This window comes from Gallinula chloropus (genome assembly GCF_964237585.1).
Source record: "Gallinula chloropus genome assembly, chromosome: 9".
Classification (NCBI taxonomy): Eukaryota; Metazoa; Chordata; class Aves; order Gruiformes; family Rallidae; genus Gallinula; species Gallinula chloropus.
In genome coordinates, this window is record NC_140094.1 from 23,144,305 (window position 1) to 23,288,483 (window position 144,179).

The following is a 144,179-nucleotide window of genomic DNA, read 5'->3' on the forward strand; positions in this document are numbered from 1 at the left end:
ATCAGAGTTTGGGACACACTTGGAAGTTCATATGCATCTAAAAATCAGCACCGTAACTATAATGTTCCCAGAGGGGAGTAATGAGAGGGACACCCTGACAAGTGGCTGCTCTGAACCCAGGCTTTGTACATCAGAACAGAGAATCACTCTGATCAGACGCAAGATGAGTCCATTTTCTCTGTTTCTTCCTTTCACCTCTGTTACTGTGCTGAGAACTCTCTCAAACCTTTTGATATCACTGACAGTGAAGTCCCACGAAGCTGCAAGGCCTTGTAGGTCTGGTTTGACACACAACCTTTTTGTTGACTTTGGAAGATGTAAAACGAACCCCAAGCTTTTTCCAGGGCTGCTGTACAAACTGCTGTTTGGAGCCCGCTGGGAGGAATGGGATGACTTGAGAGGAAGAAGGCAGATTGCCAATCCCTCCTCTGCTGCTGCAGTGAGCCCTGCCCCTCGCCCACAGGGCCAGGGCTGGAGAGACACCCACACTCCCAGGCAGCAGGTGTGGGCTGGCTGTGGAAGGCAAAGCAAGTTGGCAGATCTCTCAAAAGAAATGACCTACATCCACCCTCCTCCCTGCAGGAGTGGAATCTCTCTCAGGGGCTGAGGGTTTGAAAGCAGCCACAGCAATCCCCAGCTCTTGCAACTTTCCCTGAAGCCTGGGTAAGGAATGGTTTCCCCTTAACGTGCCCTCACAAGCGGCTCTACTGAGTCACCGGGTGAGTGAACAGAGGCAAGCCCAGAGAACTTCTGGAGGGCAGGACTGTACAAACAACAAGGCTGGAGAATAAATCAGACCTGGCCGTTTTCTTCCCTGTAAGAAGCCTTCCATTAAGGCTCCACTGGATATATTTGGACTCCACCTGTCTATTTTTAGGAGGGATAATTAATGCTGAAGGAAATAAGGGGAAAAAAAAATCAAGCTTTAAGTCAAAGAATGGAGAATGTGGTATTCTCCACAAAATTACTATGATTAAGGAGGACTAAAAAGGAAGGGTTATACTTCAGGAGTAAAAATATGCTAGAAGTCACTGTAAAAATTGTATGTTAGATGGTGTTTGCTGGGAGAGGGGAAGCATTTCAAGGCAGCAGCGCTTCACCACTTAGCTGTTTTTAAACAGGAGTGAAGGCACAGTTGAATGCCCAGCTTTGCAATGCGGCTGCACTCTGGCTGTGTTTTTGTACAGCTCTCAGCTGTGCGGAGGCTGCCAGCTTCTCTGTGCATTGTGATCTGGCTTTGGGAGGGGCTGACTGGGACGTGGAGAACAACTGGCACAGACTCTGCCCAGTTCTGTGCATGAAGTTACATGGGAAGAGAAAAATCACAGCCAATTATGTAGCACCCTCACCCGGTCCTTGAAATACTCTGCCTGAAGGACAGGGCTATTAGAAGGTTAGAAAATCTGTTTGATAAACTAAGATGGGAGATTCTCATTAAAAAATCCCACCCTCTTGGATTCAGGAGCCAAAATGCGATGGAACAATGTGTGCAATACTTTCAAAATCCAGCTTTTTTTTAACTGATAGAAATGGTTTAGATTCTCAGCCTCACAACAGAGCCTTCTATCCGTGTTAATGTTGCCATTGCCTGTGGAAGAAAATGCCTTGCCTTAGTCGTCTTCTGTTCACGTGTTCCCAGCCCATCTCCGAACAGCAGCTGTTTCAGAGCATGGCCTCCCTGCTTGCCTACTCAGCACCTCACAGTCATCACAGACATGAACGACATTTTCACCATCCTCCAAGGAGAAAACTACTCTGCCTCCCTACTGTCCAACCACGATCCACATCTGCCGTTACACACACACACGTTTTTACACTAAAGCAGTGCCTCTAAAAAGGGTCTTCTCTCTTTTTTGGGGAGTATCACACAAAAAAATACCTTTTTAACTTAGAACTACCATTTCCTGTAAGCACGATTCTTGTCTGGGAAGAGTTGTTGTTGCTAGGAAAAATCCCTGGGAATTACTCAGTACAATTTCCCATCGTACCTTTCCTGCCTGATAAACACTTGCCCCATGTCTCTGATTACACAGAACCTCTTTGCAATCCTGCTGGATGAGGATCTATTTATTTCTAAGCTCAGGGAGGTAAATGACATCTCTGATGAATGACAAAATAATTGGAAGGAAAAGGATGTGCTACAGAGTGTCTTTTCTAATGAATATTATTTCTAATTTTAAAAAGCTTTGCAGATGCAGCAGGGTAGGAAGCATTTGCACTACTTTGCATTTGCACTGTACAGTAAAAGTGATGCAGAAGCATTTGGTTTCAATTACTTTTGAGAATATATTACAGTAATATTGTCCACAAATCTGAGAAGTCCTGATTCACGAGATATTTATGTTAGAGCTGAAGAGCTCCTGGCTTCTCTGATAATTCTCTCAAAAAGCCAGAGTCATCATATGAACAGCAGAAGACAAGGCAGACTGGCTGTGGTACAGGCTTTATCCGTTACTCAGATACACAGCCCCCTCTTGACTGCCCAGATCTAAGTCTGGGGCACATCAAATGCCTCAGAGGCCATCAGACAGCAACAGATTTAATTGCCATGTGGGTAGTGAGCTCAGTGAGCTCATCCATCTCTCCAGTGACAAGTACCTAACAACAGCCACTGCCACTGCCATCTGTGGGTCCCTCAAAGAGACAAACTTGCAGCGCTGAGGAACACAGGATGGGCACTTTCCTCCTTAGCCAGACTCCACTCCAGATAAAAGGTCTGGACACTGGAGCAGAATTAGCACTGCCTGCCTAAGCACAGCCTGCCTTCAGGGATGTGTCCTGCTTTCTCAACCCTACAAATTCTTCAGTGGTGATAGCAAATTTATAATGTTTGGTAACATATTAACCGCCCTTCTGCAAAGTGCTGGTTTCTATATTGAATCCCAGCTAGAACCCAAAAATTCTGGAAAATTATCAACACAAACGATGTGTCAGCTTTTTGAAAAGAAGGGGCTATGGAGCTGTTTAAACTGCTAAGAAAGTGAGGGAGTAGCTGGTTATTCTATGTAGTCACATAACGATAATTCAAGTTCATGTCCAGGAACAAATTCTTTTTAATTTGTGATTTATTTAGTTATAAAGCTGTCTTTAAAGAAGAAAAGCAACATTTTTTTACATGAACCTTCTGCCAAAATTTTAATCCCCTGGATGGTGCAGATGCCAGCTTTATGTTTTCCTGGAATACTCTGGAAGACAAGAAGTCAATAACAGATTTTACAAATGACTCTGATATGAAATGATATTCATGATTTGATGTTGACATAAATTACGCTATTTGGAGAATGCTACCAATAAGCATCACAGAGACAGAGGAATTCTGCCCTGCAGTTATATTCCCATCACTAATTCCAGTGTTTTGTACTTACCTGCAAAACAAGTTCAGTTCTGATTGTCTGGGCAGGAAACTGGACTTCAAATCTAATGGGACTCTCTTTGCATTACGTGCTGTATCAGTATGCCAAACTACTGTTCTGGGGACACATGCACATGACAGAAAGTACATAAAAACTGGCCGTTGTGAAGATTGATCTTCTTGTGCTGTCACGTTTGCTGTGGGGCAGGAGCACCTGGGGATTTTCTGGGGCACCTTAGACACTGAAGAACCAGCCAGGACTGTGCAGATGACAGATACTGAGGTGACGGCAGCATCTGCCTGAGGAGGAATGAGGTTTGATCTTAGGCAACCTCAAACAGCACGGACACTGACTGGTGGAAGTAAGGATCTTCTGGGAGGTTTAACAGCACATTTTATGCTCTCAGACAAATGCTTGCTCTCTGTAACTGTGCCAAGGAGGTGCTTGATACTTCTACTCATCTTACATAGGCAGGTCCTTTAAGTAGGCAGCTTTCTCTGGTCTACCAATGGTAAAGATACTCACATACTAATGAAAAGGTACTAATAACCGGGGCCTACACACACCACTGCCTTTGCTCCACCTCCTTCGTACTCCAGTGAATAGGGGGTTTTAGTATAATTGGCAGATGAATGTAATGTGTGGTGAGTTCCAAGTCAGAAAACTTGAATACACCACAACTTACATGCTGGTGACTCTTGCATAAGAGGTGTGGATGCTTGGGTCTGCGTTGCTTTCATTCCAGTCACTCCAACAGTTTCAGCCTTTGTGGGCATCCCAAAGATGATCTGCTGTAGAATGAAGAAAGCAAATTTAGTCTTATTCTGCACAGCACAAAGATGCATGGCTTTTCTCTCCAAATGCTTCTTTGACTATCTTGATTGAAAAAAAAAATGACTTAAAGCTTTCCTATGCAGAAAGGCAGTATTATCATCTTGCAAGTGTAAAATGGGGCACAACAAAGGGTGGCCAGGAATCCCTTAGGAATCTCCCCAGCCCTAGAAGCTCGTCTTGGAATTCTCTTCATCAGGCAGATTTACCTTAGTTCTTATGTAACCGGTAGCTACACATTTGGACAAATGCTACAGTCACAGTAATAACTATCTTATCTCTGTTACCTTTTTGTCTTAGATTCACAGTCCTGTGTGACTTCAGATCAGCTGCTTTGCCGTCTGATAAACCACTATTACCAGCTCACAGCGTAGCCCTGTAAATAGGACTTAGCCTTAAAGTCACCGTCATTCCTAAAAGACATGCAGCTGGCATGGCAGCAATAGCTTCTCCTTTCCTAGGATCCTTCTCTGTCTCTTGAGTTCTCCATTCTACCTACCTCTTGCCTTTTCGTTGTCTGCAGCTTATTGACCCCGAGGGGCAGCACCTGCAGCGTGCTCTCCCTTACAGCCTGTCCCTGAGTGTGACTCATTCCTCCCACACGGTGACTGGATACAGACGCTTTTCAGTGGCGATTCCACTGTTACCATTTCCAACATGCACTGAAATTAGACAAGGGAGAATCAGCCCCCACAACACGGAGAAGAAATGAAATGTTACCCACGTACTTGCTCTCAGTCTGAGTGTTAGAGCTATGTTAGAGTGCTCGAACTGCTTTCACTGTGCTTCCTCCAAGTGAATATTCTTACCAGCTTTATTTCAGCAAGGTATCTATCTGAGCACAGTTGAGTTTTAGGGAAAGGTAACCCTTCTTTAAAAGACACTTTTTCCTTGCAAATGTGGTTACATGAATTAAAAAAACCCACAGCAAGTGTGTTATAAGTAGAAAGAGTCTTCCAAATTTGGTGACAACTCAGAGTGGTACATAGATTTTTAAGGAGACCACAGAAAGCAGAACACAACTCTATAAAGTTAAGTGTGCGTTTATATATGGTAAGTTTTGCAAAACCCATTTTCAAGCTAGTTACATACTGAACTATCTGAGATATTCAAATCCAGTCGGATACCTCACATAGTGTATGCTTTTTAACAGCTCTGGCTGGTCAGGGTGCCCTGTAGGTCATGGGATAAATTTTACCCAGTCAGTGATTTTTCTTGAGATTTATTGATCTTATAAATGGCAAGGGTTAGAAATCCGACCCACACAGGGCTCCAAGAAACACAGCTTTTTAGCGCTACATTCTCGTTACACATGGACTTTTTCTGAATCCTCTGCACAGAAATCAAACAAAGGAAATTTTAAAAAAGGTTTTCTTGTAGCAAGGATGAAAACTTTAGGAGTCAATTATGTGACGTTTTGGATAGGATTTGAAGTTACTAGAAATCAACCACGAATGAAGGAAGGGGGAAAAAAAGCCACAGAAGAAAACTGTAATCACAACAAAACTGATGGGCCAGGGAGAATCCTTTTTATCAGCACTTGCCAGATGTGGGCTGTTTCCTCTCTTTTCATTAAGAAATCAAATTTTCACTATATGCCATTAAAAACAAAGATCTATCACCAGTGTTCTGTGCGGGGCTATGTGATGGAAACACCAGTGCTTGTGGCCCCATGGCTGGAGGTCAGCAGAGAGCTGACTGTTAACAGTTGTCCAGGGGCAATGGCAGTGTAGGTTAGCGTAGCGAGGAAGCCCTCGGAGAAGTAGGTTCACCTGAACAGAGCCATTTGACAGGGCTGACCCAAAGTCATTATTTACTAACACTGATTCTCTTCTTCGAAGCTTCTTGTAAGAGAATCTAGTGACAAGCAGCGCAAATTAAAATTCTGTTTCCCAAACTTCTGGATGAACGCTCATCCATGACTGTTCTGAACACACAGTGAGAGAGACACACATCTCCAAAACCAGCAGAGAGAGAACCTGAATGTTTGGATTTTGGCCAGGACGGCCATCAGGGAGGCAAACCAATGCTAGATTTCAACAAGTAAAGCCTTATGTTGCTTTGATGACCTTCACCCAGGGAGGTTTCCAGGTGCTTCTTGAGTTTAGACTGCCATTCTGGAATCAAGTCCACCCTGTTTTCCTGAGGCCCTCATGGAGCATGGTTGTATTGAACAGATTGCAGGATTGTGGCCTTTAAACCAAAGAGTACACAAGAATTACTACAGGTACCACTGCAATAAAGGTAGAGATTGCAGTGTTAATCAGCCAGGCAGATAAGTTTAATATTACAATGTCCCTGTATCTAAGAACCATATTCCTAGAAACTAGTCATGGCCGTTCAGAAAACTGTTCAGCAGTTGCACAGAGTGGAGCAAGTCCATAATCTCTGCTAAGCACAGCCTGCACGCTGGTCCCCAGCCTCTCTGCTGTCTTGACGTGCACTATGAAGAGCGGAAATCCCAGCAGCAGGTTGGCATATTAGTTAGATCCAAGCACTGCGATCGGCTGAACAGGCAGACATGTCCAAGGAGTTTTTTTTCAACTCATCTATTTGACTGTCTCATTTATCCCCAGTTCAAATTCAAGATGATGTCAAGCCACAATGATTGCAGGTAAATGCGTGCCTTGAACACAGGCACAATAATAAAATGGTTAATATGGAATTTGAATCAGGAATGAAAGAAGGGTAAAGGAAGCCAACGTTGTATTATTTTAGAACAAACTAGGTTCTTTCAAACCTTTCAAGATTATTTGAAATCTAAACCTGATAAATAATTAATCACCAATCCAGGGTCTCAAGAGAGGGGCAAGGCCTACATTACCTATGAGTTTTGTCAGTCACCAGGGGAAGTGCCTAAAAATATCATCCATAATATTAGGAGATTAAATGATTGGATGCTAATACAGAGTAATCTGGGTTGCTCAGTAAACTGGGTACGAACCAACCAAGTGTGCCTGATGCAATCAAAATTAACTCAAACATTTAGGAAGAAATCCAACAACTCAGCTATACTCACCAGATGGAGGATGCTCGCCGGGGAAGCCAGGACGCTGAAAAAGACCAGGTCAAAGCGCAGCTGAATGAGACTTCCATGGGCGTCTTACGGTCAGAAAGACTAAAGACATCTTTGTGAATAAATATACTATAATTTCAGTTAGGAAATAAAGTTGTACTAAAATGTAGACACGATCAGTTCTTAAATACGATCAGAGGCTAATTCGAAAGAAAGCAGCAGAGTCTGTTTGGATCATTTCTGGTGGGAGCTGGCATCTATTTCACAAAAAGCTTCCGATCTAATTCAGGTATCCACAGACCAAGGGAGATATTACAAGGCTGGAGGAGACTTGCCACATGAGAAAGATTACATTCCAGGAACTGGAAATACACCTTTTCAGCAGCCTTGGAAAGCACAGTCTTAGCCTGACACAGAGAAAGTTAAGAGAAGGCCCCATCAGAGGGCACAATCAATTCAAGGGCAAGAGGCAACTCCTCAGCCAGACTGGAGAGAAATGAGACCCAAAGGCAAAAACTGAAGTTAAGTGAATTCAGGTTAGAAACAAAGGGTTTTTAAATAACTGCTAATTAACTGTTGGAGGAACTTACCACATGCTAATATGACTTCTTCAGCACTCGGATTTCTCTAGAGAAACACTGTAGTTCAGAAACAGTTGTTTGACAACTATCCTGCCTGCCACTGATCCCACAGGCACGATTTCCTGGGGACAGCAAGAGGGACAGTGCCAGCCCAGCCGGCGCTGCACCAGCACCGCGGCGTGACCGCGCGGAGGGGCCTCCTGCCTCCGCATCCCGAGCAAAACCTGGCCAGGCCTGGCAGTGCCCGAGGTCTGGCTTTTGCCTCAGACCGTCGGTTACCCAATTTATGCAAATTCATCTTGAAATCAAACCCAGTGAGCAGCAGAAGGCAAGCTTGTGACGAGGCAATCGACTCCCCCCCACCTCTGCACGAAGAAAGCACAAACAAGAAGTCAAGCAGAGGGGTACTTTAGAAATAAGTTAATTTTATTGAGTAGGCATTATAGCTTCTCTCAGTTTCAAATAATGGAGAAGCCAATTCACACAGATTACAGAGCTATCAGTTACTTTGAGTAATCTTTCATAAAAGAAAGAAATTAAATACAGTTCTGCTATAAAAAGTGCGACAGTTATTACTGGAAGATTTTTCAAAACAAAAGCAAGTTTTACTACCTATTGCAAAAATTGGTTTAGTGCTTTAATACTTTACAAATTAACAACCCAACTGCTAAAAACAGCTCGCACACATCATCTTTGTCGAAGTATGGATCAGGTTAAAAATGACATTTCAATTGAATTTGAACGAAAACTGCATGTAGAAAAGGTTTTCAAGAACTCACAATTTCCACAACAAAAATATTCATCATCCTTTAATGTTAATTAATGCTCCTCTTTCTTTTCAACAAGAGATTTAAACATGATACAGCAGCCGGCTTTAAAATGATCAGCTGGTTTTTTTGCAGATGAAAGTAACTGCAACCAACTGTGTCTTGCAATGATAAATAGGGAACGTGAAAAGATAAATTTGCTCCTTTCAAATGGGATAAAAGTATGGCTTGAAAACGGGCAAACACACAGAAACCTGGAGTCACTTCAGCTCTAAATCAAGTTCAAATCTTAAATCAATCTTTGCTAAAATAGTGAAAATTTATAGAAGACAACGAGAAACTCAAACTCAGACTCTGATAAACAAGAAGGAAGGAACGAGTACCAAGAAGTTGAATTCTTAGCCAACAAAAATCAGCTAGACTTGCCATAGTCCTTATTTACTTAAGCACTGGTGAGGGTCAACTACTATCTTTCTTTGAAACGTGAACTTCAAGTACAAATAAATTTACTGTACGTTTCTGTGGTTTTTAAAATGCTGAGTTTGCTAGGTTATTACAGTCACATCACCTGTCCTGCTTTTTTAAACTTTATATCATTTGCTTTGGTTATAATTGAACAGAAACCCTTAGTTAATGAAGAAAAGAACTTCCATAAACTAAGGGTGTGACATCTGTGTCATTTTAATTCTTGTTCGGGCAAACAAGCCACTCTATATGCAAACTGATGTGAGAAAGTCTAATCTTTACTGGAAAAATCTACCACAGGGTTTAAGGACAAAGAGCTTTAGAATTTATCTGAGGAAATAGAAGATTAAAAGAACAAATGAAACAAGGGCATACAAACAATTTGGGGAGGCAGTTCTGATGAATTCGCTACATATACCTTTGCATACAACAATTCAGACTGCCCTTCCAGATTTACCTATAACTGAGAGGCATTGGGTTGTAACATAAAAGATGAAGTATACCGCATGGCAGAAATACATGTAAACAGCGTTGACATTTTCAGTGCTTCATTCAACTTTTTCCATACAAAAACACTAGTCACAAGAATCAATGAGGAAGAACAAGGCCTTCCAAGGAGAATAAAGTCTTTCAGCCACAAAACAGTCAACTTCAAGGCATTATGAAAAGGTTTATAACAGTATCGTTAATTGCGTAAAATTGAACGCAAAATAAAGCTCTGGACAGGTTTCAGTAAGAAAACAAGAGCTCTATGCAGGTTGGAAAACTGCCTCACAGCTGAGTCGTGATCAGATGGGCACATTATCAATACAAGGAGTTAGCAGGGTAAGAACACCAGGCTTGGAAGAGACACAGAAGTAACTGCCCCCCCCCCCCCCCCCCCCCCCCCGAAAAGAGGGCAAACGTAATCAAGATCACATTGGGATAGAGTTTGATACAGAACTGTCAAAGCTGGCGCGCAGCACTGTGCTTGGGAGCTCCTACCTGCTTAGGTCTACATGGCCAATTCAGTTCATTACCTAATCTCGCCTTAAATCCTGTTTGTTCTCCTTGGCCTATGGTGAATGGACAGGGATTGGTATGTGCATGGCAAGCTCTGAGCGGCGCCGAGGGAAAGCCATTTCTGTGCCGTACGCGAGCTACGTGTGTTACAGAAGGACTGTATTTACAGTACTCAGTCTCCAGCAAAGAAATAACAAAATCATTGTTTGAGTTCTGTTCGGACTAAAACATAAGTGCACACAGTTCGCAGAGTTTAGAGACAAGAGCGCTTCTATCACGCCCACATGGCTATGTTTCAACTCACACCTGACTGCAAGCCCGTGCCAGGCAGACGCAGGGCATTCTCTGAGCCGGAGATGCCACGCTTTGCGGCCACCTCTCCTGCATGTTTTAACCATTAGCATGGGGACGAGGCTCTGCGTAATGACAACAAGGCAGCATCCCACTTCATCTTTCCTGTAAAGATACAGTTCAGACACCACGGGCCAGGACGAACTGTAGCTGTTTTAAAGGCAGGAATAACCGGACTTGCTGTGGTTTGGTTAGGCTGGCCATGGCTCTCAGGCTCCTGCCGCACTGTCAGGCTTCACCCAGGCAAGGTTTCTGTGCCAAAGGGTTCTGATTTTATTCTGTGGCAAAGCAGTACCCAAAAAGGTGGATTTTACCTCTCAGCTTGCCTGAGGGGGAAAACACAGCTCCAGTGTAACTCCATTTTCAATGTTTATATTGATTTCATGTGAACAAAGGAAGAACTGGGTCACTGTTATACAGGCTAATTCTTTTAACTTCTCTCCCCCTGTGTTAAAACAGAACAAAAAACCAACCAACAAAAAACCAGCACTTGAAAGGGGCAAAATGAAAATGAAACGTGCAACTGACACCCAGGAGTTAGGCACAGTTTAGCTCAAACATTAGATAATACTTTTGCAATCTCAGATAATTCTGCCTCCAGAGTAGAATATGCTTTGTTTAGGGGAAGAAAGCTTGCAATTTTCCTCTCCCTTCTTCCTCAATAGCAAACCTTTACAACAAAGAAAGAGACTACATTAGATGCAGAGATGAACAACAAAACATTTCTCTCTGTTCCAAGAACGAAGGGACACCTAAGAACTTCCAGTCTTAACAGGATATAGATTTTGATACATCTTAGCCATTTTCCCCGCTTTTTTAGCATTTTGGTGCCATGGTTTCTCCCCTAGCTGCTATTGCCTCTCTGTTTTCACTCCTCTCTCCTTTTTGACTGAGGTTTTCCTGACACTTAACAAGGAAGGAGTTACAATTTTTAAAAAGAATACACCTAGAGTTACACAGTCTAGAGCAGGCTAGAGTGTTTTACAGTCACGGTTCAATGAGGAAGTGGGACAGAAGCTGCATCCAGTTAAGTGACTCTCAGTCCCCAGAGAGTCATCATTTTAAGGCTGTTTGGAACATGGTGGCTTTTACCCATATTGCGTGTTCCACAGTGCAAATGCGCATCAGCCATTTCAATTCTCTTGGTACAGTACATGCATTCAGGCAATGGGAGATAAAACAACAACCAGAACAGCATACTCACTCCAGAGGAAAGAAAAACCCCAACAATCAAACACAGTAATCACGATATCCAAGGAAAAAAGGCCTTATATCCCCCCAAAATCAGCAGAATAGACTAGCGCCATTAAAAATTCAACAGTTAAATGGGAAATCACATGGTGTTTTGGTACAAGGTAAATCTCTTCACAGTCAAGTAATCACTTTATGGACAGGCCAAATTATTTGTTCATACGTGGAAAATCACTAAACAGTAACATTGACTGAAGTGTGACTAATAAAGAAAAGCCCTGAACGTGTGTTGGAAGGATGCTTAGTTGATTTTCTGAAACCAAGACTAGAGCTTTTGCTCCCTTGATGCTCCCCACACTTTAAATCAGTCTATTTATTAGGAGAAACCTAAATGTGGAATATTAATGCTAGGCATCCCGATTTGAAAACCGTGACTGCAGTCCATACCTTAATAGTAACTAAACAACCCCCAACAAACGAAACCACAAAAGTGATGTAATTGTAACACCTATGCTGACTCCCAACTTTACACGTGCCGTAGTCTGCAAAGTCTTTTTTGCACAGTTCATCAGTAATTTATCAGTACAGTACAAAGAACTATGAAGACATGAAGTCTGAATACTTTAATCTGCAAGTCAGTAATGTATACCTGATATACATTAAGACACAATGTTTCTGGCAATTAGAGGATAACAGTGCTGCGATCAAGTGTGATTTTCTTCCCACAGATGCTAAATGATTGCACCAGCTATTCTTGACTTTCATTTTGAAGGAATAATAATCTCTCTCATTCTGTTTTTTTTTTTTTTAAAAAAAACCTCAAAGTAATCTTACTCCAAAGGACTGAGGGTGCATTATCAATGTCCCAAGTCAATCAATATCTGTGCAGAAATGTCATTTGGTAAGAAAACGTTCCAGATGAATGTTTGTTCAGAAGCTGCTTATAAAAGTGGCTACTGATAGGGACTGGAAGAGTAGAATTAAATAGGGAGGGACAGTGTTGTACCAAAATATATAAAGAAAAATTTAAAGCTTTTCAATTAAAAAAAATTTGTATATTCAACTCTCATTAGATATAGATGTGCACAACAGACAGAGCAGTTAGAAAGAACAAGTACATTTACAAAGCTTTCTTTTCATGGTTAATTTCTACCAGCATTTCTGAAGGTAACCTACTAAAATGATGACCCTGTTTATCATAAAGGCGCAAAATATTGCTCTGTAGCATATTTCGAAAATAATATAAAAATAATTTCTATATTACAATTTAAACTTGGCTTGTAAAATTCCAACATAATACAGCCTTAAGTCTACAAACAGAACATACTTGCAAACACCTTTGTGTTGTTTGTCTCTCATTTTTAACAACATAGTATTTGTCACATCCACTGGAAATCAAGGTGCAAATTAAAATAGATGGTAGTGTCCATTGCTGAAATAATATAAAGTCTACGCCAGGTACTCTTGGTGATCCTCTAGGTAAGCTGCCACACCCTAAAGCAAATACTCTTCAAATAACACTGACAGACACTTACAATACACTAAGCTGAAGAGCCATCTACAGTCAGCATCGGTTATTAGGCTTCTCTGGACCTCAGTTTATTTGAGATGATTGGGGTTTCTGCTAACACAAGGGTTTTCACCTGTGCAAAACTTTACCAGTGCCATGACGACCTTACTCCCTTTGCTAGCTCGTACTTTACTTCCACAGCTTGCAGGTAATTGGTGTGTCCGTGAAGCACCCGATTTAAGGCCCCCACTACTGAGGGAATTCTGTCCACAGGTGCCAGAGGACAGCAGATGCAGTCCAGAGGCGCCTAAGGCTCCCCCCACTCAGGTAAAGTTCGCATTGACCCTCCCACCGGAAGGGTAACGTCAGGCAGCCTGAGGGGAACAAACACTGGCTCAAGCCTCTCGCCCTAATCCCACAGACACGTATGCTTTTCCCTAACAGCGGCGGTTCTGAAAAGAAACAGTCTCTCAAGGGCAGGGAGACCATTCCTACGGGTGAAGTTGAGCACCAGTGTAACTGTTTGCAGAGCCAGGAAGTGAGAGGGCAGTATTTTGTCACATCTGTGCTGTGCGGTTTTTGATATCTACACATTCATCACACGAGAAGTAGATGACCCTGAATATGCCTCTGTGTACAAGGACTGCTATTGCCTCCGCTGACTGCTTTGTTCTGCGGTCGAACGGTGCGCAGACCCACATTGAGCGGGGGGTCTCCTGAATGCTTTAATACTGCTCAGGAGTTTTGCAATCTTAGAAAAGACAACTGAAGACTTCACTTGACCTGTTTAGACTTCTTAAGAAATCAGCAACACAAAATTTCCCAAGTACAGCAATTTTCTTTCACTGATCCCTTTAAAATCACCTTTGACTTAGAAAGAAGGAACTAATTGCTAAAGACAGCTGGGTCACGTGGTATATTTCCATTGCGTTGATAGTTTAGTGAACCATGCCAACCAAAGTTTAATCAATTGTTTTAAAATTCAAAATGTCTGAGGTTACTTTTGATAACCTGCACCACCTTCTGAATGAGCTGCTTGTTAGCCATATGCTACAACTGATCCCCACGTCTGAAAACACACTTGTCTGGCAAGTCTAGCAATAGTTTATTAACTCTTTATAAAGCATTTTCAATGGAACTTTAATATAAAGTGTGACTGAAACCCATTATGGATGACAGGCCTCCTCTGGTACAGACAGACATTTGTATCAGAGTTTAGGAACAAAGTAAATTAAAAAATGGCATGACAGGTTTAAGCCTTTTTTAAACTAGGAAAATTGCACATTCAGGCAGTAGACAAGTCCCAGCCTTCTCCAACCAAAATCTCTCTCAGTAACTGTGGGTCAGTTCTGGGTAGGTGTACCCTACCCAGGATTCAGTCTGTGCTTCTGAAATCCAGACAACAGTGCTAATCATTGAATCACTATCAAGGGGTGGGGAGAAGGGATGAGGCACATGCAAACGCAGAGGTACACACAAACACTGCTGCTACCTGTGCTAACAGGAGAAATGAACAGGGTCCTCCCGCCCCCAAACTTGTTTCTGTACAGCTGGGACTAAGCAGTAACTCCGACAAGCTCCGGAAGGTATAGAGGGGGCAGGTCAGGCACAAAAGGACTTGCTGGCCTGCGGGCTCCACAGACTTTTAAAGCAAGGAAAAGCAGACTAGAAGAGCAGTCAAATGCTCGTTAGTCCTTTAGTGCCAGAGAAGTACATCGGAAGAGTGTTTCTCCTCACACCTCGCTAAGAAATGACATGATTTCTTTCGGCGCTGGTGAATGCCACTTGTGAGCAGTTGGGAATTCTCTCTGAAAAAAAACCAACCAACCAAAAAACAGGGAGAAAAATCCCATCTATAGCCAGACTCTGCTAATGGGACAGACACCTCTTCTGGAGGCAGCACCTGTTCTGCATGTTAAGACTGTTTAATACCAACTGTGGTATCCCCTTTAGATAATTGCCACAAATAGCTCAGAAATAAAAGCTGGGGCGGGGGCGGAAATCATAGTATTACTTATCCAGGTAAAAGGACAATTACTAGCAAGAGATTAGTAGATTTTAGCTGGCAAGTTGCCTTCTAGGCCTGCCACCACTTCTTGGTATTAAACGATAAGGGGCAAGAGAATAGTAAGATACTTGAGAAGAGTTCTAAAAAGAACCAGCAATATAAAGCAAATGATTCAAGGAGTTACCAAGAAAAGGGTTCCGAGGTGACAGGCACAACTAAAGAGTGTTCTGTCAGTACTTCATTTACGAGGTATTTTACAACGAGCAATCCACCAGTGGTAAATATTTATGGAAACACCCAAGTGACTTGAGGATGTTAGTGAACACTGAAGTCTGGTATTATTACTTAGCAGACCGATTAGTTTTTCAAAATAATCTAACATCTAGGTACAGTCTATTCAGTATTTCAGAATAATGTATCCAAGTATTGACCAGCTGCAGATCTCTTTCTTTTGTGAGTAGCAGATCTTAAGAATATAGTATAAAAACAACTCCTTGAGAAAACAGGAAGCAGCAAATGCTCTCAGTAATTGCCTGGCTTTACATACAGGCTGTGAACTTTTTTCCCTCACTCAGGGATACGACTGACTTAAATAGAAGGGCTGGTGTAGTTTCTTAAGCACAACTGTACACAGAAGCAATTCTCAGAGTATTAAATGCTAATATTACTCTAATGCTCTAAGAATTCTTACTTTTTTTTTTCCCCTGCAGTTTTATTCTGTCAGTTTTCTCTGTCTTGGCAATAAATCCAATCATGTACGATATTTGATTTGTTTTAACGTGATCTGGCTTGTTTTAGCATAATCTGCAATCACCAATTTCTTTGGCAATGAGAACTTCAATGGAATTATAACAGTTAACCCCCCTCAAAATAAAAATACACTGCTTACCAGTGTACCCTCCAGACACACGAGCTTTAGAGTGTGCTTACCTTAAGGACAGAAGTCACTTGGAGTTTCAGCCTCTCCTTACACACACCAATATTTCCCTTTATGAAGGGATGCAAACTCAGTAACATTCAGTGTGTGCTTGGTATATAGCAAGAACTACGAAGTACAGCTCTGGATCCACGGAACAGCTAACATAGCAAAGACCACAGCTTATTAGGAGTGGCTAATGTCCCTGAAACTCTTCTGTAAACATCCCATTCAGCAGAAAGCCTAAAGACCTAGTCAATGTTACTACCTATTCGATTCCACAAATTTCTGTGGGACATCAGCAAAAGCTTATGTGCTTCTCCTGAAAGCCAGTACCCATCAGCTTGAGCTTCACAGACTATCTGACACTTGGTTTCAAGGCAAACTAGGATCAACTGTTTCCAAGTGAAATGGTGCCACGCATGTCAAGAGTGAAAATTGGGGTACGGCAGAAAAGAACTGGAGGCAAAGACTCACTGGCAAAGAATCTTTCCTGCACATGCCAGAAAAGTGCCATTCCACGAGTACACGTTCTGCACCTGTAGGTGGCAAGGCAAACAGTCTGGAAGGCAGCGCTGTTTGTGGAGAATGAGCTCTTAAAACAAAAAAAAGTAGTCAGACAGCAAACTTCCTCACAGGTGTAGTACCACTAAAGAGCTATTCTTCCTACATTGTGCCAGCTGTGCTAGAGAGGTGCAAACCCAGCAAAGTACTATAGTGAAGAAAGACTTCCTAACGTCATACGCCTGTTTTAGCAATAGTTGCAGTGTCTGCTTTCCAGCCACATTTTGAGGAGCAAAGTCTTCTTTTCAACAGTACTGCAGACACTGATGGAACTACCTGGGTATCAGGCTCGTGCAGATCTGTGCTAGGAGCTGCCATTCATTCACTCTTGGAACCTCCTGGCAGGTAAGTAACTCTCCCTAGGAGAAGACTCAAAACTGGGTGGAACACAGACTCTCCCAGAAAGGCTGAGCAGTACTTATGTTCACAAAAGCCAGGAACAAGGAAAGAATAAATACATAATGGATTTATGCAATGGCTAAGGGAAACAATGGATGCAGTACATTTGGTTTGACAAGCAGTTCATTCAGCTCCAAAATGACCCTAAATTTCCTAGCAGGTCATCAAATCTTCCAAATGTAAGAAAATTTTTATTTTTCATTTTATTTTAACATTTCTTTAAACTTTAACAGCAATGTAAACACTACTGAAATTCAGGTGCCCCAAACGATATACCACGTGGGGGGGTCTGTGACGCCAATTCTTGCTACTCATGATGTACCTTTTATAAAATCTGCTTTAAGATTTCAGTACAAATACAAGTGGCTCAAATCTACTTTTTATGGCAAGGTAGAAATAACCAGTAACTTAAAATTAGGAAGAGCTACAGCCCTCATGAGTTCCGACCTTTCCCTTTCATTTCCCCAGAATCGTTCCATTTCATACTAAGGTGAGTACAAACATTAGTAATGCAATACGCTGCTGTGTTAAAAATGTACAGTATGCAAAATCACTACCCTCCTGAAAAAAAAGGCTATGAAAACTTTAGGTTTTACTGAGGAAAAAATACTCTCATAATAGCTATAGAATTTCAAATGTCTGCAAGGCAGATACTACCCTACTACAACACCACATAGCCGGTATTATGACTTTCCCATATCATTCTACTACCTGAGTGATGTCAGTGTAAATTCAGGCACCATTAGTAAATTTTTGACCAAACATATACACAGCACTGACAAAGGAGTAAACAACCCTTCAGCTTACCAGTATATGTAAAAAAGACACTGACAAAATGGAAAATAATATCTTTTATGATAAATTAATCCTATTATTTCCTCGTTGCCCTGGAAAAGCGAGAAGCTAGACACTATTCACTCATCAATCCTTTATTCTCTTTTTTAAGGATTCCTTTTACTGCAATTCAACACTGTTTACTTTGTAAGTAAGAAAACGGTAAAACTAAGTAGTCACGGAAGAATCCTCAATGCCTGTGTCCTTTGCTTTCTCTCTCCCTGCGCTTTAACTCTTCTTTGTAGCAGTATGAACAGTAATTTTCAGTCTCAGGACGACCATAAAAGGAACAGTTCTCCTTCTTACAGCGGTTCTGCTGGATGGAATATATTGGGCAAACTGTGCTTCTGCCTTGATTTTTATCATTGTTCAACCAGGTCTGAGGAGCATCCTCGTCAGCATATTCTAAGCCGTCTCTAATATCGCCAGTATTGAACCCGTTGGTGTACGTCTGAGACTTGTGTTCAGTGGGCATGGCATAGCTCAGTGATTCCACTGTGTTCACGGTACGGATACCAGATATCCGGGCTGGGCTATAGCTTTGCGAAGACAGCGATCTGTTCTGTTGGGGATAGGTGGCACAGGTTTTCAAGGTGCCAACTACTGGCTTGTAGGTATCATCTTGGAAGCTCAATGGCTTGGAGTTGACATCATGCAAGTGGATGACACTTTGCCTTTGAACTGGTGGCGTATGGCTATAGTGGGCAGATACCGGCATGGGCCCGCTTTTCTTAGGACCGTTACTGGGTGAGGAAAATGACCCAGGAGTGGGACTAGTGCGATCTCTGAATTTTAAAACCAGCTGAGTTGTATGGCTTTGAGGCAAGACGGGTGATGCCCTATCCTGAGGAGACGTCTCTAGTTTTTCTTTCGAATATGCTTCTGGCTCCAGTTTCCTGCTAGATGACCCATTCAGTGCAGCCTTTTTCTCAGCATCCTTCCTTTTCTGTTCCTGCTCGGCATTGAAACGCTCCTGCGCGCTGGTCAGGTAATAGCCTATCATCTCCTCATGGAACTGATGCCTGTGACTGGTCAAAAGGAGGCCAGCAAAAATAAACTTTCGTTCCCCTTGCATGGCAGCTCTCAAAATATTTAGGCTGAGTTTCACATCAGTGCTGTACTTCCATGGGTCAGACTGCTTGTCAAGGAAGGATTTAGTGTTCTTTTCAATGGGTGAGCTGCTAGCTCTGTCAGTCGGAGATGGAGTGGTCTTTTCAGATGGAGACGTGCTCGCAGACTGTCCGGATTCCTCTTTGCTTCCTTTTCTAGACTTAGACTTTTTCTCTTTCACCTTCTCTACTGCGTCACTGTTTTTGCCATTCCCCGAATTGGCTCTGCTCATTTTGCCATGCACCAGGCCTCCAAGACCACCCATATTCTTTTTCAGTTTAATCCCCAGGGTTTTACTCAGGCTTCCTATTTTATTGGCAACTGAATCCGTCCTGGGTTTGTCTTTATCTTTTCTCTGTTTGTCCTTTTCTTTTTCTTTACTGTTTTTGCCATTATTGCCATTGGAATTACTACAGATGGAATCTCGGTCCGAGTCCATTGAGTCAGCCAGAGACTGAACATCTTCCCCAGCTGAAGCTGTAGGGGATTCTGGTTGAGCCAAAGGGGCCTGCTATGGAAAAGTAATTATAATTAGATACAGAGAAATCAGTTTCATGCAGGGGCATGGTGCGAAAAATACCCAATTATGTATGTTGGTACTAATATAAAATGCACTTTTTAATCTATGCACTGACATTCTGGATGGGTTTCTACACCAAATAAAGCTTATTTGGCTGTGCTGACTACGTCTTATCTCACTTGTTCCTACAGCAGCTTTTGGCTAATTTCAAGCGCATCTGTAGAACAGAGGTCAGTCAGTCTGAGGCTCTGTGAAAACCAGTGTCTGAATACTGGGGATGGGAGCTCGAGCTCCTGCCGCGGGACAGCTGCAGCACAGCCTCCCTGCCCCAGCCGCTGCAGCGCCCAGGGGTGGGACAGTCACCAGGAAGCATCTACAGCACAGGCTGCCTCTCAGGCCCGGGCGGGGTGGGAGGAGCAGAAGTGAGAGGCGGGAAGGAACTGGCAATGCTGTGATGGAAGGGAAATGAAGATCTGCTGAAAGCTGTGAGGGGCATGCAGCACACAAACATCTCCGCACTAAGATTTGAAAAGTCATTATGTTGAAACCCAAGCTTATTTAAATTGATTTACTTTCTTCTCTGTTCAAGTCTCTGGTGCATGAAAATCGAAGGTATGACGCACCAGACCTAAACATCTTGCCTGAAACATTCACCCTAAGCAAGCAGACTGAGCAATATGAGATTAGGAATGCAGTGCAGATAAAACTGGTGTCAGAAGTCTGAATTCCCCATGATATTCTAGGCAAGGTGATAGAACATCTTTCTTGAAAATGGAATAACGAGGATCCTAGGATACTTTAAAATGTGGCTCTGTTCATTTAGTCCTGTAAAACTCAGTCTTGCTTTCAGGCAGCACGAAGCTGAAAGCTGTAGAGATAAATAAGAAACATTTAACTGACCATAATGGTTCAGAGAAATAAAGTAAAAAAAAAAATCAGCTCTGGAGATGTACATAGTTCAGTGTAGAACTGCATGCTGCCTTCTGAGCCTGGATGGGTAACTGCTGCCTATCTCCCTGGAATCCCTGCACACCCCACCTCCCTGCAGTGCAGAGCCATTAGCCTCACTCCACCCAGCAGGAAATGAGTGCTAAAGGGACCTGACCACGCTCAAGTAGCAAGTGTGCGGCAGTGAGGTCCCACAGGCTTCAGGCTCACAGCTTACAACTACAGGACCACTTTGCCTCTCCTTTTTCTGACGGGGTAGCTACCACTGCAAAAAAGGTCAAAAAATGGATTTTTTTTTTTCCCCTCCTGCAGCTTGTTAAATGCTTTCTCCTTTTGTATTCTGTTCCTCCTTTCAAATCCCGCCTGTGTAGGCTGCCTAAATCACCTCCCTCCTCTCCTAGCAACATCTTGCCTCCAAAGTAACCCTGCAATCTATTCAATGTCATTCGCAGCTGACTAGGTGCCAGCTGGGCGTGATTCTAAAAGAGTTTTCTGAAAGAACCAGGCTCCAGTTCAGCACAGGTTGTGGTCTTCTGTCAGCCACTCTAAACTGGGAGCTGTCCAGGGGTGCAACTGTACTACCCGAAAGGGACTTGGGATTGGCGACCTAACAGTGGCATTACAAGGGTTAAGTGCAAGTGCTGAGAAAATAATGGCGGGAAAAGGTCTGTTTCAAGGTTTTTCTGAACTACACTGAGTACTGAAATAAGTAACAGAAAATACATTTCAGAACAGAGCGAGTTGCAGAAATACACAAGCAACTGGGTCCTAAAATAACTAGAAAAAAATCTATAAGCCTGAGTGCACTGACAGTGAGCCACAAGTGACTTGGCCCTGATGTTTGCAGGCAGCTGGCTAGTCCAGGCACCAACCCTACACAACACCCTGGTGTGCCTTGTACCTCATCTTGCTTAGACCAGGGGGGAAGTGTACCTTACCCGTGTCTCCGACGGTATGCGTATCCAGGTTACATTCATATAGCTGTGTAGAAGATTAAGCTTTGCCTCAAGAGACAGAATCAAACTAAGGATGAAAAAAGAGGGGAACAAACAGTCAAAACCAGCCTGAAAGTAAAAGCAGTACTTCTCAATGGGGAGAAACCTGACAGCAGCCTGAATTGTTGTGGGCAGGTGGAGACCCACCACATCATCTGCCATGTAACCAGTGAACACGAACCAAACCCTCTCTGCTAGAAGTCCTCCCAATGCCTCCATCGGGTACAGCTCAAGACATTTTACTGCTTAACAGGAAGTTACAGAAAAGTCTTACTTGGCCAGTCTGGTGTTATCATTGTCATCTTTTCCCCACTCCCAGTCCTTCCCAGGATCAACCGCAAAGTGCAAAGGCAGTAACTTGTGTTCAGAGTCCGTCAGGGGGATCACCGCTGAAGTAGAGGAAAAAAATAAGGATTGGGATGGGGGGAACAAAACCACCAACAATAAAGCTTTAGCTGTGAAAAGCAGCATAATCGGTTGAGGAAAAGAAGCAGAATTTAAGTATGCTGCACCACTGTCTTATCCCCAACACCACAAATGATTTGAGCAACAGATGAGGGAGGGAGGGAGAGGTTAATAACACACTGATTGATTGCTCCTGGAGTGAAAGATAGTCACCTGTGGAGGAGGGGAGATCTCTGGGAGAGCAATCCTGCCACTCCTACTGCAGAGTAAACATTTCCTGGGGACAGAACCATTAGAATAGCAGAAAGCAATAAACAGTTGAAATACTCCTGCCTGTCTCCCACACAGATGCACACACTTGGCAATTGTTTTTCTGTTTAGTACCTTTTTCCGCTGTCAAAGAAACACAAATTCATTGATAACAGCATTAAGAAACAAAGCAAACTGCAACTACAGCGATTTTGGGTTCAAGCTGTGGATTAACATAACTCAGCATAGATCAACATATATATGTGGTAAGAGGTCAGCGTGAGGCCTGTCTTGAGCACCATTACTGCTGTTATATCCTATATATATAGAGAGAGATAAATTACTGCCTAGCTGGTTTGGCTCTTCTGTTCTTTGCCCTCTGCCTTCTGACACCTATCTTAATGGCTCTGCATGATGCTCAGCGTGCAGGGACTGTGCTCTGATGTTGCAGAGTGTCCGTCATTCATCACCAGCAAGGAACTAAGAGAAAAACATGGCCAGCTTTTAATTAAGGACAGCAATTTGCTTCCATTTCATCAGGAAAAAAAAGTAAAAGCCGTTGAGGGACTGGGTGGGATCTTCAGCATGGTGCAGGCCACTGCTTCTCCTCTGAAAACCCATCAGGGGATTTAACTGTCTATACTAGAACTGTCAATATAGATGTATAGTCTGTATAATGTATATTCTACACAGAACTGTCTGTATTAGAGACTTTGCCTAGGTATTCATCCCAGCAAAGCCAGGAGCAAAGAAACCTGGGGAAATCACCAATCGTGGCCCTGAATTACTGAAAATTGATTACACTTACTGCTTATCTGCTGTTTATCATCTTTTCTGCAGTTCAGAAAGCACACATTGTCCCAACAAAGGTAACGCATTTTGGGTTCGAGATTGTTCCTCACCTAGCAGAAAGCAGGAAATTCACACTGCGTTTTACACTAAGAGAGCTCGGACAGTTTACAGCTGCAGAAAGTGTGTGTGTGGATACATATATTTTAAAAGAATTTTTTTTCCTCCTTGCCGAGCGGCTGCCCAGAGGTCAGACCTCCACAGAGCCCAAGGAAACGCTGCCCCCCACTGCTGACTCTAGGTAATTCTTAAAGTACCTTCCCCACATTAACCGCAGGAGCATAGAACGGCTGGACATCAATCAGCTTTCACTGCAGGTGCTGCTCAGAGGCAAGCACCGAGAATTAGACCACGAGGGAATTTAGCTCCTTCGGAAAGCTCAATGTGAGTAAGTAGCAGAGTCTAACAGTGCAGCTCACTGCACGTCACCCTGTAAAGTGAGCTCCTGAAGCAGGAGAACGTAAGCAGCAGAGCAGGGGTGACAACTGACTAGACTTTTTAACGCTCAGGGGTGTAATAGGAGGGCTTACTCTGCTGTGGTCAGTGAAGTTATTTCAACAACCAGGCTGGAATAGCCAAGAACACAAAGTAGTGACCGTGTTTCTCAAGGAAAACACATAGCCTGCCAGTCAACTGAATTCCCAGGCGGAGCTGGCGGGAGTTTAAACTGCCCTGTCAATGTATCAGTCATTTAAAGGAAGAGGGTAACTTAAAGAACAGCTGCATTTTACCTTCACGTTTCCACTGCAGTAGCACCAGACCTTTCAGGTACAGCCCGGTTAGAGAATTGGGACCTGAGGCAGGTGATGGTGAGAAGCCTAGACCAAAGAACTGTCAGGGACATGAATCACTCTTTTCAGAATGTAAACTCATTGAGGAAATTTATGTTTCTCTTCTATGCACAGCTGGAAACTAACTGGTTTCCACACAGTTCAATAAAAAAAAAAATCATTTTTATAAACAAATTTTAAAGGAATCCTTTTTAAAGCTGGCTGTTTCTACTGATACTGAAAATGCACCTATTGAGATGTTTATTGATACTCAGTTTTATTAAAATCTTCATACAGAAGTACAAAAGAAAGCTCAATGAGCTATTTGTGAAAAAACTGGTAAAACTAAATGCAGCCACAGATGCTGGCATGGTGCTGTTAAAAACCGCTGCCAGACCTCTCACACTCATGACTGCAAACTGACTGGGGGCATTTCACTGCAGGCTGGCCGGCCCAGCAAGGGGCTGTGGGAAGCAGTCTTAGGGGCAGATGAGAATGGGTCTACATTTTTCTGTAAACAAAAAGATGAAACACCTGCATAAACACAGCCTGCATGACAGAGGTATTGATCGATTTGGGTATTTTTTAATGAGACATTGTGGATTCCAAGCCGGGAGGGCCTCTGCTGACTCTCAGAACACCTCCAGACAAGAGGATGTTAGCAATTTTTCTCTCTTCACGTGCATTTATAGCAGTGCTCAGAAGATTCTTATAAGCAACTGTGCACCAACTTCAGGCATTCACATCAGCAGTTATTGGGTTACACGTATTTCACAAATACAGGACATTTTTTCTCCTCTGCGAGGCAATTTTCTCAGCAGCCCAAACAAGTGCCTGAAGTTCACGCACTGTTCCTGACATCCATTTCCATGGCTAGGGTATCAACACCGTGACTCTGAGCTACACATGGCCTGGCTATCAGAGATGTTCTTTAAGGAACTGTGGCTCTAAGCTGTCAGCTGCACTCTGCTATTTCAGCCCTAGCCATGCACCTGTGCCATTGCCTTCTGACCCTTAACTACTGCGGCTCTCCCTTCCTCAGTGCCACAGCTGCCAACATTTCTATGCTGACAAGGTACAAAAAATAGGCATTATTAGAGCATTCTTGTGCCAACCTATTTCCTGTCACAGCACTTGAAGAACAGTAGCAGCGCTGTGTGCACTGTCAGACTGCTGCAGTCTCTAGCAGCAACCGGCTTGGCAGCTGAAAGCTAAAGCACTCCCTTCATCCCAGACTCAGTGCCAAGTGCTCTCCGTGGCTCCACAGAATTGAAGCCCGTGTATTCAAGGCCCTGCAATAAACATATAAAATCAGATCCTACAAAACAACTTTCATTTGAAAGCCTTGTAATTCACCTGGATGAACTTATACGTGAACAAAGCCAACATTTGCTGTTGCCACAGTGGATATTTGGCAGCTTTTCCTCTCCCAGCACCTGTCCCATGCAAGTACAGGTAGAGGAAAATCCTACAGTTTCTAACCACAAGAAGTGTATTTAACGTTGTTGCTACCTGTTGTTGGAGAACTCAAATATGTGACCTCATTATCAAACCCAAAATCTCGTGGTGTGTAATCAAGGGGAATATATGGCTTGTAATACTGGGAGTATTTCAGTAGGTGGCACCAAGGTGTTCCACTGAATACTTTCAGACATACTGTGAAAGGGGGGTCAGAGCCGCTGAGCCGTTTCCCCCGCTACCTTTTGTCAGTCCTGTCACTCAGAGGATGCCACAATAGCAAAAGATTTGGTGGGCTGCGGTCACTCTATCTGAAAAGTTAGCGGAGAGTGGAATTCTGTGTATTCCACCAAATTAATTACAGACACAGGCTCTGGTAAGGCCGGTGATAATGAAGCATCGTATGACGGCAGGGAGATGTGCCTGAAATAAATGAGGTTACTGTCAGTCTGTTTATATTATTCCAGTCCCGTTTGTCAGAGAGGAAGAGATGAACTCCACCTACTCCAAAATCTCTGCTGTTTCACCACCAACAGAACGCAGACCTAAAAAGGATCAATACCGATGACAGAGAGGCATGTTCCACAACAAGACAGCTCTGCAATTTGTAACACAGCCACGTATACAGCAGCTTCTAACTTAACAGCACGTTGACACTCCAGTCCTGGCTGCAGCATATAATCAGAACCACCAACACTGACCCCATCTCCCTAAAAACGCTTTCCAGACTCTGCACTCATATCACATTATTGCATTAAAATGGTGTGAATTTCCTTTGCTGGCTTTCATTTCTCCCAGGGTGCTTCACATCCCACCTCAGCATCCCGCTTTGGAAACGGGCCCTGGGTGAGAAGCGTTTTCCTAAGGGCCACTCTTGTACAGGTTGAGGGCTGGAAGGCAGCCGCAAAGGCCCAGCGTAATGCAAAGGCCACACCTATTGCCAAGCAACCACCTACAGATCCCTGAAATAGCTACATGCCACTGCAGGTTGAATAGTTGGAGTGGATTGGTTTTCCCCTTGACTATTTTTTCCCTTACTGTCCCTTACTGTCTTAGGATTCACGGTCCTCTTCACCAACACAAAGTTTGTCAATATCAAACACAACCCTTTGTAGATCATTTCCCATCTCACACAACCTCATATAAACCGTCCCCTCCTTCCAGCTAGGATGGATGTGAGATTCTTGCATGAAGATGGCTACAGCAAACTTTGTTGCAGGCCACAAGTGTTTCTGACATCCTCTCCACCACTCTAACGAATGTCGTTCTAGTCTGCATAGCTGCAGCATGCATTCTCCCAAGCATGGGGAATGCCTAATACATCCCAAACCAGAGTGTATGCACTCAGGGTTAGGGGATTCAATAAAGAATATTTAGTTGCCTTTAAACTACTCGCTAGAAAAGAGGACTAAATTCAGTCAGGAGATCTCGATGACCAGCACACATTCCATACTGACTTTAGAGGTGTATCCATTCCTAAAGGATTTAAAACACCTTGGCAGTGTCACCAGGAAAAAGAGAAGAGAAAAGAAGGCTCATACATAACAGCACAACTCCACTGAATTTTTCTAGATCCTATGTTTTTGGCAAAACACTCTTCCCCACAAAAGGAGCAAAACCAAATAGGAGTTCATCTCTCAGCTTTCTATTGTTAAGCAAACAAGTCTCTGAAATAAATGCAGTCATAGCTAGCTCCTAGGCTGCTAATGCAAGAACAAATCCAATTCTGAAGCTCTTGTCACTCCCAATCCCATATCCAGGAAGCTTAAACTTGACACAGAAATATCCGGTCAGACTTTGCTGTCACTGTTCCAAAGTATAACGGAAGACAGAAAGATGATAAGATAAAAACATTTTAACTACATATTTTTAAATGAGGGAAGTGCATTTAGGACACTAGAAGAGAGATTTCTTTCCGTTACATGAGCTGTCAATAGCAATCTGACTCACACTTAATCTTCTACTAAACAGTCTACTAACACAAATTAACAAAAGTCTTCAAGAACCCACAAGCACAGTAGGTAACTATGAATATACCTATTTATATACATGGAACTGACAGAAAAGGTTTCCATGCCAAGCACAGGCAGTGACAGCCCAGGGATCAGGGCTGAAAGTCCCTGGCTCCCAATCTTACGGTCAGAACACTCAGGCTCCTAGGAACACACAGTAACAGTGAGAGGGTATCGCTTCCTTTCCACCAGACACACCCCGCAGGTAGGAGAAAGCACTCTGTGCACTACACACGCTCGGGCTGCTGTGGTTACAGCATACCTTGTTCTCTCTGTTGATCTTTCTGTTCCATGGAAACAAGAGCAGAGAAATGGGCCTGATCGTATGCCAGCACGAGAGGGGAGCAGTGGCATCTGTTTGGTAGAACTTCAAGTGGCAAATAAATTCCTCCAAACGGTATAGGTGCAAATGCTGCAAAGAAAAGTAGGTTGTTTTTTTAAACTACATCAAAGAACAGACAATAATGTTGGCTCTATTGTAAGTAACAGTTGTGTTACGACGTTTTCAGAGCTCCAGGAGAGCAGCCTGAAGTGGAGTAATCAATGCAGGAAACACATACAACAGGTAAAGTTTTCATAGTAAAACTTTATATACTAGGAACAGTGATGACGATAATACCCTATCAGTTCTCTTGGAAACATACTCTGCTCATGCCTTGCATCACCAGATTTCTGTAAGAAACCCTACAAACACGTTTAGAGTCCATAGGTCACACACACACACACACACACACACTCCCATGTATGTACGAGTGTGTATATGTAACAACAGTAAGGAATTACTTTTAAAATTCTACTAGTAGAATTAGAATGGGATGCTGCCATCTGTAAGGGCAAAACTCTCCTTGGAAAGATTCTACACTTCTTTCTATATAATTATGGGAAACAGGAAGTTCGGGCAGGAAAATTCTTTCCGCATTTGCTTCTGATGGTTTTTCTCTTTGCTGCGGCAATATGAATCCTCACTGCTGAAATATTTCCAACAGGAGCATAAGGAAACAGTAAAGCCAAACAAGGCACTCTTATCTAGAGACTCTTTTTTTGGTAAGAGGTCTGCCATGTCCATACTTTGGGATGGAGAACAGTACTGGTTTTGCAACGTAAATCTACTTTGTGGTGAGTCCACCCAAATATGTATGACCAAGTCTTTTTGAAAACCCGTATTTTGTACATACAGCTACTAAACCTGATCTTGCTGCTCCGTGAGGCCAGCAGTGAGAAAAATAGTGACAGAATCAGGCTGGGTCGAGGAGAAGAAAATGCAGGGGGAAGGCAATTAGGGATAGGGAAAGCGATGAGGAAATGAAGCAATCAAAATCAAGAGGAGATAGCAATCATACAACCGTTACCTGTAGTTCACAATTCAAATGGAAACAGAAATTACCCAGCATTTTCCTGCAGAATTAAATTTCCGTAAACTCCATCATGTGTTTAACATCCCCCGTTAATCAACAAACACCCCCCTTTAGTTAACCAAGACTCTGTCATTAATTACTAGTCTATTAGTTCAGGGTAAAAAAGTGAGAGATGAATTTCATCATTCAAGTCCTGCTCTGCCAGCTGCCCAGCTGGCTCCACCTGCAGATCTAACATTTGTATGCTCCCAGGGGCAAACTGAAGAAAACCTTTTGGAAACTTGTGAATGACAGGCTACAAGACAGTGAGTGAAAACAAACCCAACACACACGCTTGTCATTTTTCAAAGTCAGGTTAGACTTGTAAGGGACACCAAAATCATGCAGCCAAATTAGAACCTTGTTAATGTAACCAGCAGGAAACGTATCGTGTTCTGAAATTTGGTCATTAAGCGACTAAGAAATATCTAGGATAAACAGATTTTCAGTGAAACTTACATAACTAGCCAGCATTTTTTACTTTTATCTAATAAAAATGGATTGGGTACCACTCTGCTCACCCTGCTGACCGCCCTCCCCACCCCCCTCCCCCCCCCCCAAGAAAAAGGCAGCAGCTAAACACTCAGACGGTTTAAGTTTGATTCAGTTTATGTAGAGGCATACACCTCTAACGAAAAAACCTCTTACCTTCTCCCCCCGAGTCTCGTAACATTGTGTCTGCTACCACAACAATAGGTCTTCTCAAAATATGGGCTAGGACAAAAACATGGAACTCTTCTAAACTCTCATACACTGGATCTTCTGAATTATCAACCCTGGAAGATACAGCATTGAAACGTTTTGAACCAACCGCTCAAAGTTGAGCGAAAAAACTGATGGCAGTGGCTTTCCTCCTCCTTGTGACCCCCACTCCAGCACAGTCCAGTTATTGAAGCAGGCAACATAAGGCATTGGAAAGGAAAATATATTTTAGGAAATAACAGCAACAGGGAAAATCTTTTCACTTGCAGACTCCACACTAGTTTAGTAGTCAGCAAAGCTCATTACTTTCTGCTACTGTTGCAGCCTAATGGGAATAACACAGGATCATTCTGGTGTAAATCTGCTTTTTTCACAAAAATAGTAATTTCATGGGACATCCTTGGCACGCAGACTCTGCAATGAAAGGTAAGGGGTTTTCTGGTTCCTCTAAACAAAATACAGATGAGTTCACTTTGGCAGCGTAAAGAAACACTGATGTCAGGTGGAGTAGGAGGAATTTAACTTACGAATTTGTCCGCAGGGGTTCCTGTATGAGGAACTGGAGACTCCTTTTCCTATAGGTTTTCTAATGAGATGAATTTTGCCTACTTTCAGACATCTAAAATCAGAACTCCAAGGATATCACATTGACTGCCTCGACAGCTAATGAAAAAGACAGGCACATCTGACAGTAGGATCATCCCTGTCTTCTTAAGCATCTGCCCAAAGATGAGACGGAAATTCTCCTTTCTCTTTACAGAATACAGAAGGAATCTAGGTAACAATACAGTTGGGTGAGACAAGGCTAGGCCTTTTTTCCAGTGGAGCTTTGTTTCAGGAAACATGTAGAAAAACGCGTACAAGTATCTTGCACAGTAGGAGACCAGAACAGATTAAACAGTAAGACAGCACTATGGAGAAACCCTGATCTTTTTTTACGTTGGGCTTCCACTGGCCTGATCCAAATAGCACAGGAACTAAGGAAACGGGTTCCATTCCCCTCATCCAGCTGATACAGGACACTGCAAGTGGAGAGGTGGTGTTTCATTCCCAGGTTAAAATACACGTGTTACTGAGGAGTATTCCAAAGGCCTAAACAGAGTTAAATCCTCAGCCAGCTTCACAAGGATCAAGTAATTTAAGAAAAAAATTCCTTCTTGTAAGGAATTGAAAAGAAAATTGATATATAATAGAATCAGAAGACAATCTGAGCACTTGAAGCGTCTTCTGCACTCTAAAGAACTGTTTGTTGCTCTCTAAAGGTTGATACCATCATGAAATGTATGTCCCGGTGAAAAAAAAATAATATTAAACTCATTATCCTTACTTGGTGAAAAAGTCTTTCAACATGCAGTTCTTCAAAACACAGGTATTAAGTGGGAATAGGCTGAGAGTATGATGCTGTGTGTCAGAACTGGGATGATTAGTCCTAGATTTCAAGTGTAGCCAAAACGAAGACATTACATACCAAAATCATTGACAAAGTACAGGCAGTACGTTAAAAAACAACCCACCCCCCAAACAACAACAGTAACAACAAAAAAAACCCCAAAAAGCCCAAAAACCAAACCAAAACCAACCAACCAAAAGACATGAGCTATCCCGGCCCTATCTAGGATGGCTGGGGCAGTTTCTGTTTGGAATCTGTCCAAAAGGCATAAACAGTGACAGGAGACAAACTGAAGAGCAGGATGTCGACCAGAAAAGACCTCTGGTTACCCAAGGAACAGCAGAGAGAATTCATGTTAGATTACACAGTTATCACAACCTGGGAGAACGTAGAGAGAAGACATGTAGGAAAGCCAAACACATGCACAGCACATGGAGTGAGACTTGTCATTTTTTCATGTCAGTTCTAACAATTTATAAAGCACACAGGGAACCAGTCCCAGCCAGCTTCACCTACAACCTAGACATCTGCTCTGCATGGCATCAAGTGACAGAAATGCACATTTGAAACCACAAACCAACGGCATTAAACCCCCACATACACACAGAGACAGATCCTTAGGATATAATTGATAGACTAAAATCCTTAAATTCATTAAAATATACCTGTGCTATCCTATGCATCTGAATATATTTGTGTTGTTTTCCCAACCTATACAAATTTTTAAAAACCTTTTTCCTTCATATATGAAAGGGGGAACACAGTTCTAAGCTTGTTCTAAATGAGCTCTTAACCAAAAAGCTTACAGGCTGTACAGTTAAACGTTTCATGGCTCAAAAATTTGACAGCGAGAGCAATCTTGTTTTAAAGAGTATGGACTACTAATCTTCAGGGACAGGCTGCTGATCACTCCCCCACACCAAAAAAAAAAAAAAGGTATACACAACACCAAGCCCTTGGATGACTCTATAAGCATTTCACAGGAATTTTGGTTTCAGTTACCTGCTTCCCTATTTTTGTAGTTTAACGTCATTAGTGTAATCGTATTTTAAAGCTTTGCCTCTGCCTAAAGACAGAAACAAACACGCTGGATGGAAGAAGACTGAAAAACGGTGCCACTGTGGGAGGCAGACCGATGTAAGGATGCTAATTCACAGCTGAGTGCCACTTAGAAATAGAATACAGAGCACAGCTGCTGGGAAACATGACGAGACGATTGTTCTCTGATTGTTAGGTGTGCAGAGAATTTTCATTAAACATCAAAAATAGTAACAACCTAACTGCATGGGCACTGCTGCCAAACATACGGGACAAATCCAGTAACCTTCTCTCAGTTCTGACAGCACCCAGCCCGTTGCTGGAATTTTATATTCCAATCTTTCATCCCGACCTGGGAGCACAGCAGTTTGTGATGTAGGATGCAACTTCTCTGATCAAGCAGCAAGACACCTCTCCGTCCCTGTACCCCTCTTCCCATTACCCAAAACGGTCGGGAAGTATCTCGAATTCAACAAACACTTGTTAAACAAGGGAAAACCTAATGACTAAGCAGGCACCAGTAGTTTGTTTTAATATGAAATTATTCCGACCCCTCCTTTGCCTTGAATTTTCTTTCTGGTGTCTGTGGGATAGCCATTGTTCTCAGATCTGAAGGGATGTCTGATCCAGTGTATGTGAATCATCACTGCAAGCTGAGTATTTCCAGACTGCCTTTTGCTTAAGTATGACTTACATCAACTGAAAATAGGCCAGATGAAGAGATCTATTTGTCATCAGAAACTCCAGCTAACAAGGGAAAGATATACTGTTACAATGAACCTTCTTCTCTCTGCACCCTGTAATTGCTGCAGGTACCCAACAGTTAAGAGGAAACGGCACTCCTGTATTAGACAACCAGATCAAATCAATTAGTTTTAAAGCAACGTCTTCATTAAATGAGCTGAACTAAATTCTCCACAAGATGTGGGTCTTTGATGGATGCAGAAGTCTGTATGAAGAACTGTATGTTGATTTATACTCAATACCTAATCAAGTCCGAAGCCTCAGAGATCACATACATTTGAGAGGCACTGCCTGCTTGAACATACTGGTTTCTGCCTTAAGTAAAACTCTAACGACACGTGGGAAGATTAGAGCCATATTCCTTCCCTTCTTCCCCATTTAAATTCGCTCGACTACATCATATGAAACAGCTAGCTACAAGGAGGCAGTTAAGACTACGTAAGAATACCATCCACTTCCAAAACCTCTGCTAGCTGGCACCACAACATCTAGCTTTCAGCTCTACTGGGTCTTCAAGAAACGAGTAACAAGAGTAGTATTCAATCTAGCCCTAAACCAGGCTTGGACATCTCTGACTGACCATAGTCTGCTAAATGAACAGGTCAGAGTTTTCTCTTTAGCAGGACTGCAGTAGTTAGGTGCTTGATAAAAACAGAGGATACAAGCAATTGTCCTTTTTTCCACGAAGTTGTTTCAATGCAGTACTCCAGTTTTGCTCGTTAATGGAGATAAACGAAACGATTATGTTAATCTGAAATTCTTATTCTACATTTACAGAAAGGGGTGTCTGTATGTTTCAAAACATGAACCATCTTCACAGTCATTTTGCTCTGCTTTACTGCTTGAAGGATTTTAATGTCGCAAACAAGAACTTCAGAACCGGGCGGGGGGGAGGGGGTGTGTTTGTGTTCCCTTTATCTTTTTCTTTCTTTTGGTTCTTCCCCAACTTCCAAGCCTCAGAATGAGAAAATGGTTGGACATTTCGCAACAATTGCTGATGTCCCAAGTAGTTCCCTCTGAAAAGTAACTAAAAGGAACTCGCTGGTGAATGAAGCACTGTAAGTCCACACCTAGGCTTGTCGCTGAATTCTTCTGAGGCAGATACATCTGAGCTTGACAATCCAAAGACCAATTTACAGGCTGTAAGGCAGTAACTAACTACAGAATATAATGTAACCCATCTCAAAAATGTTATTTTGATATTAATTTCCCTTCTCAGAGGCTCCATTTTGAACACGGGTACATTAAACTGAGGAAAGAATTAATTCTGTCACATCCTGTCTTTGGAATCCTGTCCAAAGACAGATTCTGTCTTTAGAACGATTGTGAAGAGAATCACATATCTACTAGGCTACATTTTCCCCTTGTGTGTTCAGGATTGACAGCATCTTAGAAGTAGAAATAATGAAGCATTACTTGGTAACTGGCCCTCAAAAAAGATTTTCTGTTCGAACTACAGAGCAAAAAAAGAGTGAAACACAGGTCTGAATATGTGAACGTGGTATGAAAGCACACAGCAGGTGATATCTGGGCACAAACGAATTTCTTCTAGAATGCTTTTAGAAGGTGCAGCATTATTCTGTCATTCCATGTTTTAGTGAAAGTATCCGAGTAGTGGCTATCTCCCTGCCAAGCCTTCCCCATCTGAAAAGCCTCATCATACCTTCAGTGAGACAGGACACTTCTTCTTCTTGAAGCTAAAAGCTATCACCAACACGCTTGTTCCAAACAACCAAGGAATAAGGATTTTTGAAAAACAGACTCTTTTGGAGTATATAACCTCCTAGTTATTGTTGTAACTGTACAAAGAGACTTAATCAAAGCGCTAAACATTATAACGGGGTGTTTAGACGATTCCATTCTACCAGGGGAAAAAAAAAGGCTGCCTGTTGAAAAGGCAGCTTTGATAGTGCTATAAACAACTTCATTCACATGTGACGCATTGTTTTCCTCCTAAGAACACCAACTGAAATGTTTGGTCATGCTCTAAACTTACCCACCACCAGTGCCTCCATTTTTGCTGAAGTGTGTACGAGGCTCACTCGATGCCAGTTTAAGCAGTTCATTCCACTCCCGTTCCCACTCTTCTTCTGTATACACTAACCCCGACTGTGGGAGAGAATGAAACACATTTACCATTGCGCTGGTAAAGCATGTAAGCAGAGTTCTGTAGTAGTATTTAGGACTACCTTACTTCAAGCTTCATATGTTATACAGTTTAGTATCTTGAGCCATTAATGGTTCAACATTTCTATTTGGGTGAGAGAATATCACCTTCTTCAAAAAGCTCTAAACCACTAATGGATTGCACCCCCAGATGTGGGCTGCTGCTGCTGCTAACACAGTGCTCCAGTTGTTCATACCCATGTGAATTCCTTGCAACCACGGTTCACATGCTTTAGTGCCCATTTCTGGAGGTCTGCTTTCTACCCCCGTGTATGGAACTAGTACGAATGCCCTCCTTGGCAGCCAGGTGATGCCTTCTCCTTCTGTTCAAGAGTAGAAAGGGCAAGTATGTATTTCTATGCCCCTGTGCTTTCAGGTAGCCTCAAGAGGCTGAGTCAGTCACAGCTCAGATGTATGCTCACCGACTGCTGCCAGCCAAAGGCAGATTACAAGTCAGTCACAAACACTTCAGCATATCCCCTTGACTGAATTCAGGATTACCCCTGAAACTGGCTTTTCTTCACCACTGTTTAGACACACACATCTTCAGAAAATACTACATGCTGAGGTACAGCTGTTAGTTAATAGTCCAACTAACATCCACTCGGTATTTGGGGACAGCTCTAATATTTTAATTCACCATTCTGTGGAATCACTCCTAAATAAAGTTTTCTTTCTTTTCTTTCTCATTTAGAGTGTTTCTGATCGCTAATCACACATTTAGTTTTGCGGTCCAAAATTTTCTGCAGTTTCAAAGCTCAGAAGGCTCTGTATTTACACCCACAAAACTACAAACACCTTTGCATTCCAATACAAAAATTCTAAACATAAGCATCACTTTCCCCACACAAAATGGAAGCACAAGGAATTTGATCACAATTTAAACTTTCACACCAAAGTTCAGAAGAATGCTAAATGATATTAACAAGACTGTCTTTACACCATACAGACCTCCTTATTCTGCTGGGTCTGTTGCCATCTCCATCTCCTTTTCAGTGCTTCCCTTTCAGCTCCACTTCTCATCATAGTATAGAGTGCTTTACGTAAAACAAGGTCCCGGTCATGAAATCCCCACATCCCTAGAGCAGCACAAGATGAGATATATTTGGGTTTAAAGCAGCTACCACGAAATAGAAATAGTACATACTGAGACAATTTATGCTGCTCTATTAGCAAAAGCAGCATAGCTTATACATTATTAAAGATTCTACCTAGCAAACACATCACTCATTTTTAAGGTTTCCTAAAGAAACAGTCAATATAGATAAGCCAAGGAACAACACGAGGGAATTCTAGCAGAGTTTAAATTTTGATTACGGAATGACTACGGATTTCAGTTGTCCCATTCTTTGCTTGCAGGCAACTTCAACTTTGCCGCAAGCAATGGAGTATTCAGTGCACAGGCTGGGTTCAACTGTAGCTGCCAAAAGAGCCCGCAGACACAAGAACGCTAATGGCAACTGCAGGCACTTTTGTGAATCACAGATGATGCCGACACCCAAAGGCCTCCAACTCGCACAGCATGATGATAAAATCTCCTTTGGCTTCAATGTCCAAAGAGACGAGCTCTCAAGATGATTGGAAGTCTAAAAATACAACCAGCCACAGGCTTTCAAGCTCATTTCCAGATAATAAAATGTCTTCACGCAGTTGAAAATGGTAACCCACATGAGAGGAGCGCAGAGCTCTCATCAAGACATGCACCCACAGACAGCCATATTTCAATCACTGTATTGTCAGCTGCTGGAATTAAGTATGTTTAAGGCTTTGCAGGTCAAAATACTCCAAACTTTGCGGGTCAAAATACTCTGTAAATAATACACAATTCCTCCTAATTAAAAATTAAGTAGACAAAGATAAAAGGGTCCTTGGAATCAACAAAAGCTTTTTTCTTACTCCTCCTTTCAAAGACAAGAGTCTCTTCAAAACACTCAAAATCCCAGTATTTGTGAAAAAGTCACCCCTTGCAGTGCCAGCAGCAGATTTTAGCAGCTGCAACAAGTCAGTAAATTTCCTTGTTACAGGCCGGGGTACAGAAGGCCTATCAAAGACTATGAGCCTCACAGGTTTCTATTCATTTTATTCGAAGAGAGGCTTCAGACATCTTGTATTAAGGATTATTAATCAACTGGAAACTATTTTAATTCATCCCAAACTGTCTTCCATAGACTTAAAAACTCTACAAGGAACCAACAGAGGAAACAGCTAGATATCACATTCGTGAAGACAGCAAGAGAACTGTTTAACAACAGCCAGAGGACGAATGCAACTCCTCACTCGCAGTGAGGACAATGCTGCAGAAGCATCTGCAACTGCCTGTTCCAGAGCTCTTAGGATGGACTCCGTAAGGAAAGCACAAATCATTGGTGCTTATATGTGTTTTGGTCTTGTTCCAACAACACTTCTTTCATAACCTGATAAAACTTTTACCTTCAACCCTCAAGCAGGCCTAAAGCAAACAATGCCGAAGTGGAATTAGACGAGTATGTTGTTCTAGGACTAAACTTTCTTAATGAAAGTCTTCGCATCCCACATGTTTTTCTGAGCTTTTGCTGGGGATGGAGAAAAGTGGTAAATATTTTTGGCAGCAGGTACAGACTCTGCCTTACCTAAAGATGCAGCATGCAAGAGGCAGTTTCCATCACCTGTTGTAGCCAAGGGAAGAAGACGTTTGCAGCTTGTACACACTGTGGACCACCAATTTAGTCGTCCTGAAAAGAAAGAGCCTGTTAAAATGGTGGGTGGGTATTGTGTACAGGCACGCAGCGATGCCGTGTAATGCTGACCGTTAATCATTAACATCTTTTCTGCCAAATGAACTTAAATGCAATGTCAGAAGTGAAAACTGAAAAGATTTTAAATCAGAGGCAGATTGACTATGCATTCTAAATGCATTTGGAATAAGAAGAAAGCACCTGTAATGAATTTGCATCTTCCATATGCTGCATTCAGGGATGGATTCTCAAAGAATTCATTGCCTAATTACCATTATGAGTCTTAGTATCAGCTCCCAAACATAATTGACATTGGCCTCCCCATACACAGATGAGTGATTACTTTACAGTAATAAATTCTCAAGGACATAAGTATTATGTATGTGTTCATTAAAACACATTATTGTTAGTTAAGTTTATTAAATAAACTACTAGTGTTTCAATCAAATGGATTGTTTCAACAGCTGATTCTCCTCCCATTTACCATAGCGAATCATGATTAGACCTACTAAAATCAACGGCTGCACTACCAAAGAATTAAAATGAGACTAAATTCATAGCCCACGGTCTAGGATAGCATACAACTTATCCACCACTGCTGCATGCAGCATGTTTTACACACTATAAAACAGAGATGGATTATGAAGAAGCCCGATGAGGACAGATATTTGCTGTATCTACATGAAGCACATAAAGCCATGAGGAGTATCAGAGTATCAGTGCCAAAGGCAACACTGCAGGTCCCTAATTCCTGGCTCACAGGGTGCAGGTGGCAGTTTACTGCAGTCTTAAGTCTTGGTTAAATGGCCACATCTCTAATATAAAGGAAGGGAATGTGACCAACTGAACATCTCTGGGGATAAGGAAGCGCTGATGATTAGCAATAGTAGGGCGGATGTATTTCCCAAGGCTTTTGCAAAGTCTGTGGCATTGCACAATTGAATAATTGAATGAATAACGGAACAGGCAGCCTGTGGTGACTCTATTTCTTTGTCCTCATCTGCAGGCTTCTTCTCCTCCAATTCCTTTGCTTGCAAGCTGAGAGAAAATAGTATCTCTCTATCTGTATAGTCAGTCAGTCTGGCACATGAGGTTAAATCCCCCAAACAGAAATCCATTCAAGCAATGAAATAAACCTCTTCTCCATTAATACGTTTTCATGAAAAAATTATATTGAAGTTTATTTATAATGGCAGGCAAAACATTGTGCAAAAACCCAGTATGATGGTATTTTAACATGTGCCCCTAATTACTTGTTCTGGGTACCAAGAACAACATTAAATTTCAACTAGTCAGTCTGGGTTGAGAGTCACTACGCTGTAAAGGTAAGGACACATAGCAGATCAATAACTAAGCACACCTGGTAATCCTCATATGGGTTTAGCAATTAGCTCGTAAGTGCCCAACACTTCAGACCAGGCTTATAGAGTTGTACATTAAATATGTATTGAAGAAGCTTAATTTAAAACGCTATTGGACAGCCTTTGGGAAAGATAAACCTGCAATAACAAGCTGTTATTTTTAGCAACTCCGTGTCTGTGGGTTGTGAAGTAACAACTTGCCACCTGGTTTTTGCCTAATGTTTTGGCAGCATCGTATTCAGTAATAAGTTACACCAAGGTGCTGCTTAAAGCAGCTACAAGACAGACAGACGTTAAGACTTAAGGAAACAATCAGTGGTACCCTTTTGCAGATTAACTGGCAGCTACTGGTTATAAACGTCAAAGTCTGGTGTTTATGAATCTTCTGAATTACAGGAGGTTTCTATAAGTGATCTGCTTTCAAGTAGGTCATGCAAAAAACTGTGGGTTTAGTTAACATCACAAAGCTGATGGCTGGCTAAACTAACAGCAGAAACACATTGCATTATGAAAAAAAAAGAGGGGGGGGAGGGTGGGTGCATTTTCATTTTTCAAATCTAGTGGTTACAGTGGATCCCTTGAGGGAAACCACAGGAAAGTGGAGCTTAAATGAAAACTGGAAGCAGTTCTGCCTCGGGCTTATTTCTGTCTGATAAAGACAGTATTTATGTACAAACTAGACCCATTTCTCACTCACTCTGTCTGTAGGTCTCCTGCTCGATCTCACTTCTTACTTTCTTACAAAATCTATTTAAGCTTAAAAAACACAATTTCAAGAAATTGATCTGTTTTTTTGCAGCAAAAATACTCTGAGAATTAATAGAGCCATATTCTAGTACTTCAAAATTTGATCTTAATTTTAATGAAGATTAAAAGTCCCAGCCAGGTCTACAATCTAGCAGCACACAATCAGAGGCAGCCACAAGCTTACAATACTAACTTTTCTTGGCACAGCACTTAGGATTTCAGGTGCAAATTCAAAGAAATGTTAACAGATTCTAGTATCCTCTGTGACTGAATTCTGCCAGCTATTTCTGTATTCGGGTCCTAGTCCTGCACTGCACACAGTGTGCATCCAGCTTCTCGTAACACAGACATGTATTGCACTGGTTCCCCTGCTCCCTTCTCTGCAGGGTACAGGAAGAATCAATTACTCTGATACAGAACCAGACCTTTATCTTATATTCCCAGCAAAGAAGTAAACTCTGCCTCAGAGAACACTCTGTAAAGGTCACAAAGCATACACCATCACTATATGAAATCTAGTATCTGATGACGCCCAGGACAAGATGCAAACGTCACAAGCTGCCCTACTGCAAACCCACTACAACTGTTGGCATGAGCACCAGCTGGCCTTATGCAACCATTAGATTGAATGAGTTGGTATCTGAGGAAAAGGAAGTAAGAAATATTTTAAAACGTGAGTTTTTCCCAACAATATTCATAATACTGTATTATTAATAGACACTAGAATGATTTCAGTGTTATTTTCATAAGCACCCATATGGTATTACAAGTGTTCCTTGCCACAGGATCTATGGGAAGACATTACCAAAGCGGATTCTAGATGGTTATACAACAGGAATGGCTCAAAAAGACGTCAGCAGGCACCAGAGAATGCATTTCTATTATTAAGAGGGGCCAGGCTTGGTATCAGCCCATTGATGCCTTACTGGTACTACAGAACGTAAGAAAGCATTCAACATGATGTCCTCTATGCAAAATTTCAACAGCAGTATAAACAAGAAGATAAAAATATGCAACAGAAGTTATTCTAGTTCATGACTATCCCATAGAAGTGCTCATACGGAGCTGCCTTACAGTCTGCCAACATCCATTGCCCTAACATGCACAAGGCTGGGGGGATACTTACAGCCAACCAAATTCAAAACAAACACAAGGTTACACAATTCTAAAGAACTTCTGTAGAAGCTTTGCATATATTCTTTGCTCCCTCTTCATTTTCTCCAGTCCGTTTTTTCTTTTTCCTGGTTTAAGCTACTAATTAATTAAATCACTTTTCAGACTTGGGACTTTTCTGGGAGAACTAACCACCAAAATTTACCAGGACTTAGTAAACATCAACTTTTTATATCTTCCTCTTGACAGAGGAAAGGAGATGCTACACAGGATGAGCCCCCTCTTGAGCACTGTATGAGTACAGCTGCAGTTTCACTGCGAAGCTGGACTGCGTATCACTGCCTCCGAGGCAGTTGGTTTCTTGCCTGCAACACCACCGTGCATCTGTCACAGCAAAAAGAAGTCAGAATTCTTACAGAGAAAAGGGGATACACATTAAGAAAAGAAGGATGGTTTTGGATGGTAAATGTGTGAAATGTCACGTCACAGCTTTTACAGTTCTACACCTTAGACTGAGTGTGATTGGTTTTGACGCCCTTCGCTGTGCTCTTAACAGTACCCTTTCATACAGCTAAGTAAACCTGCCAGAGGCCACCTCCTCAAACACACCGACAGCAGACTTCTCACCAAGGAAAACAAGCCCATCTGTGCACAGTGGGACTTAATATCTGGCTTCCTGCAGTGCTTGTATGTGTACCTAAAGGTGAGACTCTTCTGATGGCTTTGCTTTTATTTGTGGCTAGGCATTCTGGAAGTCTTTGCCACACGGATTCTGTGGCATTTAATAAACAATATTCACATTGCAGATTTTTCTTCTATGGAAACACTAAAAATAAGCTGGCTACTTACTTTCATGAAACTTGTAAAAGTTTACTCACAAATATCTTTGAAATGAACAGAGTTAAATTTAAAAAATACAATCTTAAGAGACAGATTGCTGACACCAGCTCAGCTTCCTTAAGAAAGTAGTCTAAAACCAGTCTTTTTTTTCCTCTCCAGCACACTGTATTTCCAGAAATCCACCTCTCATCCATTCCCCAAGATGAGCAAGTCACCCAATAGTATTTTCAACTTCCAAAGCAAGCGTAATTCTGGACACCCCATACATTCTCAAAAGCAATGGTTCAACCTAACGCCAACTCCCTCTCTGGAATCCAGCAGCAGCAACTGCTCTGGAGTGTGCAGCACAGGACAAAGTCAACAGCGGATTCCTCAGCCCACTCAGAATGTCAGGCAATCAGCAATGAGTGTAAGAGCCTCAAATCCAGATTTCAGCAGAGCTACTTCCACATTCCTCATGTTTCTTACGTAACTGAGGGGATTTCTTTATTTTTACTTTTAGTCCTTTTATATAATAAATACGTACTTACAAGTATTGATGTGAAAAAAATTTACAGGAACAGCTTTTCTACATGGGCTTTGGCTAATCATCCAGTTGCTGCTTAATTTTCAAAATAGGTGAATAAATAACAGCATTTACAAACACATTCAATGCATTTTCTCTACTTCAAAGAAAGGACCTTCTTTGTGGAGCTGCCTCTTTTAGTCTAGATGATGAAATTGTCTTCACAGTAGTATCTGCAAGGCCATTCATATGTACTGATGCCCTTGAAACGTAATGACACGCTGTGCATGTAGAAATAAGTAAAACTGAGCAATCAAGGTTCTAGCAAGCAGGCAAATGCTTTGCTTTTAGCCTGCTACATAAGCAGCACAGACTGTCACAGAAGCTACTGACCCGAATGCAAACTGAAGATCATAAAATGAGATGGCACAGCAAGAGATGACTAGGCCTGGTTGGCTGCAGAGAAGGGATGCTGAGCTCAGTCACGTGCAGGTAACTGCAGGTCCAGTATTACTGGTTTTCTTCATTTGTTTCTTTTGTAACCTGACACAGATGGGTTTTTATGACACTGCACATCCATGTTAGAACTGAATTACACAACCACACATTTCAAAGCTTGGGAATCAGGAAATCAATCCTGTTCTCTAGCAATTATAATAGTTGCTATCCTAGAACTCTGCATATACCATGGGAAATCCGTTAAACATTCTGGTATAAGAATTCTACAACCTGAAACGGCGTCAATTTTTCTTCAAGAAAGCTCAATTTTCTACAGTTGGAAATCAAACATTTCCAGAACTTTGGTGGATTGGCTTTTGGGGATGTGAAAAACCCAGGCTTAACGAGGCACTACTGTTTATTTTGCCTGTACAAAACACTTCTCAGAAAACACCTGAGAAACAGAACACAGAAAACACATTCTTGTTGTTAATTAGGCCAGCCAACCTTCTGCATATACTATGGGGGTTTTTAAGCTCATCAGTACAGCACGACTTCTCATACTCTCTCTCTGTGTCAGGCTACACGTTAACATCACTCAGGGGAATGCACATATACAACAAAGTCAACTTGCTGCAGCAAAATATTTAGAACAATATTTAGAATAAAAGTCCTTTCACACAGACTTCCTTTAATATTACCGCTCCCTGAGCCATCCTTTGTTGAAGGACCACACTGCTCACTGCAAGAGTACTCAGAGCTCAGGCTGCACCGCTCACAGGCCAACCTTGTTCCAAGGTGGGCGACAGTGAACAGCAGAGGTTGTAAGACGCACAAAACCTCAGAATGCTTTTAGGAGCACAGTGAATTCAGAAAGCAATCACAGAGCAGAGGGTACACTGCAGCAGCGGAGAGCGAGTAAATCACACCGCCTTGATCCGGGCCTTTGCTTTCCAACCGCACACAGTATTTCTGAGTACAGTGGGAATTTTCCTCTGAGGTTCTGTACAGGTAGGACATAACCTGAATGTCCTTTCACACAGAGATGCAACAGCAGCAAGTGCCTAAGCATATAAAAAGAGGGCATAAAAACCTTACAGGCTTTAATAGACTCATCCTGCTCATCCAGTCTTCTTTAACACATGTGACAGTCTGTTCGTTGTCATTTTGTTCTCCCAATCCATGTTTTGTAAGTAGCAAGCTGCTCTATGTTCCTAATAAAGGTCCTACTCCTTTTGCCTAATCAGATTCTTTTTTTCTCTTTTTTTTCCTTTCATGCCTTTAAACTCAGACACACACACCTTTCTCTCTTCCTTTAACGATATCCCCAATCTCGGGTACAGCAACTGCTGTCCTTCATGGGGGTTGTTTCCTTTTGAAACAGATTTTATGCCATTTGCAGAGAATGCACCTAATCTCTTAATTTTTATATGCCATTGACCAAACCATGGTTAAACTGGGCCTGTTGGTAGGACGCAAGAAAACGTCTAACGCTAAGTGACTTTCCTGTTAATTGACTCTCCTCATATCAGACAACAATGTGTCTCAAGTAGGCAGGAAATAAACCAAATCAATATCTCTATGTCTTAAACAGAGTCAAAAGGTCAGTTTACATGAAGCCTTACATGACTCTCTTCAAACATTCACTGCTCAATCTGTTTAACTTACTTGAGCTAAAGAACTGTTTCCCAGGAAGTTCCAGTGTATCTGAATGAAATGCTCACGTAAGCAAACTATGACTATCTAGGCTACAACAATACCTGCAATCAAAACCACAAGCACTTCAAATGGTCCAAACACCCTCCTTTCCAGGATGCAAGAGGCTCTGGAAAGGAAGAGACTTACCCAGTGTGAGTCAACTTACTGCCCTAATGGAAGCAATGTGAAGACTAAATGATTTATTCTCCTTTCAGAAGGATTTGAGGGAGGAGTGCCAGCAGGCAGAAAATTCAGTAGTTTCTGCAGCCCTATTTCATGTTCACAGCCATCTCTGTAGGAATTCGATGATGTCAGCTCTAAATTCACACGCTCCCTGACTTCAGGGTCAGGAAACCACTGCCGTTCTCCAGCTCGTATCCTCGCATAACTGACTCTAAAGGCTGCAACTACACTGAAGCAGGCAGGTCAACAACGATACTGTAGCAAGGCGTTTCTGACAGCCCTGTGGGTTTTAGAGTGTTTGGCAGAGCTGCCAGAGGAAGAAACATTCTGGTTTTTCCCTGCCCTTCCCAGTGTAACCCAGTTCCTGCAAAACTAGATATATTTCCTTGACAGGTGACTGACAGTTTTTATACTTCATAGCTACCTGGTAACATTATTTTATACTGCTATTTTGTCAAGAGGTCTTGTGAACACTCCTTGGACATGCGTTTGTTTGGCCCGTGTCTGGGCTTTTTGGGGAGGGGGGCGGGGAGGGTGGGGGGGTGTTAGGGTTGTTTTTTAAGTATTTACTGTTTGATGCTATTATCTGTCTTTCTTTTCAAAAATGAAAGCCAAAATAGAGTATAGCAGAATACATGCAAAGCACTCAGTGTGGCATCAGATTAGCAGAGGTCTTGCTGAAAATACTACGATACAGTGCCCTGATCAATAAACAGGCAACAGCTTATCAGTTCCAACACACACAGAGTGACTATGCACTGTGTTTTGAGAATGAAATCTCAGATGAATACACAGCGTTACACAAGCCAGTACAGCAATCAACAGAAAAAGGAACTTGATATTCAACCTTCCACAGGAAGCCGTGATACCTGATTTTGTAACTCCCCTGTATCAGAGTTGGGCATTTCACTATACAGACGTGTTTGGTCCATGGTTCGTTAGTACACCTGCTATCTCATACGGCACAGACAGTATTTTTAAATAGATTTCTCTATTATCTTTCAAATCCGACTTTAAACTTTAAGCTACTATTAAATCTGGATTAAAATAAACTTAAAATTTCTTCGCTTTTTTCCTTGGCAGTAATGAGGTATTAAACTTGTTTTGCTTCTTATTAGAAGTGTAATAATCAATACATAACATACATACTTAAAAAGTATTTTCTCAAGCTCCAACAAAACTTCAAGACGTTTCCTTTGTTCGTCACTGCAATAAAACTCTCTCACAGGAACTGGAAGTCCCAACCTCCTCCAACCATCCAGACTCACATCCTTCTCTATTGCATGACTTTTCCATCAGTCCTCCTTTCCTTCCTCCCTCAATGTCTTTGTCCTAGTTAGTAAATTTGATAGCATTTTCTATACCATTTTAAAAGAAATTGAGAGTCGGAGTATGTGTCCTTTTGCAGAGGCACAAAAAGCCACTTGCTTTTACTCTCTGGCAATTATTTCCCATGCAGGATGCGTAAGCTCCAGAAATGAGGCTTAATTAGAAATGTCAACCAAAATGTCAGATTGCACAGCTGCTGACATGTGGAGTATTTACCCACCTGCTTGCTCCAAAGCAACCATTGTTGCTTGCTCGATTAAGTCTCGTTCAATGAAGCTTCTGAAATCTTCACTGTACACACTAAGGTCTGGTAGTTGGAATGTGTAGATGGGCATCTCCAAAGGAAACTGTTCATTGCTGCACTCGTTTGCTACATGTGATCGAGCAAGGGAGACTATGGCTGAGCTGGCATGAGAAATACCTCTGGAAAGACGCTTTTCTGTAGAGAAAACAAAGAGATATTACAGCCTGCAAGGTTGCCCCTTCTGTGGAATCATAAAAGAAGAACATTTTAGAATTTAAAGTTAATTACCGATTTCATATCCCCAATCACATAGTGTGAGTAAGAATGCAAATTAAAACATGGATTTTTTTAAACTTTTTTGGTCTCAATAAGCATAGAAAACTGCGTACAATGGTCATCTGTGATGCCCTCTATTCATTCTTTTTATATGTAGCAAAGATCCACTTAGTGGTAATGTATTTTTTGTATTTTAACTCCACATCAAGAAAATAACCTGCAGACAGATAAAGCTCCTGCAAACTGAAATGTGAAACGTAGGGTCCAGCAGCAGCTCTGCGAACCCCACCACAATCACGCAGTTCACAGGCTGATGGCAGATGACTTCCAACTCCTTGTAAAGAAGCACAACTCGCAAGCAGATGAGCTGGAAAGCTGCTTGCCCATGAAGCAGAATAGCTCTTACCTTGAGCAACGTCATCCTGCCTTTGCAGGCAGGGCCGCTCAGCCTTCGTCACCTGGGGAGGCTGCTCTGGCTCCTGCTGCTTGTAGTACTTGCCCTCGTTGAACACCTGTGGCAGGTTGGCGGTGTGTACCTGCCGGAGCTGCTCATAGTCACTCAAAGCTGCTGTCAAGTCCCAATTTTTGCCTGCCAAACAGCAAAAGGGCATTCTGCTCTCAGTTGCATGTGATCAGATTGCTAACCTGAGAACATGTTCATATGCACTTAAAACATAAACTTAAATAAAGAAATCACTCTTATGACATCAGCAAGGCACCAGAGGATTTTTGGATAAAACATTTTACAAATGCTCCTCCCACAACAAAAAAGCACAGATGATAGACTCCTGGAAGTACACAGCAAATAGACAATTATTTTTATTTATATTTTAGTTTTCTTTATATCATAATTGGAGAAGACCCCAGGAAAGCTCTTGTCCAACCTCCTGCTCAAAGCAGGGTCTGCTGTCAGATCAGACTAGGTTGCTCAGCACTTCGATTTGGTCTTTTAAACAACGAGAATGGACGCTGCACAACCTCTCTGGGCAAACTGTTCCCACGTGCGACTGTCTTCATGGGACCCACGTTTTGCAGTTCCAGCTGAAGGCTGGAGCCTCCCTATCTTCTGGTTTATAGTCCTCATGCACTCCCCAGCAGAACACAGAGAACTGAAGAGTTCCAGACTTGGGAAAACACTACGAGTGTGAAGAGCTCTGCTCTAACTCCTTAGTAACCTCCTTACTGGCACTGGAAGGCTGCTGTCATATCTGCCTCCACAGTTCCAGCCTGAACAAGCCCCACTCCCTCAAGCTTCTCTTCACAGGACGTGTGCACCAGCCCCCAACCACCTTTGCAGCATTCTGCTGAATTCAATCCCATTTATAGCTGTCTGTCCTGGACTAGGGACGAAGAGGGGCAAAATCAGACACAGTATTACAGAGTATTACTACTACAGAGTATTACTATTCCCAGAGTAGCCAGAACACAAATGCAAAAGGACTTTAGGTCCCTTTATCTTATTCATCAGAAAGAACCTGCTCTCTCAGATTTTGAAAGTCTTTCAGAAAGCAGATAATACAGGACAGTGTTTTGTAACAAAACATGTGATGAGATGATGGAACCTGCCAACACAGGATCCTCTAAAAGGTACGCTTCCAAGTTCCCATGTCAACGTATCGCTACGACCAGTGATAACAGAACGCAGTCTGGAATCCACAGATAAAGAAGTCTGTTTAGTACAGGTGGTACTTGTCACTTCCAAAAAATAACGATTACAAAAAATAAAGGTGTTTCTATGTTATTTTCAAAACAACCCTGCTAAGTAAAAAATACACAGCTGTCCTAGCGTTCCCCATGTACGTGTTTTTAACTGGGAAATGGCAAATGCTTAATAGGAAGAAAAAAGGCCCCACCAATTGTACGAAACTCACAGCATCCCATGAGCACTCTTTCTTGGAATTCAAAAGTAACCTGATTCTGACTAATACAGGATTTATTAGAACATAAATGGTTGTCACTTTCTGTACTTTGAGAAGCTACATTACCTGAGTAACAGTTAAATATAACTTACTTGCTTGCACAAAGGAGAATAGGCTAAAAATAGTACAAAGCAGTCTTACAGAGATAAAAGAAAATCTTTTACTGCTACAGTAAATCCTGTGAAGAACGAAAGCTTCACTGAAACAGGAAAAAACCAGCACAAATGGCTGCTACCTATGGGGATGAGCTAAACTGTCTCATGTTTTGAAGTACGAAACAAAACTGTGAAAGGAGAATTAATAGCACTGAGCAAGAATGTTCTATAGTAGTCCATAATGTAACCGCCCCATCAGTGGTATGGAACCTTTATATACGTTATGCTGTGATCTTCTATTAGAAAAGCCTGTAGAACAAAGTGTATATTCAGAGAAAACTGCCAGAGATCCCAAAACGAGCACTTGAGTTATTGCCACTGTTTTTTTCTGAAAATCTGAAACTTCAATGGATATAATCCAGTCAAGGCTCTGCTCTAACTATATATATCATCTGAATCAAGTTGCCTAGCCCAAACACTGAAGAATCATGCATGTGTTCCCAAGCTTGATGTGTTCACATATAAATTTTTGGAGCAGGGATTCCTTTTCTTTGGTCCCGTTTTTAGGAAGCACTTACACTGCTTATCCAACCTTCTCAACCATAAGGACAATAAAGTAAAATTTAAAAAAAAAAAAAAGGTGGGAGTGACAAATACTATTCTAGGAAGTATAGGTTTAAACAAAACAGTGCTATCCAGGTATTGGCAATGCTACATGTCCTGTACTACGTGACTAACAGAAGCTGTTGTGCGGTGGGGCTTTGATATATGTGATAGGAAAGCAGAGGAGGAGTATATTAACAGAACCCCCACTGCCCTTAGGTTTAGGCCAAAGACAATAATCTTATATAAAAGCTCTGTAATAAAAATTACAGTGAGCCTTCAGGAACTAAGCTCATCTCCCTGAAGTCACCCCCATCAGCAACCAAACCCTCAAACTTCAGACACCCAACACAGGAAATGATCATTGGACTCTCTTCCCACTTTTCCCAAATTTGCTGGAACCTCTAAGTATCAGAATGCAAGAAAAAAATTCAGCCAAATTAGAGAAGATATTAAGCTTTCCATCTCCCTGAAATAGTGTTTTCAAACAAAGCAGAGGAAACTGGAGGCAGGAAAGAGAATGAGGGGAAAGGGAGACAAAAAAAGCACAGAGGCATTTGTACAAGATACTGTGTGAAGAAATACAAATAAGTACAAAAATGTAATGGAAAGTGAAATAAAACAAATGGTAAGCAGATCTAAAACCAGTGTTTCGTGATATGGAGCACAGGAACAGACTGAAGAAGCAACACACAAGCTGGGAAGAAATCTGAAAGGTTATTAAATTCAGAGACGCCCAGCACAGACGATCTGAACACAGATTTCTAGCATCGTGACACAGCGGGTGCGGAAGTCTGAGCTGGAAGTTACTCAAGAAACCAGTGTGCTTTATGATTGTGGAGATGAAAGCTGCAAACCCTACTTAGCTCCCCTCCTGTAAACTGCATACCGACATCTTTTGAATTTCTAAAGCTGTGTCTTACTACATTCCAAACTACGTTTTGAAAGAAATAAAACAAAAAAACAGCACCTGATGTCTGCTGGGTCAGAGAGGCCAAACAAATTAATACAACATTGAAACCAAACATATCCCCCCAGTGCCTTGCAGGGTATGTCCCTCTGGATTCCAGCCTTGCTCCTTATCCAACAATTTCAGCGGCCTTCTGGTTAGGACCAGACTGCATACAGTCCCTCTGGGTCCCTAGGAAAAGACTCTACTACCCAAGTTCTGTTTGTATGTCTGCTCCCTGGTCTTCACATGAATCTCCTAGGCCGTGCTCCGCCACATCTTTTATTTTCTTTAATTGTCTTCTCCCACCCAGCCCTTCGACAGAAAGGAAGAATCTTTTCTATCCCACAGAGGTTACACCTGACCAAGCCACTGACAAGCCCTCCATCACAAAGCTCAAGGAGAAGCGACAGGTAATTCATGTATTTTGCACAGTTTCATCAACTAACTGAAGTCAAGTAAGATTGGTTTGCTGCCATCTGAAAGGTAATGATGCACCCTTACTGTTCACTGACCGGTGCCGCCTTTGTTCATATGACATTATTGTATTAAAAAGGTATTTCACAAGCATAACAACATTATTTCAGTACACACAATTCCATCAGGTAAGTCACTGGCAGCACTGTTTTAGTTAGCAGCGTCTGAATTGCTCCAACACAGCCCCAAGAAATTGGGTTCACATGAAAGGTGCTGAGTTTCTAACAGTCAAAGAACATCAGTCAGCAAAAACCTTGAGCAGCACAAAGTTGGTCAGAAAACACAGGTAATGAATCGTGATCAGGATGCTGGAATCAAATTAATTCAACTAACTCAACAGAAAGAATTCTCATCCTGAACAACTGTTTCCAGAACAGCTGCATGTGCCATGTGAGTCAGCAGGTGTAAAATTTAACAGGACTCAAACCCAAGTGTTTCTAAGTGTGGAGGAAAACCAGCACAAGAAAAAAAGGTGCAGCTGAGCGAGGAACAGCTGATGCACCCTGACTGGGGGCTGTTCCTGGAGTTGTAACATCAGAGCCAGCGGGCATCTACATGAAAGGGAAATTTAAAAGATCAACTCAGTTACACTGTGAAGTTTCTGTCCTAAATAACAGTTGCTTGAGTAATGACAGGAGGCACTGTCAGCCTGAAGAAAAGAACCAAAGACTTAAAAAAAGAATTTAAAAAGCCACTTATCCATTTTTGCCTCATCACCTCAAACTGTACTAGTTAAGGATAATTAAAAAAAAAAAAGGCTACAGAACAACAATGGTAGGACTCACCTCACAGGCATTCCAGATGATTAATTTTTTCCTTATCATCAGACAGGACAGCTTCCCCCCATGCCCACCTCTGCCCTATTTAGACAACTTGAAGAGTTTGGACTTCTGCTTTAAACCACTTGCTTCAAGACTATCACACATAATTTTTTAGATGAGAAATTGACTCTGCCTTCATAAAAGGTAGCATGGTTAGCATCATGCAGATTTTACAATAGGCTTCACAGTGCTTAAACAGCTGCGTTCATCCTCATTCTTCTGGAGAATGAGGGTCCATCATTATTCTTTTTTTGACCTAGTCTTTGACTTGACTGTGCCACGAGTAATCCTTGCTTGCTCAATGTTAAGCACATGCTTTGTCATATCACAACTCATACTTGCTAATAACAAAAATCAGGCACCCATTAAGCAACCTACAATAGCTGTCCCAATATGTACAGATTTCCTGTTTTTCAGGCAGATAATACTTGTGACATGCTATCATTTAGACTTTGGGGTTTGTGCTTTTTATTGTTTTGGGGTTGTAACAGTTAACAAATCTATTACTGTTCTCTTCTTATAAGAGATAATAAAACTAGAGGACGCTCATCATTAATTAGCAGGAATAGCAAGCCTGCAACAATAAAGCACTCCCTCCCCCCCCCCCCCCCCCCCCCGATAAGCTTTCAAATATCCACCTACTCCAATATGTTAAAAAGAACATTTGAAAGGTCACCAGCAATTCTTGATTTAATGATAAACAAAATGCTAGAAAGCATGCAACTTGAGATGGAGAACTAGGGAAGATCCAAGTAGTAAGGACCACAGCAATAACACATACACAGGACTTCAGCAAAGGAAATTTTAAAAGGGTCAGGAAGTGCTGCCTAACGCTAAACAAGACCAAAACCATATAAGGAAAAGGATGCAGGAGGAGAAGGTTAGACAAAATGTAACAAATTATGATACAGCCTGTGTTTGCAGTCCATGAACTGCCAGTACAGGTATCTAAGAAGCAGCAGCAATACAAATATTCAGTAAGAATTAATGTGGAACTTCCATAAAGCAATAAAAAAGCCAAAACGCTACAGAGCTCAGAGAGAAAGCAACTTGAACACGATCACAGAACATGTTTCAGGACATAAGAGTGAGGTGTATAGAAGCACATCAAGATAATGAAACCCCCCAAGAACCGAAGCTGAGGGGAAGAGGCCACACCACTTTTCAGCGTAACAAATGCAAGAGAGCACAAGGGGTCTTTCGGTGACACTGCAGGAAAAGTGAAACACATGCACCTTCTGCAATCTTTCCCATTCCGATCGGGTGCAGTATCTGCCCATCTGCTTTGCATTGAATGGCAACTTTGATGATCATAAAATTCAGACCTGAGTGAGACCATCACAGAGAACACGCCTGTGCCTCAAGTGCTCCATCCCAGCACACGGCAAGGTGTTCTTGGCGTGGCAGCTGTCCCACGAATACAAGGCATCAGCTGTCAGGCACATCATCTCCCGCTTTAGGCCATCTAATGGAACCAGCATTTTACATGAGATTATGCCATGGATCAGTTACAAATCAGCTAAACACGCACAGGAAGCCTCAAGCAGGAACACTTGATTCGTGTCGTCCTTTCCCCTAGGAAGGTGAAAACTGACAGAGACCAATGCAGTACTCGGCAGGCTGTACAACAAGCTTCTAAAACAAAATGCTTTTATTCCATCTACGTTCCTCTGTGCCATCTTAGATTTTGAGCAGCCATGCACATGAAAAAGTAAAATGATATAAACCTCTACCTCTTCATGTCTGTCTTCCTTCTAAGAACAAGGAAAGGGTTCTTAGCTGAAAGTGTTAGCTGGCTGAGAGAAATAAGAAGCTCCCAGTTTTAAAGTTAAGTCTGAACAAGGTAAACCCTCACAATGTTAGACAGCATAAATCCAGTACAAGTGTTATATCTTGATTTACAAATCATCAGTTTGACCCGATGGAATACAGTCATTATGGGACAACATAAGCAGAGGGGGCAAGAAGCTAACATTTCAGATAGATAGAAGAAAATAAACAACCTGAGGAAGGCACTGAATATCAAGACACTGTGTATGAAACGGACCTCTAAGCTCAGTCTGAAGCCAACACAGAAAGTAACACTCCAGGCTAATGCATTTATGTTAATCTCTTGCTAAACTACTGGGATTCTAATTTCTCTGTAGTTTTACACTTGTATGAAATAATTTGAAATAATCAGATCCCCAGGAACTTTACATTAAGGATTCCTCATGAACAAGGATGTGCCTAAGATAGACAAACTTATGGCAAACTGCAGCAAAAGAACAATTTTTGTTCCTGGGAATTCAGTTGTACAGGAGAATTCAAAAATGCCTAAAGGTTGTGAACCGATTTGGCTCTCCCAAAACAGAGGAAAGCCTTTGAAATTCTCCCTTTTCCCTATCAACTTCAACTCTGTCCTGTTTAGGTTCAAAGTTACTGTCTGTGCTTCTACTACCCCATATATACGAGCAATCAAAATGTTGACGTTTGCCCCAGCAGAAATGAAAACCTGAACACGGTTTACATGCTTTGTCACTGACAGAATTCTTCCTGCCTATTTGTGTACCTGTAGGACCTGATTCATAATTGCCAAAATCACATGAAATCTTGACTTTTATTTAGGACTGGAAGGGAATGTCATTCCCTTTATTCAAGTAGGGACATTTTTCATTCACTAATATCCTGCCTAGATCTTCACAGGAGTCCTTACTTAAATGTCTCAGCCGAACATAACTTCCACACTTTCGTCTTTTTAACGCAGCCTGTGTTTATAGTTCTATGTGCTGGTGAAGTTACAAATAACTGTTCTGAATAGTTAATTCCCCATAGGACTCTCTCCATATATTTAGAATTATGATTACAAGCACAAGGCTGAATTATCAACTAACTAGTAATTCCAGCTTCAACTGCAAAAGCTCTTTACTTCTTCAGCTATTGCTAGCATTGGTAATTCCAGGAGATCTTTTACTGCGTACAAGCTACTGATTAAATCTATGAGCTTTAGGTGACCACAGTAGAAAGGCATTTGGAGAAATGACAAGCAACTTCTGTCCTTCAGGATTACTGACTGTCAGTCTTCACCATCAGAAAGTGGTTCGCATTTTGTGCCACTAGGCCAGCACTCTATAATTATTTTTTTTTTTAATACACACACACACACACACACATCTACCTATATATATAAATAAATTTAAATCCTCCAAACTTGATAATCTTGGAAGATACGAAATCTACAATCAGCTTCTTTCCCACGCAAGGAAGCCTGCTCTTACAAACCAACCACTAATAAAGCACTCCACAGGTTCAGTTTAAATGCAGTCAGGTCTTCCTGTTTGGCATTAAAAATTAACAAATATTTACAGGCATAAGAAGAAGAACTCAAGACAAGCTTTCTTCCTTCTGAAAAACTTACATGCAAAACTAGGATAAAATTAGACTATAGCTTTTAAAACAAGATTTAATTTTGGCCTATGTTCTCAAAGGAAAATAATGGAGCAAGGACATTTTTACAACATTTGCCTCATTTTCTGTGAAAACGCAAAGTCACTCAAAGCAGAACAGACAGCTGGAAATGACAATTTTGATCTCTGTGTAACAAGACATTGGTAGCAGCTCAGCTTCCTCTCTCCTTTGCCAAGCCTTCCACAAGGGAACTAAAAAAGGAACTGTCTGAGGGAGAGGAGAATAAGAGACTATTTTTGGGGAGTTAGCTTTGTAGACTCAATCACATGACAGCACTGTACATTTCCCTCTCCATTAATTGCACGCTTTTCTTTGAATTCCACTTATATACAATGTTCTTTAAGGAGATGTCTGTCTACTGCATCTCTCTGCTGTTCCACAGGGTCAGTCTCCTCTACCGCATTTCTTTCATGACTGGAAAGCCAATCCTGCTTTCTGAATTAACAGTGAACTATGTATACCTAGATTAAGTGGTATAAAAGCTGGAAGCAGATAGCAATTACTTTCTATAACAGTGAAACACTACAGCACTTATCAATAAATGAAACCATTTATACAAGTAAAAGGGCAGCTTTTCACTTAAATATATTATTACGCAGTTTGGATTAATTTTTGGTTTTATTAATTTATTATTGTTATTGCCAGTGAATGTCACAAATCCTCCAGTTCCTAAGGGCTGGCTATACTTCAGGCATTTCTAAATAGCTCATCCTATGCCTTCTCCCTATATCATCAAGTGGCCATTGCCTGCACACCTGCTGCTTCCTGAAAACTACACTGTTTTCTAGCAGATTTATTTATAATCTCCAAGCTCATCCACACCTACAGCCCTGGCTCTGTAAACAAAATAGAGCATAATCAGTTTTAAAAATGAATACGTTTTCTTTCAAGGTTTTCTTTCTGCCTTCTTCTAAGTGTAACACTGGTGCTTGGCTTGTTAGGCCACATTTCAGGTGGGCTAACGAGCCAAGCACCAGTGTTACACTTCGAAGCCGAGCGCTACTGCTGCGCTATGCATGTGAGATCCAAGATGCCAGCCTGAACTATCCAGAAGGCAAACTGACATGCCTTCCTTCTTGGACAGTGGGGAAGCTGGAGATGACAATTCTCTACCATGCAGACCTCTCTGCTTATGCTTAAGAATTTTCCCAAAGCTTAGTGAGGCAAAGAAGTCTTTCCTCTGACTTCAAGGTGCCTTTGGGTCTGGCTGCCAGTAACAGGCATGCAGATACAAAGATCACACTTGGAGACTCTTGCAGCTGATTTCACGTTTTCCAGTGACACTAATCTGGTAATGTGCACAACTATTCCTGCAGAAAGCAGCGATGCACATGCCTACCAGCATGGGCTGCTTTTCAAAGCATATTGCTGAGATTGCAGAGCTCCGGCTCCTGAGACAGCAGAAGGATGAGCTGGAACAAAGGATAACTGCGCTCCCGGAAAGCCAGAGGGAGCTTATAGTGCAGTCAGAGGCCTTCATGAAGCTGCTGATGGTAAGGAGCTTCACTTGATACTACCAAGAAGAAAAGTCAGAGAGAAGCAAGGGAGGAGAGGGAGGAGAGATGACCACATAATTCTGCAGAACTTGATTGTTTCCACCCATAAAACTTGGCTTTCTTTCCTTGCCTTTCTATTGTTTTGCTTTGGCCTTTCAATTCAGGAATTTCAAATAAAATTTGGAGGGACCTTATAGCAGCCTTCCAATACCTGAAAGGGATCTACAAGAAAGCCGGGGAAGAATTGTTCATGAGTGTATGTAGCAGTAGGATGAGGGGTGTTGGTTTTAAACTAGAAAAGGGGAAATTTAGGTTGGGTATTAGGAAAAAGTTCTTCAGTATGGGTGTGGTAGGTCACTGGAACAGGTTGCCCAGAGAGGCAGTGGAAGCCCAGTCCCTGGGGATATTCAAGTTCAGGCTTCATGGGGCTCTGAGCGACCTGATCGAGTGAAGACGTCCCTGCTCACTGCTGGGTTGGACGAGATGACCTTCAAAGGACCTTTCCACCCCAACACATGCTAGAATTCTATGATAGTTGTTTCTTTCATCTGGGATGCATTCATTGTCTAATTGATTGGTCAATATTAACCACTTGAGCATGGGCTTTTATTTTTCATGTGTTTTTAAGTAAACTTAGGATTCTTTGTGTGTTTGCTTGCCTTTTTTTCCCTTGCTAGTCTCAAAATTAAGTGAGGGCTGAAATCCAAATCTCTGGGTAAAATTAATGCTAATCTCATACTATCTAGGCGGCCCCAACTAAGCACATTTTCATTCCACCAAACTAAAAGGCAGGCAAACAGCAATACTAAACCTCAGTGAACAGCAAAGAGGGCAACAGGGAATACAAAAAGTTGTTTCACAAATACGCAAAACAAAAATAATCGTAAAATGGAGACCCAGTGAAGTTAGACAAAATGCAATAGCTAGTCTACTTAATCTTCCAGAGAAACATGCTTTCAGTTCTTCAGAGCACATAAAGCAAGTTAAAAACCTCCAAAAGTGGTGAACAATCTCTCAGATACCAAAGGAAACAGACGAAAGACTAGGGATGTAATCGCTCAAGAAAATGTGAAGCTGGAAATTTACATTTCTACGAAACAAATGGATTAGCAAATGTATGCAATGTACTAACATTAATTGGCAAATCTAATTATATGTAGTAGAAATTTACGAATATTAATTTAGAATTGATTCTAAATATTTGTACGCATGTGAATAGAAGTCTAGTATTACAGCTTTATACCAGGTAGCCATGAAAATGCTTTAGGTTGCTTTTATTTTCATAAATATAACAGCACAAGGAAAGAGCCTGTGCTTGGCCTCTATTAGAACTAAAATGGTTTCACGTCACTGATTTCTATTCCTTTTAAGGGAGAAAATTGAAAGCACAATACAAATCAATCCTGAACACAATTATTTTCATGGATGCAACTCCTACTTAGGCAGAGTATTTTCGCTAATATATATATAGAAGTGTATGATGAACATATATATCCATGAATGAGATTAAAGGCTGAGTATATATTTCAGTGATCGAGAGCTAAACAATTAGTCACTGAAAAAGAAACTGGATGGAAAAGGTATATCAAAAGCTAAGAGGTACTGGTGACCTGTACAATCAAACGGCATCAGAAGCAGATCTCCCAGGTGGTGAAGATTAAGTAGAACAGGCTAACTCATTCTAACGTGGAATTTTGCTACAACCTGAAACACACCAGTGGACTCTAACAGAATATTCTCCATTTCTGGAGTTCCTATTTTAAAAAGTGTGGCTCATCTAATGAAAACACAGAATATTTACATGCAATAGAAAAACTCTCCTATGATACTACCGAATTAACCTTGTTCTATGCCCCAAACTGTGGGGTTTTGTTCTGGGATTTTGGGGTTGTTTTTTCTTTCCAAGTATCTGATTGTCTTTCAGCCATCTAGTTTTCTATAACCAGCAAGTTCCTTGGGAGAGGCAGGATAATAATACCAACAATCCTTAGTTTAAGAACCGTGGATAATATAGCAGAAGAATACACATGGGAAAAGAATTGGTAATAATCTTGTCCTGGTGCACAAGATTCAATGTGAGATTTGAATGTAATTTTAAAAAATGTTTTTTAAGCTTAGGAAAAGATACAGAGGTTCACACTGTGTTCTTGTGAAGCCTTTGTCTCAAGGAATTATGTCCAAGGTTTTTAGAGTAACATTTACAATGATGGGAATGCTCTCGCTTGCAGGCAGGTTGATTAAATCTGTTGTGGGTTTTTTTGGAAGACAGAAATTTCTTCATCTTTCCTTCCTCCTGTATCAAAGTGCACAGGGACAAGATCTCAGGTCTTCAGTTCTGTAGCAAATGTCTTTGATACAAACTGATGTGCTTTAAATGCTCCTGAACCATCACACTGTGCAATGTCCAGATCTGGTTTCCACTACTCTGAGAGCCAAGCAACTGTTACAGTCACTCTCTGCGCTCTATAATTTGCTGACATACGTGGTACTCACATATTCTTCCCAGCCTGCTATTTTATTTATTATCTGCTACAGTCAGCAAATAGTTTTTGGTCTACTTTTAATTACATAGGGACATACTTATTTATATTTGAGGACAGTTATCTGTAAGCTCTCAAAAGGTAATTCCTGCTGGGGTTTTTTAAGTCTCTGCAAGATGAGAGATGAAGCTGTAAAGAGCTATCAATCCAGTGTCCTCCCTGGAACCCTAAGTCTTGTAACCATAGCCAAGCTGGAAGAACTGTGCTTCCCATTTTAATAATTCAGCTGTAATAGTAGCTACTAACTTCGGCAGGGCTCATAGAAAGACTACTGCCATCATTCTTTTCAGTGGAAAGTACAGCTGAGTGTCCAGAACAGCATTCATATAAAGAAAGCATGCAGTGCTGAGCATCGGAAGAAGCAGCCCTTCCACAGGAGAAGATGAAGTAATCTACACACAGGACACTGCCAGTAGCTCACAGAGCAGAGAACGAGTACTGCAGCTTCTGCCGGAAGACAGAGAGATCATCTAGAGCTTTCAGCCCAGAAATAGCTCACTCAGCTATTGGTCAGGCATGCAGGCACACTGTGGGCACAAGAGAAAAATTTACACTAGTACAGAGAAGGGTAGATGAGAGCCTCCCAAACTGAGAGAGATAAGATGCTGTTTGGGTCAGCTGTAACCCCGCACACATCCCCCAAAGGATTTTTGTCATGATCTTAGCTACCTACAGTTCTCATCCTAGAAGTGGGCATGCAGTTATTGGGATGTTCAACAGCAAGAAAAATAAGCTGGGGGCAGAAAAAGGAAAGAACAGTATTTACACTTTAAAGCCATGAAATCATTCTAAATTCTCATTAGAGTTACTAAGCATCTATCAGGGAATGGAATAAACTGATTACTCATACGGTTGTGTATCTTTAATAGATGCATACAAGTAATAAGGGAAATGATTTTGTGATATTAAAACCTCTGCTTGAAAATAATGCAACATGCCAGTTACACAGCACTGCGTTACTATAAGTGTAACGTCCTTTGCTATGCTTAACTGTGAAGACAAATGGTGCGCACTTCCAAAACACACCCAGCTGTAAGCATCGGCACTGTTAGATCCAACGGTCGGGAAAGGCCATCCTTTTGAAATAGTTACATACAGCTTAGGAGAAAAACATCTAAAAAGCACCGAATCGGTCGTAACAGCCCTATGACCTATCAGATTGTAACCTCAACTTGCAAAAGTTTTCTCCAGCAGCAGAAATGGGCTATTCGTAATGTAGTACCAAAGTATCAGACTAGACTAATGGAAGGTTCTTTACAATACGCAATAAAACTCGAGGAAACTCCAACAGTATGGCAAATAACTGACTAAAGCATATGTCTATGTGCTGTTAAGTGCTAAGCCCCTTCTGCCTCCACATACCTTTTCTTACGCTTTCTCGAAGTCTGTACATGTAAGTTCCCACAGCTTTGTCACATAAATAGCAAGAAACCTACAAACTGGCCTCTGAGAATCAGTAAGTAATATTTGAAAAGTACTATGCATTTGGACAATCATACACAAACTAAGCAATTTCTAATGTGGTTTTATCCACCAATAAATGACTATAGACATATATCAGGCTTTTCTAAACATAGGCAAAGCAATGTCATGAAATAAAACTAATTTTTAAGGCAGAACTACAAAAATCAATTCAATTTTTAGTTTTGATACAGCTTTAAAAGCCTGCATTCACATCGGCTTTCAGATGTGCCTTTAGGATTTTAAGTCTGTGAAAGCTGAACTCCTTCACAGCAAAGGAACTGCACAGAACTCCAGAACTAGTAACCCGACCACGAGCTCCCGAGCAAACTCAGCCTAAGCTACAAACACCAGCGTACACAATGTAAATGCAGAGCGACAATCTCAGCACTGGAAAAACACATACCAAGAGCCTAAACACAAAGTGAGACTCGGAGCTCAACATGTTTAGCTTAGAAAAGGAATTGGTTTACAGTATTGTTTATTTTAGGATACTAATAGCTGGCAAAAAGAATCAGACACAAATAAATCAGAACTAACATAAGCGTGTCTGGGTGCACACGCATATGTGTATATACGTATTTCATTTAAAAAATAACCTTTCTACCTTAATTTCAAATAAAAAAATGGACACTTTCTGGAAGATACAAGTCAAGCACAACAAGCAGAATGTTTCAGTGAGACAAGTAGCCGTGCTCAATACAAAGTTCAACAGAACAGTAGTATGGATTTTACCAACAGGATAGGCACAATATGGAATATCTACAGAGCTGGTATTTAGAACAGCTTCTCACAATTTAGAAAATCTATATGCAATCTATAAACAACGTATAGACTTTTTTAGGTAAGTATACAAGAGTCAATGCATATCTAACTTGCCCATTTGTTGCCAGGGAGAGCACTGCATATTGCACACAGCGCTGTCCCCATGCATCCACAGGAAAACCAAAACAAAGCAATTAATATATTAAAATAATCAAATAAGGAAGCAGAAACTTGTTTCCTTCATGGTTTACAAGACAGTGAAATTCAAGAATTACAATTCCAAGACCAGGTGCAATACATTTGCTATATCCTTGTGCACCATGGTTGCTCTTCTGAATATTGTTTATCTTTAAGTTATTTCACAGGTTATTTTACAGCAGTGCTGCTCCCAGAGCACTGACAAATATGAAAGACATTCATAATGGCATAAGAGTGGTCCCTTCTCTGTCCTTTTTAAACAAATGAGAAGCCACTGGACCACTTCTTGTCGCCCAGCACAAGGTAGGCCAGTGTTAGAAGCTGTTAACAGCAAATGCAGCCAGAGCTACATGTGAAACGTTCCTGTGAGCACAACATCTCCCGAACTAGAAGCAGTCCCTTCTACTTTCCTAAAATCCTGCGCAGGGCTGAACACATATGTCTGTTAGCCTGTTCAGGATAATTACTCTTCCTATTTCCTTGTTAATATACACGGTGTTAATTTATTCTACAAAAATGAGAAGTACGACACAGAAATATAGTGTTCTATATTTATTTGGAAGCATTATCCATTATAGCAAGGGAAACAAGTAATGTCGCAGTTCTGCATGGCTGGATTCTGGTGGAGAAGGGGGAGCTCCAGCTGCTTCTTACAGAAGTCACCCCTGCAGCTCCCCTTTCTCCACCAGAATCCAGCCATGCAGAACTGCAACACTCTTCTGAACCACCTCTGATATATGGGAACAAATTTTGACAGTGCTCTATCAGCACAATAACCAACAATCTATCCCAATAATGGTAAGAAAAACCTTCTCTCATTCTTTTTCAAAAAGACCAACAGACCAAGCCAGAACAATCGGTTGATCGAATAATTTAGACAAAGCAGAGTCCTCTAAAATACAACAAGCCAATGATGACATGCATGGCTCTGTATTCTAAGGTCTTATTAAATGTAACACAGATGACTTGGGAAACGCTGAAAAACTGCATGCATCTCTCAATAATAAGGTATCATTCCTCATCATTGAAAGAGTAAAAAAATAACATAACAAAATTTAAAACTTTCAGAATACATCTGATAAAATGAAATTGCTCTTGCAAGGAGGAGGTATATACCCTGACATATACCTCTAAGCCTGCTGCGGCTGTTCAGTAGTTACTTTGATTTAACACACAATTTCTTAAAGCATGTTAAAATTAAGAAAATCAACTTTCCAAAAAGACCTCTGTGTGTGTGTGTGTATCAAGCCCACAGAACCACCTTGCAACTTACATAGATATCACCTACTCATTCCTAACTTCCCACCTACACAACTTTGTTAGCCCACATCAAAAGAAATGAAAACAACTACTACAAAATGCCTTAAAATATATCAAAGGCATCTTTCCTCTTTTAAGCTTGCAAACTTAAAACAATTGTAACAAAGATCCATTTATTTTTCTGATTGCTTCTCTGGGTGTTTTTCATCCTATCCATTTGACTCCCACACCATGAAGTTCAGGTACACACATTAATCACTGGGCCCCCGAAAGAGGTCTGGTTTCTCTATCGCTTCATTTCACACTAAAGGTAGCTGCTTTGCACAGTGAGCCAAAACATTTGTAACTACTTTCAAGCAGCTGAAAATGACAACGTTCAGCTAAGGTCCCCTCCCCTTCTCTCCCTGGCACATATACTTCTAAGGCATGGCTGTTGCTAAACTAAAATACTGCAGTCTAACACTAGGAACTTCTGAAGGCATTTGTTGAAAAGACCTTGCAGAATCTATGGTCCAGTTATTACAGGAGTTTACTGACTAGTCACAATACTAAGAAAGTACATCTGTTTCCATAGACCAGAGTACTCTGTTAATGAATGGTTCTTGCTTAAAGCCAACAGTGAACATAGGAAACACTTGGGTCCTGAAAGCTTACCTTCCAGTAAGTCTCTTGCCAGACCTGGTTCTGCCCCTGTGGACCGAACAAAGTCTGACAAGACTGCATCCATATCAAGAGTCATGTGATCATTCAGAGATGCTGCCAGATATGCAGCAGCAGCAGGACTTGCTGGTTGGCTAGAAGGCATCCATCTGTGAAGGAGAAAAAGAAACAGGATTTTGGAATACACTCCAAAGTGATAAACCCCACATTTTTCCTCTCCTCCCCAAACAAGACTGTTAAAAATTCTAAAACATTCAAGTTACAGCATAGTAAAATAAACAGCATTTGTCATCCATCTCTGCCTTGGCCTAGAAGCTGTCATCACTGGCACAGGGAGGTCTTCTCTTTCTTACCATTTCATATTTTTATTCATTTTTCTTACGTGCACCTTGTAAGTCATTCTGCAACTTGAAGACTCCAATCCAGCAGGATTTCAACATGGACTGTGAGATGCAATCAGAGTGCTAGTTAATACAGTCAAGAGTCTTCACTGCTTTTGTATCTAATTCCCCACGACCCTCAAAAAACTCCAGCCATCTATACAGGGTTATTATGTAATACCATCTCAACCATTAAAGAAAAGCACCAATGTCTTTTTGCACATGTGGAGGTTGTCAGGTTTCCTTCCAGGAAGGATCTGCCTGTCTGGAGGCAAAATGACAGCCGCTTACTGTCAGAAAACCAGCATCTCACCAATAGGTCATCACCCTGGGAGCCAACGTCCAGGCAGGGGGCTGAGATGGCAGCCTCTGTGAGGAGAGCTGGGGCTGCTCCACACTGGACTCGGGGTTCAGCACAGTGCAGCCCAGCCCCCAGCTGGTGGCACCTTGCTTTACCAGTCCTCTTTCACGGGGAATCAGAAGGCTGATTTTAAAAGGAAGAGGAGAAAGAAGCAGCCGATCTTGCAGTATTGTTTAAGCTTTACTTGTTTTATTTTGTTGTGTGGCCTTCTAATAATGAGCTCCTGTGCAGTTTTTACTGTGGTTTTTTAACAGTCTGTGGGGAGCAAACTTAAGGGGGCATACTCTTGGGGGTACCATTGCCTAGGGACCTGCTAGGGAAGCAGATCACATTTTGCTGCAAGTGAAATGCAACAGTGTGTGACACAGGAGGTTTTCTTGCCTAATCCACGGCTAAGAAAAACACATCAGTCCTACTACATTTTATTCCTACCTTTTTGCTCCCAAAAAGGTGAAACCCATCCTTTTAGACAATGTTCTCTAACAAATATCAAATAAAAATGAAAGCAGGCACTGGAAAAGTACCAGACAACCTATTAAGACAGCTGGCACTCAAAACACAGTTATGCTTGAAGTACCTCCATACACAACATAAGCATATGTTTTCCCTTCATGCTTGTTATTTACCATTGGTCAGAGTTTACCTTTGAACTTGAATTAGATATTTCTTGGTAATTCTTCCTCACAGGCTCAGCTGGAACTATACCACATGCCAAGGGTAAGGACTTGCACGGAGATTTCCAACTGGTAGCAGATGATATTGGTTTGCTCTTGCTTGTACCACAGCTACAAAGAAATAAACTGTGAAAGAAATAGGAAACCAATTGATTTCACTTTTCTTCAAATGAAACACAGTCCCTTCCTATCCCATATGCAATTACCTGGTTATACTTAACCTTAAAAAAAGAATGCCTTTGCTTTCTTAGGAATTGCCTCTTTTTGCTAGTCCATATCCCACATAGAACACAAACTGACCCTACCCACTTCAGTCTTCTGGCCTCTTTTATACCACTTCTATATTTAGGCTTTTATACTATTTATACACCTGTACGGTTATGTTGAACCTGTGTTAGGACAGCAGAGGAGGTGATGTCTCTATTCAGCCCTGATGAGACTCATCTAGAGCATTACCTCTTTTCCTGGCTCTCCAACACAAGATAGACATGGATATACTGGAGCAACTTCAGGACCCCAAACCACACATTTGGATCACCACTGGACAAAGCAAACACTTCTAAAATGTAACTCAGTTAACACATAGCAGCAGAAGGAAGGCTGGAAATATTGAGGAGGCGGGTTAACAAGGAATGCCAGTGATTCAGGAAAGAGAACTATCTTCGTGGATTATGGCAAAATTAGCCCTCTCAGCTTTCTAGCAACCGAAACTGTTTCAATTCAAATGCAAAAAACTTTGTTTTTTAAAAAAGCAAAAAACCAAAAAGACCCACAGAAGACCCCCTCGCACAAAGATTCACCCTCCTAAGCATGCATACAAAAAAGATCACAAGAAACTGAATAAAGTTAATGTCTTTAGTGATTAGGAGAAAAAACTGAAATAAATTTTAACCAGCACAATGGAAACATACGTATGGAGGTAAAAGCACCAGCCACAGGAGAATGATACAAAGCATAGTGAATTTCAGATGTCAGCCACAACTCAGTAGTATAAATGACTGCTAATTTAAAATGCATCAGCTGGGCACTTAAGTACAGCTACTACACGTGGGTGCTACGCTGCTCATGAATTTGCAAGTGTGAAGTGCCTATCAGTCTGAAGAAGTCAACTCATGAGCTGTGTCAGTATCAGCACCGTTTCAGTATTTGCTAAAGCAGTATTGAAAAGATACCTTTCAAGAGCAGAACAGACCTATCTTTTTCTGCAATTGGGGCATCACCCACCACCTCAGAAATGCCTCCCAATTTCATGATCACCAGAACCTGAACCCAACAGTAACCACGCCAGCAGATGCATTCATTTGTAACTCACCCCAGCAAAGGTCATGTAAGCTGCCTATGAAGATCTTTGCTGCAGCAGAGATTCTTTCTGGTAATGCAGAAAGTTCTGTGTCTATATATATACAAACTCTAATATCTGTGCACTGACAGCTGATGAAAACACAGCTCATGTGCCACAGAGACAGACATAAGGCTAACTCTTCTTTTACTGAAAACCAGAATTTCAAAATTAAATATTATCAAGGTTCCATTATGTAAGGATAAATAGCTGTACAGGTAGAAAAAAGCCTATCCAAATCAGACCTTCAAATCCATGACAGCGTGGAGAAAGTTTTTTCTAGTTGAATGCTCCCTCTGTACGTGTCCACTATGCTACAGAATTCTTTAGGCTCTGGCCCCATAACTGTGCTTTGAACACCTGCATAAAAATACCCCTCTTATTTAATTCTTCCTGTTATTCATCAGACCTAAATTAACAGCACAACAGAGATTAACAGTGCTTATTCAGACCGATGCGTCTGAACAGATGGAAGAATCAATGCTGAAACATGTCAATGAACATTAAACTGGAAAGGAAACAGAACAGACCCACCACTGATTACCTGAAGTAACACTGGTTCTCTGGGCTGGATGACATAAAAATGAAATAAGATCTACAGGGCAGTGCTGGCTGGAGCTGCACAGCTTCCACACAAACACCCAATCTCACCAGTGCTGAATTAAGCACATTCAAATGCTACAAGAGACCACAAGTATCTCTGCTACACAGGCCACCGAGGAGCATCCTGCTGTTACGTGTCCAGCCTCACGCTGAAGAAAAACCTAAACAAAAACCTGAAGGATGCATGCTGGAAACTCTGAAAGCAAGGAGAAGAGTTGCTAGGATCCTGCCTGTACACATCTGAACCAGCACTTTTTTTTATCCCCCGAGGGTGTTGTTTTCTCAGCTCTCCAGACTTTAAAAGGGGGAAAAAAACCACAACAAACCAAAACCCAACCAGAAGTCTTTACAGAAATAATATCTTTGCCAGAAAACTACTATTAGCTGTGAAAACCTACCCAGATGGAATATTAAAAACTACTAAGCAAGAAAAAAGAATTAGTTATAAAGGAGGCAGCAGTGACTCAGAAGCCAGATGGCTACCAAACTTACTGTTCTCACCAGATGAACAGAGTCTCTTCTCACCTACAAAACCACCACCACCACCACCTTTGCTCCGGATGGCTACTCAAAGCATTTACACAACTTGCACTGTACATACACACGCTTGGAGGAGTTCTACCAGACATCCATATCAAAGCCTACAGCCAATAAGAATCACTCCTCTTGCAGTTAACAGTGCAGACACACACATACACTTGCCGTTTTCCTTTCAAATGTGTCACACGACACACAAACGACACTTGGAACTGAATGTAAATCTTGACCCTCAAAACACAATTAAGACCTTGGATTTCACTCACTTGCTCACCAAATTTTCTCCCTAACTAATTACTTATTTATATAATGCAAATACAAGAGTCAGCAAGAGAGGGTAATTTCTTGTATATTGCAAGAAAAAGCATTTTACAGTATTTAAAAAAGAGATACTGATTGCATCTAAATGTTAAGATGGATTAATAGGACTTGAAATCAAATTAATACATTCTCAGTTAGATTTGATCTTCCTACTCCTCTAAGTACCTCTCAAAATTGCGCAGAAGTAGTATGCATTCTTCATCTGAATCTAAATCTGACTTGTTCAAAATCAAATATGAAGATTTTTCTTTCCAAATAGGTGGAAAGAGATACACAGGGCTAACAAGCAAAGCACAAGTATGTTAAAACAAATCTCGTGCCGCCACAATACAAATAGCTGATAAAGCGGAGGTGGGGAGCAGAAAGAAAACAGTGCACAAATGGTGCACAATGGACAAACCCTCAGGAAGACATAACAATTGAACTGCAGTTTAGATCTTCCATAATTCTGAAAGAAAAGATGAAATAAGCAGCATCTCTAATATGCCCAGTCTCAGTGCTCGAGGAAGCCAGTGGAAAGATACCAAGAGCATTAGACCAGATCCCCGCACTCCCTGCGGTGTGAGAAGCCTAGCTGCCTATTAACACTACTGAGTCTTCTCAGCTGGTTTGGCAATACACAAGCTAAGTGCAGTTTGATCGTGTTGAATGCTCGTGCTGTTTGCTTTTTTGGTTCTGAAGGCAGAAAGATTCTATTTGTGCTCAGCTCCAGACTTTGAACGTAATTCTTTCTGACACGCTGTATTTGATGGAGAATGTCTTAGTTCTACAACCCCAACACCACCACGAAACTGAATCAATGCACCAAAGGCGGCCATTTCTTCTTAGTGAAACACTTAAAATGCTCAGGCTGTGCCATTCTCATTCTTTTCTGCATGCAAAATACATTTACTTATGGTTTCACAGAGACATTTTTAGTAAGCCGGAGAGTTCTGATTATTACTTTTCTGAAGTTGCTCCACTCTTCCTTAGTTAACATCTTGCCAAGTGTTCATATAGAAGATAAAAACTGTTAAGTGAAAAACTGTAATTAAACAATCAAGTCAATTAGAGAAGATTTGTTAAGGAGGCAACCATTAGCTTTAAGAGAACAGGGAGTTAATGTCAGCACTCAGCTTTTCAGATCGGTTGGCAGGAAATATGGTGTATGTGCGAGTAGTTAATTGTTCAGAGCATTTAGGTGCCCAAGTAAAAGGTGATCATATATTAAGATATAGGAACAATCAGAAAGGAATTACATTGAATTTATAATGGATTTTGCATCAGTGAAGATACAATCTTGTGAATATTGTGGTTTGTCTATGGGAAGTTTATCTTATTCCCAACATGAGACTGTGTTTCTCTACAGATACAGTCAGGTCTGCATCCAAGACACCGTTGGAAAAAACAGAAACAGTTACTCATGCATTACAATTACTCATACAAGAATAATTATAAAAGTATACTTCAAATATTTAGCAAATGAAAAGGAAAATTAAATTCAGCAAAGGCAAATTCGATCCAAGACACCATTATGAGTTAAACAGAAGCTACCTCAATAATCTCTTTACTGAAATGCTCTATTTTCAAAACCTCCAAATGTTTCAGAAAATTTTTATTATTTTGCATTAGTTTCAAATTTGACAATTGTTTCACTATTCTTTGCTTGTAGTATGACTATAGTACTTCATACTGAACTACAATTTTATTTTCTTTTTTAAATCAACAAAAAAAAATAACCAGGAGGAAGAACTCAATTTCAGCGAAATTCTGCAGCAGAAACCACACAATGTGAAACCTTTTAAAATTCCAGTCTGACTGATGACTGCTGTGTATAATGTGCAACACTCAAAATTTAAGAGAAAAAGTTATCTGGCAAATTACTCAACTGGATCTCTAGAAAGAAAGGTGTATAGATTTGTAGTTTAGTTTTATTTATTTACCATGATCCAGTAATTGGAAGCAGGATAATTCAAACATGGCAAAAAAGTTACGTCACTGAGGAGAATGCAGACATAAAACATGACTGCACATTCTGATAAATCACTCAGAAATCATAGGTACATAGCTAATGCTGTTCTAGGTATCTTCTGGGTTTCAGCTGCTGCTCTGCATGTACACGGGCCTGTGTCATATTTTCTAGTCCCATGTGGCTAACCCAGACGACACAGAGCTTTCAAAATGGCAATACACCTCTATGTGTAAGTAAGGTGCCCAAATCACCTATTTCTACCTGTAATACTTACTTGGTCTGGTTTTAGATGCCCAAAATACTCAAAGTTAGGGACTTGGGGATTAGTTAAGAGTTCACTTTAATTTGTCAAGACTGCATAAGATCATAAACAAACAACTGCACAGAAGTTCTGACATCATGTTTTTCCAGAAAAATCATAAATTCTCAAGACACTGTGTGTTTTCCTAGACAGGATGACTTCAGTTGAAAACACACAGTGTCTCAATAAACATTCAAATAGAAGCTTGCTCTGTTTCCTACTAAAAGTAGCTCTTGAGTGATTGAGAGACAAACAAAACTGATTACAAAGAACAGTTCCACATGTTTTCTTCACTCAGAACATCCTTGCTTCCCTCTGCAGTCATTTTACTGTTCTTGATGATTCCAGGCATTCAACTTCTAGAAAATCTCTCTGGAATTGCCCTCTCTCGCAAGGCTCTAATGCTGCCTTACCGGCAGGATAGCCCAGCCCACGAGAAATTCCAATCTGACTGTAAATCACTGGACACAAGACTGTTTCTTTCCCACAGTGCATAAAGCTGCTTAAGCCAAAAACTCTCAGAATAGATGACACAGATCACAGTAGACTTAATAATCGAACTGAAGAGTAGATATTTATGCTCAAACTCCTGTAACAAAGGATTTTAAAGGCCAATTAAAATAGAACGTATCTTACATGTATTTTAAACTTTGCATTTATCCCATTCAAATTAGATCAGAGATAACTTTGCCAGTCTCACACTTATCTTCAAATAGCTTCCAGTTTCGTCTGCCAAGAATATAAAGATGAAAGCCAGTTTTAACCTCATAGTCAGAACAACATCTTCCATGGAATTACATGTACACTATACACTCTTATCAGATGAAGCAGACCTGTATTTTGCAACCTGTTTTGTATGGCGAAGCCCGTGCTGCTCACAGAACAGGAGACTGAACAAGGGGCAATGGCAAGAAGCTGGGTCAAGGCAGGTTTAGATTGGATATTAGAAAAAAATTTTTACTGAAAGTGTTGTCAGGGCCTGGAACAGGCTGCCCAGGGAGGGGGTTGAGTCACCTTCCCTTGGTGTGTTTAAAAAAAGGGTAGATGAGGTGCTCAGGGATATGGTTTAGCTTAGGATGGGAATGGTTGGACTCTATGATCTTCAAAGGTCTCTTCCAACCTTGTGATTCTGTGAACTCCAATGAAAGAAACAAAACGTTATTCAGGAAATACAGTCTGTACAAACTCTACCTGTTAAGCTATTGCACACTTCCCCAAAATGCTCTCTGAAGCCTCTGTACTGAGCTAGGAGGATGAGCTCCTAAGTTGTACCGACACCCTGAATATGACTCCATTCAAATTACCTGCACTTGACTGAGTTCTACTACCAAATGGCACATCACTCCACGAAGAGGCACTGCATAATTATGTTATAGAAGGATGTATGGCCACAACTTATTTTCAATAACCACCACTCAGTTCTGCCAAATCTGTAAAAACCAGTTTAAAAAGTTGCTGTTGGCTAAGTTCCAGCGATGAATTAAGAAGCATTACTTGAAGCAGCCCAAATGACAATAATTACCTAACAAGAGGTAACATGCACTACATCTGGTGGCAACGTGAGGTACTTGTATGTTAATTCTAAAACATGGGCTCTCAAAATTTGTGAGATTACAAGATGACATTTAGAGACTAATAAAATTGTGGACCATCTACTTTCTCAAGTATAAAATATCAGTTATAGAGCAAAAGGTGAGGAACAAGAATGAACTAAAAGTAACTGCTCCAACCAGGAAAATTAACCCAAATTAGTTTAAGGATTTGTCCACATCCATTAAATTCCTTTGCAAACACTTTCATCCAGTAATAAAATGGGGTCTTAATTTGGTTTGGCTCATCTTGCCTTCAAACTGAATTAAGCTACATTCACTGGAGGCCACTTTAATTATGAATGGGAGAGTGCACACAGAGACATAGTGGGATTTAGGCTGGCCTCTCTAAATTCCTACATTTAGTTGACTTGCATCAATTTTCCTTAGTATCTTGTGTAGGCAAGACCTGAACTGGTGAAAAAATAGTGAATGAGGGAAGTTATACTGAAGGACCCTCAGTCAACACACACTGAACCACCGTGGGGACCACTGAAGAAGAGCTATTATCAAAAGAAGAGAATCGTTCAACTATTTTAAATTCATTTCTAGGAAGAATACCGCCAAAGTTCAGAGACCAGCTGGGAAGTATTTTAAAAACACCCCTACATTCCAGTTTTCTGACATGCAGTCTAAAACATCTACTATTTATTTGAATTATTTGAATCTAGAACTATTAACAAAGGACTCCGATACATCAGCTTTTGAGAAGATTAACTAAGAATTAGAGATTATAATCTGTTATTGGAGGCTAAAATGACAGTAATAAAGCAAAACAGAAATGATCTCGCTGCATTTAAGAGCTATGGCACACTCCCACGGAAGAAACATTGCGGCAAGCTAGAGACAGCCAGTACCTGGAAGTACCCGAGTCCCCATAAAACATCAGTCACTGATAGCACTGATTACAACCGAGAGGTCCTTTGCTTGCACTCCACTAATGGCAGCCTAGCAAAAAGCACGGCACCGATCTTAGGCCAGATGAACATGCAGCAAGATTAATTCATCTGCTCACATGTTCTCCCGGAACATTTTTACAACTGCATTTCCATAGAGCTTCAGAGGGTTTTCATAACACTATTGTTCTTACTCAAGAATGATTATATTATCAGAGAGGAAAAAATGTCATACATAAACAAAAGTTCACAGAAATAGGGGACCAGAAAGGTAATAAAACAACAAGCAGAGACAGAGCCGTTCCAGGTAAGGATCCTCAACACGCCTTCGTAAGTACTTCTTCAGGAGAAAACACCACCATTGCTTTGAAGTGTTTGCTTTCACATAGGACAACAGATAAAGAGGCAATGACAGTTTCTCTTATTTCATTCGTAAGGGCCCTGAGAGCATGTTAATTGTATTCTGGCAGAAAGCAGCAGTGCAAGAGATAAACGTAATTTCCCTGGACTGAAGACCTCCATTTTAAACCAAGTATCAGTTATACTTCTACCTCTGACAGTGATAAAGAAATAGGTACTGTTATATTGTATTGTACTGGAAATATAATAATTAAAGTTTCAAAAGTTATTCTGAGGCCCCTTATCAAATGCACAGTTGAATTAAGCAACATGCATCTCTTCCACTAGAATATATCTCTAGAGATGCAACACGAATAAGCTACATTCCTCATTCGGAATTTCTTCCTTCTCACCATTTTCCTCATTTCTGATTTTTTCCTGACATTGCAAGACATTTTTTCCAAATATTTAACTTGCCTCTCCAAAGCTCATCCTCCTTTCAAATGATGAAGTCATGATGGTCAAAACTCTAACCTCAATACAGATTTCTCTCACAAGTCCATGTATCATTTACTCTGTATGTATAACATTTCCTTTGAAGCAACACGTCTGAATAACCATTACTGGATACACAAAACATGAAGTTTCCTCAATTTTTTTCAAGTTTGCTTTACATTAAAAATTAAATAGGCCTAAAGGCACCATGCAGTGCATGCAGCTCAGCGACCAGCACAATGAAGACCAGCTTAACCACTTAGTGTTTCTTATAGTTGGGAGTTATTTAGCCCTCCATTTCTACATTGCAAATTCTGAAATTAATTGTCATAGCAACAGGAGCCTAAGTCTTCATTTACAATGCAGATAATCTTTTTGATGATGTTACTCATGCACAACCCCGTAGCTTCTGATTTGCACTGTAGCACAGTCAGTTTGAGGGGCAGGGAGAGCAGCAGAACACACAGGTACAACACACTGGTGTGCAGGGGTCAGGAAGCAGCTCAGCCTCAGCTTTACAGAGAGTCACTTCCTCCTATACTTTCATTTAAGAACAGCTGCTGCTGAGAAACCAGACTGCTAAGATTAGTTCTCTGTTAAGGCTGCTTATTCTTGAGCTGTGAAGAGATACACAGCTGATTAAAGCTACCTTTAAGCAAGTTTTTAATTTTACTTCACAGAATCACAGCATCACAGAACTGTAGAGGTTGGAAGGGACCTCGAGAGATCATGGGGTCCAACCCCCTGCCAAAGCAGGGTCCCTAGGAAGAGGGTACACAGGTCAGTGTCCAGATGGGGCTGGAATCTCTCCAGAGAAGGAGACTCCACACCCCCTGGGCAGCCTGTCCCAGGGCTCCCTCACCGTGAAAAAGTTCTTCCCCATGTTGGTGCGGAACTCCCTGTGCTCCAACTTCCAGCCATTGCCCCTTGTCCTGTCCTCACAGACACTGAAAAGGGGCTGGCCAATTCCCCCTGCATTCCATGCTTAAAATACTTACAGACATTAATTAGATCCCCCATTAGTCTTCTCTTCTCAAGACTGAACAGCCCCAGCTTATTCAGCCTCTCCTCAGAGGGGAGATGCTCCAGGCCCTTCATCATCTTCATAGCCCTTCTCTGGACTCTCTCCAGGAGATCCCTGTCCTTATTATCCCAGGGAGCCCAGAACTGGACACAACACTCCAGGTGGGGCCTGACCAGGGCAGAGTAGAGGGGGAGGATCCCCTCCTGTGACCTGCTGCCCACACTCCTCCTGATGCCCCCAGGATCCCATTGTCTCTCTCAGCCCCCAGGGCACACTGCTGGCTCATGGCCACCCTGTCACCCACCAGAACCCCCAGGTCCTTCTCCACAGAGCTCTTCTCCAGCAGGTCATCCCCCAGCCTGTACTGAAATGAACGGTTGTTCCTTCCCAGATGCAAGACTCTACACTTGCTTTTATTGAACCTCATCTAGTTTCTCCCGGCCCAGCTCTCCAGCCTGTCCAGGTCTCTCTGGATGGTAGCACAGTGTCAGCCACTCCTCCCAGCTTTGTATCATCGATGTACTTGCTGAGGGTGGATGCTATTCCCTCATCAAGGTCGTCAGTGAAGATATTAAACAGACTTACTTACAGCAGACTTTAAACAAGAGTTCCTTGAGGCTTGTGCCAGATGGGCGTTATGCTGCCGGTTTTTGGTGAGGAAAAGAATCCATTTTTGCCACAGTAGAAGGTATGAATAAGCAATATATTGTCCCCTGAGAAATCTGGGGAAAAAAAAAAAAGTAGTACTATATTAATCATTTTACTTATTCTAAGCTATTTTAATCACTGGTAAAAATCAACTGTAGCTTTAACCTTACGAGCCTAATGGATACCACTCTCAATGCAGTACTTTGCATTAAGAAGATTACTTCAGCACAACCCAGACAATAAAACCCAAGAAGTAGGAGTGTACAAACATATCCTTATGGCCATCCTATGTGAAAACGGTAATTCACCCTTCAGAACGCAAGTTTCTCTTCTCCTATGTTATCAAAATGTAAGGCAATGGACTAGTGAAGAGTTGTCCAGGAGAAGGCTCAATTATTTTTTCTTGGAAAAAAAGGCACAAGCTCATGAGGAAGGAAAGAATGAACGCTACATTATCAGCTTTATTTATTCTTAAATGTAACAGCACTTCACATATAGTCTACTCCTAAGTATAAACTCTGCTGCTTAAAATACGTAATCCAATTACTATAAGCTTCACCTTATTATTTTAAAAGGCACTAAATCAGCTTTACTAGTTCTGTTTAATCCGTACACAACACTTGTACGCCTGTAACCGAGCCCATCCTTATCAAAATCAGGATTTATCAGGTATCTGCCCAAACCCTTTCATCATAGAAAATACTCCTTCCAATGATGCTTTGAAAACTTCGTATTTGCATGCAAGAATCATAAATATGACCAAAAATTATCTTTGACTTTTTGCTGGAACTTAACTTATGAATGTACCACATCACAGACATCCTCACACAGAAGTAGATGATGTTAAAGTTCAGAATAACATAAAAAACAGAAGTTTCATACACTGCAAAGGAAATACAAGCAGCAGTCAAACCGCACTTGCCTACGACCCTTATCTTTACCACCCTCACAGAACGTGGAAAACACAACTGCTAAAACCCTCATTAGCTTACAGAAGTAACTTTTAATAGCTCTACCACTTTCAAAGGTACTTCAACTGGAAACGATACAAATAACTAGCAAGTGTGAATATGCTTCAGTATTTCCGCGAATACCATGTTAGCACAGTGAAGTATCTACTGAAATAATACATCTATTAGCTATGGGGAGCCAAGTACTCTGTTATGCACTTGATTCTGAAATCAAGTGATAACGTTTCTGCTAAGGAGACGCGATATCTCTCTCTGCCTGGGGAATAATCAAGCAGTCAACATATATTCCTTTTTTTTCAGCTACACACTCACAAATGACATTTAAAACATTTTTCAGTTTTGTCCCAAGCATCAGCTGCACAGAAAAATAAAATTCTATCCAACACTAGACCTACTTCAGTTGAAAGACAACGTATGTGCTTGCAGTGCATACTTTTTTTTAACAAATTACAATTTACCATTTAAACTATGCTAAAAGTTATTTCATTTAGTTCGTTTTCATAAATAAGTGATCTAAAAAGATTACCATGGATACTATGATTATCAGGGCACAAGGAAACGCATGTAGCTCAGCCCTCTGGCATTTCTCTCCCACACACTTACATGGCCCCTGCAATAACTTCTCTGTGAAGTTAGCAAAGAAAATGAGGAAACGCAGATTACAGATGCTAAATATATATTTCAAAGCAAAGAGCTTTGTCTCAAACACCACCTTTGAAGGTCTTAGCAAAATCAACTGAGGCCAGATCATAGAATGGTTTGGGATGAAGTGGACTCAAAGATCATCTATTTCCAACCCCTCTGCTGTAGTCAGGGACACCCTCCACTAGGCTCAGGTTGCCCGAAGCCTCATCCAGCCTGGCCTTGAACACTGCCAGGGAGGGGGCAGCCACAGCTTCTCTGTGCAGCCTGTGCCAGGGCCTCGTAACACATTAAAGAATTTCTCCACAATATCTAACATAAATCTACCCTCTTTTCAATTAAAACGATCCCCCCTTGTCCTCTCACTACCTGTCCTTGTAAACAGTCACCCTCCAGCTTTCCTGTAGGCCCCTTTAGGTACTGGAAGCCTTCAATAAGGTACCCCTGAAGACTTCTCTTCTCCAGGTGGAATAACACTCTCAGCCTGGCCTTACAGGAGAAGCATTCCATCCCCTCTGATCATCACCATAGCCTTCCTCTGCACTCACTCCCATATGTCCACATCTGTCTTTTACTTGGGACCCCAAAGCTGGAGGCAGTACTGCAGGTGGAGTCTCACAAGAGAACAGGAGGAGAATCACCTCCCTTGATCCCGCTGGTCATGCTTCTTTTGATGTGGCTCAGGAGGCGGTTGGCTGCAAGTGCACATTGATGGGTCACGCCGAGCTTCTCATCCACCAACACCCCCAAGTCCTCCTCAGGGCTGCGTTGCATCCATCCTCTGCCCAGCCTTCACATGTGTTTGGGACTGCCCTGACTCACGTGCAGGAATTTGCACTTGGCCCTTGCTGAACCTCATGAAGACACGGGCCCACATCTCAAACTTGATTGTCCAGGTTCCTCTAGATAGCAGCCCACTCCTCAGACATGTCAACTACACCACTCAGCTTGGTCTTGTCAGCAAGTTTTGAGGAGGCACTCAATCCCCCTGTTCATGTCACTGATTAAGATGTTGTGTCTGACTTTATCCAGGAGCAGAGAAGGGTTTGTTCAGATGACAGAGAAGTTCTTCATTAACAACGATTACTCAGAGTAGCTTTCTAAGGTTTTCCCTAATTTGTCTGACGTTTCAAAGTAATCACTGACAATGGGCCTAAGAAGCTTCCTCCACTTTTTAGAAGTACCAAAATTCTCTTCTCAGACTCCCATGCAATCCTTGTCCTAAACTCAAAAGGGATCCTATTTTCCACTTCTACTTCTGACACAGGACTGAAATACCTCCTCTAGCCTTTGTCATGTGAAATCTTTGCAATGATGCCACAAGAAACATCTATCACTTTATTTTCTAAGTCTCAATTCTCTGGCACAACTTTCTGATAAAGTAAAAGATTTCTCCTCTGGCTACACAGATTCTTACTTACTCAAACTAGTGGTTCTTCCATGTGAAAAATGGAACACGTTTCTCTTCTCTTTGGCTTATGCTAGTCTGACTCAGAAATTGTGCACAGTGGATTGAGCTGACAGGGATATGAAGGCAGAAGCTTAAAGTACATTAAAACTGGTGGCATTATGAGCTTTGTGTAAACAGCCTTACTGATACAATTCTCCAAGCATCCTTTATCTTCTTGTACACAGAGATTAGAGGAAGACTCAAATGCTTAATTGTATGTCAAGCACACAGTCAACACATTAAGAGTTCAGTGCAATCTTTTAAAACGGAGTCTCCGGCACACTCATGCCTTGAGGTAGACAATTCAGCTGCTATTTTAAACACGAGGCTTCACTGTCTGACACTCTTCATTTTGCATTGTTCCTCACATCAAGGAAAAACACATAACGATGCCACAGTCCTCTTAAAACCGCTCCTGCAGCTTCAGTGGCAGACTGATGGGAAAGTTTCCTCTCTTACAAGTGCCCTAAAAATAACTGCAGAATTGGTCTTCCAAGATTCATATTACGTACAAAAAGCAAGTCCTTAGATACACATAATGTAGAAAGAATAGCAACCTACTAGCTTGCCAGGCATTCATACGCTGGAATTCAACAGCCAACCCATCAGCTCAGTTTATACAGCAGCTAAATAAGCTTGCTAAAGCAGGAAAGAGCTCACACAGGGACACTATGCAGCAAAACAGAACTTCCCATGGCTTTCCATTCTCATGTCTGTGAAACCTGAAGTTCCTCAGCCATTGCATTTAGTTTGGAAAACTAAACTAAGAATGGAAGGCTTAATTCTATTTCCTACCAAAAACTAGGCATCAACGTGATCGCCAGGATTTTTAAAACAGCTAGAGATACAAAGAGGAAAGTAAAGATATGACACATGGAATCTGTAATGATTCATTTCACAACATAGTGAAGATGTGTAATTTAAGAACTTAAACCAGGTAAATAGTTGACAGTGTGAAGAACCCAATAGGAAAACTGAAAACCATGCATCTGACAAACCTAGAGAGAAAGCTCTCCTCCTCCCATGTGAGTAGCATGGAACAAAGTATCACAGATGTATGTTTAATGGCCATTAAACAACTCAACAGCTATGCTGGTGACTGAACAGCCATGGCTTGTCATGTAGCTGAGCAGAACTTGAAATCTTAAATTCTCTCTCAGCTTAGGGCACAAAGCTGTAGCAAAGTCATACAGTGAATATCGTGTATCACATTTTATACTGAGAAAAATTAAATATGACTATAATCAGTTATAATGGCTATAACAAGTGTGATTCATGCTATAAATTTACCCATTGGGAGGACTGCTGCAATGGGCAAAACCCAAATGAGGGCTGACTTACAAATCAGTACCTACAGAAAGTGGATTTGCCATGCTACCTTAGACAGCAAACTTCTAGCAGAGACAAACCTTCAGACAGTCTAATTCTGGCTATGTGCACTTTTAGAAGTGCTGTTGAGGAACCAGCCTTGACAGAGGGAGGAACTGCAGTTCCCAATTGCCAGGCCACGTAACACAGTACATCTGGGCTTACTTCCACATCCTTTGAATGTGATCAATTCTAAAACTGACTGAAATTTATCTGAGCAGAGTTTAGTACCCTGCAGGTGCTAAAAAGCATTAGTCGAGTTCATTTGAGGGGCATATATTAATTCATATGCTGCTGTGAAATATCAGTATAGAAATTATTAGAGAAGACAAGACACATGCTAAATATGTTTTTCAAAACTCCGAGACCTCTCACACTCCAATTTGAGGTAGCCTGGGGGGACAATAGGAAGAACTGGAAACAATTTTCTTCAGTGAAGTAACAAAACAGCAAGTTTGGTGATTTGTGTCTTTGTCCTAGCCTATTAAAGATCTTTTTTTGGCCAAATGACAACACAAAATATGCAGGGTGTTTGGTTTTGGTTTGTTTTTTTTTTAAATAAAGGCAAAAGTAGTACCATATTATTACAAGCCTGTTAAGTTTTTTTAGAATTTGCTTCTTTTTAGTTCTGCAAGCCTTTTCAGACTTGCAGTTATTAAAATTATAATCTCTTTGCATTTATAATTTTCTCTGTAAATGAGACAATGTTAATAACTGACAGGAAATACTCAGGCTCAATGAGAACTGGAAGGTGATGAATAAAGGAAAATGTTATAAGAAAACATGCAGAAGAATTGTTCACAAAAAAGCATTAGAAACTAACAGACATTCAAAGTTTGATGTTAAAATAGTGCAGCCTGATTTTTGAGAGCTTTTGAACAGTTCTGACTAACTTCAACAGGATTAATGGATATTCAGCATCTCGAAGAAGTAGACTATTAGTTCTAATTGCCACTGTCGTCATCATCTATTATTACATTCTATGAAAAGCAGGACACAGTTGGAGTTAAATATCAGTGTGCAAAACAGGAAATTTAGAAAGCCAGAAAAAAAACATAAATGGAAATTGCTATTAACTGGAAAGTCTGGGAGCAGGGGAATAAAACCCTTCACCACACTGAATATTAACGTCTGCAGGCAACAGCTAAAAGTAATAACAGTGCCTGTTTTTTTTTTAAACTAATGTTCCAAAAGCACATATGAAAACAGCACCTGTAAACTAAATGTAGGACAATCTCTTCAAAAACAAACTGCTCACTACAGACTACAAGAAAAAGACAGTAAAATGCAAAAGAATTTGTATTTTTCTTGAGCCTTTTTCTCTGCTTTTTATAATAAAAAAGTTCTAGAAAGTAGGCAGATTCATAAAATTAAATCCCTTGAAGCTTTCCAAACTGACATTTCCTTTCACACATTTTGGTGCTTTTTGTCTTTATTTTAAAGACACATTGATCAAACTCTTCTATTTTGCTGCCGATCTGAGGCTAAATGCATAGCAGAACTGACTGAGAGTCATGGCTGAGTATTTTCAGAAACAATGTGCCACCGCTTTGGACAATACACACTCAAATTTCTTCAAAATTTTTCAAAGCAGTGTGGCAGAAAGTTGCCCATCCCGAGTAGCAGTTTTGCTTATTAGCCAGAAGAGCAAGGAAGGGAGAAGGAATCCTGTTGCTGTTTGTTCAAAAAGAATGGAGGTGGAACGGGGATGATTTCAGGGATGATCTGCAATTTCAGCTGGGCGTGATATTAAAAACAAATGGCTGAGGGGGAGGGCTGCACAGAGAGAAAAATCTATTACTTGATGCAGGAAGTTGGTCCCACAACAGCAGATTAGTAGCGATTGTAAAGGCAGATGTTCAATAAACAGAGAAGACTGTTGACCACATGGAAGGAAGGGGAGTGGAGGAGGGGAATTTTGAAACCATTTTCTTCTGTCACCTGCAAAAAGCCACACAATGAGCCACACACTGAAGGAGTGACCACTGCAGTGCAAGCAGCGGAAAAACAGGGTTACTCTCGCTTCCCTGCTCAGTCTTCCAGAAACCTATTTGAAAAATTATGGTTTTATTGTTTATGTCAGTCACTTTCGACTAAATGACTCCATTTGACAGACAGTGAATACAGGCAACACTCCCTTATCTGAGTCAGCTTCTCTCTCACACACAAATGTTTTGGGAAAGCTGCTGGCTTTTCGGTGTGCTGGACCAGCCCATTAACAGCAGTATTCCCCATCTCGTGGCAGACAGAACGAGCTGCTTTCACCGAGCGGCATTCAATAGTCACTGAAAAGCAAACCACCACCTGTGGGGGGTTCATAATACTTTAAGAAGCAAAAAGGTACACGTGGAACTTTATCTAGTTGATAATCGCATTTTCAAGCCCTAGCATCCAAGTAAAAGTGGTGCAGTCAGGAAAAGAAGGTGGTCACTACCATCAACCAGTCAAGTATCTAAACTTGGACCTGAGCTAAGTTTGTGTCACCAGTAGTTGTGTTTTAATTAATATAGAAATGGATCTGGTTAGGTGCAACATAATATATGCAAACTCAGATACTACACAGCAGCGACCTCTCTCATATGTAGAGCATCAATGTTTTCTATAATGAAGATCTTTAAAGAGTAGAGGCTTTAACTAAAAGGAAGAAAGCCCACCACTTTCAGAAACCGATTTAGCTGTAAAGGACTTCAACAGGTAACTTCAAACTTCTTGAATCTGACCTGCGTGGGTTTTGTTGGTTTGTTTTGTTTTGGGGAATGGGAGTGGTGGTTTTTGCTTTTGTTTTGGTTTGGGTTTTTTGGGGTTTTTTGTGTTTCTTTTTTTTTTTTCTTTTTTACACAGCTTACATGATTGACTACCTGCTTCATATATTCACATCTGCTTGAATGAATTAGACTGTCAGTCTCCTAAAGGAAGGCTGTTGCCAAAAGGCACAAAATTATGTAAACCACCACCAGTAGGAGGTTGAAAATCTGGCTTTATATTATCTGTAACTCAAATAATAGAATTAAAAGCTCAGAGAAACGTGCCCTCAACCAGAAGACATTCAGAGAACATAAACTATAATTGCCATTGCCACTTACAGATGATGAGTGAACTTCTCCACAATACTTTACCTCTTGAAAGTCAGACACTTTATAGAGTGTCATCTCAGACAGTGTCACCACTGAAAATTGACCTTTCAAGTCCTGCTCCAAACCACTACAAGAATCTACTAAGTGACAGATTGCCTCACATTGTTCTCTGTTCTTTCAATGATCTATCCATTAAGTACTACCAAGGTGAAGATAACATGCATCTGTGGAAGCAAAGACTTTAGGCAAGGTCCTTTTTTCCCCCATATTGAAACAGTAAGTTAAGGACTTGCATAGCTGAAGTGTATTAAGCTTCTTACTTGAGAAACCTGACTGAGGTAAGTCTTTGAACTGCTAGAATTATATCACTTTGCCTTCCTGACATGGAAAAGTAGCAATGAAGTAATGTTTGCAATGAAAGGATTGCAAGACTCACCTTGCCTTGGCTGAAGGCAGGAAAAATGCAGAGTATGTATTGCTCTGCAGAATGCTAATGAGGTAAGAAAGAGCAGGGAGCAACCTGAGCCGGTTTTCTTCCCTTGCATCTATATTTCAAACAGTCTGAAAAAAATTGCCAAAATCTTTTTCAATTACCTTGCTTACTGTATGTGGAGGTATGAAGATGAAATTTGGGTCTTTCTATAACACAGTTGCTCTCATAGTATAAGTGATTTTATCACTTTTCTTTCTTTGATGAAGATAACTATTTATCAGTAACTGCAAGAGAAACTGGGAGATGTTTCAGTGGTCCTCAAACACGGCCTGCAAATTAACAGGCACAGCGCTTCTCAGCCTTCACTATAACACTATTTACCAAACCAATTCAATCACTTATAACCCCTTTTGATAATTGCTGGGCTTTCAGAAGCTAAACTTTTAGGAAGAAGAAAGCTATTTTACATACAGTTCTGCTTAGCTCCAGCTTTCAGATAAAAGTCACTTACTTCAATAAGGGGATAACACTTTCTATTCTTTCTTTTTAATGAATAAGATGTATTTTCTATTGTTTTTAGAGCCACACTGTGAATCCCCCAAGTGCTTGTCCTTCCTATAGCGCAAAAGATTTGATACAACAGATCAAGTAACTGCACAGTCATTGAATTTGTTATTTTTACCGCTCTCATTAGTGGTTCCAACCTCAGCAACTTACAAAGTATCCCTGTTGCACGAGAAGTATTGCAGGTAAGTCAGATGGCACTCACAAAAACATACAAGCATCCCTTCGTATTTTTAAGGTCTTGTCATTTCCTACAACAACAGCTGTTCCTGATAACCAGGGGTAGTGACTAGCATGACTTCACCAAGTAAGAGTTAGAGAGGAGAGACAATTGGCTTCATCTCCCTTTGGTGATGCTTTAACTGCCAGAAGAATCAGAAGTGTATTTAACAAATCATATCATTCCATCACAGCATCAAGCAATTCAGCAGATGCTTTCAGAATCAATGAAAAAAAAGTAACTGCTGAAATTATTTCTCTGCATGTTTTAAAATCCATTAGCAATCACTGGAAAAAGTGCCAATCTTTAATTTCTGAATAAATCACTCTCCCTCACAAAATAAAATACCTCACCATAAGAATTTATCCAATGACTTATACAGCTTCTCAACCAACTTTTTCATAACACATCCTTTTAATCCCTGCCTGTTTAAGAAGACACATAAGACATGTGTTAGTTTATTACACCACCAGTGCACTATTCATTTCCAAGATACAGCAACAATAAATAAGAACACAAATAAATCCTCCAGTGAAACAATACATGGAACATAATTACATGCAGTGCTGATTTTGCAAAGGATGTTGACTCAGTTCCAGATTAAGCAAAACGTGACCAGGAAATAAGCGTCTGGAACTTAACCACAGCATGTATTAGATCCCTTTCAGTCACATACCAATTAATCTGAGAGATAGGTATGGAGAGTTTTTATCTAATTTTACTAAAACTCCTTTGCTTTCAATGAGAGGGATAATTCAAAGCTGCATTAATTTACTTATAAAAGCACATAAATCTGAAAAAACTTAGGTGGGGCTATAGCTTGGTTCTGCACTGCTAAAAATCTATTACAGAGCCCATGCAGCATCTAGGAGAGATGACACATTTATTTTGACCTGGCAATTAGCAAAAGTATTTTCATTTCATGACAACTAAGTATATTAGTCTAGTTCACTCTGATAAAGTAGGAAATAAAACCTGTAAAGGCATATACCAGGGGTAGAAAGAACAAACTAGAACATTTATATTTTCTGTATTTGAAAAAGCAAAGCTAAATGTTTGCACCCACCAACAACATGTACCTCACACAATGACAATATTGTTACGATGTAACAAAATTGTCTCATAATAGTTATTAACATAACCAATCCAACTAGCCATTAAATCTCAAAATGATGGAGCATTGCCTGTAATTAAAACACACTTCTACTTCCACCCACATTAGACAGAGCAGCCTCAGTATCCTAATACAGCACTTAGTCTTTATTAATTGTATCTTAATGAGGATTCCAAGACAAATTCAATATTGGAATTCAAATAGACTACAATTAAATAGCACATTGTCTTAAATTATCCTAAAATTAACAGTAACTGCCAAATGATGAATTCAAGAGGAAGATGCCTGTAGTGACAGGTCCAAGTGTCCAAGTTATTTGCAAAACCAAATGCCCCTGTTCTATAAAAAGCCAACATACTCCTGTAAAAATACTACCGCAGCAGTATCGGCGACGATACAAGTACCATGGAATAAGGTCTCTGTCTTATCACTCTGACAGGAAGGCATATTAACTGCATCAGAGGATTAAAAATGAGATTTGTTTTCTCCTGATAACCACCTCCTCATTACCAGAAAGTTCTGGAACACTGCTTACATCCAAAGGCAGTGGTTTTCTCACAACTTGCAAGCAGCAGTTTGTTCTGCTTTGGATGATACCAGTCCTGGGGGAGATAGCAGGTGTTTGATGCAGGTTTATAAAGTAAGCTAGAAGTTCCACAGAATTCTTTGCAGAGGATGAGCCCAGAACAGGTATTGAGGGGGAGCACAAGAGACACCAGAAAACCCCCTTGTCAATGTAGACATAGAGCTCAGTAGAAACATAGCACATTGCTTACGTAGCACAGGCTACAGCTTCAAGACAGCAACAACATCTCTGACTCTAAGCTTTAGTGATCTAAGACAGGGTTTTCTTTCCTAAGTCATCCATCAGGAAGCATACAGAGAAGTCCTGTGAAGTTGGTAAAAAAATATCCAAGAAGGATATAGTTTTGCAACAAATGACTGAATGCTTGCAAGTTACTTTTGTCATCAAAAGATTCTCAGCTTGACGATGTGAGGTGGACTAACAGAACCCTTCATTTCCTCCTTTTTTTCAGATGTGGCAAAGTCTAATTTCTTACTCTTCCAGTCCTTCAAATGCAAAATCTAACAAAAGTACACTGTACAATCAGATACTTCAGATAAACAGATGAGGCACATCAGACAGATTCGGCTTAGATTAGGCACGTAACAGCTAATAGCATAGAATGCTAACCAGTATTACCTTAAATCAAGGTTGGAGAAGATAAACCACATCAGCGATGCAATGTTATGATGTCTGAGAAGCAAGTTTAGTATTGTTTTCTTAAATTAGGCACATACCAAAAGATTAGGGTCTAACTTGTCTTGAGGCACTGCTCATCTCTGTTCAACCACTATCACTAGCAAGAGACTGGAATTGACTGTAGTCATTGCCCCAAATAAAATTATTACTTTTAAAAGATTAAAGAAGCCATTAATGTGGATTGACTTTGCCCCAGCAGAACAGAGCAGTGCAATCTCTGTTCAGTGCTGGTGATCTAGCAAGGACAATTAAAATTAGTCTGACACCTGAGTAGAAAGACAGGGACTCGCAGATGCTGAGTGCAGCATCAGAACTCACAAGGACTTCTGAAGTGACAGCAGCTCCAACGGAAACATTCTGTATGCAGCACTTCGATACAGCTTTTTCTCCATGATTGAACTGGATACTTATAAAATTCTCAGAAAGAACTCTAAAGGTTTTATTATTCTAATTCTTAACCCTCAACAGCTTAAATATAAAAAGAAACCAACCAGTTCCCACAGAGCATGCTAGAGTTCAGAACAGAATTTGTGCATCAGCTAGAGAGAGAACTGATGAGCTCAGCAATAGCTCAGGAGCCTTAACTTGCTACAAGTCCCACTTCTGACAGGGAGAAACAAAGAATCTATATTCAAGAAGAGACCTTTGGTAGTCAGAGACAAGAAAAATCCCCCTAAACCCAACAAAAACAACTCAAGATCTGGATACAATGTAGGCTTGAAAGTAGGCAAGAAAGATTTGTGAATTCTAACTTTGCTTCTTTGCTTGACTTCATCCCCACAGAACGCAGTTTGTTGGAATGCATCTGGGGCGAAGGTTTGCTCGTAAAGAAACATTTTTGTCATCTCTCGTTTTCTAGACTCTATAATAATCTTATTCCCTGGAGTCTGTGTGGACAGAACGAACACTCTTCAGTGTTCAATAGACCCAAGTCTATCTCTTCTTACTCCATCTCCTTAAGTAACGAAGAAAATTAGTTCTCTTAAAACTGTATCAGATAATATTCAGATAATTACAGTTCATTAAGTCTCTCTGAGAGACGTTTCACATTAGAGATCACTTCAAGCATTTGCACTGGCTGTTGTTCTTGGATAAAGAAGTTAGCTCACAGTACTCCTTTTTCTGTAATATGCACATTTTCAGTCACGTAACTTCCTCTCATTTCAGAACTCTGTACTGTAAGGCAATGTTGTGATGTGCCACTGCTCTCAGGCCATCCAAACAGAACCCCTGAGTTCTGTAAGAGTTTCCCTTGAAATTGCCATTACATAACTTACTAAGTATATTTAAAAAGAGCTGTGCTGATTTTATTTTTTCATGCCTGGAACTGAGACACCAATTTTGTTTCCACGTTTTCCTTTTTTGTTTTTTTCTTTTTAAGCTCCTGGCATTTTCCAAGCTTTGCCCTACCTGAAAGTTAATGTCATTTTTCTAATCACCTTATTTTCAAAATCTGTTTTAAGGTTTTGGCAGTACAATATTCATTAAAGGTCAGAATTCTGCTAAGTGACAACTGCTCCACTGAAGACTATACCACCAGTAGTAGAACAAGTTTGTGGGCTTCAGGCTTCAAAGCACAACCTCAAATTTAAACAGAGAAGTTTAGTAGAAAAATACAGAATTGCAAAGGCAGCTAAAACTGGCACCTGAAAGACAACACTGCAATTTGCCACCCAAAAGCCTGCCCTAAACTCTATGATAATGATGACTATTCACCGCATTCGCTACACACATTTCTTATATTATAAATAATTCTTTTGAAGCAAGAGACGATTAGCTAGCTTAGAGGTTCTTCTGTTTGAATGTTGCTTTATTTCCCCCCCCAACTACTTGCTAATCAAAATGCCTTGCCCCTAAATTTTGCTAGAAGCACTGTTGATTTCTGCCTCCCCCATTCATCCATTCTTCATGGTCATCTCCTGATAAATGCATATATAATCCTGAATAATAAAAAAATCCTACCAAAAAATACAAATAATCCAATAGATTAAATTGTTTGTATCACTGCAAGTGGCTAGATTTGTATCTTTCTTTTATCCAATAATGAAAAAGTTCTTCTGTAAAGCCAACTGGAAAACATATGCTATGGATGTATCCATGAGAAACACTGGTCAATTCCCCCACATCTGTAAGGCTGAAATTTCAACACTGACTAACAAAAAATAAACAGTTATTAAAAACTCTCAACAAGGCACAGTGTGAATCAAGGCACCCAAAAGAAATTTAGGTACATCTACTTTAAAGTCCAGAGTCCTAGTAAGAGAGAGTGACCTTTAAGTCTGATCTTCCAAATCCTACTGCTGACACTGGACTGAGCTACAAACCTTCTCATACTCCAGGCCTAATTCTAAGCAGTTCTAAAGCACCACAGGTATTTCCTAACTTCGGTCTAAGTGCTTACACTAGAGCAGGAAGCACTTCTTATTAAATATTACGTTTTGTGGAAGTTGGTCACAATATAGTTAATGAATTTCACACTGATAAAAAGTAAGAACTTCCCTTACAGTTCCAGGAATCATTCCTAGAATTTGCAACAATAATGAAAGCCGACACTGTATTTGGTTTTCAATAAATTAACTTCGGATTAACTCAAAACTTTCCTATTTGTAGATGCACAATTGCTGAGGCCTGTCTCCACATGCAATATGCAGGAAGCCTCTGCCTTGACATGGTGCATCCTCACAGAGCACTGAGAGGACACATGTGAGAAGTGGAATAACTTAGAAGTGGGAGTCTAGGAAAACATGAACAAATGAAGGTAGCAAAGAAGGGAAGTCACAAGAGAGATAAGATTACTGTCATGAGGAGCTGGGACAAAGACAATGTGCAACAGAAAACCGTAAGCTTCATTAGTCCCCATTTCTGTTGCAAAAATTGCTTACAGTGAATTTCAAATTTGATGTTTAAGCTTCAAAATTAGAAACAGGTTAAATTCATTAAATGAAGATACAAAGGCAGATACACTTTCCATGCTGCATGATACGGACTGCAGAAAATTCTGTTTGGACTCCTTCACAATCTCAGTGAACAGTGACAGGAAATGTACTTGGCAGTAATGGATAATTGAACTCTACTAGGTATTTTGTTATCCTGACATCCTTAAGCATTTAACTTTCATTTTACTATCACCAAAATTATCAGGATTCATAGCAGTGAAAAAAACCCAAGGCACGGCCTCCAACATCTAAGGGAGGAGGAACACCTCACGATAGCATTACTGCTGCTCTTTGGGAAAGTGTTAGAGAACACTTCATGCATGTCATACAAAACAGCAGCAGACAAAAAAAGAAGTTAGTGCATCCTAAGTCACAAATATGCACGGAAGTCTTCTATATTAGTATGAGGATATTATAGCACATTGTTCATTCTAGCAAAAAAAGCAGACAGATTTACACTGTGACCCTGCGCAGCCCTGAGGCCGCGGCTCCCCGAGCGGTATGCACAGCCAGAGGTGCCAGAACGACATTCTGGCCATGAATCCCTGCAGGTCAGATTCAGCAAATGCAAGAACGCAGAATTTTCACTCAGTTCTCTTGCATTATAATACAGTCTTTCATTATATCCTCAGTCTGGTATTTTCATTCAAAATCCCTGCTTTTAAACATTTTGCAGAATTGACAGGGCTCACTTAATCAGCAGTTCTTTCCAGTGTTCCGCTGAACACAGTATGCAAGTGTGGGCCCAGGAATTTGACTTACTGTAACCTTCTGAACCTCTTAAAGGGAGGTTCAAGATTTTTTTTACCTCCTTCCATGTTCATCTGTTCAGTACATACATGCCTCAAAAGATTAGTGAGCTTAGGTAACACTGTGAGTGTAAGGTGTGCAGTTACTGTAGTATTTTAAAAGAGGAACCAAGGAAGACGAATCAGTTTAAAAAGCATTATTAATTTTTAGTCCCTGGGCTTTATTACAACTTTAGAGGGCATTTAACAACTCAAAATCAAAAATCTAGTTCTCACATACTTAATTTTCAGCACAGTATTCAAGACAGACCCTGTGGTGTTTAGTCAAGAATACAGAGCACAACTTCTCATAGTTTTCTTGTACATGCTAAAACATAATTATTTTCAGCTCCATTTACTTTGCTGGTTTAATTTATTGAAGAACCCCTTCCTCAAGCAGTTCTGTGGATCTAGCGTGGCAGGGGAGGAAAAAGCTGTAGAGAAGCATTGCCCAATCCAGCGCTGCTGCCAAGGAAGTGTTATGTGTTAACATACTTCCAGACAAAGGAAAATATTTGTGTGAAAAGTTTGGTTTAAGCAACGTATTTTACATCACTGTGAAATTCTGTAGCAGAAGCAGGGACAAATTCCAACTCACCATGGTAGGTTCTACTTGCAAAAATCTCCCTTCTCTCCTGCATGCACTATCTCATTTTGGTGAAGCAAACGATGCACGCATCCACGCCCAGTAAACCCACTTTCTCCCTAGAAAAAGGACAGAGAAGTCAGCAAGTAAATAGCAGTTTACAGCACCTTATAGTGAGCTAACCGCCACTTGCTTGGCAAACACACAGTCCTTGCCAAGGTTAGTGCTATGGGGATCTTCCACCTAAGTCACACTATGGGTTGCATCATGTTATTACAGAATAAACTGTTAAGAAATGTAAAAGCAAAGAACTAAGCCCAAAACAGAGCTGCTGCAGGGACAGATCAACTACTGCAGCAGTTTAACATGGCAATGATATGTATGGGTTTAGGGAATTATTTGGCATTCAAGGTTTAGGAAGCTCAGATAAAGATTCATTTAATGAGCAATGCTGCACCATCCATCAACTCTGTGTTCCATGGGCAGTAGACATGCTGTTACCTTGTTAGTAATTTTAGTTGGTTTCCTTGGTTGGCTACACTTAATTGTTGTCAACCACAAAACAAATTAAATTCTTGTTTTCTTTGCAAGTCCTTTATGCTCAGCATTCCAAAAACCTAAATGACAGATGCTAGTTTTGGGGGTGGAGGGGATGTTTATAGCTACTCACAGGAATGAGGTAGGTAGGCCCCTGTTTCTAACGTGTTTACCTCTTTAGGAAGGCAGGAGGTAACTGTCCAGCTGATTCTGAAGCTCTGCAGTTATTATGTGCCTGTGAGAATGGAGAGAAGATCAGAACATGTTTTACTCCAAAAGTGACATTGTGAAATACTGTCTGCATCCATTAGCATTCCAAATACACACCCTGACCCTGGAATCTGCAGCAGTGTTAGGGAGAAAGAGTATCTTGTTTTCTTCCAGCTTTGACCATTCCCAAGTTTGTTATAAAGGACTTCAGTTATGATCACAGTAGCTTTCTCTCAACAACCTCAGCCAGACTCGGAGTTAATTAATTAAATTCATTACTCCAATTCAGATTAAACAAAAGAAACAGAGAAACAGAAAAGAATCTTTCTGGAGGGAGACACTGTCTGACCACTGGCACACATTCACCATAATAAGGACACAAGGATCCTAAAAGCTAACTCGATGAACCCAAACAGTGTGTCTTGAGATTGCTTTGCCATTGCAGAGGTATGTACATCAGATAACCTCTGTACGGGGAATGCAGCCCTGTTACTGTTTGGTTCAGAGAAACAAAGGCACTATACTACAAAATCCACTTTAGAGGGCTGGTTTTCCACCAGTTTGCCTATACATTCCATGTCAATGACAGAAGTGAGTAAATTATTCCAGTTGATCTAGTATATTTAGTCCCTTCCTACTCATGAAACATTCATGTGTGGATTGAGATTTACTGATTTTCTTCAGAAGGTCATATGATTTCAAACAAACAAAACCACCACCAACAAAACATTACAGATCAAACCAAAAATTGACCAGAAAGAACTAAATACCCTCCATTCCCATAGACGGAGCATCTAGAACTGCGGGTGTTCAAACAATAACGCGTAAGTTGTGGAAAAACGAACACACAAATCCACACAGTCAGGCTGTATTTTACACATGCATTTTTACAAATGTCCACTTTTGACTAAAGATATCATACTTTTGATTCCCAACATTATAAGAAACAATCCAAAATGCCAAATTAAGATAGGTTTTTAGGAGGTTGTTCAGATACTTGCTTGCACTCTTGCCAAGGTATTTAAGACTCCAAGATTGAAACACGACTCAAACTTCAAGTTCACTGTAATGTTTATATTGTTGTGCAGACTGTACTAATACACATAATTATGCTAAATTTCTTATTGCTCAAGATCTTTGGAGTTCATCTGCTTCCTTTCCACTAGCAACATTTCATTCACAGCACACATTACAGTCACACACACAAATCATTGAGAACAAGTGGTGCGTCAGTAATGCTGTTGGTGGAAACAAAAAGAGAGCCCAAGCCTGTTGTGCTGCTCTGATGCCCTCACATCCTGCTGAACCGCTTGACCCTTGCAATTAACACTTCTAGAAACAGCACACATGGAAAAACTACTCAGAGTAACCAGCTGTTTTAATTGCAGAACTAGAAAAATAGACAGATCAAAGCCCTCTGTAAACAGCAGAAAAGGGAAGTAAAAAAAGGAATACGTAAGTGACTGTGGAGAAAAGTGTCTCCTGGTTACTTTACCTCCTGCTAAAACCATCCCTGGACACTTGCATGTATCCATTGGACAGAGGTAAGGAGAATGAGAGAAAACACACTGGTCTTACCTTAATGGGTAAAATTCACGCCCAGCACAAGCAAAGGACAAGGAGACACAAAACTTGCCTTTCAATGCAGAGGCCACAGCAAAAGCCATAGCTATTCTACAGTTGTGAACTAAAGATTTCAATGAAATCATAATTGCCAATAGACAATACAAGCAATTAATTTGACCTCAGTATTCAGTTCTAAATTCAGTTATTTGAAGGAGTCTGTCAAAATGATTCACACATCACAAAGAAACACAAATTACACTGAATTCAAACTGAAACAATCACAAGAAACTGTTTGGGGAAAGAGCATCAATTTCCAGTAAGCTTCTACAGAGGTAAATAATGCTTTCAAAATTCACCCTGTGTCTTGTTCATGGCATCAGCAAAGTGTGACAATTTCTCAATGATGATTCATCAAGGTTTTGGTGTAGTAATATCCTTGATATGATTACACTCTAGTAAGTACTCCATGTTCTCACATTTGCTTATGTGATACATATTACCAATATATTTATCATATGACTGTTTAAGCTTTTTTATAATTCAATCTCTGAAAATAAAATAAAAATGCTTCCGGTTGCTTAGCACCTGAGTAACAGCACCAAGTCACAGAAACCACAGTAACTGTGTCCTCAAAAGCTAGACACCTTACAATGGTAATTTCTCTTTCTAATTAGAGACATTATACACAACTGATACTTTATCACATAAAGCAGAGACAATTTTCCAGGTGCACCCTAAAAAGCTAACAAATCTAGACTCTCAAGTTTACCAGAGAATCACAGAACGTTAGGAGTTGAAAGGAACCTCAAAAGACCGTCTAGTCCAACCCTCCCTGCCAGAGCAGGATCACCTAGACTAAATCCCACAGGAACACATCCAGGTGTGGTTTGAATGTCTCCAGACAAGGAGACTCCTCCACCTCTCTAGGTAGTGTTTTCCAGTGCTCCGTCACCCTCACAGTGAAAAAGTTTCCATTCACATGGAACTTCCTCTGCTCCCACTTGCACCTGTTGCCCCCCCCGTCCTATCACTGCCATCACTGAGAAGAGCCTGCCTCCATCTTCCTGACTCTCACCCTTCACATATTTATAAGCACTAATAAGGTCACCCCTCAGCCTCCTCCTCTCCAAGATAAACAGGCCCAGCTCCCTCTATTACTTACATTCATCTTCTGAAATAAAATAGCTAACATCCGATTTCAACAAGCATTCGATGTCATCCCCAGTCTCCGCATACCTCTTTATTCTACTTTCTCAGCAAAACAAGTTTCTACTGACTCAAAGATGATGCTGAAGCCCAGCAGCTTTAAAAGGTGGATTCTTCTTCCCTCTCTGTGGCACTGTTTTGGGCCACTTGGTTCCATTTGCTCCAATACTGGTCCAAGTGGTCTGCTGCTACTCTTTTTTTTTTTGTTTGTTTTTGTTCCCAGCATAGAAGAATTTTGTGGTGGATTGGATCGGCTCACAGAAGGGTCTCAAAAACACGACAGCCAGCACAAAGCAGGCAACATGAAGCAAGCGGTTTAAAGAATCTCTTCAGTGCCAAAGACCTGTCAGATTAGGTCTCCTGTTTTGCAGATCCTCAGCTGCAGTGTTGTGCCATTGCGCTAGTTAGCGCTCAGCCCACTGCGGTTGTACTTGGCCAGAAGTGAGGTCTGAATGCTACCTGGGGAGCAGGAAGGTATCGTCGGACTTGGGGACAGCCAAAACCCAGTCTTCACCTCCAACAGCAGCATAAAGGTAAACCTGGTTGAAGCTTAGATCTGAGGGAAAGTTGTGGACAGCTTGTGTTTCAGAGACATGTCCGAATACACATCTGCACATTTCTTAGCAATCTCACAAATAAAAGTCCGTGGAAACAGCACCAACTCTACCTGTTCTAGGGAACTGCGGCAACAGAAGTGGATTGAAATGTCTTCCTTTTCTTCAATAGCCAAAGAACATTTTACCAAGAATATGAAAGACTAAATTATTTGACTGTCTAGCTAGACATCATTTAATTAATGACACTTCTGTGCTATCACAAATGCAGCCAGATACTCTGGTAAAGTCTGTAAACAAGACTGAGAACTACATGATCATAAAACTTGTCCTTATCTCCCCAGTACTGTCAACATCTGCACTTCACCATACATGTTCACAATTTTTAGAACACCAACAAATAAGTAGCTCCTTTGTTCCTAGCCAGTGAAAGCTCAAAATTCTCGATTACATGGGTTTTAAGGATTATTTTGCAAGTTAAAAATGGTATGGATCTAAATTGAGCTCCAGAAATATACCCTGACCACGTAACTCTCTGTACAGGTAGATTAAAACACCTTAAGAACTAGGAACCAGAGGAACTCCGACACTGGGAAAATACCTTGAAAAACAAGGGTTTCACTTTTAAAGGAATCATACCTCATTAACTATAAAACATACCTTACCTCTAGATACAAAACTTGACAAGTTCCAAAGCCCACTAATGAAGAGTTGTAGTATACCATCTTCCAAAAGTATCTGATGTGATAGGACATTTCTGGTCACTATTGGATGAGGAAACTTAATGCAGATCTAGAGCACAGAGTACATATTGATGCCTAAAGGCTCACAGCATAAAGCACAGTCTCCTTTTGATTTTAACTTCATCTCATGAGACCTATTTCCTCTAAATCCTTCTTCACCAAATAAAGCCATTTTCCAGCTGCCACTCTCCCAATAACGCAAAAAATAAAGAAGTTAATTAACTGACTCGGAAGTTAGTGAGAACTTCCCGTAAAAAAGGAGAAACTGCTACTGTTTTCTGTGATGATGGAAGCGTAGCTTCTCTTCAGTGGGCTGCTCAGGACAGAGAGAAGGGGGGCGCACGGAGGCCTGCACAGCTGAGCCATGGTGCTTGCAGCAGACTGCATTCAGAAAACGGCTCGGTTTTCCACCCATCTGTGCTTCTCACCAGCAGCTTCTCAAGGGTGAAGGGTGGGTGGAGAAAAAAAGGTAGAGAGCGTCAAAGGCACTGAAACATGAAAAAGTCTGTGCTTTGCTAAGTGACTGCTTCAGTGTCGTGAAATGCCAGCAGAGCACATCTGACCTCTGTACAAGAGAAGACAATTAAGGAAAAAGAAAAATGACTAAGGGAAATTCTCCATATGATTTAATGAGGTGGGGGAGGCAGAATATATTTTGAGCCATCGACAATAACTTCTATCATTCAAAATATATACCTGTAGCTCAAATGTCAATGAAGGTTTAAAAAAAAAAAATAATTACTCAAAACCTCGTTAGAGGAAGACAAAAAAGAATTAAACCATCTTGCTTGTTTTTCAGAGATGATCCAACTAGAAAACATGATGATTATATGATGAGCTGTCGCTCAGTTACAACCCACTCATTTCTATTACTGCTCACTACAGCTGCTTTAACATTCAGTCATCTCAGTTACCTTTTATATTCATTACATGCAGAACTTCTCAAATGTCCCTTATCATACAGGGCAATCCTTGCCCACAGAATCCAAACTGATTTGATCTCTTTTTGCTTTATTGGAATTGTGAAGGAGACCAGGAACCTTGTTTCCGTAGCATTTCAATTCCTGCACCACGCAGGTTTTTCTCTGCTCTTCCTTTTGCTTTCTAGAAGACCAAGGATACACGGTACAGTGCACATCAAAAGGAACAGCACTTTACACAAATATGAAACACAGACACTTCTCTGGTCTCAGTGACTAAGAGCTTAGGACATAAACATAATTTTGTTCCTCTGAATCTGTAACTCCAAATTCAGGTGTAAAGCAGTTCATCACAACTGGCTCAGATAAACAGCTTAACAATGAAGACATCTAACCACTGCCACTGTTGCCTGATGCTTATTTGCCAAAGAGAGTTAAGTTTTCTTTCCAGACTGTTTCCTTCCGGAGCAGTTGAGATTTCACCGTCTTAGCTAAAAGAACATAATTAAGAAAAACGTGCAAACAAGTCCAAAGGGCATAAAGAAACAATTTTTATTTATCTCAAGTTATAGACAATTTGTCTGAATGACACTACTCCACCTAACTGGGGTATTTCAAAGTCTTTTTACAGCTGGCCTTTTTACACCATGGCCTCAGACGTGTCAGATTTTTTTATTAAAATTAGCAGGATGACTCTCTGCTCTATCAAATACAGTCTAAAATTCTACATAAAGGTACCTTTTCTGAAGGAAAATATCCAACGCTGGTGTTAAGAACGTACAAGCTATTAGTGCAGAACAGCTAGCATATCATGAACTCTAAGCTAACTTGTGACCTTTATCAAGCTCCAAGAGACACAGCCTATATACTACATTACTGAACCCCATTCTTCTCAACAGGAGGCAGCAATGATTCAAACACAAGCTGTATTATCTGCCAAAGTTCAACATGCCCCTAACCATGTCATGCCTAACCTTAACGCCCTCAATGTATCAGATCAAGTTCCATTAACTTAAAACCAGCATCTACCTTCTGGAAAGCAGACAGACAAATAAATCGTAAAAACAAAGACATTCGTAGTTCTGCTTCTGGGAAAGACCCTTCCTGCACCTTAATATGGATAATCTGTACACTTGTGCTTGATGCATCAGCAGACAGGTGAGACTAAGGATACAAGATACTGTATCCTTATGAGGCACAATTCCTAGCCATTCAGATGTTGTTCCACTACCCTTTTTACTGCTGATCACATACATCATGCAGATGAGAGTATAAAGTCATTAAAAGGGGCAAGAGAGGGATGCAACCCTGTCTCCTCTCCCCCATGACTGATTTATAACATCAACTGTAATGACTTCCCTGCCTAGATCCATACCTAGCCACTCACACACCCTAGAGGTGGTAACAGCAGAATGGATGACTCAAGAGAAACACCAGCTGTTCACCAGTGTCTCTCTACTCCCAATACCCACAGTAGTAGGTGGTGTTTGAGCTGTCCTTGAACTGCCAAATTGCTCTTCAAGTACTTCCCACCATTAGAAATGCTGATGTGTCCTACCACGAATGCATTACCAATTCCATGAGGAAGATCAGTCTGCTTCAGATGCTTTGAAAGCAAAATAGCTAGCAGACAATGCTTGTGCTCAAGAGAACCATGCTATGAGTATGCTGGATTGAACATTCATTTGACTTGCACCAGCCATCAAGCTAGTTTATCATTCATGAGTCACCTAAACCCCTTCTTGATTCCTTGGAGGTATCTGATCTATTTCCCTATACGTTTTCACTTACAGTCAGATCATTTAAAGACATGGCACTGGATCCGAAACAAGAAGCACTATTTGAAATCATGCAGTCTTAGCAAACTTCTGTTTTTAAGCTATATCTTACTTTAAAAAGCACACTGTTAACAGAAAAGCGTTTATGAGTACACTGCTATTTGTATAGGAATCTTAATCCACTTTCATTTAAAAATAAAGTTTATCAAATTCTCAAACACATCTCTATGCTAATGCTCTGTGCCTCACATGAAGCCAACAGTGAGCCACCACTACGTTTCTAAAGAGAAGTAACAGGAGAGCGTATTCTAACGCAGAGTAACACTATTGCCACAATTCTCTAACCTTTATAGGATTACAACCCATCTGGAGCACCGAATTCCTTCATTGCACTTCAGCTGATAAAGGGGAGAATGTCCTAGAAGCATTAGGCAGACGTAAGTGCTGAAGTCATACACGTTATGGTGAATAAATAGTTCTCTAACGGTTACCAAAACAGACAACAAATTTCTTCAGTATTTGAGACAACTACACCCATATTTCTAGATGGACTTGCTTTGCTGGTTCTAGATCTGTGCTGATTCTTCGAATACACTGACAAGCCAGTATCATATGCACACAGGAAAATCAATCAATCAATCGATCAGGTGCTCGAAACCTGCCTTCCCCCTACCCTGACGTTTTAGTTGGAAACAAGTGTAAGAAAAGTATCCGTGTTTCAGTCCACGTAGCCCTGCTCTCTGGCAGTCTGCTCCAAACACAAATCAAGGAACTGGATCTTTCTGTAAAATTGCATGCACTGATAAAAGGCACATAGAACATAAACAGGTATTGACACCTGGCAAAGACCAATGCAATCTAAGGTAACTTGGCTAACCACTGACAGGTTCACAAGAATAGTCCAGTTCAAACCAAGGCTGACTGGCTACGTGTGCAATAGAAGCAAGCTTTTTCCACAGCTCTATTCGTCATGAGGCACAGAGAACAACTTAACGTTCCCAATTCAAACAGCATATACAAACCTCTCCAGAAAGATCACAAATCAGCTGTCAAAACTATCTTTTATGTTGTGCACCATCTTCAGTCCAATCCTGCCTTGCTGTCTGCCAGCCTGATGTATTCAGAGGTTGTTTCTGGAGGCACTTCCTCCTGTCCGTCCTATTTAACTAATGTAATTCAACAGAATAAAATCAACTATTTCTGCAACAGCAGGAAGGCACATAGTGAACTGCGGAATACCAAATATACCAATTCACTTTATTCAGTGGATACAAATTTTACCCAGAATACCTCACTGAAACTGACTGACACTGTAACAGAACAAATAATTCAATAATCACACCTGCACCCAGAACAGTCTGTCTTGTTCAGGACTGAGGTCATCAGAGAGGGGAGTTTGCAGTGCAGCTGCTGTACTTGACATAAACACAGAGCTTCCATGGAAATTTGAATGCTTGCTTTTTCCCCTCCCCGCCCCCCCCCCCCCCCCCCCCCCCCCAGTTTGTTTTTTTTTTAAGAGGTACCTTCCCTATATACTTTGGAAAACTATAAATTTCTCTCCACCACTGACTTTTGGGGGCAGCTGGGCTTTCTTTAATTTGAGAATGAACTACATCACAAGATTATTTTCTATTGCGAAGGACAGAAATATCTCATCATTTTAGTATGATACTTACAGAAGCTTCTTTACTCTTTTATAGCAGAAGAAACAAAACTTTAAAACACTTCTTCAAAGGCAGACAAGACAGAGTTTTAAAGCAGCAATGCCCAACAGTTCCGGTATCTATGACAAACTGATGCTTTATGCTTACTTGGTTATAGCCTTTTGGTGGCAGAACATCCCAGCATGCACTCACTTCTTCACAAGGCTAAGTTCCTCTCCAAGACTGGTCCTCCTCCTACTCATATGCCATTAAACTAAAATAACTTACAACAACGGAGAAGAGTTATTGCCATTTCTCGTGTGCTAAATGTGTATTCTCTTCACAACATCCTTAATGGTTGACTTATTACAAGCACTGCTCAGTATACACCTGCTCAGTAATCACCAAAACCACATTCAAACATTTCCAAACCTGTGCTGGGAAAGTATGAAATTCAGATTTAATATACAGGGTAAACGATAGCTATCAATATTGGTTAACAGAAACAGTCTGAAAAATATTGCAACACGAATAACTGTTTAGTAAATCCCAAGATACATAAATACATGTAATTAAGTTACCATTAACCTACATTAAAAGAGATTCAAGCTCTCATTTTGTAAATAGCTCTGCAAGAATGCAACTTCTAACTCACATTCCTGAAGCAAGTTACTGAAACTCCTGCTCTTTATCGTCTGCATTGGCCAGTCTAGGCATCCTGAGCCAAAGCCCTTCACTGAAGCAAGCTGGGAATCCTGCTTCAATAAGCATGCTTAACGGGACCCAATCGATTTCTCATAAACGCTGGCAGAACAAGCAGGAAGTTCAACAACAACAAGGAAATAGATCTGCACATTTCAGTACAAACTTACATTCTTCTCTATTCAAGTTCCTGTGCATGTGTAAAAGGGGATGAAGAAAACGTTACATTTTTAACTTCTACTACCACTACAGATTGTGCTAGAAACTGCATCAGAAGATGGAAATGTGTCTCTGCCAGTCTAGCTGAATGTCATCTAGTCAACTTTTAATAAAAGCACTTACTGAAATGAGTGGCAGTATCACCATTGCTTTCAGTAACAAAGACTGCTCTGTGAAGCTAAAATAAAAGCAAACACACAATCATAGCTGTTTTGCACTTTCACTAAGTGTGCTTGTATTACATCAGCTTTTGCATCAAAGCTGGTAGAGCAGAGGACGGCAAAGCCAATTTCATGAACTGATGTAATCAAGCCTAGCATCTCCGTGGAGTTTTTTTGTTCCAATGGTCACAATGACATCAGACTATTCTGCCTATTTAGTGGAGGAGGGCAATGCCAATTCCTCACCTCTTTTCACACACCTCTCTATTCCTCTCCTGCTTGCACATCCTGACACATTAGGAGTCAGCTGGCATTTCAGTAAGACATGAAATAATACTTGCCTCAAATCTCTCCCTCTCTCCATCTCCTCTCCTTTCTTCCAATGTTTCCAGGTATCGCAGGCAAAAGAAAAATTTTACTTAAGTAGAAAGGGGTGGGGCAGGAGAAGGAGAAATACCAGAAATTTAACAAAGCGCATCTAAACAGTGTAAAGTGGGCCACGAATTTACAGACTGGAACACACGCTGCTTCAATAATAGCTGTATTCGGGGTTGGACTCCATCTCTTGAGGTCCCTTCCAACCCCTATGATTCTGTGATTCTGTATTTTAAGTGTAGCAGGTATTTATTTATCCATACACAGAGATGACCTGGAAAGACTATGAAGCTGTTTCCCTGACATGATGGCAACGGGAGATGCTTAATTGGTACTCCGGCCCCATGGACACCCACACTGCAATTAAATTATCAGGCTTGGAACTCAGCTTTCTAGTTTGCATGCATCCATATATGTTTCAAAAGGCTCCTACAAACTGTGTAACTTCACTTTTCTCCAACAGTTTCTAAACCTGTAGAATGGGGAAAATGATACTATACTTCAAAAGTTGGCACATCAACCGAAGAGAAGCCGATACACTTTCTGTTCACGTAATGCAGCGCTGGACTTCCCCATCTAATTGATGCTTCCGTCTGAGACACATCACCTAGGCCAGATATATCTACACTCTGGTCTGAAATTAGCTATAGCTACCTTAAAATCCAAACGGAACACACTGTAATACCTCTGGTGACTGGAGAAAGGGGAACACTGCACACGTTGCACCCACTTTTTAAAAGCCTAGAAAGGACCCTTGGAACTACTCATTGCAGAGGGAGTTGGATTACATGACCTTTAAAGATCCCTTCCAATCCAAGCTATTCTATAATTCTATGAAACAAACCTCAACAGAATATATTAAAGGAAATATATTTACACATAGAAAATACTGTAAACATACTGACAAATGTAACCTCATAGTGAAACCTATCAGCAAAATTGCTCATCGGTCGCTAGATCGTCAAGCTAAAAACACTAAGAAATTTATATGCCTCAGCAAGGAAAAAAGTCATCCTGAACAGAACAGGTGGAAACAAACAGAAACACAACCCTGAGCTCTCCATTTCTTCCTTCTGTTGGCTTAGAACACCACATGAAAATGTAAGAAAAAAGCATGGACTATCTAAATGGATAGTGAAGTTCCTCAGTCAGAAAATACTTGAGCTATCTGCTTGCAAGCACATTAAGATTTCCTGCATAGAGAGTCCTGCTAGAGTAAGGTTTTCAGCAATTATCTCAGCTGAACTATTGAATCTTAAAACCAGATTAATGTAATAGAGATAAGCTACATATGGCTAAATACAACCTAGTGCATTCCCTACATTTTTATATTAATTTCTCAGCTTTATTCACTAGAATCTCTAGATTCCTTAAATTCAGTTTAAACCAATGTTTAGTTATTCCAACATATTTAAAGAGCTAATAGATTATCAAATGAAAAATGGGTCAAAAGATCTTTAGCAAGTTTAGAAGCACCTGATGCTGTTCAGTGGATCAGACAACCATTGTCATCTATTGTATGCTGTTTGCAGTTTACTGGAATTTTCCCCTATTATTATATGTCTACAGTGTGCCAGTGGACAGATGGCAACAAGGTGCAAAATACCTAAGGGGCATAGATCAGCTGCATGACAGGGAGCTTGGATACATTTCCATTGCATACAGATTTACATCAAGAATTTCAGACCAGCCACTCACATGATCCTAGAACTACGAGCTCCTAGGAAAAGCAAGTATATTTAGAAACGCGTATACAGAGAGAGCATGCATTAGTATAGTCCCATATACCTCTCTAACTTATTTTTAAGAATATGGAAAGGGAAAAGATTTTTTCTTCTTCCTTCAGTCATCTTCAATTGCAGCCACAATTGGCCACGTGGAAAAAGAAAGGTAAAACACACAAACAACGACCCCTGTTTATACCATACCAGGGAAAAGGGGGTAAATAACTACCAGAGGTGCACACAATAAAGCTTGTAATGTGTCCTGGTCATAGGTTTTTATTCAGACGGACTGACTTGAAGGATACCACCTTATGATTTACATGTACTGATTCCCACTGTAAAAGACTCCTGAAAAAAAATCCACGAATTTAATCCAATTAGTTACCTGAACAATGTCAATACAGAGAAAGCTTTTTTTTGTTATTAGTCTATTTTTTCCTCAATAAATGCCATGGCCACAGGAATACTGAGATTCCATAAAGCAACAATTTTTAAAATTCCTTCTGAAAATACAAAATTTTAGAGGAATTATCAATAAAAGATTCTGCCACTGAAAATGCGGGGAACTTGCTTCTGGTCTGCTTTATCCAGCTCCAGTTTCCATGTCTTGGATCATATTATGCCATCCCCGTGGTAGACTTAAAAGTATATTCTTAACATCAGAAGTTTTCTTCTCTGACGTGTTACTAATTCTCCTCTTATCCTTCTTTTGCGTGACGTAAATAATTCACTTTGAGTTTTGGAAAGCTTGTCTTCTAAGAGTGGATTATAGAACCTCATTGTTTTAGCTCTTATCTCACATATATGCAGATATCTGTTCCTACAGCCACTGAAATCCTGCTCTCAAAAAATAGATAATAGAAGATTTACTTTTAGGTTTTAAAAATGCACTTTTACAGCCTGATACAGTCACACCTTGGTGCTGCAAGCAGCCAGCAGGATTACGCATGACAGTACAGAACATTTGAGCATTCAGAACAAGGACCCTGCTAGTCACACCTGACAGTCACTGCCATTTCTTTTCCCTTCCGTAGGGTTCGATGGCAGTTTGCACACTGACAGCTCAGGAAGCCACTGAATGGAGTTACATGTTCACCTCCGCAGACTGTCAGGCACAGGAATCGATTTTTATTTAAGACAAGTAGCTGGTGCATCTAATAAGAACGCAGAATTTATTTTTCATTCCTAAAGGGCAGCCTGAGGCTGATGCAAAACCATTTCAGTTATAAATACGGACCTGTCCAAACTGCAGAATATTGCCCCCCACTTGCATGGCTCTTAGTGTGAGAGCTCTTACAGTGAGCTTTCACAGATCTCACACGGGCCTTTCCAAAGCAAACCACATTTTTATGAAGGGGCTTCCTATTGAAGCCAATACAACAGGTCACACTTTCAAATAGTATCTGCAAATCAGAAACAAACACATCCACTGAAGTGGAAGAGGAAGTGATAAAACCAAAGTCAATCTTCAAAACCAATTAGAAAAATCTTCTGGAGACACTCTTTTCAGCGGTGTCGGAGGTAAAGCTATGACCATGAAACTGGGACCTAAGAAGTGACTTTTATTAGAGAAGGCTGCATTGTAATAAGTACACGCAAGGCACTGAGCTGTGAAGCTACAGATAAAGTTTCTTCCGTCACTTCCTAACTTCTCAGTCCTTGGATTTCCAACCATACTCTTCTCCTAGCATAGCTCTTGAAGTATAGATTTTTTTTACCATTTGCTTATTGTAAAATTATATAAACTGCAGCTTTTCATCTATTTTACAGAACAGTCTTTACTGCATTTTGTATTGTGTGGATAACAGGGAATGCTTTTTCAGTCAAACTCCTGGAAGCTTAAGATCAATTTTTATTATAAAGTGTGTTCTGAAAGTACATAAAGTAGTTTTCGTGGTGTTACTGGAATAAACCCCAACAAGACTGCATAAAAAATGCATATCTAGATATTTAGGTCTCAACATTTTTTTTCTCAGGATGAGGTATGTAAGGAGCTACTGACAATTACAGGTACCCCTGCTGATAACAGCAGGTAATAGTGAGGTACAGGTTTTAAATCCAAAAAAGATTATCTTCATTGCTATGCCATCCAGCAAACAATCAATCAGATCTTAACACAGCTTTCTCTCTCCCACATCAAAATGGCAACACCCTGATGCATTCTAGTTGTTGTCATAGTTGTAGCCTACAAGACACACATCCTCCAATCTCACAAAATCAACATAAATATTGTGTCCACCACTTTCTGCAAAGAGAACTGCTGATTCCCTCTACAGAATCTAGCCTCTCCTTGGCCACTTACCTGAAGAACTTAAGAGCTCATTAGAAGAGATAAATCAAACTCAGAAGCAACAGTCTTTAACACTGATCTTGCAAAGACGTTGGCACCCAGAAGGCGTAGGTAAGATACCACAACTCTGCAAGTTACTTGGTGTTCAAATATTAACAAAAGAGAACAGGAGGAGAGTTTCAATCAGTGAAGACATTAACTATATATATATATATATATCTAATAGAGAATCCCTATCACAGCCCGTCTGACTTCACTCCAAAGCACTTGGCTGCAGCTATCAGCTATTCTTGGCTTACAGTATCATCCTCCTAAGGAACAAGAAAAAACTAACTAGTGAAAGCAATGATTTCAATTTCAGCTAGAAACACTAAAAAACTATCCCACTGGTCTTCAAGATCTGGCTGAAAGAACGAGAAGATCAAGACTGTTAACAAACAAACAGAAAAAAAAAACAACCCAGAGAGAGGCTATGGATGAAAGAAAACTATAGCATTCTGGATATCATCAAAATGAAAGGCATAGCAGATTCTGCCTCTTTTGCAGAGGTCTTCATTATTTTGATGGGGTAAGTAACTGCTACAGACACTGTAGAAGCAATGAGGTTTTTTGCGAACAGGCAAACTTTTAGTAAACTCAGCACTTAAGATTCCACAGGATTTTTCCAGTGTCTAAATACCAACAAAATATTTAGTGTATCATACCGTATCTGACAGGATCAGTTGTTTCTTTAACAATGGACACAGCTGTTGGGGAACGCTGCAAAGTCAACTGTTACTAAGCCTGGAAGGAAACTTGTGTCTTAGCATTCCAAATTACATTTAACGATCATAGGTTATAAAAGGGGTTATTTAAATTCTTTTCCTTTAAACCATAAGTGGACTGTGTGACAAATATTCCACAAAAATGATTATGTTCATGATTGCAAAGAAAGCCAGGTCTGATAAAACTTGCATAAACAATAAGGCCCATCTCCCAACCTGTCCAGGTACACACAGGATGGTGGAGAAGGAATTACCAAGCAGTGTTTCAGCTAGTCAAATGCCTAACTTGATCCTTCATTAAACTATATAGCATTAGTTATGTCACCCCTCAACAGAAGCATTTTTTTCCTGTTTGGATTTAGATGTTCCACAAAATAACTGTGTCTTCACCACGTTCCATTTTTTCCTGCTTTTTCATTTAGAGAGATATTAACTGCCACAATATGTTTCACTTAGGTTGAGAAAACACCTTCTAAAATTAATACTAAACTAGGTAAAGAAGTAAATACATTTGCTGCTTGGTGAACCAGCAATTCATACAGAGTCAGTCAGAGACTGCATTGCCAGAGATGTAAGTACTACTGAAAGCTGGCAAACCAAGTTACCAGCATACAGCCGTAAAAGCCTCTTGGACTTTGTTGAATCAGTCAAATTATTGATAAGACAGATAATCCTTCTGAGATACAGAAAACAAAAAGCAGGAAAGGGGAGAAGAAAATGTCAAAATTCATGAGAGTTATCAGAAATAACATTATTTATAGGAAATTCTCCATCCAATTCCTGGAAAGATAAACAGAAAAGCTTCCCGAAACACCACAGTTACTAAATCAATTTAATAACATAACAGCTACCGCAGTAAATATTTCATTAGGTAATAAGTTGTTTAATTCCTTTCACATTTTATACTCTCCCAAGCTCAGTATTTTGCTTTGGTATTAGGTACACCTCTCACTGGCCACTGCTGTACCTTGGGTTTTGGAGAGAGACAATGAAAAGTGTAGATCCAGCAGTGGAAGTCTGTCTCTGTCTGTTCCACAGCTCTTGAGGACAAGCAAACCCTAGTGTCCGACCAGGAGCACTCTGGAGGACCAGGATCTCTCTCCATCTCTCTCTTCAGGAGAAGCACAGTTATTTGATTCAGTACCTGAAAAAACAGCCTAGCTCATCAATCAAAAAGTATGTTATTTAACTATCAGATTTGCAAACCATCTTTAACTAAAGAGTTGCATAGATTGCTGTGTAGACACCGAACAGAATTTACCAGATTTTCAGTCCCAAACTCCCAGCCTAAACTGTCATGTCACAGTATCATTCTGTTTGAATAATAAAATAAATTTTAAAATTGACTGGATGACATCCCAAGCAATAACTTATTTTCAAAACATATGAAAGGTTTTGAAACCTATTGAGAAAGATGTAGTACTGAATCACAAATTTACACTTTTAGATTTGAAATATGCATTTCTCATTGTAACGAATGCACTTTAATAGTATTTTTGTGGGGCATCCTTTCAGAAAGCTAGAGCTCAAAATATCATAGTTGTTTGCATTTTGGGTTCACTCTGATCTAGAGATATGTCACTTACACGTCTGTTGAATTCAACGCTCGCTTTAGCCCAAGGCATTTTAAACTGAGCCTTGACTATCAAATTTCATTCTCCATTGCACAGGATTGCCTGTATCCAAGCTGATTGTTTTCCAGAAAGACATCTGACCAAACTGAATAGCTCTTCCTAGAGCAAAAAACATACCAATCAAGTAAAAAAATCCAAACATGTCCTCAGTATCTGAAATTCGTTCAGACAGCATAATCTGTCACACTGAAAAAGATACAGAATGAAGTATTCAAATGTCTTAAGGAATCCACCCAAAACATGAAATATATAAGCAATGTACACCATAAACTTTTGTTTAGCTTGTGTCCTAAACAATATTCTACATGATCTACTTATTCTGTCAACTGGACCCTAACAGCTGCCACCTAATAGCTGGTATTTCTGATCAGACAGAAGCGTATATCCCTCAGATAAACAGTCCTATCTAATCGCGTAAGTGAAGTTCCTTTGGACTTTCTAAAAGGTAGAAAAATTAAATGTTTTTGCCAGAAAGAAAACATCCTCCAGAACTATGATGAAACAAAAATGGCATGAGACAGCAAGATGGAACTTTTAACAAGAAATTAACATTATACCGGTGATGGTTTAAAAAAAAACAACCACCACCCACCAAAATAGAAAAACAAAAACCCCCACAAACCACACACTTGTATTCCTCATGAACTGTAAGCATGGTTTTTACTGTCTTACTTCTCTAAGAATTTGAGAAATGCATAGTGTCTACGTTCATCAGAATACGCCTACAGGCCTGTAGCTATATGCTTGCTTACGTTCCATTTTTCTGATACAGGACTGCTGCTTCATTTTGGGAGGCTTGCCCAAGAGAAGGCTGATGAAACGTCATACACTTTTATCTCCTTATTTTGAGCCTTAATGACTATTCAGAGTTGTTGTACAGCCTTTGATATGTACAATTGTAAAACGACTGTATTAGTAACAGAAATATTTGAGGTAACTGGGACTCCTGAGCTTGTTTACGGCTTTGGAAACTTGAGGGAGGACAGATTTTGCTGACATTTGTTCTTTGACAGCATTGAAACATGAAACAGAAATGGTTTGTGAAACATATATTGCTTTCCCCAGAGCACTGGAAAATAGAACAGCCCTCCTTCCAAATTACACACAAAAATAAATTGCTTCTAGCCATCACTGCCTGACCCAAAGCTTAATTCCACAGAACTGCTAAGAAGAAAAGATAGCAATTAAAGGAATACAGAGCTACTTCAAACACTGTTTTTATGGTATAGTAGGTACAATATCATAGATCGGCATCCGTGTTCAATATTGGAATTCCAATATGTGGCTGCAGTATACCCCAACCCAGAAATGGCTGGTAGACTGTAGAATATTTTGGCACAGCTAAATAAAAAGACCCATAGCAAGTTTCACCTGCATGAGCCAGGTGTAAATTTCTGACTATGAGAAAGAAAACTCTCTGCATTCCATATCTCATTCAGATTTCACTTCTAGGGAGCCGGCACTGCCACTTACATACTTTCTGATGCAAAACGAGTGCAAAAAGAATCAATGAAGCAATCTGAGAACTTTTCAAGACAGAGAGATGTCCTATTAATTTCAGTGGGAGAGGCTCAGGGAGATGACAGCGATGTACGTAGGGCCAGTGTGAAGCTCTTGGGTTCCACTCCAAATCTTTCAAACTCAATGCTCTAAAGGAGAATCCAAAGTCTAAACTGAGGTTTCTAAAATTAAAATAGCCTACTTAAGGGATCAACCATTTGTATCTTCTAGTTAAATTAAGAGACAGCATAGTTACTCAGTTGTGTGGAAAAAACCAAATCACTACACGTTTACACGTAGAATTCATGTCCCAAGTTTCCAACACAGGGTCTAACACCTAATCATTTTCTGGACTCCGTGCATCAATTTTCCCCAAAGTTAAAAATTTTGCCTCAGACACAAGGGTCTGCTTGCTCATGGGATTCACAATGTCAAAAAACCTTCTTCCAGAAATAGCAGGGCAAGCCTAATCAGGCTAATCAAGTTAGATTCTCCATTTTCCATGGAAAGTAGTACAGCTGATAAACATATGTATTAAGCAGCTGAACCCCTCCAGTTGAACTTCAGCAATTATCCCCTACACAGTCCCTTACTCCCCATCTAAGTGATCTATCATGGGAAGAATAATAAGGTACAATTCAGAATCTGAATGCTAATCTTCCAAATATTCAGTACACTACAGTCAAAAATGATTGAGTCTGTAGAATTGGGGTGCTGGAAGATGCACAGACGGGTTAATATGATGCAGACATCTACAAAACACCCTATTCCAAAGGGCTGAAAACTATTTTATTTTAAACAAGCTTTTTTTTTTTATCCTCCACTCAGTCTTCTGAGAAATTTTTAATAGAACCACAAAATAAAAAGCATTCTCATGCCAGCCCCAGCAAGAAACAGCCTCAGAGACAGATTAGAAAGATGATATCTATTATTAGGTGAGAAATCTACTGGGGACTTCATTTTTATCCTGTTTCTGCTACACACAGCAAGATACAATCCACCAGCTCACACTGTTTTACCTGCTTTTAGAAGACGTGAAGCTCTTACATATTCTGCCTACAGCACCTGACTCTCTAAATCAAGCTGAGGTGTGCTGTTAGTATTCCTTGTGTGCAGTTCAGCACTTGATTTATCAGTCAAGATCATGATAATAATAATATTATTTTACAAATATTCTTTATGACGCAGGAAGCATTTTAATAGTAACGTGTCTTAGATAAGCCAGTAACCACATAGCCACTCAGTAGGAACCTCATTCCCTTTCAAAAAAAAAAAAAAAGCTATAAGAAACATCACAGTTTTGTGTATGACATTCACTATCTTGTAGAAACAGATATTATCTGACATAGTTCAATCATATCACGCAACCACGAGGTTATTTTTATCCCAGATCATATATATGAACAAAATGGTGAGGTAGGGGATTTGGTCAATTAAGTTGCCAATCCTTGCTGTTAATGGTCTTTATATTAAACAACGTATTTCCCTATTCAAAAGAATACAAAATTCACCACTGTAAGAATACAGGTTCTGTAACTTCAAAAGCATTCCTGCTTCTCAAGAAATATTTTTCTCCCACTGGAAACCCCCCCCCCCCAAACAACAAAACACCCACCTCAAGAGGGAAAAGACAAAACAAGAAGATAACTGGCGCTCACTGTGCTTCTGTTACACAAAGGCCTTTCCTCCTCACCTTACAAAAAAGCAAGTAATTTTACAAGGGGTATAGTTAGAAGTTAAGTTTCTTTGTCTTTCCAGGATGACAGAAAGAAGCTTTTATCCAAAATGTAAAACTACAGGAGAGCTTGATTTCATCGAGCATTTTGTTTAATGCAGCAAATTATGCAAAACATCTAGAAGCCATTCAACTCACCATCAGGAAGAAGCTACCATAAATACAATTAGTATAGTACAGACGAACGTCTGTTATATCGCACAATTTTCAGATTTCCTGTGATTGAACAGCAAATCAATAAAACATTCTGGTAAAGCTGTAACATTCAACAGATGCTGGCTGTTTCTTTATTTCTAAGGTTGTACCTGAATCCTAAGCAAAAACTTGTCGGCAATAAAACATTTTAAAAACCCCAGTGATGCTTCTACAATGCAATCTAAGTCCATTAATATTTATTTCAAATACACAAACATTTTTATTATAGGAAAACGTTGTGGAATGCTAACAGTGAGATGCACAAGCAATACTTCTACTCATACTAACCATGAAGGAAGCACTGAAGAAAAGGCCATCAACAAAAAGTTACATGAAAAGTTGAACAGAATTTCACAAGAACTAAGATGCTTTCTTACTACTATTAGGCCACCACCACCTTCTTTTTTTTTAAATTCTACCTGTGTGTTTCTATACACATAGTCAGTAGGGGAGTCTTTTGTATGATTAAAGGCCTGTCAAGCTACCTGAAATTTGTCATGTGAAGCACTGCAGCACAAAAGTTCTCACATTATGTAAGACCTCCAAATAGAGTAAACCCTGAAATTGTCAGACAAGATATAAATTGACAGTCATATGCTGTCCCTCCTGTTTCAGCACCAATCCATGTTTGGATTCCTTCACTATTAAATAAGCTTAGAAATTCAGTTCCTTTAAGAAAGATGCAAAAACTAGATGTCATGTAAGTCAAGATCAGATACTATGACAAGGTGAAGAGAGGTTTTCCTAATGGCATCAAACACAGCTTTTGGCATAAGCACATTATTTGCTGTCACAGTGAAAAAAATAGCTTCAATTGCAAATGTTAACAGGCAGCAAATAATTAGGCATGTGCGTGCATCTGTGGGAGGATGTCTGAAACCGAATTTTGAACTCTCAAGCAGAAAACCGGTACTTGTTCACTGCAATATGTACAGGCTGCTTGTAAACTTCTGTAACACCTGGGCTCAACAGAAGGATCACATGCTGAATCCTCCAATTAACACAGAGGCAGAATGTGCAATTAAAAAGGCTGCTTACACATTGTGTTTCTGCACACTGACTATTTAGATTGGGGAAAAACTGGAGTTTGGGTGCCAAAAATGGTTCCCAGAAGCAGTAATCTCAGAAAGAAGAGGCCAGCAAAGGCAGCAGCAAAGATCGTGACTGGAGAAAAAACAACTCTGGAAGCAAGGAAAAATCATGGAGATCAGAGACGTGTGGAGGTGAATGCCAGGTGATGCCCAGGGACCAGGGCCAGTGATGCCCAAGACTAGTAATTACAAGGAGCTGCACAGCACAAACACAGCTTTCTACTCAACTTTCCCTACTGAGAAGGTAAGTCAACACCTAGTGAATGAAGTAGTGGCAATAGAGCAGGTGAGTACACAAAATGGATCAAGTGCGATTAAAGCTTAAGTCTTGTTGGTTCTTAAATAAACCCCATTATGTAGCTCTACTACACACTCACTGGTTTTAGCTCTGTCTCACCTTTGACAGCTGTAATACTCAGTTTCCCGTTAGTTCCCCCTCCTCAGCGAGCTGTGGCCCACCTTATGACAAGTACTACCTATGTACAGAAGTCTAAGCACATTTTATTCACCACTTACCAAAACAAAAGCATAAAAAGCAAAGGAGAAATCCAACTCCACAAAGCCAGAGAACATTCACACAATTCACATTTATAACTCCAGTTCTGCATTGCAATTACAAAAGCATTTGGGTACAAAATGGAAAACATGTTCCTTCCAAAGAAAAATTAATTTCATACTCATTTCATACTGCTAGCTGGTGCTACTCTCATGGAAAAATGCAGCTTACAGAATCAAAAACAAAATACCAATCTAAAATTGAAGCCTGCAATTAACAGTAAAAAAGTTTCAAATACATTTAATAACTGAAAAGTTATGAATCCACGCAATGGTATCCAAGAATTACATTTTATGTCACAATTTCCATTTCATGTGTCATGAAAGGAAGCAAGCAAAACTATAGAAGCTTGGGGGGGGGGGGGGGGAAGAGAGAGCATCTTAAGTCTCTTGGGAGCTTATTTTATGCTGTAATTGGTGAAAAATCTCCCTACAAAGGTATAAATGTCATATTAATTGTGTTAGGAAAGCTCCCGTGGCATATTAATTTAGTTTCCAATGCAGTTATTGCATCTTTTCAGATACACAAAATCTTAGAAAGTAATTTGATTAACAGTGAAGATCTGAGAAAGACAACTATTTTAAACAGATTGGTGACAATTCGGCTCGGAAACACGCACATTTATTTATATGCTATCGTTCTCTTCCAATTAACGCCCCATGGCTACCAGGCTCTGCTCTGTTATCCTCAAGGCCTCTGTATTTGCAAAGACTGCACCAACAGCTCTCAAAAGATTAATGACCTACTCTCAGGCAGATACTCATCTTCAGCAATTGCATATAAACTCTGAAGCTTAGCATTACATTTAACAGCTGTCTTAGCATACGATGCTAAGGAAGACAACTTTTTCCACCCAAACACTTGCAAATTTGGACACTGTCGGTAATTCTGGACATAAAAAATACTTTAAGTGCCAGTTTGTGCATCAGCATTAGCAGCATCTCCATCCTGGTCTTGATTCTGTAATCTCACTTCCACATGCAGGCCTCCACAGCTGCCTGTGGTCTCATTAGTTAGTAGAAGTGAACAGGTACTTTTTATCATAGGATACATTTATAAAATGCAAATACATGGAAAGCAAATTTTATCAAAATAAGAATGTGCTTAAAAACTATGATTCCTTTTACAAATACAGTATGTTCATTTTGTATGTTTTAGGTCATGATAATTCTAAAACCTGTATACACTTATTGGTTAATTGAGAAATCTGGACCTCAGCAATCACGTGAAAGCAATATATTTCTCTGTCATGTTTTAAACCCCAGGCTGTTCATTCAACAATGGAATACAAAAGAGCTTCTTTAAACCACAAAGGTACAACCTACATGACCAAAGCCACCGTTTTTATGCATTTGTATTAATCTAATGGATTAAGAATCTATAAATCTGTGCTGAGTGTCCTTCTGAATGCGGACATTACAGTTCAACTAGATCTATAGTTTAAGCAGAAAGTCTCTATCCAAATTCTACAGCATGAGTGATATCAAGAGATCAGAAAATAAAGCCCCATAAATGTCCCACCAGCCTCAATCTGAGTCACATCCTAAACACCTCTTCATCAAAACACTAAAGCCCCACTGCAGTCAATAACAAATGCAAAGTCTCTGAAGAACTTAACCTGGTACTGCATAGAAACTGCATTCTAAAATAGAATAGGGAACTTTTAAGCCCTACTCTTGAACACTAAAGGAAAGGGTTTTTTGTTCTGAGTACATTTGCCCATTCTTTGGGCAGTTCAATTTGACATTTTTTCCTGACAGGTACTGAAAAATAATTTTCTTAGAAAGTGTGTTGACCAATTGATCCTTATTCACAAATCTATGTAAGCCCCATGACTGGCAAGCATGGGATTCACAAGACAACATATATGTAGCACAGTTCTACAATGTTTAGATCCGCAGCAGTAAGAATGAAGTGTAACAGCCTGACAATCAAGTACCTTTCTTATTTTCAGGAAAATAACCTGAAATTAAATTACTTTAATCAGGAAAAGATGGAAACAAATTTCATAAACAAGGTGTCACTACACTGAAACTCTTTTAAACACGACAAGCTGGGAGCACAGGAAAGAATGGCACTCATTGTTTCTCAGTATACTGGATTCTTAGACCAGTGTGGATGGAAACCTGGCATTAACAGTATTTTCCTTTCAGTGACATCCTTCTCCATGGAATGAAGGGCAGAGATGCCACAGCATCACGTACGATCAATTAGCTTGCTCAGCTTAGGAACCCGTCCAACTGACTCATACTCACAAATCTTGATTATTCTTATTAAAACATACTAATTATTGAATTACACATAGTGCTTATGTTAAACTACACATTCAGTTTGTCATGACCACATTTCATTTTATTCCTACCCTTCAAAGTTCTTGGAATATCTCTGATCTAGTTTTCACAGATAAATAATCCAGGTATTCTCACCCAACTCAGTAATAAACTAATGCCAGATTCAGGACATATTTGGATTTCTGCAGAGCCTTAATTAATTGTTCTTTCAAAGCTGAAGACATATATAACCATACCCAGGCCTAGGGGGAGGGGGAGAGCACAAAGAGCATATGAGCTCTCCTTAAAAAAAAAAATAAAAAGAGAGAGAGAAAGAAAACAAGCTTGCTTTTTAGGCTACCATCCGAGCTGACATCAGATACTATCTTCAAATGTATGAATCTGCTCCAAAATTAATGTATTTATGAATAGTAATGTTTGCTTGAATGCCCCAAAGTCGACAAGTATTTTCTCACATATTCCATTCCTATTGTTTCAGCAAAAAAGCGGTAGAAGGGCTGCCCAGCAGAGACATGACAGTAAGGATGTATTTCCACAGCTTAGCAAAGGCTATACAACTGCAGTTCAGTTTTAAACAGACATGTCTAAGGAACAGGAAACCCTTGCTTTTACAAATTACAGAAGAACAGAGAAAACACAAGGATTTGGGGCTGATGGGCAGCTCCACTTCTCCAGGTACAGGATCAATGTTTTGAATTGGGATTTTACAGCTTGACTATTAATGAAGTTACAAGCTTATCTGGCAGTTCAGTCGTCAGGACAAGAACAAACTTTTCAAGTAGTACTTCATGCAACCTAGAAGCCTCAATCACCTTGTAAGAATTATGTTCTCTCTTTTAAGGGTCTGCAGTCTTCTCAAGTGAGTGAAGGAGCTTTGGAAACTTTTAAAATAATTCTCTCTGCATAGGCTAGTGATATAAAATAATTTACTTTAGTCTGTCTCTCAACCATTACCACACAGAACTTAAATGTTCCGTTGCAAATCACTAATCAAAGACCTACCAAGCCACTGAACCACCAAGCTACAAACTGCTTTCTGTTACATTTGTTCAACTTTATAAAATTCTGTGACGCTCATCTAGATCAGAAGATGTATTCCAGAACACATTAGTTTGTGAACTACTAGCAATATATTTAAAAGGAAACATGCCTATATTTAACTGTAATATATGCTTCCTGTAATAACATTAATTCCTGCTACTAACATTTTCTGTAAATACAACAAACCCTCTTGTGTTATTTAACATGCATTGTATGCAGTGACCCAATTTAACAGTGCGGGGCTTGAAGAAGAGCTGTTAGATCTATAAACATATAAGATTATCACACTCCAACCAACCAACAAACCAGTGGGAACAGGTAGAGGGGTCACTGCACATTACTAGCAGTTCTCCTCATCCAGCTATTTAATTAAATGGGTGAGAAGCTTCTGTCTTTCTTGGCTGCTCAGGAATTATTTTTTTGTTTTAAAAAAGCACACAACTCTTCTGGCAAACTCCTGAATGAGCAGCTACTTCCCCACTTCAAATTAACTGTACAATGTTTTGTAGTAAATAACTTTGCTATCTGTCAACAACTCATTCTTCTAGTACTTGTGCCTGTAAACATTCAGCTACATTTTCAATAACCTCTTCATTTCTTTCAAACAGCTACTGCATTTCATTTGCTTTTAACTGAAACTGGAAGATCAAATAAAGGTCACATTTTATATTAACCTCTGTACAGAAAATGAAGTTCTGCCTTGGCAATTTTACCTTCACAACAACAGCAAACCACATTCTTACTGTAGCACCAAAGAAAACAACAGAAGCTTATTGTGTGTAGAGCTCATGTCTTAAATTATATCACTATAATTAACGCTGCATTAGATTTCTCATCCTATGGTGACAAAAGCCAAAGAAGATAAACACAAACTACTACCATTGGAGATTTTTTTCATCTAGAAATCAGAATCTTACTATACAGCTCTGAAGCATTTATAAAATTACCTCCTCAAGACCATGAAATATACTGTATGATACTGGGATCATATAGGTTTCCTGGAAATCAGTTCTTGGGTTTTCTTCCCCTCTCTAAACATACTGTATTTTCCCCAGCCATATCCTTCTTGAACAAAAAACTGCCAAGAAATCATACCTATATGGCAAACTATTTTCCACGGTTACATTTTGCCCCATTTTAGAAGTGAAAATACCGAGATGGCATCACTTCAGGCAGCACAAAATAGTTTTTTTTTCTCCACAGATATCACTCATAAGAAGTTTTTTAAAACATCTGGAACTTAATCTGAATCTCCCTGGCAGGAAAGATACTGTTTTCCAGGCAGGTATGAACAGAGTAAGGGCATTAGCAGCAAGCTGAACCCACCTGTTGCCCGTTCACTGTTTGAACATTTCAGCTTAAAATGTGTTTTACTGCCAGACCTATTCCCTCTGAGGTCATCTTCTGTCAGAAAGATTCACAACTCTAAGACTATTTTCTGACATAATTTTACTAGGAAAGAAGGTGCATTTCAGTGGTTTGGTAGAGGTCAGTTGTTTAGATTTGTATTTTTAAAGCCCCAGGCCTCTTTTTCTCTAGTCCAAAAGGACCATGGGCAGCCTGATTCTTGATGAATTTATCACAGACAGAATAGTTTTCTCCACCATTGATAAGTCTCAGATTTGTAGAAGAAAACCAGTTCACAGAAAACACGCATTTACATCTACTAATATAGCTTCTATAAGATAATAGAATCATAGAATGGCATGGGTTGGAAGGGACCACAAGGATCATAGAGCTCCAACCCCCCTGCCACAGGCAGGGACACCAACCTCAGGCCTGGAGCTACACAAGGTTGCCCAGGGCCCCATCCAACCTGGCCTTGAACACCCCCAGGGATGGGGCATCCACTACTTCTCTGGGCAGCCCCTTCCAGCCCCTCACCACTCTTTCTGTAAAGAACTTCCCCCTAATGTCTAATCTAAATCTTCCTTCCTTTAGTTTTAATCCATTCCCCCTTGTCCTGCCATTGTCTATCCTTTTAAAAAGTTGATTCCCCTCCTGTTCCTCTGCTCCCTTCAGTGACTGGAAGGCTGCAGTGAGGTGCCCCCGCAGCCTTCTCTTCTCCAGGCTGAACAAGCCCAGCTCTCTCAGCCTCTTTCCGTAAGGGAGCTGCTCCAGCCCTCTGATCATCTTTGTGGCTCCTCTGACCCCTCTCCAACAGTTCCAGATCTTTCTTGTATTGGGGGCCCCAGATCTGGACACAGGACTCCAGATGGGGAGTAAAAATTTGTGGTAAATACTTGGGGTAAAACCAGTAGAGGGTTATTCCTACTCACAATAAACATAGAACATCTCAGAGTAAAATGATATGCTTTTCCAAACTTTCCTTCGCAAAACCAAAACGTCTTTCTATGGAGGTAAACTTTATTACGAAATCCAAAAAGGTTATTTCATCTTTTTCTTGATAGCTGTAAATAAACATTTAATGACAACCGATCAGCTTGAGTGATAACCTTCTGAGTACATAGTCCTCTATTTACAAGGGATAGGAAAATATTTTATGTTAAATAAGAGGTGTGTGGAATGAAAGCTGACAACTTGAATAGGTCTTGAAGGAACCATTTCTCCTATTTTCATGTAAAGCATATTTTAGGACACAGTATTGGAGGCAGGAAAATTATAATGGCTCTGTTTCTTAAATTTTATATTAAATAAAAAGTAAAGAGATTATCAGCTAGATGCAACTATCTCATCAACTCCAGACACTTACAACTAAGCTGCTCAGGCATGAATATTCATCTCCTGTGGTAGCAAAAGGCAGCAATTTATATTTCCATGTTAATTGAGGTCTGCACTTCACTAGTGCAACATTTAGTGCTCATAAGAGCTTATCTCAAGCACCTGATCTGCATCAGCACTGAGGGAGAGCAGTCAAGCTAGTAATACCTCAACTGGCTGCACATTCATCTGGTTTTCCAATGTTACTACATATTGCTGACCTGCCTAAATGAGCATATCACCTTTTTCGGGGTCAGAGGGTTGCCAGGTTTGCAGATAAGCAATACATCCTATCAGTACGGTGCACGTGCCAGTAAATCAGTGCCTCCGGGCTTGCTTTAAAGAAGATTCTCCCGTGTGTGATAAGTAATGAATAGTTAGTAGCATGTGCTTATACCCCACAGCAAAATTGTTATTAATTCTCTCAGCCCTGAGATTCAACTTCCAACTTACTATCCTTTGACTCCTTCACCAGTTACAGATTCTACCTTCAAAGTGTACAGGAACTGAGAAAATTATTTGGGATGGATTAAGTGATAGAAAATGGGCATCTCCTGTCACAAAGATAATGCAGCCCAGAGAACGACACCTTAATGAATATTGTTACAAACAACACAGCTCTAGACTTTATGGTGCAGAAAAAATGTAAACTGTGTTTCCCAGGAAACACTACAGACCTCTACATGGGGCTTCTTCAAGAGAACCTTCATTACTGAAGGAAGAAAAAAAACCCAACTGTATAACCTTCATAAACATGTTTTTTCATAGCCTTTAGTTCCCTCCTATTCTTGCAATAGGCGTTAAATTCTGCTTTGAGTATTTACAGTCTGCCTATGTATCAATGAAGATCTATTTTCATATTTCCTGCCCAAAACTAATATACATTCCTTATCTATTAAGCATCCTCAGTTTGGAATGTTTGAGCAGAAAGATACAAGTATGATTACGAGCAGAGAAGACTATGACAGACAAAGAAAAAGCAGTACAGCACTTCTGTGCCCCTCCCAGAAGAGGAATGCAAACCTAGCTCATTTGAAACTCCGCCTCCAAGTACGTAGCAATGAACAGAAGAACTCTACCTATAGAAAAGCATGCAAGAAAACTTCAATTGCAAGCAACAAGATGTGAGCTCTGTATACCTGAGCTCGTAAAAAATAATGCTTTCGTAACAAGCAGCCTGAAGGAACAAGCTGTCTATTGCCAAGACACACCTAGCACCTATAGGACTTTTCCTTCCAAGTGTTCCTCATCCATTAAAAGTCATCCCCAAATACATGGCTCAAAAATTCATTCCTTCACACAGGTTTTTCAATGCAGAAGAGATGCTATGTGAAGCCCAATATTAGAATCTCTGATTCCTCCCGTCCCCCAAGATACCAAAGCTATACACAATGAGAACCTGTGAAAATAACCTCAAATCTAAATACTGAGAAAATAAAAGTGGATATAGAGCATCTCAGATGTTTTAAATTTTGTTTTAAATTCCAAATTTTCACATTAACTTCACAATCACTGAATTAAGTCATCAGCTTGTAAATGCTCTGGCATCCCAGCACTCATGGCTAATGAAAAGACTTTTCAATCGTAATATCTTAACAGCAAGCAGCCTCAACTTTCAAACTCCAGCCACTGTATCAGCCTGACTTCATTTAACATGACTGTCAAGGCCTTCTCTAGGAGACTACTACATTATATGTTACTCCCTACACTATACTGTAGGGAAGTTTGTCTCCAGCACTTACTCAGCTGCACTTGTAGAACAGATGAACACCTGATCCTCCCTGGATCTTTCCCACATAGGAACTTTATCTACAGATTGTATATTCTGTGATTACTTCCGCTGGAATTACACTAATCCTTCCCTCCCTTCATACTCTACCATTCCTTTAATTCACCTGTACTCAAGACGGAGCTATTTAGAGACATAAGAAGTGATTTCATTGCACTCAGTGATTTCAGACAGCAATCCAAGTCAGGGTCTGTTTTTCACACTTGGTTTTTTGTTGCAGTAGATCTCAAAACAGAGAGAAAAAGCTAATCAAAGATATTCTGCTATATGATGTTGTTTGTTATTCTTGTAGTCATGATTTATGTACTATGAGACAGACTTTACAATGCGGGACTCCCAAATTAAAACTGTCATTACTATGCTTTGAGTGTCTATATAGACAGTGCCTACAGGACACAGTCATAGCCTTTCTTTGCTGGAAGAGTGCTTTAGCAGAAAGCTAGACTTACTGCACTATTTAGAAAGTAATTACAGTGGAAAAGAGTAAAGTGACTTAAAGATCAAGACTGTAAGAAAGGCCTCTACTCCAATGCCCTTGCTCTTGAGACTAGAAGTACTCCATGGAATGAGAGAATTTTCACTCACTCATTTGATGTTTCAACAGTACCAATACAATAACTTCAGCCTGGTCTGCTGCATAACACAGAGCAAAGGAATTTGAATTCCTTCAGTAATTTTTTCATCAGCAGAGTTCAAGTCCTACCAAGATGCTGAAACATAAAAGGTAGAAAAACAGAAAAGAATTTTTTTCATTCAGATTCCCTAATAGGCAGTGATTATTTTACCAGTTTCTAAGGTACTATCACCATGGCAGCTAGCCATTTTAATCACTGGCATTAGAACACATTTCTGATAACATCATAGCAAAAGCTCAGAACTATAATATATGTCCTGGTCAGGCACAGCAGTAACAACTTTGTAAATTTCCATATGACGGAGGTCACTAGTGGCATCCACGGATATCAGGATTAGAAACATGATATTTCAGGCATCTAATTAAAGAACAAGATCTCACTGTTCCTTACTCTAATTCTGAAATATTAGAGTGGAAATATTATGTCAAAAATAAGAATCAAAATTCTTCCACAGCTTAATTTCTACATGGGTTCTACCCTTTCTTTGATTAACTAGTCAACACACAGGATTATTCACCAGGTCCTAAGAGAATGTGCACACAAAAAAAAAATACTACACTATAGAGCACTAAGTATCTGCAAAACTGACAAATAAATGTGGTTACTTTACCCTTGCCATTAAGAAAATCCTAAAAAAACTAACAACCAAAACCATACTTTGTTCTCTGTACAGATTAAATAGTATTGAAGCATCACATACAAGACTGAAATCACGATTAGAGAGCGTATCTCAGTGTTCTGATGAAATTTTGAACACAGTGTGAAACACACTAATTTTACTAAATGTTTCATGAAGCATCTCCAGATATTCTCATTCTGAAAAAACAAGGAAATATTCCAAAATACTTTCAGTAATAGCAATCCTCTGTTTCTTCTAGAAATGACATTTTCAAAGCATCTTGGAGAAATTTCATAATCTTGATCTGGGATTTCTGGATATCCTTTTTCAAATTAAAGTGTACCTCAAAAGGCTGAGAGACTAAAAAATATTACATTAATTTATAAACTTTTAATAATAAAAGCTAATAAGCAAGTTCAACAATTTATCTATTGCAGGCCTCAAGATTTACCAAGAGTCCATCTACGAAATACTAAGTACACACAACAGCAATAATATTCTTCAATAAAACACTACAGCAAAGAACTATGGCTACAAATCACTGGTGTCATCAGATCTCAAAAAACAGATAGCACTGAGCTCAAACAGAGGAAAAAGAAAATCTGCAGTAAACTGAGAACGACACTAGAAAAACACCACAATTAGCTTTGGCTCTTCAAACTACATAAAACGAGAAATACTCATCACAGAAGCAGTTATCCTAGGAGAACAAAATAAAAATGGAACTGTAAGTCAAGTCTTTCAAATCTCTAATATACCCATGCACGTTAGATTTAGTTTTACTCCCTTAGATCAGTAGTTGGGGAAGGACAGCTAAACAAAATGACTAGAAAATATTTGATGGTGAAACAGTTGTACTGTTACAACTACACACACATGTATATACACACTGATTAATCTGCCTTTAAAATAAAACCATCTAGTTACTATCAAGGATTTGAGGGCAGTTCTGTCATCTCATCTGAAGACACCTGTTTTCCTCAGTTTTCTGTCATGCTTTGTCGTAGAAAACCAACCACAAAGAAACACAGAAAGATGCCGCATGGCATCTACACAACGTATCACACTTGCAGAGGTAAACTTCTACTTTTGCAGAAGACTATGCTGCTGAACTTTCAGCCCAGGTAAAGCAGCCAAGTTAATCCCCCAGTTCTTCTCACGAGGGCAGGACTGATCAATTTGTTCAGAAGGTCCACATGCAGCTTAGCTCTATGCTTTGGTCTGCACGTCTACGAATGCATTTGCACAGTGCGTATCAGCTACAAGGGAGCCAGCAGACTACAAAATCTTCAACAATCCCCCACTAAAAAACAAACCTTTTCCACTTCTTTCAGTCCTCCATTTAATAACAGTTGCACTTGATATTTTAAGGCCTTGACATTTACTTAATTAAAAGTTTATGTTTAATTTTTGCTTAATATGATTCCCAAGATATTTTATGAAACCAAAGTCAAGAGGGGATTCAGATTTCGTGATGTTTTTGGGAACGAGGAATATATCAACAGAAGGAAAGTTCATTAAACACTGTAAAAACAGTAAACAGTGGTAACAAATATTCTGCTAGTACCCTTTCCCTCTTTCAACTCTGACTTCCCAGCAATAAATAACTGCCAGTCTTGCTCTCCTCCTGTTAAGAGGATAGGAGTTACTGCACCTAAAGTCAATAATGAGCGAAGTAACAATATGTGACAAGATCACATATACATTTTGAAGTTCTTATGTATCTATGCATTACATAGAAATTTAACAAAATCCCATTTTTTCCCCCAAATAACAAAGATACCATACCAATGAACTCATACAAGGCTCTAAATGACACAAAAACATCACAGTGATCAGATTCAAAACAATTTTTTAAATTACAATTAATGTTCACCATATAGTGCTTTGGCTTATTAAAACAGATTCCCTAATTTTTTAACAAGTAACACAAAGGGCAACTATGGCAATGATTAGCACAGTAGTTGCACTGGCAAGATCTCAGTCAGTGCTCATATCCCTGCATTTCCACAGCTCTACAGAATTCCTGGCCTGCAGTCCCAGTCACCAAAAGCCTCTGAAGCCCCTGGCGTTTTTGCTGAATCTGTCAACATGATTATAAGGGAGATGTGCCAGGAGCAATGAAAGGCGGAGAGGTAAGTTTACTATAAGCACTAAGTACCTTTCCACCTGCTTATTCCAGCTTCCCTGGAGTCCGTAACATCCAGCCATTAACATCCCTATTTGAATTTGCATTGATAAACTAAGGCCAAAAATCTTCTACTTCTCATTTGCAAAGAACTACTTTTTAAAAAGATACATTATGATTAAACAAATTATGTGTTATTTGCGCACTATACATATAGCAATTAGTCTATTACACCCGGTATCAAGACCCAGCCTCATGCTTTTAACAGTTAGTATGTTGTCCTGAGGAACACTGAGCTTCTTGTAAACTACAACCATAGAACCATAGTATCACAAAAGAACAAAATTCACAAAAAAAGTCATTTTAACTCCACATCACGCCGTCATTTCTGCTGTGTGGGCACAGGTAGCCCACATGGGTTCTATACTCCACAACACTGTATTATTATACAGCCCTTACCAAAAGCACAAAGGCTTCTAATAAGAAGTATGCCAGGGGAAGGCAGGCATCAATACTGAGCTATATTCCTGTTTCCAGTGGAGAAACTCTAGCATGCCCCTGTGTGAGCAGCACACATACGTCCAGGCAAAATCTGGCCTTCATCCGCAGAAGGGAGACCATTTGGTCCATTCACACCACGAGCCGAAAACAAAGCCAGATCAACAACAATCACACTCACGTTTTAATAACAGATTTTAAATAACAAAATACTTTTCCTACCAACAGCACTTTCCATTTTGGAAGCTTAATATACTTTGATTTAAATCTGTGCCATAGCAACCTTTTTTTAAAGTCAATGTCATCTGTAAGGACTGATGTAAAATAAAAAATGGGCCAAATTTATCAGATGTTAGTTTCCTTTGATATAGCGCTCAGAAAACTGACTGTGTGTCCTCCTACATAGGATTTAAGTTGTATGCATATGTTGCATCCAGCAATATATTTTGAAGTAGTCCACTGCAAAATACTTTCCCTAACCGTCAGTTTCAAGTATGTCTCAGATGCTGAAGGTCAAATGAAAAGTGTGAAAGGTTTCTGCATATCTGCACACTAGAAACTCTAGCTCTGTTCAGGCCCGGTGATGAAAGCCTCAAGATTTCATTAAAATACAACAGCATTAGAATGGGTCAATTTAAAGGCACATCTAAAGGACAACAGAAGAGACCATTCCCTCTCACAGCGTGGAGCTAAGTATGCCCATGTAGCCATGAGTATCACTGTGTGAGTGCAATACTGACCACCGATGAGGAACTTACTGTGCCAGAACTACAACAAAAGTCGTCAACAATTTATTCTTTTCAGCACCGGCTCACAAGAGTCTCTGCCTCTTTATGTCAGATAGATACTTAATGAGCCCCGAGAAAGAGCTTGGAACAGACATATTCCTACAACCTTGGCAAGCGTAGGGGTAGTGAGCTTTTTTAATATAGATTATGTAAGGTCCTGTGCCTCACTGCATTATGGCTTATATACACATTATATCTCATGGCACTACATTACACCCCATGAACTTCCTATGATCGTTATTCACACAGATCCTGACAGATTCCCTTTTGTAGCTCTTTCAGGGATAGAGCAAATATCATATGTACTGCTAATGTTTATCGGAATGAGGTCGATCCCCAAAATGTCCTAACAGGCTCCAGGAACCACAGAAGGACATACCACCTGCCCAAATCGGCTCCACCACCGGAGCACAGGGCCAGGGAAGCCGGCTCCTTTTATCAGATAAAGCCGCGAATGCAGGAGGCGAAGCTAGGGCGAGAGTCTGCAATGCAGAAGCCCTTCCCGGAGCTCATCAATGAGCTAGGGGAGACGGGGCGGGGGCAAAGCCGGCAGACCTGCCCGCATCCCCACGACAAAAACCCGAGGCATGGGGCGGGTGGTGTTTCTGAGCGCCCAGCTTTGCCCTTACCGGCTGCGGCCGAGGGCTTTGCACCGCACAGCGGGAACTTCTGCAGCCGGGGCGGAGCGGGCAGCCCGCAGGCAAGGACACCGCTGCGGGCCGGGCCCACCTGTACCACCTGCCGCCGAACGGCACCGGCCCGGCCGCCACACTGACCTGCCACTGCCATGCTCCCAGCCAGGGGAGAGGAGGAGGAGGAGGGAGAAGCAGCTCTTACCTGCTCCCGCTGCTCCTCCCGCAAGCCCTTACTAACCGAGCTCCATCTTCCTCCGGCCGGGGAGGGGGGGGGGGGAAGGGGAGGGGGGGAGGGGGGAAGTCAACCCAGCCGCTGCCGTCCCCCCCAGCTGCCGCTTTCCGTCACCGCTGCCCCCCCCCCACCCGCGCTGCCCGGCGGAGCGGCCGCCTCTCGCCCGCCCTGCAGACGGCACCGGGAGACGGAAAGCGAGACCCACCTCCCGCCGCCGCCTCCTTCCCATGAAGTCACCGGCCGCAGGGCCCTCCCCTCGGCCGCCCGCATCGGCCCGGAGAGCCGCGCTCCGCCCCGCCCCGCGCCGCGCCCGCCCCCACGGCAGCGGGCCGGGCCGCGCTGAGCCCGCCGGCAGAGCCGTGGCCAGCAACGGCCGCGCACGGCGCGCGCCTCCTTCTCTCCCGCCCTTTTTGCGAGCCCAGCCTCGATGGCCCCAGCCGGAGAAAGCGACGGGAGAAGCAGTCGGAGAGCACGGCCCGGGAAGAGGGGATGCAGCCGCCCCCGGAACGCGAGGACTCCTCTGCCCCAGGATGGTCCCACGGGAGAGGGAGATGGAGAGTTGCTTACTTTATGTATTCCTCCCAGCTCTGGAAACGACCGTGCCTAGTTGTGCCCTCTGCAAAGAGGATATCTTATTCTAATCGTTACAGCTTCTCAAGTGCCTTCTGTTTCAATACCGCATGTTATTTACTCAGGGGATGACAGCAACTTCAGCCTACAGCAGCTTCTCAAATAACCTGGTTCCAGCTACTTCAGTACACACACAGGTATCTTCTGCCCTACTTAGTTAAAACGACCTCCCCCACACCAAAGCAGCCTTTCACTTCCACCCTTCCACTAAGACCAGGGTTGAAAAAGGAAGGGCATTAAGGAATACAGCAACCAAGCATTTCTTTTTCTCCACTTACCACGACAAGAAAAGACACCAACAAAACCAAAAAACCAAAAAAAACCCCAAACACACACACCCCCCCCCCAAAAAAAAAAAAAAAATAAAAAAGAGAAACATGCCAGACCAAGAGGTAGGCAAAAATATGTGAGATAGAAAGAAGAGTCACAGGTACAGGAGTACCTGTTCAAGAAAAGCCTTCTTATCTAGAAATACTGACAATTGTCTCTCAAAATTTGCCTGCTACAGGTGGACATGCAACCAGTGACAGACAGAGCAACACTAAATCTTTAGGGAACACGGATGTAAACAAAATGTTGTAACACATTTTGCACTAACACAGCACATCTGGAGAATTACATCTGGTGATGTGTGAAGACAGTTTTGCAGATATACATTTTCATATCATAAGCAAGTGAGGTTTCATAGTTAGGGAAGAAAATCAGATCAGTTACTTCCATTCTAGTTCTCTGCTAAAACCCCAGTATCAGTTTAGAATAATGCCGAGACCCTGAAAGAATCTGACCTTACCTTTGAAACACCTTTCCTTTGGCAGCTAACGAGGGCAGAAATGAAAACATGTCAGAAAGCTCCCAACTGTTCCATATATAAGCTTTTGCAGGAAATGCAATGAGCTACTAGGTTTTGGCATACAAACCATGATGGGCAAAAAACACAAGTTTTGTCCACTGCTGTTTCAGGCCTGCAAAAAATGAACTCATTCTTTGCCCCTCCCATCCTCTATTCTCCTTAGAGAAATTCCTTACGCTCATGACTGAAGATTGTGTAGGCAAGCAGAGTTCTTTGCCGTAGTCTTAAGCTCCTCCCAAAAGCAAGACTGTCACAAGCAGAGCAGTTTCTTACTATGTTCACCAATGCAGAGTCCAGCATTCTTTAAGTGTGGAAAAGAAAATAAATTGTGAAACGTATAGATATAATACTCAAGAAGTGTAACTACAGAAAGAGGTACTTTTTTTCCCCCCTTCAGTGTCTGGTGATTCCCAGACAGCAAGAGTTCCCCAAAAGAAGTCTGGCCAGAAAAGCTCTAGGGTATTTGCCTCATGAAGGACATCCATTTGTGAACATGTGAAGAGACATTCAGGTGGCTACTCCAGAGCTCTCAGGATTGAAGGAACTCTAAAAGTGGTCACAAATGCTACAAAGGCTCAGGAATCAAATCACGGTTTAATCAGAAGGCTCTAAGTTGGCCCCCTGGTGATAAAGTCAGGGATTCATTTAGATGGCTGCAGCCAAACCAGTGCTTAGTTCCCCCCTTTTTTTTTTTTCCAGGTAGACAGATACAAAGTTAGTAAGGAGCATAGCAAAGGAAAGGGTGCCTAGACCCATGCAGAGACAGGCTCTCCTAATGAGGCTTGAAGCTTCCTCATTATTCATCTTCTCACCACTAGCAAAACTTTCTTTTATGACACCATTAACCCTGTCTTCCCATGTTTCTAACAGTTGAAGTCCAGATGAAGTGTGAAAATGCAGGTATCTAGGTGAAATGTTCACATACTCTGGGTAAACTATGCAAGCCCACTAACAGCAATCTTAACAGATTCAAGAACCAAGCTTTTCAGTCTAAAGAGATGCAGCGAATACTGCAATCTGTTAAATTAGAAAGCAAGTATGCAGTGGTTCAGAAGGATCAAGAGCCTAGAGACCACAACGTCATTCAGAGATCTTAAATTTTCAGGCTTTTAGAGAACAGAAGCATCTATATGACTGACATTCCCTGCAATATCTATTGTACCTTTTCTATGACCATTCAAGGACACAGGGGGAAGAAAAGAAAGAAAAGTACCACCCTCACAACTGATGTTCTACACTACTGTTCATTAATCCTGGCAGCTGAGTGGCTGTCAGCATAACATGACTCGGTAAGTAGACAAGTTCCTGCCATGGTGAAAATGATCCAGTTTCTCCCCATCTAGTCACATAAAGTCTTGCCACTGTGTTTTTTCTCATCACCCATCTTCCATTGCTCTAGATCAGGAGCAGAACTGATCACAAACTAAGCAAGTTGCTGAGCTCAAAATTAGTCTGGTAAGATCAAACTCTCTTCTTGACTACAACCAAACCAAAACGTAGCCTTAGGTGTTCTCACCTTCAAAGGACAGAAGCAGGTATCTTTTTGTCTTCGTATGCAAGTAAAGACAGAAGCAGAACATCCCTGCAAGCGTGGTGGTGATTCTTTTTCTGCTCACTTAATACTGACAAAGTGTCACAGGGAAACATCACCACTATGAACACTTTCAGGTATTTGCTTGGAAAAAGATGGCTTCAGCCTTCAGCTGCCAGCCAGGCCTACAAGGAAGCACTGTATTGATCTAGCCAGCCTTTGAACTACTTGCAATGCTATCACAGGCGTGTGGGATGTGACCAAGTATGGTTTTGTATGCTTTAGAAATGTTTCCAAAACCCCATGTCTTTGGGGATGGCATGAAAGAGGTGTTTCTTTACTGTTGCATCAGCTTGACTCCTTAAGAGCTTAGTTGTTATCAGAAGGCAGATGGGGAAGGCTTTTGTTGTAATTGACAACAAAATGCATACTAGAAATATCATAAGCCCAGTCAGCATTCTGGGCACATTCTATGAACTGGATGTGTGGAGACACCCATACAAAGGGTTAAAAGGTACAAAGCAGTCTCATGGATCTAAGGTAATTCTATGGAAAATGGATTCCGCACTCTCACCTTGCACTTACGTGACCTGCAGGAGCTTTCAGTGTAGCTTTTAACATAAGAATTTCTAATAAAGACCCTCTCGGGCTAAAGAGGCAGAGATGAGGCAACAAGCAGTTTTCTGTGGTTAATAAATAAAAGGAGGAAAGCAAAAAGGAAGACTGACTCCTCCCTTCCCTTATCTGTAGGAAAGACAGACAAAAGTGTCCTCCGTTTTGATGGGAGAGCACTATGTTTTAGAGAATGATCAGAGCAGAGTTAATGGAATTTAGCAGACAGACTTACCTTAAAGTCTGCTGAATCCCCAACTTCTGGGATGAACAGTTCCCTCTGCAACATTTGCTGTATCTACATCTCCTTGAATTAATGTTATGGTTTTTTCATCCATCACAGTTTCTCCTTCAGCCTATCCACATTTCTACACCTCACTGGTGGCAGGAAGTTCCTCAGACAGATATCCTGAAGCTAACAAGAAGAGACAGACACGTAAATGAATACACACTTGATGTCAAAAAAAAAAAAAAACTTGGAATGAGGGATCTAATCAGGCTGCATTGATTTATGTTAGATATATCACCTTTTATAAAAAACAAAAAACAACCCAAAAAAAAAACCAACTGTATTCCATGTCTTTTGCCTTTAATATAATAAGGAATCAACTTTAAACTTCCACTTCAGAAAACATGAAAACTAGGGAAAAGCTGTTAAGGACAAGTTATTTATCACAACTCAAATGATATACAACAGAAATGCGTACTGGACTCCTAAAAATGTCACTGTAGAAAAGGAAAAACCCACAACACAAACTAAATTATGACTGATCTTAAATATAAATGAGAAGTGCAACTTTCAGTGTTCTTATTACTGCTAATATCAGTCTGTAAGATCATTAGAGACTAGATATGAATGGACAGGCAACAAGTTGTATCTAGCACACAAATGTGACATTTACGCTTTAAGATCAATAGGAAGTTTTTCAGAAACTCTGTCTTTGCTTAATAAAGTAAACGAAGACTCAATTATCCCTAAAAACACTCCTCTATTAATCTTTCACACGAGCAATAGCTCGTAATGATACTTTGACAGTAGTCTATAGCACCTGGAATAATTTCTAATAAAGAAGAAAAAAATCTTTTTATTATTCTATCTGGACAAAGTAATTTAACAAACGGTATCCAGAGAAAAAGACTTCCTCTAAGACCTAGGAAAAACTTCTTTAACTCTAGATGCAAATGAAAGCCTAAAATCAATAAATAAAACACACAAAGAGGCCAGGTGAAAAGGCAAGAAGGATATACTTGAGTTATGAATACCTCAGAAGACTTAAATTCAAGTAGAAATTAGGGGAATTTTGTATTTTTTTTTAACTTTTGGAGTAACTGTAGCTAGTTCTTAAAATCAGGGTTCCTGTGAGTTCTTGCTTCCTCCCCTTATGTTTATACAGATCAAATCATCATCATTTTCACTGCTTGATCCTACACCGTTTGAAGCACATACACTGCAAGCCAGGCCAGAACAGGGGCAGGGGAAGAAATGAGACTAGTTACTACATCCTCCTCCTGATCTGTGAGAATGGGAGCCAGAAGAGGTTAGCTGTTTCCTAATCAATTTGATTTTTAAAGTTGTTCTTATTATTGTATGTCACAGAAATTAGCAGCATTTCTTCCTCGCCAATTGCTTTTATTGCATGTTAACTCTGGAATTAGCTACTCAACAAGAATACATTTTTCTATCAAGTCAGCTAGGAAGTTTATTTCTCCTGTCATTACATCAGATTATTATTTTACAGTTACAGACAGATTGTTATCAGCCTTCAGAGGCTTTAAAAATAATACAATATGGTTTCTGGCACTTCCAAGCAGACTGAGAAATGCCACCCACACAATTAGCCACACATTCTTTACACAGCAAGCAAGAGGATTTGTTCTACAGATGTTTTGGAGTTAATTCTGCAGTAAAATCTGGCACAGCACAGAATCACTAATGCACTAAGGCATGACGCTTCTGTACTGAAACTTATGGCCAAACTGTGGTGCCTTTGCCTCCTGGTGAGAAATAGGATCACTTCAAACATCCCTCAAGATAACTGACATCAGACACTTCGCTAGTGTATGCCTAGAGCTGTACTTCACTAACAAAACACTGGTATCAACAAGGTTAAGCATTACAGATTATTACAAAGGAGCCTTTTACACAGCAAACCACATTGGTTTTTCAGAGGCGGAGGTGATGCCAAGTATTTAACTACTGAAAGGTAAATTTGCTTCTGGATGATTGTGTTCAGCCTGAGGATGCTGAGAGCAGAAGCTGAAGAGACTCAGAAACATATGAAGACATGGAAAGACTTTTTTAGATGTGAAGACACTACAAGGTACGTAGTTAGCAAGAACTAAGTTGTGGGTTGTTATTATTATACTCACAGTGGAAATCCGAAAGAACATGCCAGAACATGAACCCTGATAATGAAATTACAATACTTCCCCCTCCCTTTCAATGCATTAACTGCCTCTAGAACTCAAATTCACAACATATCTGAGACCAAGAGACTAAAGCAGAGACCGGACAGCCAGCCAGCTCTGGCATTCTCAAAGTCACTTACTGACATTAGGTGCCCAATTCTCACCAAAGCCTACGTAGAAAGAAAATTACAAAGGAATGTTTTCATCTATTGGCTCCTAAGAGAATTTTACTTGCCTATGAAAGAAAAATCACTATGAACTCTTAGAAGACTAGTCATGGTTATCCCTGTCAAGAAAAGGCTTCCTACTCCCATTTTACCACCACACCAAAGTGTCAAATAAAATGTGCTGCCTTCTCTATGATACACTTTGAACAAAGATTTCATCACTAAGAATTCTTTAAAGATCTCCATCAGCCTTCAGTCATAAAAGCTCAAAAATCTCATCAGTGTTTAGTTGGTTTAGTTACGATGACCATACTCAGCTCACATATTCAATTGTAGCAAATGGAACACTAATCTGAACAGTTCATTACTACCATCTTAATTTTTTTTAATCCTTAATCAACTAAACACAATCCCGCTAAAATTCCTGCATTGGTATCTGATTTGGCAACAAAGCAATTCCTGAGTATGGCTGTAAGACTACCTTAATGATCCACAGACTGCTTAAGGCTTGAAGCAGAAATTATACATCCGTCACACTGAATTAGCAGTTGTCATAGGGACGCTGGAAACCATTACTCCCTGTGTGCACATGTAACTCCTACTAACAGTAATGGGGTACCAAACACATTGAGAAGAAAGCTGGCCCCATTAAGTGAACATTGTTGGAAAAGATTAACCAATTTCTCATGCTAGATGGATGGAGTGGAAGCTTCAACACTGATTCACTGAAACAACAGTGACACACAAGAGCACACACTGCTATCAAATGAATGCACGGCACAGAAAGGATTGAAAGTCTGCCTTTGGAAACATGGGGCTACAAAGATCAATACCATACCCTAGGAATCCTCACCGTCAGAATCTGGAGAAACTACGGGTCTGGGAATGAGGCTTTGTGGACTTCATCCAGGTTTCTGCCATGGATGCATGCATGATGAACCTCACACACAACTAAATCTCCTAAGGCAACATTAGTGCCATCTAGTACAGGAGCCACCTCACACAGGTGTCCAAATTGGAAGCCTGCACTCCTCATAGTCAACAGAACCACCAGAGGCTCACAAACCTAACTCTACCAGACTGCTGCTGCAGTTGCTTAAATATAAACAGTTACATTTCCACTCTCGGCAGAGCATGGACTATTTTTTTCCAAGTCAGTATCAGGAAAAAGCAATAAGAAAATATCAAATGAAAAAACACAGAACATGGCTTATTTGAGCAATGGCACAACAGCACAGCACAGATGTCAAGGCTACCCAGAGTCACCCTTCCTGACAAAGCCGAAAAGGAAAGAACAGCTCAATGAAAAATTATGACCTGCAGGATACCTCACCAGCAGATTTTGTAGCAAATACTGAAAGCAAGGCCCTACGACTGAGAATCCTGAAGGACTAAATGCCAAAAGATATAAACATGCACTCTCCCTCCCTGACACATCTGCCCTACATCTTGTGAACACCCATGGGCACATTTAAGTCTCAGAATGTGACCATTTAGAAGCGCTGCAGTCGCATGGCGGGCCAGAACCAGCCCAGTAGGATAGTACACCGCGTGATACAGGGCGGTCACTGGACCATGGAAGAGAATGGCATTTCTGAAAGACCCTTCTACGGAACAGCTGAGGACCAGCACAGAAAACCTGTCACATGCAGGTGACTGAGAATTTCTAACTTGTGTGTGTTCAACAGCAATAAAATATGGCAGTCCTGTGTCATGTGAACAGTAAACTATACAAATGAGAGGGTAAGGGTCACTATAAAAATGAAAGGATAGGAGAAAAAAACCCCCATATTTTAAATACAATTTTCCCCTTTTTTTTTTGGCTTATCTTGTCATAAGGGAGAAAAACAGAAAGGAGAAAAACCCCACCGTTGTATTTTATAGCTAGAATTAATGGTAAAGCTTTCTCTGGTTCTTGGATTTGTAGTTTGCCCTGAATACAAAAAAATAAAGATAGACTATGTATAGACATTTTACTCGTTCTGTTGGTTCAACATAGCCAAATTGTTTATCACTTAATGCACGTTCTCTGTTGTAAGTCACTAATAAGGTGCTTAACATTGAGAATTTGTTTTATTTTATAGCTTCTGTAGTTACCATAGTATGATCTGAGCTTGCTTTGACAAACATAATTCATTGGTTTAAATCTAGTTATAAAACTTACAGCATGGTTGGAAGGTCACATTTTGTCCAGTAGGTTGATTAAGGATCCATTAATTTATGATCAAGAAATGACCAATGTCAAAGCTGGTAATCTACAACAACAAAATTGCCAAAGCAGCCAAAGGGAACAAACTGCTACTATTGTTTTTATCCAAGTATTAATGCTCTAAGGTTATTGACAGTTAAATATTTCTTTTCAAGCTTAGCATTCTTTGCATATGGCTGGATTTGGTTAAATTGTGCATAGCTAATGAGAAAATATTTTCAAAGCAAGGACACTGTAATTGTTCTTGACCTAACCTGCTGTACAGTGCCACATCCAGCTGCTGTCTGTAGCAGAAACACTGGTACCTTTGGCACGACATGGAACTACAGAACAACGGGACTTCTTTCTTTTCAACTGGTTCCCTCCATCTTTTTCCTCTTCACAGTTTGACAGAAAACACTGGATCATCTTAGTTTATTTCCCGAATTAGAAATAAAGGCTGCCTCTGGTCACCTGTTCTGCTGCTTTGTTCCCTTTGATCATCCCATTGCGCTGAAATGCCCTGAGAACCAGAAGTTATCACTAAGAACCTGGAGAAGTTTATTACCTCCCTGCTGCCAAGAGAGGCAATGCACAACCTGATGTTTTGGGTGCTTTAGCTGGACTTTTTGTCCAGTAACAGGCTATTGGAAGGGTCACTGTCCCAACCCCTATTCCTGTTCAATTATCTCCACAGATCTGCTGTTCCCAGACATTAAAAACACAATTAAAATCACAAATAAACAACTGACTGTATTAACAAGCAATTAATACACTATTTAGCTCCTGACAGCTCCTTGATTACAAATCTATGTTTTACTAAACACCTTCCTCTTCAACTCAGCACAGGACTATTACTTGTCCCTGGAGAAGAAAGGAAGAATTAAAGACAGAAACAGCAAGCAGGAAGTTCTTCACATCAAAAAAAGGCAGGAGGAGACAAAACTGTTGTGTTCTTTTTCAAAAAACACTGAGGTGCATCTCAAAACAAAAGGACAGGGTGCTTTCCAATGCCAGTGTTAAGGGTTTACTCAAGGCTGAAAAAATAACTACTACTCTATTGAGTGGGAAAATCCTTTGTCTTTATAGCTTCTGTGGGGTTTTTGTTTGTTTTTTGGTTGGTTTATTTTTTTACATTTCTCAGGCCATAATGCCTTCTCCTCAAGTAGGAACAGGCTATATGCTAACTAAAAGCAACCCCAGAGGACATTTGATCTAAACCCTATGTCAGGCTGGTTTCCAACACCATTCAATAAACCAAAATCCAGCAGAATTCAGACCTCACATATAGACTATTAAAAGAGGACAGCTGTTGCCAACAGAATGTACTGGAAGAATTACCTAGACCAAAATCTCAGAAAAAATTTCCAGCTTTGGCTGACATTACAGAAGACCTAATTAAATAGTTTAAATTTTTTTTTTTTATTATTTTTTTTTTATTTCTCTCCAGGCAGAGCTGAGTTAGGTCCCATCAGAGGTTTGCTGATAGAATGTTTAATGAGTACACCACAGAGCTCCTCTAGTTTGCTTTTATCCATAACAGACATTTTTAACTAAGAGCACTAGAGGGTCTGTGAATCCGAGATAAGATTTTATCCTCTAAAGTTTCTGAAGAAAGGAATTTTCAACAGTTGCCATTTATACAGGTGGGTTTGGGTGTTTGGATTTCTTTTTTTTTAAATTTGAGTGGAACAGAGAGTAAACTGGATTCACAGTCACTTCTGAGGAAACAAGGTCTACGTAGGCAGATGGGTAGATGACACCTCACTGCAGGATTAAAGGAAAGGAGGAAAAGCTCACCTGTATCAGTAAGTGTTTACAATCTATGGGACTGAGAGCAGTGACATCAAGAAACATCTAGCCTACTGAGTCTGTGCTTGCCAAAGCCATGGGCCTTATCTGCACATGCACATTTGTTAAGCATCTAACTCCTAGATGTGGCATCGCCCAAGCTCCAGCTCCAATCCTGCTGTTCCATACACACATACACACATCCAGGTTTCTAGAGTGATTCCATGAAAGTCAAATTTTTAAATTAAGTGTGTAAGAGGTTTCACCCTGGACCCTAAAATTCTCCTGTCTTACAGCTACTATCATGTAAATCCCATAACACATACAGCACACTAACAAGTATTTAGCCACATGTCTGTTCCAAACATATTACTGTCATGTACACAGACCTGGAGATCTGGGTCACAGTTTCCCACAGGGACACAATTATTTTCCAAGATCATCATTCTGTTACAGTTAGCATCCAAATGAAATCAACTTGCTGTATAGTTTGCCTTTGCTGAAATTGGCCTTTCTGGTTCTAGAGTTGCTGCCATTAGTCCTCCAAGAATGACTTGCGCATTGCTCATAGCCTGAAGAGCAGCAAACACATGGCAGAGGAGAAGCAACTAAACATGCTTTACACATTCTAGTAGTGCAAGGGTCAGAGGCTCTTGCACCTTGCTTTTAGACAAGGGGAAATAAACCAGTGGGGCTGACCACTAGTTTTAAAGTCACAACATACCTTGTACCTTTCATATTGAGTGGGAAGGCTGACACCAGCCCATGAGAGGCAGTCACTGCACACTGCTAGCTTCAACAAGAGTTTTATTTCTGAACCAGTATCTGCCCCCCACCCCCAGCAAAATGTTTATTTTTTTACAAGAAAGCCTGAATGTCTTGTTTGTAAGGAAACTAAAAATAACCTACAAAATTATAATGTTCTCTCCATTCTCACAGGCATCTACAGGAAGTGTTCCACTAGCCTTAGGGACTGAGAAATCTGACCCACAAAAACAGGCTCTTTTCTCACTTTTTTCTAAAGTGCTTCAAATGGCCTAATTAAACACAGGCAATGCGTGTCATAAGGCCTGTCTCTCTCACTGTTGCACCTCAGAAGGAAAAATAGTAAGAACATAAATTTCTACAGAAGGCATGCAAGCAATCTGCTCCATAGAAATGATGCACTGGACAGAAACAATCTATATTTCATTGCTTTGATGCTGACAACGAAGTGCAAATCGCTTCTCACTAAAACAGAAATCTCAGAATACTAAGATTAAAAACAACAGAACAGAAAGAAAAAAGATTTTTGATCCATTTTGCCTGGGGGGTTGGACTTGATCTCCTGAGGTTCCTTCCAACCCCTACAATTCTGTGATTCTCTATTTCGATATTTATAGCACTAGCAATGAAAATACCATTCCTGTATATTTAACAGGTTTGGGATAGCTACTTCCCTAAATAAGAGAGTTATTTGGCTTGGCTGAACCATCCTTGCTAATATGATACCATTAAACCTTCCAACTCAAACATTCCTTAGAGTTGACTTGTATTTGATTTGCCATCCTCTAAAAAAAAATAGTTTTAAAAAAAAAAAAGACTCATTGCCCTCTAAACATATAAATGTTGTCATATCAAAGATGAACATGCACTTTCCTCCTCTCTTTTTTTTTAATGGGTCTTAAACCTTAAATCTTTATTTGATACTGCTTTTAGCCTGTGGTAAAGAAGATGCTTCTAGGCACCTCTCAGGCCTCCACTGTAGAGTAATAGCCATTCAGTAATACAAAAACTGATGGTAGAGAAAAATCTCCCTTCAATATTTTTACATAAGTTCTTGCTTTGAGTTTCCTTCAGGAGAGGAGGCCTATCACACCAGAAGTGGCCCACAGCTTCAGATAAGCACTGGCCCTTCTAACAGCAGTTTTAAAGCAGAAAATTATACATATATGTAAATGCACATTAGAAGGACAGAATTCTGCCAATAGGAGACAACTGAGATCACACTTCAAAGCAACTGGTTCAGGGTAAAGCTTAAATAAATACTGCCAAGAGCACAAAAACCCTTGTGAACATTCTAGAAGAGCTATATGCTTAGATGAAGCCAAATGAATTTAACTGTATGGAACTCATTTTAAAAGCATCAGACTTTTCCTCCCTCCACGTAGCCCCCTTTCTTCTTTTTAAGTTTTATTTCTAAACGCAATGGTTGGGGTTTTTTTTTTAAGAAAGATAGCCTTCAGATGCACACTAGCTGCTCTACTTTGACAAGCGGCACTTTGTCTCTTCAGCCTCTTTACTAAGTTATTAATACGAACAAATGGCAACTCTTCACATAGTAAAATTATTTCTACTCACCTTATCAGCAACAGCATAGCTCCCTACTCTTCCTAGAGAATGACTGCAATGATTAAAAGAGTATTTCGGAAATGGCTGAAGAATATATGTACACGCAGACACCCATACACACTAAAATACAAGCACATGCAGGCAGGCCTCCCAAACATCTAGACATCTTTTCTCTTTTTTTCTTTTTAAAGAGGAATTTCCTAGAAATTATGGAACTTTTCAGGACTAACAGTGCTAAATCAACTACTATGCACAGTTACAGTTTAAAAGATGGTGAGATCTAAAAATTTACCCCCATGCTGGCTGATATTCTTTGACATTTTTGGACGTAACACCTACAAATGTGCAAGTCTACAGTTGTAACATGAACCCAGTTCTCATTCATCCAAATAAACATGAGGGGAAAGCCAAGTACCTGGTATACAAGCATATGGTATGTGTTTTCCAAGAGCACACTAAAGCTAGTTGGTGTAGGCACTCTGACATGAATATAGTATACTTCCTACTCTAAAGTCCTTAACTCAATGATCTGCATCATACAGCCACCTACGGTAACCAGTGAGTTTGAGAGAAGAGCAGCATTTCTTCAGAGAACATTGGGATTTTTGGTTTTGCAAAAGATTATTTACAATATAATTAGCTTCTGGCAGTAAAATTATTTCCACTGTTTTTTTTTTTTTACTGTGTTGCAATGAAAAAAACAACTTAAATTCTGAAAATGTCAGGTAACTGTCAAACTATATTTAACTACTACATTTAACTTACAAGGAAACAATTTGAGTAAACAGATTGTGTTGCTGTGGGGTTGCCATCACTAGTAGAAGTTGACTTTGAAAATGACAGATATAAAGGACAAGAAAACTATATGTAATACTGGGCATTTCTGGAAGCAAAACCATGGCTATAATAAATTATAGTTTGTTTTATTGTTCCTACACTTAATAACATAGTTCTACTGACATGGTTTCTTGAATTGCTGAGAACTCAGTAAGAACTGAATCTCAGTAACCAATTCTCAATTTCAGGACTATTGGCATTCCTAGCTCCTTTGCTCCCTCACCTGAAGTCCCTAGGAAAATAGACGTACAATTTTGGTTACTTCTTCAACTAATTTATGACGCTGGGAGTCTATTGAATGTAGATTGCCATATGCTATTTCAGGAACACAAACGCCAGTAGCCAGCTAACATGTTTAGTCAAGGTTGTTTAAATGCTATTTAAATAGCTAGGATGGAATTAAATGAAAACCCGATGAAAATAAGTAGAATATTCCAGTCCATCCAAAGAAATGTAAATACAAGGACTATAAGATCTTTACAATACATGTCAGCACCTGCATTACGACTTGAACGTTGTTTGAAATGGATCTCATATGAGGAGAAAATCATTGTCTTATTTCCAAGAACTACAACAGCTAGAAATTTTCCAAGTTACAACAGAATTTTCATCTGCTTAAGGACTCAAACCAATACCATTCTGAATTCCAAATTCATGCCAAGAGGGAAGAGGTAATCATGGACAATATTTCATCAGCTGGTTATATACGTTAATCATAATCCAGTCATTTCGAATATAATTTTGACACTATACTTGTGGTTGACTGAAATTTAAAAGTGACTGCCTAGATTTAACTTCAACCTTGCTGAGATTTCATTCATGCACAAAGAAAAATAACAACCATAACCAAGTAGTTCAGCAACACTTAAAAGAACATTTCCACAAACTAATTCCGATATGCAGAAAGGACTGCAATTAGTACTTCAGAATTGCTCGGCTTACGAACGTAAGGATGGACCTGCTAGGAAGTCCTAAGCTCCCTTGAAAACCCTTGCAACTAACAGGCTGCTGCACTGCAAAGTCAGATCAGTTGCTAGAAAAGATGAAAACATGGTAAACAGGAAAAGCCCATTACTTGCATAACATCCTTAGAGTTCAGTGTCAGAGTCTTAGTCAACTCTAACACAACTGATAGCATTTTATGTACAACCATCACCAAGGCAAAGGGAGCATGGAAGTACTGAGCAAAACGAGGGCACAAAAGAAAAACTGCAACAAGTTAAACTGAATAAAAAAACAGAACAGAAAAATATTGATGAAAACCATCTTCCAAGTGCCTTATAGTAAAATAAAAATGTTGAAGGCTGTGTACCACAATTGACAGAGGTAAATATGCTTTTTGTTAAGAACAGATCTATATAGTAAGGAAACTTACCTGCCTTTCTACAGACCCCACACAAATCATGCTTCAAGAACTTCACCTCAGATTCTTTTGTTTTGCTACTAGGACAAGCCTGGTTCAGATCTGGAGAACATTTCTATGCATCACAACTGTTTCTTTCTGTGGTTACTAAGCACCTAGCACTAATGGCCAAGCGATTAGATGGTTCTGCTTCAGTAGACAGTATCATAACCTTTGGAACAGCCAGTTCCACATTCAAGGGTATTTCCTTTATAAGGTACAGCTGTTAGTTTCACATACAGTATATCTGTTAACCTCATCTGTTAATCTGGTTCAGTCCTTAGCGTTACACATCTAAGGTCCCTGGGTGGAACAAATCCCCAAACCAAGTTGCTGGCCAAATTTGTTTGCATGTCTTCTTTCACGTTGTTCTGTAGAACTATGAGCACCCCTATGCCCTCCTTCCTTCAAGGTGAGATGTAACAACACGTTATTTGCATTACGCCCAGCAGCAATCATAAAGCTTTTATACTTTAATGATAACATTACAAGCATGGACCTCCGCATGTAAGTGGAACCTTCTCACCAGGTACAAAGGTAGTGTTCTTCACACGGAAGTACTATATGGCGTCTTTTAAGCCACAGGCAGCACAATCATGAATTTCAATGATATTATTGTGTCTAGCATGCAGACACCTTTCCAGTAAGTTTTAGATCCCTACCACTAACCAGAGATTAGCACCCGTGATACTTTATCCAAAAAAACTAAGCATGCAAACATCCTCACTCTACTTGAAAAAACAAAGCTATGCAAGAAATTTAAATCATTTAAATTCTATGTTAGATCTGCCATAATGAACTGTAAATAGCAAGTTTTTTAAATTGCTATAAACCACCTAAGAGAATTGAGCAAGGAGTTGGTTTGTGCACAGTTTTTATCATTTTTTTGACAACAAAAAAAGCAGCACCCTAGAAAAAGAAGCCTAACTTCAGAAGACAAGTTAATGAATGCATGCAAATTGAGATTCCTCCCCACTCCTCTCAGAGGCAACACTTCCTGCTCTCACAATTTTATCATGACTCTCACTATTTTTAGTGCTTCTCTTCAAGTCTCTCTGCTGGAATCATGCCTGAGAGTCTCAGCATTAAAAGACAAGATTTCCACTCCCGTGCATCCTGCAAAAAGCTTGAAAGCATGAAACCAGTGCAGCCTACAGGCTAAAACAACCCCTAGAAAGAATACAAGAAATTCAGGGTGAGTTTGGTTTTGTTTTAAAGAAACTGATGACTTCTAGGCCTTGAGTGGCAGGAGCTAGATAATACATCGACGACTCAGTTGGCTGTCTGCTACAATCTCTACAGAGCAGATGTAAGGCACATCAGCAGTGTTACACAAAAAAAAACATGCACTGCTTTTTCTGTGCAGTGGATATTCTTACTCTTCAGAATGTGCAGCCAGCTTGCTTTTAATTCTACGCGCAATTGGAATTTGAAAGAGAAAACTAGATGATTGAGCAGCTTTTTTAAAAAGCTGCCACTAGATGGTGGACGAGCTTAAATAATTCATAAATCTACAGCACTTCCCCATGCCTCTTCTTTCCCCCACCCCAATAAAGTGCAACTCTTCAACAGCCAGAGACAACACACAACTGGGAAGCAAAATTATCTATCTGTCAAAATTAGCTTTCACCTTGGGATAGCAACTCATTCCCTTCTTTAGCATTTCTTTTAAACAGGAGGGACCAACAGTTGCTTGTCAGAGGGAAAGTTGAACCATAATGAAATTGCTATAGCTCCTTATGTCTCCCTGCGAGAGGTAGAGGAGGAGGGAAGTGACTGACCACTGCAGACCAGGGTATCCAGAATGCTGTTCTTGGACTTAGAAATACAAATTCAGCTCCTTCTGCTGGACAGTTTAACTCAGCAAACCCAAAACCAAGTCTCTTGACCTCGCGGCACCTCAGTTCTCATCTGGGAGTAAAATTTAAGGACCAGATTTTGTTACTACTTGCAACATCAAATAGATGTGGAAAGGACAAATACATTTAAAATTTATGCTATATTCCAGAACTGTATGTATGAGAGGCACATAACTTTGGCATTCATTTTCTCTTGGCCTACAGTATAAAAAGATTAATTTTGCTTAATCATTAAGATGAGCTGTGATGGCTTTCAGAATTATCTTACCTCCTACCACAGGGGATCTGTCCCAGTTACTCAGAATATGCTGCTACTGTGCCCTTACCTCTTCTTTTAGTGCCTACTATTTCATGCCCTAAAGCTCTGGATTTTGAAGAAAGCCCTGTGGGTCAAAGAGAGCCAGGAATCAGTTATTGCAAGTTAAGCCAAACTGGCAAATAAAGTTCCTCCTCCGGGTCTAGGCGCACAGCATAGGAAAGTCTGAGCTTACTTGGTTCACAACCAGCATAACTAGAAGCCTAAAGCATATGTTATTCCAAAACACATTTTTAAATGATCATCAGTAAACAGGTTAAAACTAAAGTTGCATAATGTGCATTTAAGCCTGTAAGAAAAAAGGAAAGCACTGGGTAGGTAACATTAGAAGTTACTCATGTAGACAAGGTAAATTTTCTATCAGCTAGTAGACGTCAAACAGACTATTTAATTAATCAAGTATGTGAGATAACACACAGAAAGCACACACCTTAATTTCACAGGGAAGAAACCTCCGCCCAGCTGTAGCTACCCTCCACATGAGCATTAGGGAAAAGAGAGAAGAGGGGAGTAACACATCTAAGTATGAAATAGAGGAAATACAGCAGGAACTTCTTGAGGACCTGCAAGAAATCCCCTACAGCACATGCAACTGGGAGGAACAACACTGGGTTAGAAAACAGTTTGAAAAAGAGACTGTGCCTAATAGATTAAGAACGATGACCTGAAAACCAAAATAGCCAAGAAGACTCTTCCCACTCCAGGCACATCATAGGATAAAATTCCCCCCAGAAGATTACAGGGCCTCCCCTAAGCTACGCTAAATCTTTTGTGGAAGTATCACCAGGGTGCTCACATGGGATGAAAGAGATTCAAGCTTATGACTTTGACTACAGGAAAAGACATTTCTTGGATATACAAAATACATGTAGCTGCTAAGTCTTTTACGTCTCCCAAGACACTTCTCTGCTTAAGGAAAAAAAGAAAAAAGGAAAAAAGGAAGAAAAACAAATCAAGTCTAACTCTTTGACAGACTGTCACAGACAAATGGAACTGGCAACCTCAGAAAGGTACCACAAGATTTATCACTGCCCAAAAGGGATAGCAAGTGTGCCCTTTTCCCCATGTGCTGCACTAAGTATGTCAAACAATATAAACAACAGACATGAGTACAGCTGCAAAGAGATAGAATGAAAGTCCAATAATAATCCAGTATCTTGACTATTCATGGCGGGAGATACTCAATTGCTGTCAATTCCTTTTTCACGCTCATTTATAAAACAGAGTGTCGCAGCTACATAGTCACTAAACAGCTTTACCATATAAAGCTCAGAAATAGCAATGTAGCCTCTTTTAGTTGGTACTACTCCCATAAGAATCTTCTTTTCATTTAAGGATCATGAGAAAACAATACAAATATTGAGGGCGTGACTACACTACAAGGCCTCTACAAGCACAGCAAGTGATGTCTGCCACTGCTATTATATAAGAGTGGCCTGTGTCACTGCGTGAGAATAGCTGTTGGCCAACCCTTGTACTGAGAGGTGCTTTACCAGAAATTAACTATTATGCCACTTCCTTAAGTACCATAAGGAGAGCTGATCTAATCACATAATTTTATTGGCCTAGAAGTATGTTTACACTGGAGGTTTTGCTAAGATGGGGATTTTTCCAGGTCAAGCTTAAACTTAAGTTCACACAAATGCAACTACTCACTATAGTTAATGAAGTACCATCTTCAATATTTCCATCCCAAAGTACTGCTAAGGTACCTCTGTGTCTCAGTACACTTCACTTCTGAGGTGAAAGACAAAGCCCTTTCAGCAAGATACTGCCGCACACAGGGCAATATATTCTCCTTGCAGGCAGGGCCACTACGCAGAGCAGGGAATCAGCTGAAGTGAAACAAGGAACAAGGGACTTCAGATGACTCTGACTCCCAGCTTCAGCTAACACGCCTGATGTGGGAAAGTCATCTTTGTTGCCCCATCAGCATGCCTGCTGGCAGTTCTCTCTTGAGGCCGGGCTGTTTGCTTTTAAGATCAGCCCCCAGCTGACAGAATTGTAGATTAACTGACCCACAAAGATGACACTTGCCATTCTGGACAGCAGCAGGGATCCAGGTGTGACTCGCAACCTAAGAGAAGCTGTATCAGAAACACACACACACCCCTTCCTTACATACTCAGGATAGTATGAAAAATAATTGCCAGCCTCATTTCATATAAGCCACTCCTGAGAAATCTGCTGGCTGATAAGCAGCTGTCACAAAAGCAAACAAGGAAGTTTTG

At 40.5% G+C, this 144,179-nt stretch overlaps 1 protein-coding gene across 2 annotated transcripts; it reads right to left on the minus strand.

The window, feature by feature from the left end:
- Positions 1-17,955: 17,955 nt before the first annotated feature.
- Positions 17,956-89,615, minus strand: OTUD7A (OTU deubiquitinase 7A). 2 transcript variants are annotated; one of them, XM_084268196.1, is made up of 14 exons: positions 89,558-89,615; positions 74,077-74,209; positions 64,062-64,218; positions 62,672-62,826; positions 46,393-46,575; positions 45,687-45,905; positions 37,148-37,249; positions 35,490-35,617; positions 34,369-34,481; positions 29,147-29,274; positions 27,367-27,516; positions 21,636-21,750; positions 21,305-21,389; positions 17,956-19,409 (listed from the first exon to the last, which is right to left on the minus strand). In XM_084268196.1, the coding sequence occupies exons 4-14, from the start codon at positions 62,820-62,822 to the stop codon at positions 17,979-17,981; spliced, it is 2,805 nt and encodes a 934-aa protein (XP_084124322.1). In that variant the 5' UTR covers positions 62,823-62,826; positions 64,062-64,218; positions 74,077-74,209; positions 89,558-89,615; the 3' UTR covers positions 17,956-17,978. The 2 variants fall into 2 exon arrangements, with proteins under 2 accessions (XP_084124322.1, XP_084124323.1); XM_084268197.1 differs by lacking the exons at positions 64,062-64,218; positions 74,077-74,209; positions 89,558-89,615 and having other exon boundaries at positions 17,956-19,406; positions 62,672-62,792.
- Between the last annotated feature and the right edge of the window lie 54,564 nt (positions 89,616-144,179).

Bases quoted from the DNA above. Each gene is read 5' to 3' on its own strand.
- OTUD7A (XM_084268196.1), bottom strand. From the start codon at position 62,822: ATGCCTTCTAGCCAACCAGCAAGTCCTGCTGCTGCTGCATATCTGGCA. The intron at 27,517-29,146 runs GTAAGAGGTTTT...TTTTCTTTGCAG, and splicing joins ACGAGACTCGGGGGGAGAAG to CATTTGCACCTATACCGTTT. The intron at 19,410-21,304 runs GTAAGGTACACT...ACTTTTCCATAG, and splicing joins GCATACCGTCGGAGACACGG to CAGGCCCCTTTGGCTCAACC.